This window comes from Sminthopsis crassicaudata, chromosome 3, assembly GCF_048593235.1.
Source record: "Sminthopsis crassicaudata isolate SCR6 chromosome 3, ASM4859323v1, whole genome shotgun sequence".
In the NCBI taxonomy this organism is placed as follows: domain Eukaryota; kingdom Metazoa; phylum Chordata; class Mammalia; order Dasyuromorphia; family Dasyuridae; genus Sminthopsis; species Sminthopsis crassicaudata.
Window position 1 is genome coordinate 603,496,456 of NC_133619.1, and position 124,997 is coordinate 603,621,452.

Sequence of the window (124,997 nt, forward strand, 5' to 3'; positions counted from 1 at the left end):
ATCATGTCAAATCTAGTCTTAGACAATTACTAGCTGTATGGCTCTGGGTGAGTTCCTTAACTCATTTGCCTCAATTTCTCATCTGTAAAAATGAACTGGAAAAAGAAATGGCAAACCGCCCCAGTATATCTGCCAAGAAAACACCAAATGGGGTCATAAAGAGTCATATATGATTAAATAACAGTGACTCCTTTCCAAAATTGACTTCAGGATGAGTGAACCAAGAGAACGTTGTATACAGCAACAACAAGATTATATAATAATCAATTTTGATAGACATGGTTCTTTTCAACAGCAAGGTGATTCAAACCAGTTCCAGTGGTCTTGTGATAAAGAGAGCCATCTGCACTCAGAGGGAAGACTATGGGGACTAAGTGTGAATCACAACAAAGTATTTTCACCTTTTTTGTTGTTTGCTTGTATTTTGTTTGTTTTCTCAGTTTTCTTTTCCTTTTTGATTTGATTTTTCTTGTTGCAGCATGATATTTGTGGAAATATATATATATATATATATATATATATATATATGGAGAGAGAGAGAAAGAGAGAGAAGAATTGTACATATTTAACATATTTTGGATTACTTGTCATCTAGGGGAGGGAGTGTGAAGGAAGAAAAATTTGGAACACAAGGTTTTGCAAAGGTGAATGTTGAAAACTATGCATAAGTTTTGAAAATAAAAAGCTTTATTTAAAAGAAAATCAAAATTGACTTTGGGAGAGAAGGACAAGGTTGAGAGGCATTTTCTCCCCCTATAAGAAATAAAATTAAAGAATGTAAGAAGGAAGTAGAGAAAAGGAGCTGAAAGCACAGACCTAAAATTCCTGAGGATTTCTCTCTTTAGTTGACTCACAGAAGTTACCAACAGTGAAGAGGTGAGATAGCTCTGGGGGTTGGATACTAAAGAACTGGGCACCTCTTCCCACTAGTGAAGAAATTTCATTGTAGATAATGAGCAGTAGGTGGCAGCAAAGAGTAACTGCAGTAGAGACTGCATTGCAATCTACTACCAGCAGGTGGCAGCAGAAAGCAACATCTCATTAGAAATGCCCAAGAAAGGTTGGAAAGAGCTCGGAGCTCAGGGGATCACCTAGCAGAGACCCCCAGAGGATCACCAGCTCTGCAGCGTTAGAAATCTGTTCCTGTTCTCTGGCAGCGTGGGCTGCTTACAAATGCGCCCTTCCCACAGCTTCTCTGATCACCCCTTACTATTATCTGCATGCATCTGTCTCCCCTTTCCCCAGCTGGGTGGTAAGTGGTAGAAGGGGGTCCCCAGGTCAAGTCAGTCAGCAAATATTTATTAAGCACCTGCTGTATGTCTGACTCTGTGGTAAGTGCTGAGAATACAAAAACTGGCAGGAAAGGAGAAACTCCTCTTGCAGCTTACATTCAAAAGGGAAGTGGAGAAAGGTGGCAGAAGGTACTCTGACTGGAGGTGATAGAGAAAGTCCTGTGGATATAAGTCAGCACTTCATCCAGGACCGAAACCAAAACTTGATTGGCTGAGGATTCCTTCTGAAATTAGAGGGAATCTTTCTGTCACTTTTCTCTGTGATCACATTAATATCGTTTGCTTTGAACAAATGTGTTCTCTGTTTCGGTTTAGTAAAAGAAGTATAGATCCAAACTTGCTGAAGGAGTTCTGAGCTGTTAGCTTCTACATTTCAACACATTTGGGTAAGCCCTAGTTGCTCCTCCATGGTTATGATTCTTCAGAGGGAAAGATGGTTATTGATTGGGATAATCAGGAAGTGTTTCCTAGAACAGTTAAATCAACAAGCACCTATGAAGCACCTACTATGCGCCAGGCCTTGTGCAAAGCTCTGGCAATGCAGAATGCAGTGGCTGACTGGCTTCTGTGATGTCTGACTCTACAGTACCTGCTTCAGTCACCTTCATGGCAGTTGGAACAAACTGTCCTCATCCATCCATTCCCCTGGAGGGGGAAGTCTTCACATGCTTGGGGTAGAGAGTCCCCTTACCCACAATGGCTTTGAAGCCTTTCGGTCACCCCCAATCTGGTTTTACCAACGTATGGCCGCTGCACATGTGACTTCTTGGAGTCCCAGGTGAGAGTTGGGGGAGAGGTGGATACCAAAGTTAAATGAGCAGCCCTGAAAAGGGTTTAGCAGCCCTCATTCCAGAGGTGTGGGTCCTCCCCATACAAACCAATTGCCATACTTAGGGAGGAGCTGAAATGTCATAGCCCATCCCTTCTTGTAGATTTGTACCTTTCAGAACTGTGTTTCTCTTATTATAAAAAGTTATTTTTAAAGTGGAATTTTGAGATCCTCCATGATGACTTCTTGGTCATCCCATCAATGCTTTTCAGTCCCGGTGTTTTGTTTTGTTTTGTTTTTTAAATAAACTTCTCTTAAGTTTTGTTTCTTTTGTCAGAGCAAAAGCTCAAACAGAATTTTCCTTTTAGCAACAACATGCAAAATATGGACAACCTATATATAGGATAAATGGGAAATCATCTCAGAAGGAAAGTATTTAAGCAGGATATTAGGGACATTATTTATATACATTAGCTAAAACTAAATTTCTATTTTAAAATAAGCAAGTTGAAGTTCAGGGGTTACAGTGGAAAAACCATGGGTTTAGTTGTGGCTTCATTGGCAGGCTCCCAGATTGTCCTCTGAGAGACAAATAAATAAGGAGTTGGCAGAGCTATTTTTCTCATGTGTCCCAAAGCAAGAAAAACACCATTTCAGGAGACATGTGGTCAAGGTTCTCAATATTATTTGTAAATGTACCATGGCAAAAATAATGCTAATGTTCTGCAGCAGAGGATTAGGGCATAGAGAAATTCCATGAAGTTGAACAGATCATCTAAATTAAATCAACCTTGATATGGGCAGTCAGGTAACCGGCTCAGTGGGCAGAATGCAGGCTTGGAGTCAGGAGGATCTGAACTCAAAATCTGGCCCCAGACATGTGACCTTAGGCAGGCCACTTATTTACATTCTCAATTTTTCTATCTGTAAAATAGGAATCTATCTGTAAAATATCTCAGAGTTGTTGGTGAGCATCGTATGAAAAATACAAGGTGTCCCCAAAAATCTCAGTGCAGAGTAAAGCTAATAAAAATTCACTGAGACTTTTGGGACTCTATGTAAAGCAGTTTGGAAACTTAATAAATATTAATTATTATTATTATTAGGTTGACCAGGGCATAGCCAAGTGCATGCATGCATCCCTCACTCTCACTTGGGAGTCAAATCTCTCTTCCTCTTTCTCTCTCTCATCGTGCATTCTTTATCCCACCTCTACTGCCTAATTAGTCATTTGTACTAGTTTGCATCCTGCTCCCGCCCACTGCTGCCCTTTGGGTGCTCATCATCGTCAGTTCTTCAGAGATTGTAGTATACCATGACTCACAGCCTTACAGCGTCACTTAGCATTAAGGAAGGGAAAAAGGGACCTTTGTCTCAGGGAGAAGTTTGGGGTCAATTAAAGGACACCAAAGTTTCTGAAAGGTGATCCAGCCTTGTCAATCTCCTTTTAGTCAATTGTGGACGTGTTGTTGTCTATTTGCAATGTCCATTGGAACCACTAGGTGGGGCTGATATAAATGGATCAAGAGTCTACTAGGTCTGAGACCCAGGTCAATTTATAAACTGTAAAATGGGGATAATGGTAGCACCTGCTTTCCAGGATTGTTGTGAGAATCAAATGAAATGATATTTGGAAATTGCTTAACATGGTATCTTGGTACCTAATAGGCATTTAAAAATGTGTGTTCTCTCCCTGTCTCTCTATCTCAAGTATGTGTAACTGATGAATTATTTTAGCAGGTCATCCATTCAATTGACTTTCTTTGCCTACTTGATTTTTCTTGTGTGGTTTTTAATTTAAAATTTTTAAATTTCGTTATTTTCCTTCCTTCCTTCTTTCCTTCCTTCTTTCCTTCCTTCCTTCCTTCCTTCCTTCCTTCCTTCCTTCCTTCCTTCCTTCCTTCCTTCCTTCCTTCCTTCCTTCCTTCCTTCCTTCCTTCCTTCCTTTCTTTCTTTCTTTCTTTCTTTCTTTCTTTCTTTCTTTCTTTCTTTCTTTCTTTCTTTCTTTCTTTCTTTCTTTCTTTCTTTCTTTCTTTCTTTCTTTCTTTCTTTCTTTCTTTCTTTCTTTCTTTCTTTCTTTCTTTCTTTCAATTAATTAATCTTCTTTCTCTTTTTCTTTCTTGCAAGGCAATTGGGGTTAAGTAACTTACCAGAATCACACAGTTAGAAAGTGTTAACTGGGCCAAGATGGCAGAGTAAAGTCAGGAAGCTGCTTGAGCTCTCCTAGTTTCCCTCAAAAACCACATGAAACCAACTGAATAGAGTCTGATGGAATTAAACCACTCTCCAGCTCAAGATAGCCTGAAAAAACTTCAAGAAAGATCAATCTCACTGGAGTGAAAAGGTTAGCCTAGGTCAGATAGACTCTGGGAGAGTCAGTGAGAGGGTCTTAATCACAGCAAATCAGCAACTAAGATCCTCAGTCCTGGCTCAGTAGAGGATCAAATTAATAGCCTCCAGTACCAGTTCAGAAGGCAAACTCTGGGAAATCAGGCTGTTTCCTGGAAAGAGCAACCAAGTTACCCTCTACAAACACAGGGAGCTCCTGTGCTCAATGCTAAGGCTCAGAGCTGCAAAAGAAGCTGGGGACAGATTCTTTTTGTACAGCAAAATAACTGTATGGACATGTATACATATATTGTACTGAATTTATACTTTAATATATTTAACATGTATTGGTCAACCTGCCATCTGGGGGAAGGGATGGGGGGAAGGAGGGGAAAAGTTGGAACAAAAGGTTTGCAATTGCCAATGCTGAAAAATTACCTATGCATTTATCTTGTAAATAAAAAGCTATAAAAATAAATAAATAAAATGGGTTGATTAAAAAAAGAAAAGAAAAAAAAGAAGATGGGGACAGTACCACCTTTACCCCAGGAGCAGAGTTCCACTTTATAAGTAAAAAAAGGGGGAAGTACCAAAAGAAAATTGAGCAGAAAACAGAAAAGAACCTTGACCATACAAAGCTACTATGGTGACGGCAGACCAAAACACAAACTCAGAGGAGAACAGAATGTCCACAGAAGAAATATGAAAGAGATAAACTCAATCTCAAGCCCAAAAAGGCTTCTTGGAAATGCTCATAAAAGACTTCAAAAGGCAAATAAGAGAAGTAGAAGAAAAAATGAGAGGTATGTGTGAGAAAGTCAACAGTTTGGAAAAGGGAAGAAAAAAATTGTCTGAACAAAACAATTATTTAAATAGTAGAATAAATCAAATGGAAAAAGCTATAAAAAATAACCAAAGAAAATCACACATTAAAAACTAGAATAGGGCAAATGAAAGCTAACAACTTTGTGAGACAGTAAGAATCAATCAAACAACCTAAAAAGAAAGAAAAAATGGAAGAAAATGTGAAATACATCATTGGCAAAACAGCCAACCTGGAAAATAGATCCAGAAGAGACAATTTAAAAATTATTGGCTCACCTGAAGGCCATGGCCAAAAAAAGAGCCTGGATAGCATTCTACAAGAAGTCATTAAGGAAAACTGCCCCAATATTCTAGAAACAGCTGGGGGAAATACTCATTGAAAGAATCCATTAATCACCTCTGAAAAGTGATCCCACAAGGAAAACCCCAAGGAACATTGTTGCAAAACTCCAAAATTATAATCTCAAGGAAAAAATACTGCAAGCTGTTAGACAAAAACAATTCAAATATCAAGGAGCAACAGTCAAGATTACCCAGGATCTGGTGCTTCTGCAATAAAGGATTGGTGAGCCTAGAATACCATATTCCAGAAGGCAAAAAACCTGGGGTTACAACCAAGAATTAACTAGCGAAACTCAGCATCATCTTTCAGGTGAGGAGATGGAGCTTCAGTGAAGTAAGAGACTTTCAATCATTTCTACTGAAAAAAACAAAATTAAACAGAAAATTTAATCTACAAACACAGGACTCAAGAGAACCATAAAACAGTAAGCAGGGGGATATATATCTATATCTATATATATAAAAGTTAAACTGTTTACATTCCTAGATAGGAAAACAGTATCTATAACTCAAAAAAAAAAAAAAAAGTTAACTGTTTAGATTTGAACATAGATATTCCTGACTCCAGGGCTGGTACTCTTTACTATTTTATCTTTTTAATTACATATAAAGATATTTTCAACATTAATTTTTGTAAGATTTTTGTATTCTAAATTTTTTTCCTCTTTCCCTTACCTCTGCCTTCCCCAAGACAGCAAACAATCTGATATTGGTTATATATGTACAATTATTTTAAACATATTTCCATATTAGTCATGTTGGAAAATTTGTGTGTGTATATATGATTAAGCATCTTAATTAGGGAATGTCTTCATGATCCCAGGCTTGAGGCAATCAGTGCAATGTCATTGGTACACAAGGATGGTCCATCCATAGGGAAACCCTGTTTGATTTGGGCCCTATGGTGTTTGTCCTCCATGACAATGATGAACAAATCCCTTTAATTTCCTGGCATATGTTTCACTTGGTTTGAATAGTCAAACTCTTCTCAAACATAGGTATTTCTTGACATTTTAGTCATATATTTTATTTATTTTTTGCTATTTAAAAATATTTTTATTGATATTTGCATTTTCCCATTGCCTAGATTTCCCCTCTCCTTATTATAAGAAACACAAATTTTATTTTATTTTATTTATTATAGCTTTTTATATGCATAGGTAATTTTTCAGCATTGACAGTTGCAAAACCTTTTGTTCCATTTTTCCCCTCCTTCTTCCACCCCCTCCCCCAGACCAATACATGTTAAATATACATGTTAAATATGTTAAAAGTATATGTTAAATACAATATATGTATACATGTCCATATAGTTATTTTGCTGCACAAAAAAGAATCAGACTTTGAAATAGTGTACAGTTAACCTGTGAAGGAAATAAAAAAATGCAGGCAGACAAATAAAGGGATTGGGGATTCTATGTGGTGGTTCACATTCATTTCCCAGAGTTCTTTTGTTTGGTGTAGCTAGTTCAATTCATTACTGTTCTATTGGAGCTGATTTGAGAAACACAAATTTTAAAGAAAAAAGGAAGAAAAGGAAAAAAAACCCATCACAATACATTTAAAAACATTAGTCAGAGATTTAGAGCTGGAAGGATCCTTGGAGGACATCAAATACAATTCCCTTATTTTACTCTGATGATGCAACTTTTTTTTAGCCAATAAGCATGTTATTTGGTCACATGGTACAAGGAGATAGCACAGATAGCACAGATACAAAGTAGAAGACCCACATTTCTAATCCAGGTTTTCTGTCTCCCTCAGTGTATTTTTCACTGTGTATTTATCTCATCTTACAGATGAGGAGTTTGGGGTCCAGACAAGGGGCAATAATGTCAATTATTTCACAGTTAGTTAGGAGTATTGCTGAGGCTACAACTCTGTTCTCCCAGGGCAGGGTTCTGTCCCTCTACTGGAAATGGCTATTGATTTTGAACTAGATAAGCATGACAAGATAGACAGCAATCTATAGTCTAAGGACCAAAATAGGCCTACTACCTGTTTTTGTATAATCTGCAGGATAAAATTGGTTTTTACATCTAAAAATGCAGTTTTATTCTAGCTTACAGGCCTCCTGATCTAAGTCCTTGATAAAAATTTTGAATAGAATAGAGCCAAAGATAGATTCATAGATCACTTCACAGGAGACTTCCCTCCTGGATGACAATGAATTATTCAGTCTTTGGACCCAATAGTTAGGTCAAGTTCTAAACCTAATTAGTTTTAACCTGAATCTATTTTGTCCCCAAGGATTTGAGAAATACCTTGATTAAAAATCTCCTTTTCTACCAATTTTGTAATCCTGTTTATTAAAAAAAATAATAACAGCTTTTTATTTTTTGAAATACATGCAAAGTGTGTTTAACCTACATTGGACTGCTTGTTGTCTAGGGAAGGAAGGAAGGAAAAAAAAATTGGAATATGTGGTTTTGCAAAAGTAAATGTTGAAAATTATCTTTGCATGTATTTTTCTGTGGTTGTTGTTCAGGCAATTGGGGTTAAATGACTTACCCAGGGTCACACACCTACAAAGTATTAAGTTTCTGAGACTGGATTTGGACGCGGGTCTTCCTGACTTCAGGACCAACACTATCCACTGCACCATCTAACTGCCCTTATTTTGTATTTTTAAATAATAATAATAGCTTTTTATACATGCAAAGATTGTTTTCAGCATTTACCCCTGCAAAATCTTGTGTTTCAAATTTCTCTCCCTCCCTTACTCACCTCCCTCCTCTCTTACACAGCAAGTAATCCAATATAGATTAAACATGTATAATTCTTCCAAACAAATTTACACATTTATCATGCTACATAAGAAAAATCAAAAGGGGAAAAAAATGAGAAAAAAAGAAACCCAAGCAAACAAAACAACAGCAATAAAAATGGTGAAAATACTATGTTGTGATCCACATTCAGTCTCCACAATTCTCTCTCTGGATACAGATGACTCCATCATCTTGGAACTGGTTGAATCACCTTATTGTTGAAAAGAGCTATATCTGTCACAGTTGATCAGTACATAATCTTGTTGCTGTGTACAATATTCTCCTGATTCTATGCACTTCACTTAGCGTCAGTTCATGTAAATCTCTTTAGGCCTTCCTGAAATCAGCCAGCTGATTGAATCTTATAAAACAATAATATTCCATGTAACCCTGTTTAAAAAAAAAAAAACAACAAAAAACAAGAAGACTCCTATAGATTGTTCCTGATAGACAAATTGATGTTTTTGAATACTTGGTAGTCCTTGGTGATCATCTCTTTCCTATATGCTCTTAGATCATCCTTTTCCTAATGAATTTTGACAGGAATAGAATTGGCTTCACCACATTGAAAGAATCCCCTCTCTCCTTGAGAATCAGAAACTACATTCTCTTTTAAAAGATCTCCATGTTCAGAAATCATATCCACAAAGGTTTTCAGTGTTTTGTCCAGGCTTGGTGACTGGAACTCCTCCCAACAATTCCGATCTCTCTATTTGTTCAGAAATAATACAGCAGAGAATGGGAAAGGGAACTATGAAAGAGTCTATCTAGTGCAGACTAGATACTTGATAAATTACTAAGGTACTCTGTCTAGTGCTTGGCATTGGACTTTGTTGACTTTAGAATAGAGAATGAGGCTGATGACTTTTCACAATTCTGCTTCACTTAAATCCAATTCATGAGCAAGTCAAAACTGTGATGTCATTGGTCCTCTTCAAAAATGAAAGATCAGCAGCAACAACAACTACTTCAGGACCCTGTGTCTGGCTTGGTTTTCATTGTTCTCTCTTGATAAGGAGCCCCTATATATGAGCCCTGCTTCCCCTCAGACTTCAAATGAGAATGGTGTCTTTCACATCCAAATACTCCAAACTTAATGAAGGATTGGTTCACCCAGACACTCTGGAAACCTTAGGATCATAGATTTAGAGCGGAGAAAGATCTTAGGGATCACCTAGCCCAATTCTGCATTTACAGTTGAAAAAACTGAGATCCAAAATGGCAGCATGGTTAATTGAATAAATGGTAGATTTGGGATTGGAAGATTGTAATCTTGGTTTTGCCACTGATTGTCTACCTAGTATTCTTGGGAAGTTCATTTAGGGGAGACTGAGTCAAGACTGTGGGAGCAATACCACTTAGCTCTCCTCCATGATTACACTGACAAAAATCTAAGAATACCAGATTGACTAATGTTAGGGGAATTCAAAGCAAAAATATATTGGGTCATCTTTCTGTGTCAAAATCACAAATTTGGCTTTATGGCAAGTGACTAAGACAGGAACTATAGGAAAAAGTTGGAGGTCAAAGTTATGCATTTGATGCTCAGAGCTCCAAATTAGACCATCGATTAGGGGACCCCTAGAACTGATCACAAATGCAGGCCCAAACCCAGACCAGCAGTCTGAGCTCTCCCAGAGGAACTGGAAAAATGGATTCATTGCCTGGAACCTAAAGTTGGCCCTGCCCTGAATAGATCCTGGACTTAGTACTCAGTCCATGACAGAAGCTTGGAGAGGGTGGTAGAAGAAACTTATGGAGAAGCTGGGATTGAAGACTCAGTCTCCAGATCTTTTAGCTAACCCAGCAACACAGATTTGCTCATAACAGATCCCTGGAAGAAGAAGAAAACTAAAAAGGAGAAAGCGATTTGGATAACAGAAATGTTCCAGATAAAAGCCCAGGAAGAGTAGCATAACTCCCAAATATCTACATACGAAACCTCAAAGAAACACATAAGCTTGCCCAGAGATTTCTTAGAAGAAATGAGACTTTTATTTAAAGAGTTAAAATGATATTATAAGTAAAATGAGAGCAATAAAGGAGTCAAGAAAATAAATGAGAATTATGCAGGAGAAACCTGGAAAGAGAATTTATAGTTGTCTAGTATGAGAATTTGTGTTATTTGATTGTGCTTATTTGTGGGTTTTAAATCTCTTTAAAATTTTTTTTTTCTTTTTTATTATGGACTTTAATGTCAAGCAGTGCAAACATTGTAATGTACAAAGAACTGAAAAGAAGTTCTATATGAATATCTGTTTTATATAATTTTAATTACACATTTAATTTTATCAAGTAGTAAAAATTGAAAACAATGCAAAAGAAAAATGTCTCTGCTTGTTTATGTCCCTTTTTGAGCTTTTTTTCAGTTATGTTCTATGTATTTTTATCATTTAGTATTTTCTTTACTTTTTTTCTATCTCTGCCACTGCTTAACAATTCCTTCTCCCCCAACTAAAATTCCTCCCTCACAATAAATAAGGAGAGATAAGGAAAACATATTATATTTTGATTTTCATAACACACTTGTGGAGTAGTTATTCTTATTTCTTATAAGAGTTTTGTCTTTTTTCCCCCCAGTGAGTGGTGAATATTATGGGAGTGAGTAAAAGGAAGAAAAAAATGAGAACATGTACTTGAAAATAATAAAATTTAATTTAAGACAATTCATAGGTAGTTATTGATGGAAATTTTTTAATTATGCAAAATTTAAATAATCAATTAATATGATAAAATTTTAACAAATACAAGAAAGGGGGGCTTCTAGGTGTCACAGTGGATAGAGTCATTGGTCTGAAGTCAAGAAATTATTTTAATGAGTTCAAATCTGGCCTCAGACACGAACTAGTTGTATGACCCTAGGTAATTCACTTGATCCTGTTTGCCTCAGTTTACGCATCTGTAAAATATGTTGGAGAAGGAAATGGCAAACCACTCCAGTAACTTTGCCAAGAAAACTCTAAATGGAGTCAGGTAGAGTCAGACATGACTGAACAACCACAAATTTCATTGAGTTTGCCACCACTAATTTAATGCAGTGGTTCTCAAAGTAGATCCAAAAAATTCTGGGATTCTCTGAAACTCTTTTAGAGGGCAAAAATTAGAAATTAGATTTTGTTTCTAATCTGGTAAATGTCTATAAATATAACCCACATAAAGAAAAACTCTTTGGAAAGATACTCAATAATTTTTAATAGTATGAAGATGCTGAGAACAAAAGTTTGAGGATCATTGATTTAATGTATCCATTTATTTTATAGATGAGTAAATTAAGTCCCAAAGAGGGAAAATGCCTAAAATCATCAGAGTAATGTAGCAGAGCCATAATTCACCAGTGAATTTGAGAACTGAAAGAGATTTTCAAGATCTCTTAGCACAACAGCCTCTCCCAGGCTCATGAGGCTTGAATGACCAAAACAATGTCATATGGGTAGAAAGTAGAAGAACCTGAATTCTAACTTCAGTCCTCTGACTTCAAATTCAATTAATTTTCCACTATAGCACACTATCTCTCCAATCATCATTTTAAAAAAATTTGTTACTTAAAAATATTTTAATAATAGCTTTTTTCTTTTCAAAATACATGCAAAGATAGTTTTCAATGTTCATCCTTTCAAAACCTTGTGTTCCAATTTTTTTCTCCCTTCCACCCCACTTTCTCTAAGATACTCTGTGCGATTCTTTTTTTTTTTTTTTTTGGCTGAGGCAATTGGGGTTAAGTGACTTGCCCAGGGTCACACTGCTAGGAAGTGTTAAGTGTCTGAGGCCAGATTTGAACTCGGGTCCTCCTGAATTCAGGGCTGGTGTTTTATTTACTACATCACCTAGCTGCCCCTTCCTGTGCTATTCTTTAAAACATATTTTCACATTGATTTTAAACATAATTTCCACATGCAGAATAATATTTCTGCAATCATTATAAAAATACCATTTGCCACATTTGAATCAATCAATCAACAAGCATTCATTAACTGCCTACTGTGTGCCTGGTACTGTGCTAGAGCACTAGGCCTGGGATAGGAAGAGTTGAGTTCAAATTTGTTCTGAGTGACTCTGACTAAGTCACTCAAACTCTGTCTGTCTCCTGGAGATAAGAGGGAGCCACTGGAGCTTTTTGAGTATTGAGTAGGGGTCAGATTTATGCTTTAGGAAAACTGTTTTTGAAGCTGAGTACAGGGGAGACTAATAGGCAAGAGGAGAGACAGGGGACTAATTAAGAAGCTATTGCCATCCAACAGTAGTAGAGAAGTTGGGAAAAGAAGATGGTATTGGATGTATTGCATTAGAGATCCTTTCAGGACATCACAATTTGTAGTTAAAATATGGCTTTGGAATCTGGGAGAAAGACTGGGACTAGTAACTTAGATGTGGGAGTTATCTACATAAACATGAACATTGAAGTCTTGACAGTTGATGAGATTACAAAGGGAGAGAGAAGATGGAAAGAGAAATGCTTCATGCCTTTGAGAAGAACCTCAAGGTCAGGGATTGTGATAAGAGTGTTAAGCTGGCAAAGGAGAACCAAAGCTCACAGAGAGGATGATATCCAGGCAGAGATGATATACAGCAGCATCAAATGCTGAGAGATCAAGATGCATTTTCAGAAGGATGGGGAGAAGGTAGAGAAGACTCAGGAAAAAGGCAAAGCAGACAATAATAGCAAGTACCTTTATACAGGATGTCCTAAATGTCTGGAGAAAGTTTTAAGTTTTAATAGTGCAAATCATTCTATATCCATTCTCAAGCCAACTCTAGGACTGCAGGTGTTGTAATTGCTATTTTACAGAAGAGGAAACTGAGGCTGTCATACCATGCTGCCTCTCTATAAGTACCTGGAAACTAATTTTTGAGGAATGAGAAAAGGCGGTTAAATCCCTAAGTTCCTTTTCTAACTCTTAAGTTTTTTAAATTAAAGTTTCTTTTAATTTTTCAAAACATATGCATGGAAGATGACAGGAAAAGATAATGATGAATGTTGGAGGAGATGTGGGAAAACTGAGACACTAATACATTGTTGGTGAAGTTGTGAAAGAATCCAACCATTCTGGAGAGCAATCTGGAACTATGCTCAAAAAGTTGTCAAACTGTGCATACCCTTTGATCCAGTAGAGTTACTACTGGGCTTATATCCCAAGGAGATTTTAAAGAAGGGAAAGGAACCCACATATACAAAAATGTTTGTGGCAGCCCTCTTTGTAGTAGCCAGAAACTGGAAATTGAGTAGATTCCCATCAATTGGAGAATGGCTAAATAAATTGTGGTATATGGATATTATGGAATATTATTGTTCTATAAGAAATGTCCAAGAGGATGATTTCAGAAAGGCCTGGAGAGACTTACATGAACTGATGCTGAGTGAAATGAGCAGAACCACACAATACTATATGATGATCAATTCTGATGGACGTGGCTCTCCTCAACAATGAGAGGATCCAAATCAGTTCCAATTGATCAGTGAAGAACAGAACCAGCTACATCCAGTGAAAGAACTCTAGGAAATGAGTGTGAACCACAAGATAGCATTTTCACTCTTTCTGTTATTGTTTGCTTGCATTTGTTTTCCTTCCCAGGTTATTTTTAAATGCAATTTTTCTTGTGTAGCAAGACAACTGTATAAATATGTATACATATATTGTTTTTAACATATACTTTAATATATTTAACATGTATGGGACTACCTGCCATCTAGGGGAGGGGGTGGGGGGAAGGATGGGAAAAGTTGGAACAGAAGGTTTTGCAAGGGTCAATGCTGAAAAATTACCCATGTATATGTTTTGTCAATAAAAAGCTATAATAAAAAATATTTGACTGCCTGGAAGCAAAAATTTGAATCTCATGAACTACCTTGTAACACCAGCAAATCAATAAATATATATTATTTACCTACCCAAAAAACATATGCATGAATAGTTAACCTTTGCAAAACCTGGTGTCCCAATTCCCCCCTTTCCCCATCTCCACTTCTAGATGGCAAGTAGTCCAATATATGTTAAATCCAATATATGCACACATATTTGTACAATTATCTTGCTGCACAAGAAAAATCAAATCAAATCAGAAAAAAATGAGAAAGAAAATAAAATGCAAGCAAACAATTACAAAAAGAGTGAAAATGCTATATTGTAAATCACACTCAGTTCCACAGTCCTCTCTCTGAGTGTAGATGGCTCTCTTTATCACAAGATCACTGGAACTGGCCTGCATCATCTCATTGTTGAAGAGAGCCATGTCCATCATAATTGATCATTATATAATCTTGTATTTGCCGTACACAATGATCCTAGACTCTTAAATTTTTTTTCAATCAGTAGTATTTTATTTTTCCAAATACACATAAAGATAGTTGTGAACATTCATCCTTGTAAGACTTTGTGTTCTGAATTTTTTTTTCTCTCTCATTCCCTTACCTCCCCTGTCCCTAAGACAGCAAATAATCTAATGTAGGTTAAATATGAGCAATCCTTTTAAACATCATTTTTTGTCATGTTGTGCAAGAAAAATCAGACAAGAGGGAAAAAACCATGAGAAAGAAAAAACAAACAAACCAAAAAAAGAAAAGATAAAAATAGTATGCTTCCATTCACATTTAGTCTCCACAGTTCTTTCTCTGGATGCAATTGACCTTTACCATCCCAAATCTATTGAAATTGTCTTGGATCACTGAACTGCTGAGAAGAGCCAAGTCTATCACAGTTGATCATCACATAATCTTGTGTTACTTTGTACAATGTTCTGGTTTTGCTCACTTCACTCAGCATCAGTTCATCTAAGTTTTTCCAGGCTTTTCTGAAATCAGTCTATTCATCATTTCTTACAGAACAATAATATTCCATTACATTCATATTCTTTAACTTATTCAGCCATCCCCCCCCACTCAATTTCCAATTCCTTGTCACAGAAAGGGCTGCTAAAAACATTTTTGCACATGGGGATCCTTTTCTGTCTTTTATAATCTCTTTGGGATACAGATCCAGTAGTGACATTGCAAGATCAAAAGGTATAAATTATCTGTAAGTTTTAGGATCCCATAGTAATGCACCTGTTGAATCCCACTCACAAAGTAGGCCCTAGAAAAGGTATCCCAATTTCCAAACACTCTATAAATTAGCACCCACCAAAAAGTATAATTAAGTCTTCATTGACGTGTTCTTATTTAATCAGCAAAAATACACAATATTTTCTTTTTTAAATTAAAAATTTAATAATAATAACAAATAGTATTAATATACAATATAGATAATAAGTATAGTACATATAAATAAACTAAATATATATTAATAACAAATAATACAATTATAAAATTTTCAATCGTATTTTATTTTTTCCAAACACATGTAAAGATAGTTTTCGACATTCATTTTTATAAGACTTTTGAGTTCCAAAATTTTCTCCCTCCCTCCCATACCTTTCCTCTCCCCAAGACAGCAAGCAATCTGATATGGGTTGAATGAGAAAATACACTATTTTCAAGCAATAAGTATTTGATCAAATCATATCACAAATTAGATGACCAGAACATCTCTCTATGCCCACAAGAATACACTCTTTCATAGATTCCAAATATATTCAAGGAGTGCCCCAAAGCAGAGACTCCATAAGTGGTCAGGGAATATCATCTAAGGACACGTTCTAAGGGCCTGGGCAGGTTTGTGGAGGATACTAAGACAGGACAAGTCACACATCTGACATCATTGATGGCCTCTAACAATCTCAATGTGTTTTTCTCCATTCATCAGCAAAATGGGAACTTTTTTTGTGGCTCCAATCTCACAGAATCTGTTAATTTTAAAGTGCTCTAGAAATGTGAGTTGTTGCTATTATTATTTGAATTTCTCTCTGACTGATGCTTCTGGGTATCTCCAGGACACCATGTCTCTCCTCCCCTAGGTCAATTGTAAAAGCTACTGGGAAGATGTATTATTATAGTCCTTTAGGCTGCTAAATCTGCCTGTGGTATGAGCTATTTGCCAAATACAGAGTTCATCAGGATTCTGCAAGACAAGCATCTGGAATGCTAACTCTTAGAATGAACTGTGGCTAGTGAGAAAAAGTAACAAAAAGGTTGTCATTTTTTTTTAAACTTAAATTGAGAAAAAGGTAGAATCAAGAAGGGAAAGAAGTACTACTTGCGGTGCAGAGGATACCCATTAGAGATAATTAGTAGGCAGTGTTTCTCAGCTTTTGTTTTACTTCTGTTTTCCTTGACAAGGAAAATAATCTTCCAGACAACAGTCTTTGACCTGGAAAGGACAGAAAAAAAAATGGCAAATAAAGAGCTGATACCCATGTTCAACTGAACAAAGAAGCCAAAACAAGAGGAAATGAGATAGGCGCGACTAGGTCATGTAACAAATAGAGCATAGAGCCTGAAGTCAGAATGCACCTGAGTTCAGATTCTGACACTTAATAGATGTGTGATCTTGGTCAATTCACTTAATACTGATTGCTTCTCAAAAAAAAAAAAAAAAAAAAAAAGAAAAAGAAAAAAAAAAAGAAAAAAAAGAAGAAGAAGAAGAAGAAGAAGAAGAAGAAGAAGAAGAAGAAGAAGAAGAAGAAGAAGAAGAAGAAGAAGAAGAAGAAGAAGAAGAAGAAGAAGAAGAAGAAGAAGAAGAAGAAGAAGAAGAAGAAGAAGAAGAAGAAGAAGAAGAAGAAGAAGAAGAAGAAGAAGAAGAAGAAGAAGAAGAAGAAGAAGAAGAAGAAGAAGAAGAAATGATTTTGCAGTGCAATAAGACTTTGTGAGAGGGAGCATAGTATTGTGGGAAAAAGCAGTGGTGATTGGAATTAGAGGATCAGGGGTCAAAATCTCAGTTTTCCCCTGTGGGACACCCTCCCCTCTTCTGGTCTTATTTTCTTCATTTCAAAATGATCCCTAAATTCCCCTCCAGCTCTAAGTTTGTGATTCCATATTAATGCAGCACCTGAGGACCCACTTACTAGTAAAAGAGCACCTACTTACCTGCCATTAATGGGCTCAAGTGACTTTGCCCAGACATTCTGGGGTGCTGAAAAAACAGACAAAATTGCAATATTACAATCAGTGATCTTTAAAAAATTATAGAGGGTTAAATTACTTTTATATGTAACTGGGAGAAAATAAACTATTAAATTTAAATTAAAAAACAACAGAGGACAAGAGAGATGCTATATTGGAGAAAGCCAAATGTCCTGATTTTTGCTGTTGTTATTGTTGTTTTAAAGATTTCATTTATTCTCTCTTTTTTTTTATTAAGACTTTTTATTTTCAAAGCATATGCATAGATAATTTTCAACATTCACCCTTGTCATAACCTTGTGTTCCAAAATTTTTCACCCCTTTCCCCATCCCCTTCCCTAGTTGGCAAATAATTTAATATATGTTAAACCTGAAATTCTTCTATACATATTTCCACAATTATCATATTGCACAAGAAATATCAGATCAAACAGGAAAAAAATGAGAAAAAACAAAATGCAAGCAAACAACAAAAAAGTGAAGTTACAACGTTGTGGTCCACACTCAGTTCCTGCAGTCCCACATCTATATGCAAATGGTTCTCTTCCATTATAGGATCACTGGAACTGGCCTGAATCATCTCATTGTTGAGAAGAGACATGTCCATCAGAATTGATCATCATACAATTTTTTCCTGATTTTCAAAACGGGAAAAAGAGTAGAATCTTCTTATTACATACTAGTTACCCTTTCTTTGGGTCCTGGAAAAAGAATAGAGTGTATCATTAAAGCGATCTAGAGAATGAGTAGTCATCATAGATCTTAAGCATAGTGACATCAAGGCCAAGTCTTGCCAGCGTCATTTTATTTCCTTTTATGACAGGGTAAAGGATCGATTGTGAGAATGCTGTAAATATGATTCACCTAGATTTTGACATCGAGGGGACAACAAATATGTGTGTGTGTGTTTGTGTGTATGTATATATGTTTACTGATAGGAGGAAATCAGAAAAAAGGAAGTGGAAGTAATTTTACTAGTCTTTTTTGGTCTTCCTTTTCCAGATCCTTTATTTACTTGGACCATGACTGAATTCCTGACAGTAGAAAAGTGGTGAAAGGAATGTTCACATTTTAGGCCAAATAGTTCAAATTGAAATAAGCTTAAATAGTTTAAAATACATACTTAAAAGGCCTACAGGCTTTTTCTAGCACTCTGACTTGATGGTCCAAAGCACAAAAGATAAAGATGGTCCCTGGGGTTTTTACTTAAAGAAGTAATAGCCTTTCTTCCTCCTCTCTTTATCTCTCCCTCTCTCCTTACCTCCCTCCTCTCCACCTTCTCTTCTCTCCCCCTCTCTTTCTCTCTCTGTCTCTCTGTCTCTCTCTCCCAACACACAAAGTTATTTAAACTTGAACTTATGGTAAGAAGAAAGAGATAAGATGTTTGAGAAAGAAATCATAAACGTAACACACAAATATGACCCAGTAGCGATGGAGGACTTCAATTATCCATACATCTGGCAGAATTTTCTCTCTCTGTCTCTTTCTGTCTGTCTTTCTGTCTCTCTTGCTCTCTCTCTCTGTTTCTCTGTCTCTGTCTCTCTGTGTTTCTCTGTCTGTGTCTGTTTCTGTTTCTCTCTGTCTCTTTGTCTGTGTCTGTTTCTGTATGTCTCTCTCTCTCTCTTTATCTTTCTTTGTTTCTCTGTCTCTCTCTGTCTCTGTCTCTCTTGCCCTGTGTCTCTGTCTCTCACCACTCTTTCTTTCTCCCCCCCTTCTTTTTCCCTTCACCATTCTGTCTCCTTATCTTTGTCTCTTCCTGCCTCAGTCTGTCTCTCAAAATCAGAACATCTAATTTCTTGATTTGTTTTAGTGATAATCTCATCCTTCAAAGGTGAAAGAACCAACAAGGAGAAATTCTATATTGCATCTGGTTCTCAGTATAAAAGAGAAACTGGTTTTTAGGTGGAAATTATGGGAAGCTTGGAGATAAATGAGGACTCCCTCTTGAAATTTGATAGAGGGGGAGAGGAAAGTTAAGCTTAGTCTAACAAGAACCTTAGACTTGAAGAGGGTAGGAGATAGAGTGCCAGACTAGAGTCAGGAAGACTTGAATTCAGAGACTTCCTACCTGTGTAATCCTAGCCAAGTCACTTAATCACATTTGCCTCAGTTTAACATCTTTTTAAAGATATTAAAATGAGCTGGGAGAGGAAATGGCAAACCACTCCAACATCTTTGCCAAGAAAACCCAAAATGGGCTACACGACTGAAAATGATGAACAGCAAACTAAAATAGATTATGGAAACAAGCGCCAAATAACAGAATATGAACATGAAGGTAACCATCCCTTAAAAATAGTGTCTTTAGAACTAAAGCTCAGAATTCATTAATTCACCAATTATTAAACACCTACTCTGTAGCAGGCAAATTAAGAATGTATTTGAAGCTGGCAAGGAAGCTAAGGATGCTTCTAAAAGCCATTTGGAGAGAAAAGGGAGGAGCAAAAAAGGGACAGAACTGTTTCTTAGGGTGACTAGGACAATGCTAACTGAAACTAGAGAGAAGGCCAAGCTGATTTGATCTGTTTTCTCTGCAAAAGGGAATGACATTCACTTGGAAATGACAAATCAAAAATGACTATCAGAGAATTAATTCTATAGATAAGTAAGGAGACAGTGAGTGAAGACTTGAGTGCCCTTGACAAATTCAAGTCACCTGGCCCAGATGAACCACATTCTTCAGTTCCTGGCAAATACTCAGCCATTGTCAATGATATAAGAAAAAAAAAAAGCATGAAAATGGGAGATGAAAAAAGAAAGAAAAGAAAAGAAAGAAGGCAGGAAGGAAGGGAAGGAGGGAGGAAGGAAGGAAGGGAGGAAAGGAGGAAGGGACAGAGGAAGGGATGGAGGGAGGAAGGAAGGGAAGGAGGAATGAAAGATGGGAGGGAGGAAAAGAGGGAGGGAGGGAAGAAGAGAAGAGGAGGAAGGGAAAGAAAAAGGGAGGAAGGGAGGAAGGAAGAAAAGAAAGAAGGAAGGAAGGAAAAAAAACCAAAATGAGAGATGAATCAGGACTGGAAAAGGGCAAAAGTCCTAATTTAAAGAAAAAATAAGAGAAGAGAGCCTGCCAAATACAGACCAGCAAGCTTGATTTTGATTTCTGGGAAAATTCTACAAAGGATCATTAAAAAGGTGGTTGGAAAAATCCCTAGAAAAGGAAGCAGTGATTGCAAAAAGCCAACATGGCTTCATTGAGGATATGTCAAACTGAACTCCTAGTAATTTTTTGGATAAAAATTATAGAATAGTAAGTGGGGGCAATGCTGTAGATATAGTTTCCCTAGATTTTAGCAAATCTTTTGATAAAATATTTTATACCATTCTTGTAGAAAAGATGGAAAGATATGGATTAGATGATAATATAATCAGATGGATTAGAAACTAATTAAATGCTCAGATTCAAGAAATAATTATGAATGTTTTAGTGTGAAATGTGGCAGAAGGTCTCCAGCAGAGTGCTCCAGGCTCTTGGCCTTTTTTTGTGTGCGTGACATTTTTATCTAAAGACATAGATGGCGGATTCATTGAATTTGCAGATGACGCAGGGATTGTTAATGGAAAATGACAGTCAGGATCCAGAGAGATATTGACAAACTGGAGTACTGGATTGAAAAAAGAGATAGTGATTTCCCTCTTCTTTGAAGAGGCTGGAAGAGAGACTACTTGTCAGATACTTTATAGTGGGAAAATTTCTCTGTGCTTAAGTTTAACTGAATCACAACTGAGGACATTTTCCAGCCCTCATATTCTGTGAATCTGTTATTCTGAGACACGTAGGCCTCTCACTGGATAAAGTACTGGATTTGGAGTTGGGAAGACCTTAGATATTTAACAGGTGTGTAATTCTGGTCAAGTAACTTTACCTCCATCTGCCTCAGTTTCTTCAATGGCAAAATGGGATGCATAATAGCACTTTCCTCCCAAGGTTATTGGGATGATTGAATAAGAGACTATTTGTAAAGTGTTTAGCATTGTACTTGGCAGATAATAGATGCCTTATAAATCCTTGCTCTAATTATTATTACAATATATATATAATATATATAATCATATACAATATATATTTTGTTATTATTATGATATATATCTTGTCACTTATCCTGCTTGATTAAATGTTTTTGTTTTAAACTAATTCGTGCTCTGGTTGGTCAAATAAGAAAAAATATACCAATGGGGCTTGTAAGCTATGATTTTGACTTAATGCTGACCTACTGGGTACTAGGCTTTCAAGAAACCCAAATATGAGGGCTCTGGATGTTACACTTACAAGTATTTGCCAGTTTTCTATGATATTCTTGTAAAAGAAGTGGAGAAATGTGAGTTAGATGAACAGAAGAACTGAAATTTGGTGAATGGCTGGATCTCATAAGTGGTCATGATTCATGATTCCAAGATGACATCTCAGAAGAACTACACTATAGTGTAACCAAGATCTTTTTTTGAATTCAAGCTGTTCACCTTCAGTACTGGCCCCCTGCACCATTCGGCACTGTTATCAATGACTTGGATTAAGACAAGATGGCCTTTTTCTTAGATCCATCTGATCTAGGAACAATGGTCAGACAGTGCAGAGACTAACTAAGCTTTAAAAGTTCCACTAACTAAGCTTTAAAAGTTCCACAAATTATAGCTATCCCAAAATGGAAAGTAATGGCTTTCCCTTAGCTAAAAATTTTTCAAGCAAGGAGATGAATGTGCCTTTCTCAGGTGTGTGGTAGAGGAGATTTAAATTCAGGTCTTGCTTGGAGTAGATGGCCTCTATTAGCTCTTAAGATACCTTCATTTTGTGCAATGCTACTGACTCATCAGTGCAAAGAGAAGTCCTATTTGTGGGTGGGGGTTTTGTCCATATGCAAGTAACTTGAATGAACACCACTGTATTCCCTCTGCCGGGAGCTTCTCAGCTAACAGAATCATAGCATTTCAAAGTTGAAAGCCACCAACTGGCCTAGCTCTCAGATGGCCAAGAATTCCCCTTCATAATATCTCCTCCACAACATACATCTTCTGACTGAAGATCCCCCTTTGTCTCCTTGGATGCTCCCACTGATTCAATGCAAAATATTATTGCAATAACCTGCTGGTGGGTCTGCCCACCTCAAGTCCCCTTCCCACTCCAGGCTACCTCCAATCAAGTGTCAAAGTAATTTTTTTTTTTAACCTATTTAGGCATTGGGATAAAATGACTTGCCCAGAGTCATATAACTAGTTTTTAAGGCAGGATTTGAATTCAAACCCTCTTGACTCCAGGGCCAGTGCTCTATCAAATGACCACTAACTGCTCATCTGTCACATAATTGACCCTTAATTTTTTTTTTGTTTTTTTGTTTGTTTGTTTGTTTTATTTTATTTTATAATTATAACTTTTTTTTGACAGTACATATGCATGGGTAATTTTTTACAACATTATCCCTTGCACTTACTTCTGTTCAGATTTTTTCCCTTCCTCCCCCAACCCCCTCCCCCAGATGGCAGGCAGTCTTATACATGTTAAATATACTATAATATATTCTAGATACAATATATGTGTGTAGAACCGAATTTCTTGTTGCACAGGAAGAATTGGATTCAGAAGGTAAAAATAACAGTTTACACTCATTTCCCAGTGTTCCTTTTCTGGGTGTAGCTGATTCTGTCCATCATTGATCAATTGGAATTGGATTAGCTCTTCTCTATGTTGAAGATATCCACTTCCATCAGAATACATCCTCGTACAGCATTGTTGTTGAAGTGCATAATGATCTTCTGGTTCTGCTCGTTTCACTTAGCATCAGTTGATGTAAGTCTCTCCAAGCCTCTCTGTATTTCTCCTGTTTGACCCTTAATTGTTAAGGACCGTGCCTAAATGAAGGATCAGGTCAATTCTCCAAGAGCCTCCACAGAGGTGAATCATAACACTTGAAGGAGTTGCAAAGCAGCCTTTACTGACACAGATATTTCTTGTGGATTGGGAATGAAATAAATTGGAGGCAGAGGGAAGAAGAGAGAGGTTAGACCAGACCAGTTGTGTTAACTGTCTCATGGTCTCCTTGTATCATCATCATCCTGTCACATGAAGAAATCCATTCTTTTGGTCTGAGTTAGACCTCCAGCACCCATGGCAAGTAGTTCCTGTATCAAAACACTTAATAAGTGAATGTTTTTTTACTCTTTGTTTCCTCAAAAGTAAAATAAACAAAAGAAAAAATCCTTTTCATTATCCTATGTATTCACCCTTAGCCTCTCTCTTTCTGAGATTTTCAGGCCTTCTGTCATTGTTCTTATAGGACCATGCACCCTCTTGACTTTCTCCTTTATTACCCCTGCTTTTACTACTTATACATGTCTTTTCTTTACTTCAGTTGATAAATTCCCAGTGCAACGATATCACAATGTAAAAAAAGCTTCTTTTCTTTCTAACATATATATATATATATATATATATATATATATATATATATATATATATATTTTTTTTTTTTTTTTTTTTTTTTTTTTTTTTTTTTCTGAGGCAGTTGGGGGTAAGTGACTTGCCTGGGTCACATAGCTAGGAAGTATTGAGTGTCTGAGACTAGATCTGAACTTAGGTTCTGCTGACATTAGCACTGGTGCTCTATCCACTACAACAACTAACAATATTTATTTTATAAAGTCAGATTTCATTCTTGGGTATTTCCTGTTCTCTTTGGACCAACTTTTTCTATACATTTCTGGCCACAAAAATGCTTTTTTCTGAACTCTGAAATCTGCTCTCTAGAAATGAATGATGCTTGTCAGACTATCCCTGCTTCCTTCTTCTTCATCCCAAATGTTAATAGGGAGTCTTGGCTGCTTTCCAAGTTTCCTGTTGTTTTTACTTCAAGTTTTGGTTCTTCATTATTGGACAGAATGGGGTCTCTTGTAGTCATTCCACTTTGTTATTTCCTCTGACTTTTGAAGAACTGAATTAACCTTATGTCCAGGATTAGGATGCAACAGGAAATAGTAGTCATGTGTACTTTACCTTGGGAAAGCCAGAGCTGGAGGATTGTGTGGGTATAATATTTAAAGAAGAACACTGACAAACTTGAGCAAAGGAAGGTATATAAATAAGATAGGGAAGATCATCAAAATGTTCCGACAGAAAGATGAGTTAAAAGAATTGGTGATATATATTCTGGAGAAGAAAAGATTTAAAGGGAACATGACATTTGTCTTCAAGATCTTGAAGGGCTGTCACGTGTAAAATAGATTAGGCTTGTTCCCCTTGGCCTTGGAGGGAGAAAGACTCTGAGATCCTGTGATCATTAAAACAACTCAAGAATTTGTCAATTAATTTGATTTTGTAAGCAAGAGAGCATGCTCCAGCATGTCCAGAGAGCTGAAGCTCCTCATCGCAACTATCTCATACCTTGATACCAGTATTGGGATCTACTTCCCAATTCACATATCTATTTTCTCCTTCTATCCAGGGGGGTCCATGTTTGTGACAGTATTACCTCTATCAGCGAAGAACCACTGTAACTCACTAAAATTCTCTCCATACTACTCCAATTCAGTTAATATTTTTCCACATGTAGAGATTTCTTCTCAAGTCAGTTGATTCTTTAATGTATGGTTTTCTTTTGAATAAAGTGTAGCCTTCCATGACTATGTTAATAATAATAATCATTGGTCCCATCCAACCAATTCTCATTGCTACAAATTTACCTTTTTGTTTCAAGATTGATGGCTTACCTTGTTTATTTCTCTCATTTCCCGCCCCCCCTTCCCAGCCAATTGGGATTAAGTGACTTGCCCAGGGTCACACAGTCAGGAAGTATTAAATGTCTGAGGTAGATTTGAACTCAGGACCTCCTTCCTGACTTCAGGGCTGGCGCTCTAACCACTGCTCCACCTAGCTAACTCTATTTCTCTCACTTTTTGCATTTGTGCATGCACATCCAAGGCAATGGTTTTTATTGCTGATTCTCCTGTGGAGTAGAAAGCTCTCTGTAAATTACTGGCCCTTTTTACTGATTTTTCTTAATATGTGCTGCTCTGGTTTGACAGAGACACATAAAGATATCCATAATTGTGTGCTGACACACAAAAAGGCATTGAGTGAGGGGGAAAAAAAGGTAAAAAAAAAAGATGACTTTAGCTGTTGAAAGCAGCAGCATGAAGTCCTCCTCCTTTCTTCCCCCATCTTTGCCCAGTCGGGCTCCTTGGGATTTTCCAGGAACAGGAGAGGCGCGGTGGGGGAGGGGACTGTTATTGAGAGCTGTATTCCCTGTTTGCTGACATGTAGCCTTGGAACGTTTGTCAGGACCAGGAAGTTTTACAAAAATTAACACAACTTCTGATTGCAACTCAGAGGAGAGTTGGAGAGAGTCAGAGGAAGTGGATGAATGGATCTGTTCCTAAACAGCTAGGGACCAGCAGGTGGCAGCAGAGAGCATCCAAAGCACATCGTTCTACAGGAACATGGATTATGGGATTAGGAGCAACTTTTACAGATAAGGAAATTGAGGCACAAAGAAATGACGTGTTCAAAGTCATATGGGTGGTAATTAGCAGAGTTGGGCTTTGAACTGAGGCCCCCTTACTCCCAATCTTGAGTATTTTCCAGTTTTCCATTTTACTTTTCAAGACACAAAGTTCAGTAGAGATGGTGGGATTCCATGCAAAGCAGCACAATATCGCCATCAGAGAATGTTAAATGTTAATGGGCCACGATGGGTATGTCTAGGCAGCATAGGCAGTTAGCTGAGCTTGGAGGCAGGAAGATCTGAGTTCAAATCCAACCTTAGAGACTCACTAGTTGTGTGACCCTGGATACGTCATTTCACCTATTTATCTGTTTCCTCAGCTGTAAAATGGGGATAATAATGGCACCCACCTACCAGCAGAGTTGTTGCGAGGATCAAGTGAGATGATATTTGTAAAGCACTTGGCATGACACCTGGCACATAACAAGCCACAAATATGCCCTCTACCCTGTCCACCCGTGTTCCTGACTGGTGTGCCATTTCACATACACTCTCCAGATGTGTTCCTTATTAGGACCCTGTGGTCCTTATATGTTCCTTCTTGCATATATTTGGCACACATATATTCATGGAGTTTTATGTCCTTCCCATGTGGGTGCCATGGCCACCGATAGTGTGCCCTCCCTGACAGGTAGCCTGATAGCCAGTGGGAAAATAGATTCCAGATTCTTTTTCTCTCTTACTTTACAGTCTAGGTTTTGGTTAACAATCTTTTGCTTTGAGCTAATATAATCTTCCCTCTACATCAAGGGGGTTAGAGGGTAGAGTGTTGCCCACAATCGGAAAAATTTTTTGGCCCTTCCTTTATATCAGATAGAGAGTTTGAATGATTATGGTATCAAAAGATAAAATAAATTGATATTATGCAACACCGAACATGTATTTTATGCATTTCTGAGTTTCTTTCTTTTTTTTCTTTTTTTTTTTTTTTTTTTTTGATATCTGTTAGCATTTGTGTATTTTTGCAAAATTCCCCCCAAATTCCCATTTAATTTTTTAGGCTGACTTGTCATATATCGAGCCAAGATGGGGAAAGTCACAATGTGAAGGGATAACTATATACCCTTTAATTGGTTAGTAATAGCATGAGAGACTCACAAGCTAGGTCCAGAGTTGGTGCTGACCTAGAGAATGCCTCAAACCCAGCGCAGTGACTTCAGGCCTATGTGTGAGGGAATTTTGTATATGAAATGCAGAGGCATGTCTCCACTTTTAGTGGAAAGGCCCTTTGATTAGTTTTAGAAGATTTCTAATCTTCCAAATACATTTTATTAGACCTTTTTAGGTGTACTCCATGCTTAACAAAGGGCAGAGGAGGTCCAATTACCAGATTCTACTGTCAGGCCCAATCTGCTTCCCCAGCTGTTTGCTTTTCTAATTTGCCTTTCACTTTTGAAGGTTCTGTCTTTAAGAGGAAGCAATGGTGAAAGCCTGGCCTGGGCCCAGGTATTCTTATTTTTGACCTGACTTCATAATCCCTTCTAATACTTGAGGGATTCCTTCTGATTGTATCAGCTGTTCCCTTTGTAAATTATTAGTAAAGGCCTTCCAGTTTGACATTGTCTTGGAAGCCTCTTGGAAATGACCAGATACTGGCAGAAATCAGCAGGTCTCATTAGTGTTCATATCAGATTCTAAGGGAGGAAGGAAAGTCCTTTTCACCCTCCTTATGTCAAGGGAGAGTCTAATAATTTGAGTCCAAAGAGCACTGGGGACAAGGAATTAAGGGAGCTGGCGTCTATTTCTGGTTCTACTACTAACTTGACATTTGGCTTTGATCAAATCACTTGCTGTTTGGGTTTCACACTCAGGTGTTAAAAGATTTTAGGTTAGATTATTTCTAAGGTCTCCCTCCCTCCAGCTCTGGGATTCTGTGTTCTAAGGGCTTTCCCCCCTAACTTTCTGTGTTTTAGAAATTTCTCAGCTCTGACATTCCATGTTCTAAGGGCCCTCCCAGCTCTGACCTCCCAGGTTCTAAGGGCCCTCCCAGTTCTTACATCCTGGGTTCTAAGGGTCCTCCCAGCTCTGACATCCTATGTTCTAGGGCATTCCCTGCTCTGACATTTTGTTTGCAGCCAGGGAGAATTTGCTTTACCATTTATTTCTCTGAATCCTTTTCCTCAGGGCCCGAGGAGATGCTGCACAGAGAATGACTGGCAGAGAATTTCTGATGATCTTGGCACACAAAAAGAGTCATGTTCCCCTCTGGGATTGTGTTGCTGTTCTCTCTTGTGACAGGAGGAGCTGGTGCACCAGAATTAAAAGGACAGTAGCTGTGCATGGCTTCTTTTTTCTTTGTCCCTGAGACTGCAGCAGGGAAGTCTGAGATGGCCCCAACAGAGGCATGTGCACAGAGGGTAAGCAGGACTCCGGCTGCTCCGGTGCCCTGATTAATGTCGTGTTGTATCAGTGAGCTCTGGCATCCACAGTACCTCCTGTGCATCTGCAGCACGGGGAGCTGGGGGAAGCACCAGCTTCCCTCTTTCCAAAGGCAACCACTGAGAGTGGTTAGAGCCCACAGGAAGTCAGGAAAATTGTAATTTAAAAGGTGGCCTCCAACATCTATTAGCTGTGAGTCTCTAGAAAGTCATTTTCCCTATCTCTGTTTCAGTTTCCTCACCTGTAAAATGGGGATATTACTAGCACTTACTTCCCAGGGGGTCAAATAAGATAATATTTATAAGACACTTAACACAGTGTCTGTGTTAAGAGTATATGATAGTAAGGAAGCGCTATATAAATGCTTCTTCCTTTCTTCCTCATGCAATCTGTGAGCCTGAGAAGGAATGCTCCTCTTCCATCTCCTTCATTTCTGTAAATTACTGATGAGTGCACTCGGGAGTTTTTTCATCTGCCCCAAACAATCTGGAGAGATATGACAAAGGAATTTTATATATTTATTTTGCATTTTATTCTTTTATTACAAACCTGAATAATCACAACATACTAAAGGCCTGAACCTATGAGAGCTGTAAGGAATGAACTGCAAGAAGAGGATGCTCCTAAGGGGCTGGCCAAGATGGCTGCCTGCATGGAAGGCCCCACACCTGGCTCTCACATACCTTCTCCAACAAAACCCTTAAGTTCACACTGGATGGTATAATGATCAAGAACTCTACTGACACCTTCCAACTCACAACTCTACAAAATCCACCCATAAGCCCATGGGCTATGGGCTTTAGCAAAGCAAGTGCCAGAAAGACGGTGAATATAATCTTCAAAGCTCTGAGTCCAGAACTAGCAAGTGTTGAGGGCTCTCTCAAGAATGGCCCAATGTGGAGGCTGATTGTTCATCAGTTCTTAGATGGGATAAAAGCCCAGGGGCTTTGGGTAACTGGACACTCTGTCCTTAGATGTCAGAGAAAGCCCTAATGATCCAACCCTTTGAACCTCAAAGATCAGAGGAGAGTAAAGGGAATGAATGCCAGGAGATAGAGATTGGTACCTAGGGTACCCCTTTCCCAGACTCTGGGAGATCCAGAGATGAACTAAAAAGAGCTTATCACTCCACTTAAAAACACAGCAAGGGACCAACCCTGGTACAAAGCCCCATTTCAACCTTGAATTGTATTGTAAAACAGTAATTCTCAAAACTCTTTGAGATCGGTTAAAAAGATAGCAAGCTCAAACAGTGGAATAGGAATAGATAATTTTTTAAAGGGAGAAACCCAAGCTATCCACAACCATGTTTTTTAAAATACTCTAAATTGCTAATAATTAGACAAATGCAAATTAAAACAATTTTGAGGTTGTGTAACACACCCATCATGTGGGCAAAGATGACAAAGAGGGAAAATGACAACTTTTGGAAAGGCTGTATGGAAAGAAGCTCATTAATACACATTGTTGATGGAACAACCATTCTGGAAAGCATTTGAAACTATCCTCCCCCTCCATTCTAAAGAGATCAAAGTGAGATAAAAAGCACCCATATTTACCTTAATATTTGTAACAGTTCTCTTGAAAAAAGAGACAGAAACTAAGGAGGCAAAGAACAGAAATCAAGGAGATACCCAGATATTGGGGGACAGCTAAACAAACTATGGCATGTAAATATAACGAAATATTATTGTGTCATAAGAGATGATGAAATGGACAGTTTCCTCTGAAACAGTCTAGACCTTTATGAACTGATGTAGAGTGAAGTAAGAAGTAAGCGAACAATTTATATGACTGTAACAGAAAGATAACTTGAAAAGGTTTTGGAATTCTGATCAATGCAATTATAAACCCTGATAGAAGAAGAAGAAGGAGGAGGAGGAGGAGGAGGAAGAGGAAGAGGAAGAAGAAGAAGAAGAAGAAGAAGAAGAAGAAGAAGAAGAAGAAGAAGAAGAAGAAGAAGAAGAAGAAGAAGAAGAAGAAGAAGAAGAAGAAGGAGAAGAAGAAGAAGAAAAAGAAGAAGAAGAAGAAGAAGAAGAAGAAAAAGAAGAAGAAGAAGAAGAAGAAGAAGAAGAAGAAGAAGAAGAAGAAGAAGAGGAGGAGGAGGAGGAGGAAGAAGAGGAGGAAGAAGAAGAAGAAGAGGAGGAAGAAGAAGAAGAAGAGGAAGAAGAGGAAGAAGAGGAGGAAGAAGAAAGAAGAAGCAGCAGCAGCAGCATGCTTTCTCCCCTTTGGCCAGAATGATAGAATGACACCTACATTTTGGGATGTGATCAATGTGGGGAATTTTGTTTTTGTTTGACTGCATATTTCTTTTTAAAATTTCTTTTATTTAAAATTTTTAATAACATTTTATTTTTCTAAATAAATTCACCTTTTCAACATTCACCTTTGTATAACCTTGTGTTTCGAATTTTTATCCCACTTTTCTTTCCCCTCAAGACATCAATCTGATATAGAGTGCAGCAAGGCATGGATTCTAAGCAGCAGGAAACTATGAGTTAAGCTACTAAGAAAGAAATATAGAATGATAGCTGGAAATAACTCTAGGGATCTTTTTTTTTTTTTTCCCCCTCCAGAGGCTGGGGTTAAGTGACTTGGCCAGGGTCACACAGCTAGGAAGTGTTAAATGTCTGAGACCATATTTGAACTCGGGTCCTCCTGAATTCAGGGCTGGTGCTCTATCCACTGTGCCACCTAGCTGCCTCCCAACTCTAGGGATCCTTTAGGTGAATGTCTCCACTTAACAAAAAAAGGAAGTGACTTAGAAAAGTTAAGTGACTATTTGAATCTAAAGGCTTGGAGGAAGACAGAAAATGGAAATTAATCAAATTCAACTAGATCATAGAATAACTGAAAGAGAATAGCATGAAGTAAGGAGGAAAAAAGTGTGATGGAGCCATGTTGTAGAGATCTTGAATGCCAGAATCAAGAGTTACAATGTATTCAGTGGGCAAGATGGGTGTTGAAGGCCACTATTTTCTTTTACTAGAGGAGTAGCATGGCTTTAATAGCCCAATAGGTAGCAATGTGACCAAAAGATTGCTATTTACTCCCTATGAATATATGCCATCTCACCTCTTTAGACTTTAGTTTCCTTTTCTTTAAAGTGAGGGAGATGGAGTAGATGAATATGCAATAGCTCTTCCAACTTTAAAGTCCCCGACCTTAGCTTGTACACAGGTGAACCAGTTGAGGCTCTCTTAAAATAATTTATGTGAAAAGAGGTGACAGCTGTAAACCAATATAGTCCTAGGCTAGGATTCTGGAGTTGGAATCAGGAATATCTGAATTCAAATCCCATCTTATAATCTTATGTGACACTGGGCAAGCTACTTCTCTATGGCTCTGCTTTCTCATCTGCAAAATAATGGGGTTGGGGTTGATAGGTTCTAAAGTTCCTTCTAATTATAAATCTGTGATCCTATTCATAATTGCTCTTTTTGAAAAATCATTACTTGAAGAGTGATGGAAAAAAAAGGGTGCCACAGGAATGTAATGGAATATTGCATCTTGAAGAGTGAGATAAAAGGAATTCAAAGAAACAATGAAAGACTTGTATGAATTGATTCAGTGAAGCAAGGAAAACCACTGTTCCTAATGCCTGCAAGGACATAAACCAAAAGAAAAGTAAAACCAAGCTGCATGGTATGTAATTATAAGGACTAATCTTCACTTTGAAAAAAGTATGGGGACAGGGTAAAGTCAAGAGGATGGCATTATGGGAAGTAGTGCAGTGAACTCCAAAGTACAAATTCCTCCAAACATATCTAGAAAATGAACCAGATCAAACCTGATGGAGAAATCCAAAAAACTTCATGGTGAATCATTTGTCCAGCCCAGGCCAGCACAGGGAGACAGACAGGGAGGAGTGTGGATCAGTGATTGGGTCAGGGCAGGAGCACATTGTGTAGGGAGGACTCCAGTGCCCAGGGAAAGACTATTTATCAGGATAAGAGAAAGTCTCCGATCCAAACAAGCTGATGGGGCAGAGTGTAGGAATTTGCTCTTGTATAGATCCAAACCCAAATCAAGAACTTGCTATGTTTAAATTAAAAAAGATTTTACACAAACAAAACCAATGCAATCAAGATTAGAAGAGAAGCAGAAAGCTGGAAAACAATTTTTATAACAGACATTTCTGATGAAGGCCTCATTTCTAAAATATATAGAGAACAGATTCAAATCTATAAAAATACAAGTCATTCCCCAATTGATAAATGGTCAAATGATAGGAACAGATAATTTTCACATGAAGAAAAGAAAGTCATCTATAATCATATAAAAATGCTCTAAATCACTACTGATTAAAGAAATAGAAATTAAAATAACTCTCAGATACCACCTTATAATTAGATTGGCTAAGATAACCGAAAAAGATAATGATAAATGTTGGAGGGGATGCAATAAAACTGGAACACTAATACATTGTTGGTAGAATTGTACACTGATCCAGCCATTCTGGAGAGTAAGTTGGAACTATGGTCAAAGGGCTATCAAACTGTGCATACCCTTTGATCCAGCAATGTCTCTAGATTGTATCCCAAAGAGATCATTAAAAAGTGGAAAAAGGACCCACATGTGAAAAAAAAAATATTTGTAGTAGCTCATTTTATGGTGGCAAGGAATTGGAAATTGAATAGATAGCCATCATTTGGCTGAATAAGTTATAATATACGAATTTCATGAAATATAATTGTATTATAAGAAATGATGTCTAGACTGATTTCAGAAAAGCCTTGGAAAGACTTACATGAACTGATGCTGAGTGAAGTGAGCAGAACCAGAAGCTCTGATTGTACACAACAACAAGATTATGTGGTGATCAACTGTAATGGACTTGGTTCTTCTCAGCAATACAGTAATCCAGGACAATTCCAATAGACTGTGATAGAAAATGCCATCTATAGCCAGAGAAAGAACTATGGAGACTGCATAAGTCAAAACATACCATTTTCATCTTTTTGTTTGTTTGTTTGCTTTTTTCCTTCATAGTTTTTCTCTTTTGTTCTGATTTTTCTTTCCTAAACATGACTAATATGGAAATGTTTTAAATGATTGTATATATCATATGTATATGCTATATATATATCATATCACATCTATAACCTATATCAGATTGCTTTCTGTCTTGGGGAGGGGGGAAATAAAGAAGGAAGGGAGAAAAAAATTGGAACTCAAAAACTTACCAAAATGAATATTGAAAACTATCTTCACACGTAATTTGAAAATAAAATACTTTTGAAACTTAAAAAAGAAAAAAGAACTTATTTAGCTCAGACTGAAAGACAGCAATCATACGTTGCCTTGAAGTAAGTCTCTTTGAGAGTACTGAAAACTTATAGGTTCCTAACCTGTTCCCGAAATAACATAACACCCAATAACCCAAAAAAGAAGCAACAAGACTAGCCCAGACCTCCCTGAAGGAGGCTGAAAGAATGGGGAGGGGGGAAGAATCTATCATAATGAATTGTTATGGTGGTAGAGATGTCCAAGACACAAACATGAGAAAATGACTCCGAAATATCTAAAAATAATTGCCTCAGGAAAAAAAAAAAAAAAAAAAAAAACAACGAAGCATGGGGCACAAACTCAACTAGAATTCCTGGAAGAGACAAAGCATTAATTTATACAAAAATTTAAAAAAATTTTATAAATGGAATGAGAATGTGTGAAGAAAAAAATTGAAAAAGAAATAAGAGCAATGGATCAAATGACTCTCCTAGGGTGACACAGCTAGGAAGTGTTAAAGGTCTGGACCAACTTTGAACTCTGATCTTCCTGATTCCAGGATCAGTACTTTATCCACTGAGCCACAAGATGTCACTTCACAGCTGCACCTTAGGAAAGTAATTTTAGCGACTGAATGGAGGATGGATTGGAGTGGGAAGAGACTTCAGGCAGAGGGTTGTTGCAATAATCCAGGTGTCAGGTGATGGGGTCTGCTCCAGAGTATTGGTGTCCGAGGAGAGAAGGAAGCATATTTGAGAGATGGTACAAAGATGAAGTTGACAGCCCTTCCACACCGGATGAGAGGATCTATGGTGATGTCTAAGTTGGGAGATTGAGAGCTAGGAGGATGGTGTTGCTTTCTACAGTAATAGGTAGGAGGGAAAATTCAGGGGAGAAGATAACGGGTTCCATTTTGAACATATTAAGTTTGAGATATTTACGGATATCCAGCTGGAAATATGAGATTAGAAATCAGCAAAGAGTCTGGGGCAGGATAGGTAGATTTGAAAATCATTAGCACAGAGATAATAAATCCATGGGAGCTGAGATCACCAAGTATAGTAGTATAAAGGAAGAAGTGAAGACAACCCAGGACAGAATCCTATGGGAAACTCCAAGATGAATGGGTGTGACCTATCTGATAATCTAGCAAAAGACATTAAAAAGGAGCAGTCTTATAGGTAGGAGGAGAATCAGGAGAGAATGATGTCTCAAAAATCTAGAAAGAACAAATATCAAGGACGGGAGATTTATCAGAAGTGTCAAAAGACTTCGAAGATGTTCATAAAAACGAAGATTAGAAAAAACCATTGGATTTGGCAAGTAAAGGATCATTGGTAACTTTGGAGCTCCTCATAAATAGTTTGAAATAGAATAGTTTCAGAAGAAAGACTTCAGATCTGTAATGAACAGAACCAGCTACACCCAGAGAAAGAACACTGGGAAATGAATATGGACCACAACATAACATTTCCACTCTTTCTGTTGTTTGCTTGTATTTTTGTTTTTTTCTTCTCAGGTTATTTTTGTTGATCTTTCTTGTGCAACAAGATAACTACGTAAATATGTATATATATACACTGTATTTAACATATACTTTAACATATTTAACATGTATGGGTCTACATGCCATCTCGGGGAGGTGGTGAAGGGAAGGAGGGGAAAAGTTGGAACAGAAGTTTTTGCAGGGGTCAATGTTGAAAAATTACCCATGCATATGTTTTGTATATAAGAAGCTATAATAAAAAAAATAATAAAAAAAAAAAAAGACTTCGGAGATGTTCATAAAAATTAAGATTAGAAAAAGCCATTGGATTTGGCCAGTAGAGGATCATTGGTAACTTTGGATTATTGATGAATAGTTTAGAATAGTTTCAATAGAATGCTGAAATCAGAAGCCAGATAATAAGAGATCAAAAAGAGTGTGAGAAGACAGAAAGGGGAGGCATTTCTTGTAGATGGCCTCAGAAAAATCAATTCTAAGGGTCCACAAAAACATTTATAGCTTTTTGCAAGATGGCAAAGAATGGGAACCTGAGGGGTTACCCAATACACTGGGAAATGGATGAAGTCATAGTAAACAAATATGATAGAATACTATTGTGTTGAACTCTTAATCCTAACAACCAGCCAGGATTACAGAAGATTAATGATGAGCCATGCTATCTACCTCCTGAAAAGAGGGTGAAGGACTCAGAACACAGAGTCAAATTTTTTTTAAGATGTGGCCAATGTGGAAATTTGTTTTGATTGACTATGTAGTTTCATATTGAATTTTGCTTTTCTTGTGTTCTCAATGATGAGGTGGGGGTGGGAAGGTAGAAGAGTGAAAGAGTAAATATTGGCTATTAAAACAAAAAAAATTTGTAAAGAAAACTTGGGAATTCTTATCAGCCCAATAACTAACCACAATTCCTTATGATGAAACATGCTGCCTTCCATCAGATAGAAAAGTAAAGGACTTTGTACAGGATGAAACATATTTATTTAAAAACAGCCAATGGGAAAGAAACATGTGTTTTGTTTGACCATAGGTTTGTTAACAGTGGTTTTTTTTTGCTTTGTTTTGTTTTGCTTGCTTTTTCAATAGGAGTCATGAGTAGGGAGGAAAGAAAGCTGATGTTTGTTTGAAAACTAAAATTTCATTAAAAATAATATTCCTAAAATTTTTAATGGGCAAATTCATTTCCTTTTATTGGAGAGGGAAAGAATTTTGTAATATGTCATGTAATTTTTTTTCCCTGAGGTAATTTTCCCTGAGGATTAAGTGACTTTGCCCAGGGTCACACAGCTAGGAAGTGTTAAGTGTCTGAGGTTAGATTTGAACTCAGGTCCTCTTGAATTCAGGGGTGGTGCTCTATCCACGGTACCACCTAACTGCCCCTGTCATGTGTGTTTAGATGTGGTTGATGTGTTGGTTCGTTTTTCTTGTTATTATAAGGGAAAGTTGACTAGGGCAGAGTTTCTAGAAGTGAATATAACTGTGAATGAGTGTGATGTAAAAGCAAAATCTTAAAAAAAAAAAGATAAGGGACATACCTGGTATGGTTGCAATTAGAATAGAAAATAATAATAACAATGATTAATTGCTCACATTTATATAGTGCCTATTATGTACCAGGTATCATGTTAAGCACTTTACATATATTATGGGATGAAAGCCAGAAACTTGACAATTGATTGGATGTGAAAGTCTTGCCTTCACAGAAAAGATGAAGAGTAAAAAATGACTCTTAGGTCAGGTAAAAAAAAAAAAAAATGACTCTTAAAGGACAGGTAGATGGCACAATGGATAGAGCAATGGCCCTGAAGTCAGGAGTCCCTGAGTTCAAGTCCAGCCTTAGACACTTAACACGTCCTAGATGGGTGACCCTGGGCAAGTCACTTAACCCCAATTGCCTCAGGAGAAAAAAATAACTCCAAGCCTGGGTAAAAGGGAGGATGATAGTACCAGAAATAGAGAAAGGAAAAGGTTGCCTTCATTTTTCGGCAAGTTGGATTGGTCCTGGCTTTGGCCCAAATCAACATGGAGCCAGGGAAAATATCCTCTGTAGAGGGATGACTTTTCTCATGTGACTTCTCTGTCTGTTTTAGCCCTTCCTCCCCTCTCCAGCCTAGCACCTCTCCCAGAGTCTGCTGGGACACTTTCCAAGATAAACCTTTATTTATACCCAGTCTTTCCGTCTCTTTCCAGCCTGTGATATCAGGTGATCATACCTTGAGGGTGATTTTCATTTGCCCATTAATTCCCTTCTTTTATGAGGTTAGTCACCTTATCCAAGGCCCAACCTATCCCCCTCCCTCCACACAGATTTTTGATCCTTTGGAGATCTATTTCAATCAATTATTTGGTGATTGTTGCTCTCAATGAATCCAATGAGAGACCATGTGGTAAGACTAAAAGTCTTAGGGCTTTCTCCTTCCCTTAAAAGTCAAATGGCACTTAAGACTTAGGACTTAATCCTTGACCTTTTAATTCATTTTTTCCCCATTCAGAATGAAGTCAGTAAAGTCTTCAACTTCACATGAGAGAATAAACTATAAAATTCAGGAGAGGGAATCCCAGCAAGCCAATGAAGGATTCATACCTTAATAAATAAGGAGCACCTTTTAGAAATTAACTCTAGACTAGAGGAAGGAGCCACCACATGTAGATATGAACTTGGTGGGACCAATTCTTTTATAGAAACTGAACCAAGTTCTGAGCTTATTTCCCCTGAGCTTGTTATCCTTTGAGGTAGTATAGGAGAGAATATGTCCCACAGATATAGGGAGGAAACTTGTACATTTGTTTTTGCTATATCTTGGATATAAATATTCCTTTGTAAAAAACAAACAAACAAATAAACAAGTACCTGATATTAGGAGGTTAAATAGAAGTAGGATGTTGATTAACGTTTCATAACAATGTAGGAGATGGGATAGGAGAAAGATGGGAATACATCTAGTGGGAGCTCAGGTCAATAGCATTAAAAAAAGGAACACTAAAGAGCTTCTCAGCCTTAACCTTTGGAACTTTGAGAAAAGATATAGCAAACTTATTCTGGGAGAGAAAGCCAGAGCATACAAACTAAGTGAAGATGGTATCATAGTGTAGTAAAAAAAAAACTGATTCAATGAGGGAAAGTATTGGATTTGAGTTCAAAAAGAGCTGTGTCAAATTCTAGCTGTGACAGCCATCAGCTCTGGGTCTCTGGATAAATCATTAACTTTTCTGGGTATCACTTGATCTATAAGATGGAGATAACGGAGATCCTACCTCAGAAAGTGAGAGGATGTAATTTTTGCTTTTTGGGGACAACTATATCATTCAGAAGTCTATGTGTTGGTGTTCAACACCTTCTAAAATCCCTAATTTGAAATGATGTGAAGAGAATGGAGTTGAAGTGAGGGGAAGAAGAAGAAAAAATGGAAAGAAGCTTTCACTTTGGTTGTATTTAGACCATCCTGGTAGGAACATTATTAAAAGGAAGCAACAGACTTCTTCCTAATCTTTTGTGGTTCCTAAGCCAAGAAACCACTCCTTCCATATAATGATGCTTTAGTATTTGTCCAAGTGGCGTGTCTTTGACAACCTTTCTGTCCCACAGTTTGCAGTGCTGTGAGCACTGAGGAGCCAACTTAGGGAATAGAGATGAGAAAATAAGATATCAATACATTGGAGATGTTGGGAGTCGCCAAATTCAACAGGTCGGTACATACGTAAAACTGCCTGTGCCCTTCTCCCATTGTACTGAAGATAAAAGATGAAGAATGGTCTCTTAGGCTCCATTCCCTGGTGGCTTAGGAAGTAGGGGATAACAGTTGCTATTTGGTTTGGTTTTGTTTTGTTTTGTTTTTCACTAAATATCCTCTGCTTTAATTTGATATCATGTGATTTATTTTGGCTTGGTTGGAGAGATTCAATGCAAGTAGGGGCTTGTGGGGTGAGCACTGAAATAGACAATTTAGACCAGAATACCATGGATTTGGGAGTAGCCAACAGGAGATCATGTTGGGGAGTAGCCAGTTTTTACATAAGAAGGTGCTTTAAAAACGAAGTACTATAGTATATGAGTTTACTGTTCCTGGAATTCTTTTCTGATCACAACATCCTTACTTGTCCTTCCTGTGTTCTTAAACCCAAACCCTCTGACATTTTCTGGATCTTGTTCTATCAGTTATTTATCCTCCACTGTCTCCTGCTTCTTTGTCAACTCCTCCTTCTACCAGCTCCTTGTTTTTTGCCTATAAATATGCTCAGTTTCCCCTTCCTTTGATACTTCAATGAATACCTAAAGTTGTCAGGGCCTTGTTACTCTAGGCAGTTCTAGTCCATTTCTTCTTCTAAATCCTCTATTGGGACCTCTTGGATCCCAGGTCTCCTGGACTTCATTATTCCTTTAAGCTGCTGTCTCTCTGTGTATCTCAGTCTCTTTCTCTTTTCTCTGTATCTCTATATGTGTCCTTTCTTCTCTCTGTCTCTGTCATTTTCTCTCCCTATATCTTTTCTCTCTTTATCTCTCTTCTGCATCTCTCCTCATCTCTCTTTTTTGTCTCTTCATGTCTCCTCTCCTCTTCTTTCTCCTTCTTTTTCTCTGCATCTCTTTCTCTGTCTTTATCTCTGTCTCTTTATTTCTGTGTCCATCTTTCTGCCTGTGTCTTTCTCTCTTTCTTTCTGTTCCTTCCAAACTTTGATATATTCACTTTTCTTTCTTATCACCCTTGGTAACTTTTGGCGGTTTGCCTTCTCTCCTTTCCTTCTCCCTCCTCTGAAACTGCTCTCTCCAAAGTCACTCATGATTTTCTAATCACGACATCCAATCTCTCCCTCCTTCCTCCCCCCTTCATTTTTCTTTCCCAACTTTTCTGCAGCATTTGACACTATTAATCATTGCATCCTTCTGGAGACTCTTTTTCTTTGATATTTGCCTCACAATGTTCTGCTCATTTTCTTCTATTCTCCTCCTCCCTCTTCCCTGAGAAATAGAGGCATTTTTCAAAATTCCATCTCTAGCCCATTTCTTTCTGCAGTTTTTTCCTTCATAATCTCATCCACTCCTACAGTCTCAACTGTTGTCTGTGTGGATAAACTCTGATGCTATGTCTCCAGCTCTGATCTTTCTCCTGAGTTTCAAAATCATTTGCTGTCAGGACATCTCTACTTCACTGTCCCCATAATCAAAAGGGCCAGAGATGAACTCAACTTCTTCCCTTTAAAATAAGTTCTCCTTTCTGACTTCCCCATTTCTTTTGATGTTGCCATCCTCTCAGTCACCAGACACAAAATCTTGAAGACATTTTTGGCTCTTTTCTCTCTCTCTATTTCTCACCCACCACATTCAATCAGTTGCCAAATCCTGCTAATTTTTCCATCATGATGTTTTTTTGCATCTGACTCCTCTTCTCTCCCCACTGTCACTGCTAGCAATTTAATTGAGAGCTTATTATCTATACTTTGGCTACATTAATAGCCCTTCCAAATTTATTTCCTTGCCTATTATCTTTCCCTGTCCAATTCATCCAGTACGAGAAAACAGAACAATTTTAAAAAACACTACTCTGATCACAACATTCTCTTCTTACAACCCCTCAATGGCTTCCAATTAATTTTAGGATAAAAAGAAAAGTAAGCTAGTTCCAGAATTGAGTCAGAAGATGAAATCATCATGGTTCAGTCAAGTCCTATGTTTAACCATTTACTATCCTAATTATTTTAATTCCCTCAATTTCCTCGGTTCCCCCTTTTGATTTTTATGGGCAACTTACTTCCCCCCTGGATCTCTTATCGATAAGCCAGATTTATAAAATGTTTTCATATATTCATTGTCAGAATTACATGTCGGTTATAGATCAAACTGTTTAAAGGATTTATATAGACTAATTTTGAGAAGGGAAATTTGCATGTCACCAAGGTAACCAAGAAAACTTAAACATAAACACCATCAAACAAAAGGGCAAAACAATATAATAATGATCATCAATATTAACTGACAGTAAGTCTCTTTGTATCCTAGTAACTCACTCCCAATGTCCATTTAATCAGCACATTTTGAGTCACAGATGTCTCATATAGTCAGCTGGTCCCTGGCTAGTTTCTCAGACATTCTGGAATCAGGACAGCTATGAAGGAGGCTCTGCTTCTCTGGTTCATTGGTAGATAATCTTCGAATTTACAATACTTCATACAATTTGATACAATCTCTTAAATTTGGTTTTCCAAACCTGAAACATCAGAGAATTTCAGTTTTTACTACTTGCTATTTTTATCCTTACCTAAATCTTATATTTGATACAAGAATCTTTTAAACAATTCATGTGTCTAACATAAAAATTAACCTTTGTCTTTTAAAATTAACAGATAGATACTTTGAAATGGCAAAGTCATTTCAATTATTTAGAAGTATTAATACAAATTTTATGTTAAATCTGTAATTTAATTTTGAGAATTTATTATTATAAACATACTTAAATTTCCTGAATTTCCCTAACAGATACATTTGGAAGCCAATCATATACATATGTATAATTTTTAGAGAAAATAGTCTAACCACATTGCTTTCTCAAAACTTATTATTCCATTTAATTAAAAGCTTTTTACATTACACCTTTGTCTGCACACATAGGATTCAAACCTAGATCCTATGATAACAAATTTTATGTAAATCTATTACCTCACCTTGCCTCTCCAAATCTAACTCAAATGAAACTTCCTCCATGAAGCTTTCCTAGATTCCTCTAGTCAGAAGAGATCTTTCTTCTCTAGAAGTACTCCATAGTACTTGGTTTATGCATCTCTTATATGCCCTATATATCTTGTTTCCTATATGTTTCTTGAGTGCAAGTACCCTGCTACTCATCTTTTTTTCCCCCACAGCCTGGCCATGTCCAAGGGAGAGACTATCAACTTTAACTCCCATTTTTTCAAAAAATTTAATAGATTTTTTTTTTGTCACCTACATTTCTCAAACTATTTCTTCCCCTCCTCCCACAGAGCCATTTTATAAAACAAAGAATTTTTTAAATGGGGGAGGGGAATCACTTCCAGCAAACTACCAACATAATCAAAAAATGTGCAATATTCAACACCCATAATGCTCCACCTATGCAAAGATGGTGGCGAGGAAAATGAAATACTTACAGTTTTGATTGTTTTATTGTCCTTTATAACTTTTGCTATAGTTCTTATATATTTTGTTATCTTGGATTGACTTATTTCATTTTGCATCAGTTCACACAGGTTTCCCCATGTTTTTATGCATTCATCATATCCACTGCTTCTCACAGCTCAGTAACTTTCCATTACATTCATGACCACAGCTTGTTTATTAATCCCCTATTGATGGGCATTGATTGACCTTGCTTCTGATTCTTTCTCAGCTCCCTTTTCAATAGGAGGTATAGTGTAGTACTGAGAGAGGCAGCTAGATGGTACAGTATCTAAGGTAATGGACTTGGGGTTAGGAAGATCTGAGTTCCAATGTTGCTTTAGATTTTTAAAAATAAAGTTTTAATATATTTAAAAATGTAAAAACTATTCTTGTCTGAGATATATAAAAGTAGGAAGCAGGCGGATTTGGTTCCTGGGTTTTAGTATGCTGACCTCCTGCTTTTAATCAATTATTTGGCAGATGATCCTCAGCAAGTCATTGAGATTCTTAGCGTCAGTTTCCTCATCTGGAAAATGAGGATAACAATAGCATCTTCCTCCCAGGGTTGTTGTGAAGGTCATATCAAAAAACATATGTCATGTGCTTTATAAATTTTAAAATATGAAGTGAATGTTAGCTATTATTATTATTTCTTGCCCAGTCAAAGCTTTCTTCCCATCAGCCCTGGGAAGTACAGGTATTCTTCTCCCCACCTACCCATCACCTCCATGTTATAGATGAGGAAAATGAGATTCTGGTAGCAGTACAAAATTACACAACTGTAAGGGCCAGAGTTGGGGTTTGAAGCCCGGTTTCCTGACTGCTTTTTCTACTTTGCAGTATTATAGTTAAGAAAAGGTAGGATCATAGGATTTAGAGGTGGATGAGACCTCAGAAACCATCTAGCTAAACCCCTTCATTTTAATGATGAGGAAAATGAAGGTCAAGTGGCTCACCCAAGGTTATTTGAGTAATAATGGAATTGAAATTTGTACTCCTGGCCTCTACCTCCAGATGTAGGGTTCTTTCTAGAGCTATCACTGGGAATTTTGATGCAAGCTAAATAACATGTGCCACCAGCTCAACTTTTTTTTTTTTTTTTTTTTTTTTTTTTTTTTCCTGAGGCTGGGATCAAGTGACTTGCCCAGGGTCACACAGCTAGCAAATGTTAAGTGTCTGAGACCAGATTTGAACTCGGGTCCTCCTGAATTCAGGGCTGGTGCTCTACCCACTGCGTCACCTAGCTGCCCCCAGCTCAACATTTTTAAGATAAATTCAGCTGGGAGAAAGGGCAAGACTGCCTCATGATGAGTGTCTGGGGGAAAACCAAGATCTGAGGACACTGAAGGCAATTTTAGGACACTAAGATTTATGCTGAGTAGATTGTTCAAAAGGCACAACTGGGCCAGGGAGGAATTTGGGGTATGATTTCTATAGTGGAGGCAAGAAGGAATGACTACCTGCTAGTTTTAGCTAATTATTCTCTCTCTCTTTTTTTTTTTTTTTTTCTTTTTGTCGAAGATCACACAACTGGTAAGTATTAAGTATCTGAGGCTGAATTTGAACTCCTGCCCTCCCAACTCCAGTGCCAGTGCTCTATCCACTGAGTCACCCAGCTGACCCTACTTAATTATTCTTATTAGATGCTAAACTCATTTGCTGATAAAGGAGCATAAATGATATCAACATTTTATTGCCTTGGGTTAAAATTCTGGTCATACCACTCTTGTTAGAAAGAAAAGAAAGAAATGCCTGAACTGTGCACTCTGAAGAATGATTAGGGCTTAGATAATTCCTAGCCGTGGGAGATGGGAGAGATAAAATCTCTTCCTGCCTAAAATAGTTCAGTATAATGTATTAAGGGTTAGATGTAGAATAAAGTAGATTCAAAGCCCATCTCAGTCATTTTCTAGCTGTATCACCTTGGGCAGATCATGTAATATTTCTAGCCTCAGTTTCCTCATCTGTAAAATAGAGACAATAATAGTGCCTATCTAATAAAACATACATAAAATACTTTGCAAAACCTTAAAGTGGTAGTTATTATTCTTCATTCACATATCTTTCCCATGGCACAGACTCACAGAATCAGGGTAGAAGGGCCATCCTCAGTGACCATCTAATCCAACCTTTCCCTGAACAAGAATTCCCACTGTAACATCCCTGTCATATTGGCCTTCAAGTCTCTACTTTAGGGCTTTAAAAGGGCTTCTTTACAGCCGCTGAATCTCTGGCAAGGGATGGAGTCCTGGGCTTTGACTCAGGAGAGGATCTGAGTTCAAATCCCAATTTCGGTACTTAAGCTGTTTGACTCTGACCAAGTGAACTTCCTCTCTGCCTCAGTTTCCCTAATTATGAAATAGGAATTATAATAGCACTTATCTTCTAGGGTTGTTGTGAGGATCAAATGAACTGAAATAGTAGGTGCTATCTGTCTAAGTGTTTATTTCCCTTTTTATTGTCTTGCTTCAGTTGCCTTCTATTCTTGGAAAATCCCTTGGGTGACTTCCTCCCTGCAATTTACATTTGAGGAAATATCCATGCCATTACAGGCTGACTTCCCACCTCACCCAGCTCAGGCATGGCTCATGGTTCTAGAGTGAGAGTAACTTTCCTTCTCTTACCACCCCACCCCCCTTCCTTTTACTGTTATCTTTCATTATTAAAATAAAATGTCCTTGAGGGCAGGAACTATGTTTCTGCTTGTATTTGTATTCTTAGCTCTTTGCCCAGTGCCTGCCATATGTGTTGTCCTTTCAGTCATCTGAAGGTGACCCATTCAGGGATTTCTTGGCAAAGAAAGGTGTGGTTTGCCATTTCCTTCTCCAGCTCATTTGACAGATGAGGAAACTGAGGCAGACAGTATCACACAGTTAGTAAAGGTGTCTGAGGCTGAATTTTGAGGTCTGGCGCTTAATCAGTGCTTGTTGACTGGAGGCATGTACAAGTATTATCATCTTCAGTTTATAATAGAGAAAATGTCACTGATTTAGAGCTGGAAAGGAGCTTGGAGGTCATCTCTTCTAATCCCTTCCTTTATAGTTGAGGAAACTCAGATTGATAGAGATTAAGTATCTTGCCCAGAGTCACGTGGCTACCAAGTGTCTAAGGCAGGGTTAACATTCATGTTCTTCTGACTCCAAGTCCACGGTATCCACCTCCCAGCTCACGAGGGAAACTGAAGTTGAGTGAGTCTATGTAATTTACCTCATTGTACCCAGCTAGCAAGTAGCAAGGTCAGTATTGGATCTGGGTCCTAGAATGTTCCTTAGGCTGCCTCATGGCACAGCTGTTCTGGTATATACTTCCCCCACTACCTGTCTATGTACTGGACGTATGCATGTTTCTGTCAGGGTTTGTCCCTAACCCTGGTAGTGCCTTCTGGCCTTCCCTTCCCAACACTGTTGTCATAACCTTCTCCAGGCTCTTCAGCATCTCCCGGGCTGGCATTTCCTGGTCCCAACGCTTCAGGGCTGGGAGGGCAGCCACAAAAAATGGGGCTTGGTGCCTTCCCTGGCTGGGAGCCAAAGAATGGAGGAGAGAAGGGTCAAAACAGGAAAGGCTTTTGGGAAGTAAGTTTAGGATGTCAGCCAAGATAATCTGCAGCCTAAGAAAGAACGGTGATTCTTTCTGTTGTTCCTCTACCCTAGCTCCAGAAAATTCTTCTCTGGAACCCTACTTCTTCTCAATTTGTGTCCTTAACAACAGCTACTGTGACCTCCGGCCTGTGGATGATTTATCGATTTCATAGTCGGGAGCACAATGAATGTGAAGACAGAATTTGGATTTGTTTGGTGAAAACTGTTTATAAATCACTACCCTTGGTAGGCTCACTACCCAACCTGACGGTTTCCAGTTGGTTTTAGGTGATCACTGAGGGACTCTGCATTTCCTGCTCCTTGGTTTGGAGTGGACACAATCATGTACCTAGGAAACCTCAAAATCAGGAAATGCATCGTTCTGTTTGTGAGACTGCATCAGCTTTGATTCTACCTCATCAGTACCCAAGCCCCTCAGACTGGTGCAAAGAACTCCTCCCAAGGCCTCCATGTTAAGAGGGGCTCCCCAGCTAGTGACTGCACCTCTCATCGGTTACATTGGTTCGGTCCCACTGTCCCCTCCCACCTGGGACATTGTCTTCCCCCTTTAGATTGTAAACTTCTTTTTTTTTTTTTTTTTTTTTTTTAATAATTTAATTTTTATTTTATTTTATAATTATAACTTTTTTTTTACAGTACATATGCATGGGTAATTTTTTACAACATTATCCCTTGCACTTACTTCTGTTCAGATTTTTTCCCTTCCTCCCCCAACCCCCTCCCCCAGATAGCAGGCAGTCTTATATATGTTAAATATATTACAGTATAATTTAGATACAATATATGTGTGTAGAACCGAATTTTTTGTTGCACAGGAAGAATTGGATTCAGAAGGTAAAAATAACAATTTACACTCATTTCCCAGTGTTCCTTTTCTGAATGTAGCTGATTCTGTCCATCATTGATCAATTGGAATTGGATTAGCTCTTCTCTATGTTGAAGATATCCACTTCCATCAGCATACATCCTCGTACAGTGTCATTGTTGAAGTGTATAATGATCTTCTGGTTCTGCTCGTTTCACTCAGCATCAGTTGATGTAAGTCTCTCCAAGCCTCTCTGTATTTCTCCTGCTGGTCATTTCTTATAGAACAATAATATTCCATAACATTCATATACCACAATTTGCCCAACCATTCTCCAATTAATGGACATCCATTCATCTTCCAGCTTCTAGCCACTACAAAAAGAGCTGCCACAAACATGTTGGCACACACAGGTCCCTTTCCCTTCTTTAGTAGTTCCTTGGGGTATAAGCCCAGTAGTAGTACGGCTGGGTCAAAGGGTATGCACATTTTGATAACTTTTTGGGCATAATTCCAGATTGCTCTCCAGAATGGCTGGATTCTTTCACAACTCCACCAGCAATGTATCAGTGTCCCAGTTTTCCCACATCTCCTCCAACATTCATCATTATTTGTTCCTGTCATCTTAGCCAATCTGACAGGTGTGTAATGATATCTCAGAGTTGTCTTAATTTGCATTTCTCTGATCAATAGTGATTTGGAACACTCTTTCATATGAGTGGATATAATTTCAATTTCATCATCTGAGAATTGTCTGTTCATATCCTTTGACCATTTATCAATTGGAGAATGGCTTGATTTCTTATAAATTAAAGTCAATTCTCTGTATATTTTGGAGATGAGGCCTTTATCAGAACCTTTAACTGTAAAAATGTTTTCCCAATTTGTTACTTACCTTCTAATCTTGTTTGCATTAGTTTTGTTTGTGCAGAAACTTTTTAATTTGATGTAATCAAAATGTTCTATTTTGTGATCAATAATGGTCTCTAGTTCTCCCTTGGACACAAACTCCTTCCTCCTCCACAAGTCTGAGAGGTAAACTATCCTATGTTCCTCCAATTTATTTATGATTTCGTTCTTTATGCCTAAATCTTGGACCCATTTTGATCTGATCTTATTATGTGGTGTTAAATGTGGGTCTAGAGATTGTAAACTTCTTGAGGGGAGCGTCATTTTCTAATTCATATTCCCATCATTTTTGCAACGCCTGGCACACAGTAGGTGCTCAATAAATGTTTATTAACTGACCGACCCACCAGCTCCCTCTCCTCTATGCAAGTGATTCCCAGATCTCTCTCTCCAGCCCTGGTCTTTCTGTTCTTAATCTTTATGTCACCAAATATAATTTGGAATTGGATTTTCCTCCAGGCTTCTCAAAGGCAACAAGTCCAAAACAAATCGCGATCTTGCCTTTGCGCCCCCTTCCCCCATCTTAACGTCTCCATCTTTGGAACTTTCCTCCTACCTCTCTCTTGTCTTCATGTAAGACTGAAAACCTCCCGTCTGACTTCGGGAAAAGGTGCAGGTCTTTCCTCCTTCCCCTCCCCCACCCTCCCCACCCTCCCCTCCCTGCCTTCCTTTTGGACCGGACTCCCACTTTGCACGCGATACTGCAATGTAAATAGTACATAGTTATTCGCAGGTGGTCTCCGTCGTTAGGAGGCTTTTCCCTTTCATTTTTTTATCTCCAGAATTTGACACAGTAAATGCTTAGTAAACACGTGCTGGCTGAAGGAGACACTCCCGGCCTCGGGCCGCCCAGACTCCACCGTCTCTCGCGGTCCCACGCCCAGTCTCCCGCCAAACCTCCCCCCACGTGATCTTCCGCTTACTCAGCGCTGACTGTTTCGCACCTGGACTGGCAGTGATAACTTCCTAATTCGCCTCCCTCCAGCAACCCAGATTTTCTTTTCTTTTCCCCTGAGGTAATCGGGGTTAAGTGACTTGCCCAGGGTCACAGTGTCTGAGTCCGTATTTGAACTCAGGTCCCCCTGACGTCAGGGCTGGGGCTCTCCCCACGGCGCCCCCTAGCGGCCCCAGGATCTGGCATCATAAAACAGCGCAGACCTTCGGATTTTAACGGCCTTCCTCCCCTTCCTCCCTCGCCTGCTCGCGGCTCTCTCTGCGCTCAGCGCCGCCTGTGCCGGGGTGTCCCTTGCCCCCTGGGTCACTCGCTCCTTCAGTTCCGTGGTCGGCCCGCGGGAGCGCCTTTGTCTAAGACGACTCCCTCGCGCCCCTTACGTAGGCCACGTGGCCGCGGCTTTCGTGCTTGTCCCCCATTAGAACACAAGTTCCTTGAGGACCGGGGCCGGTTTTGATTTCCTTGTGTCCTCAGCGTGGAGAACCGCGCCCGGAACACCGTAAGCGCTTAATAAATGCACGCTGGCTGGCGGGCTCCGGAATCACTGCCCTCCCCCCTTCGGGGCTTTCCCCACACCCTCCATCCCATTTCCGGAGGCCCGGCGTGGAAGGGATGGATTCCGGGTCTGACGAGTCTGGGTCGGGACGTCCCGAGTCCAGACCTAACGCCGGGATCGCCAGCCCAGAGCCAGCGAGAGGCAGCTGCGTGCGGCCTCCTCGCACCTCTACCCGAAGGGCCGCTAAGAGGCGCTGTAGCGCGGCGGCCTCCGTGGGAGTTCCTCTAGCCCGCCGCGCCGGCCGCTCGGTGGTACGTATAAAAGGCAGTGCCGGGTTATCGGTGGGCTCAGTTCGCTGCTGCCGGAGCTGGAGCCTAAGCTACAGGGGACCGGCGGGAGCCGAAGGGCCGGGGCGCGGAGCGGGGGCCACGCAGCTGTCTACGCGGGCTCTCTTGGCCCTCTGGAGCTTCCGGCGGCCCCTTCCCCGCCTCCGCACCCCGCCCTTTCTCGGGGAGCCTCATCCCGGCACGCCCGGCCCCCGGCCTCTTCCCCATCCCCGGGGCTGCCCGGAGTCCCGGACTCCTCCCTTCCCCATCCGTGAGGGCCCAGCCTCCTCTCCCTCGTCCCAATCGCGCGGTCCCAGCCTCCTCTCCTCCCCAGCGGCGGGCTCCCAGCCTCCTCTCCTCCCCAGGGGCGGGCTCCCAGCCCACCTCCCCACTTCCTAGGTCCAGCCTCTCCTGACTGCCTTCCCCAGCTGCAGGGGCCCAGCCTCCTCTCTCCATCCTCTCCCCCGCTGTGGGGTCCCGCCAGCCTCCTCTCTCCCTCCCCCCTCCCTGGGCTCCCTGCTCCATCCCAGCTGGCCTCCTAACTTTCCTCCCTGCCTCCTCCTCCCCGGAGGGGAGCCCAGCCCTCTTGCCCACAGCTGGGAGCCCCGGTCCTCCCTCTTCTTCCTTCTCCCCTCCCCGGGATTCCCAGACTCCTCAGCTCTTTCCCTTTGCTCCCTCATATGGAAATCCTGGTCTCCTGTCCCCTTCTTCCCCCCCAGTCTGTGCACAGCCTTCCCCACCTGACCCTCTAAGAAGAGCAGTTTCTTAGTCTTTTGAAACATGAGCTTTTCTTAGTAATTCTTGCTTCATTTTGTCTCCCCCACCCCCAATTTCCTTTCTTTGGGCCCTTTGATTTCCAGCCCTTTTTCAGACTCGTTCCTGCCTATGTCCCAGACTCTGCTTTTTTCTTGTTGAGGCTGGAGGCACCCTCCCCTCCCAGAGCAGCCTGAGAAGATGCCGGGGCCTGGATTTTGTGGTCTCTCCCCGCTCCGGGTGTTCCCCTCCGTGTTTGTGGTGGCAGCTCTCCTGGGCTTGCTTCCAGTCCTCCGGAGCCATGGGCTGCAGAATACAGTGACATCGAAGGTGTCCACCATGGGCTTGTACATAGGCCCCGGGGAGGGGGATGTCACCTCAGCGCCCCCCGAGGTCAGACACGAGGTCCACCCGATGACCAACCATTCGGGGACCCCTCACATGAAGACACGCAAGGCTTTCCCCGTCCTGGGCATCGACTATACTCATGTGCGGACCCCCTTCGAGGTCTCCCTCTGGATCCTGCTAGCCTGCCTTATGAAGCTGGGTATGTGGTGGGACTTCCGTCTGGGCTGGGCAGTGGGGATTGGAGCATGTACTGTGCAACAGAATCCCCCTGGTGGTTGGGGAGAGCTCCCTGTTCCCCTTGCCTGGGGTTTTTAAAGCCAACTGTCAGACACCCTTAGTCCAAATTATTTCAGCCAGGCTGTTTCCTCCAGGGTCTCTGACAGTTCTGGAGAAATGTTGCCCTTATTCCCTGCATGGGCAAACCAAGAAGCAGATTGGATTGTGCCTGTGTGTGTCAAGGCAGGGGAAGGGGGGGTTTCACTGGGGTCCCCATGGCCAGGCAGTTATTGGCAGTCTTTGTTTTTACTGTGGACACTTTGCATTTTCTCTCGTGCTGGTGATCTGTGGGACAGGCTGAGGGAATAGCTTGTGTTTATTTTTCACCTTGCTTGAGAACCCAGGTGGACTGCATGCTCAGGTAGCCCGGGACTCTTCCCAGTTGTTTATTTTCCCCTTCTCAGCAATCCTCTGCCCACTCTGGGAACCCTGAGAGGTCTCCGCCATTGGGGTTTCAGAAGTTCAGAGGTTTACTCTGGAATGCAGATTTTCCTGGGTCCGTGATACTTCCACAGACTTAGCAGGCAGATTTGCGTCCAGGCCACATTGGGAATCTGTGTGTATGTCCTCTGTTCCGTTTGTGGAGCTGGATAGACCTTGGGAATCTCTGAGCTGGATCTGTGCTTGGGGAGGAGCCTGTCTGATCTTGGCTGGAGACCAGATCAATCCCAAGTGTGTTTCTTAAAACTCAGCCTGTGCCTGGCCATGGTGCTGGCCTGGGAGCCGCCGGAGCTAGAGGGCACGGGGCAAGGCCATTAGCCCCTTGGATGGGGCATCCTGGCGTGAGAAATGATTGTCTTTAGGGGAGAGTGACTGGGGATAATTAGTGGCTGAAAAAGTGGACTCCCATTGTCTCATGGGAGATTGATGGACCAGCCTGTCCAGACCCTGTGATGATCGGCAATCCCAGGAACCTGATTGGTTTTGCGACAGGGAAGCTTTTTAGGCTGGTTTGGCCCTGGGCTAGCTGTGGAAGTTTGGGTGACCTGAGAATTACAGGGCCCACCTTCCCAAGGACATGCAGGAATGATGTCAGGATGTTAGGTTTGGGATGGTGATGCACAAAAAGTAGTACTGTCTTCTCCGGTTCACTGCATAGCTTCTTTGGGATGGGCATGAGATGCCCCTAGACAAGATGGGCAGAGGCCACGGCTCTGGCTTACCCTTCTGGTGCCCCAACTGCAGCTGCACTTCCTGCAGGCAGCAGGACCAGCTTCCGAGGCAGGAGTCTGGAGGCAGATAGCCTCATCTCCTGATCCAAACAACTTGCCAAGGTCACCAGACTGTAACTTTTCTCTGCCTTGATTCTCATCTGCTGTAAAGTAGGGATAATTCTCAAGTGGAGCCTGTGGCAGCTGTCTTATGTATCAGTTTGGTCCAGCAAGCATTGCGTGCCTCAGAGGAATGGTGTGGTGGTACACTGGGTTAGCATACCTCTGAGCTGGCTTCCGAGTTAGGAACATCTGCTTGTGAGGCTTGCTGCTGACCCTCCACCGACTGAGTGATCCTGGGCAAGTCCATCAGGCTTCTTGGCATGTCTCCTGAGACTGAGTTACACAGTAGGTATCTAGCATTTACTCACCAAGAGTTCCCCGTCTTAATGGAATCACGAGTGTAGACCCACAAAAAATGAACATGGCATTATGCTAGGTGAGGAAAATGAAATGAAAGCCAGCGGCTTTCCAATAGCAACCGAAGCAGGAAGAGAAGATTATCTATGAAGGGGCTTACGAAGTTCTCCTTTTGGAGATGTGGTGGATGAACTGAGGCTTGAAGGAAACCAGGGCTTCCAAGAGACTGTCATGTTTCATGGCATGCAGGAGGGCATGGCAGTAAAGGGCAGAAGTGGGAGGTGGGTATTCAGGTGCTGGCTAAAGCACCTTGATGAGCTTAGAACGTCAGCTTCTTTTGAGTCTGTGAAAAGAGGCAGTAGCATCTAAGTAAATATAAGTAAAAAATCATCCCCTTTTCCCATTATTCATCTGGGCAGGGCCTCTGTGTGTGAGGTGGGCTAAGCACTCATTATCACTCCTGCACATGGAACCGAATGAAAAATATCCCAGCGTCTGTTCTCAGCTCTTGGCAGGTCTGTAGTATCTTCCCCCTACCATCCTCAGAGCCAAAAGGGTCCTCATGTTATTGTCTGCTGTGGCCCCTTTTGGGGTTTTCCTGGCAGAGATACTAAAATGGTTTGCCATTTCCTTTCCAACTCATTTGACAGATGAGGAAACTGAGGCAAGCAGGGTGAAATGACCTGCCCAGGTTCACCCTGCTAGTAAGTGCCTGAGACCATATTTGAACTCAGGAAAATGAGTCTGTCTGACTTTAGGGCCAATGCTCTATTTACTCTGCCACCTCATTGCCCCTGAGTCCTCCGATCTACACAGAAATGCCCTTCATACCATCCTAGATGAATGGTCAGCCGGCCCTTGGCTAGAGAATCTCCCAAAGGGGGGCTACCCTACTCCTAAGGTGGCTTGAATATCATTCTAATTGTAGGAACTTTGACCTGCTGTTTTGACCCCTTTGCTACTTTAAACTTTCCTTATAGATCTGTGCTCTGGTTCTCACAGTCTACTTTTCAAATGCTTCATGACTATGGCCACATCCCACTAAGCCTTCTCTGGAGTAAATATGTCCATTTCCTTCCTAATAGGGTGCTGGGCTTGGGTTGCATCCCTAGCAGACCAGTCTGCCAGGAGGAGGGGAGTCCCTAAGATGCTGGGGGTTCCTCCCACAGGCTTGTAATATATTGCCTATCATACCAAAAAGGTCCTTTGTGGTCCAGCATCATTGAAGTGTATAACTTAGGGCTGGAAAGGAACTCTCAATTCCCCAACCCTTCAGATTCTACAGAGGAGACACCTGGGCCCCAGAAAGAAGGGAGATGCCCTGGGGCAATTAGAGGCAGAACCGACACTAGAACAGAGTTAGTATTTTTGCCATCATACGGTGGGGAAGGGATAGCCAATAAAGTTAGAACCCTAATGAGACTGTAGTATATGACAGTTCTCCATTTATCTTCCCTTGCTTCCTGTTTTATATTCTTACTCTGTATTCACAAATAGTGACCTTCAATCCATGACAGCTGAATTGTAACTCCAGGATTCTAGGATTTTAAACATCTCACCCCAGGTAGCTGGTTTGGGAGGGTGTGGCTTATGGACTTTGTCCCTCTCTGTGAAGCTGATTTCTGGCTGGCTCTCTGGAAAGTTAATAAGCTAGAAGTGAGATGGGGTGCCCATGGGGCCACTAAGGCTGGCTCCCCTGACTGTACAAGTAGGTACTCAGGAGATCCAGCGGGCTATTTTGGGGCTTCGCCTTTTCTCTTGCCGCCCTAACGTAGGCAGGAACTGTGCCCTGAGCCCTGATTCTGTCATCTAAGGCAGCTGTTTCCCTGGCAAGGCCCCCTTCCTTTAAGAATAGAAAGTGCTGTGTGAGATGCTCCTTTTTATCCCAAAGCTTCAAATCAGCAAACTACACCTTGGGTGGTTATTGTAGGAGGAGGTGGTGAGAATCATACAATGTTAGAAGTGAAAGGCATCTGAGCACACAGGCTGTCAGAGCTGGAAGGGGCCTCAGAACAAAACAGAACAGGGGCGACCTCATATAGACATTAGTTCATCTTTAAAATATCACATCTAGAAGGTATCAGAAATCATCCCCTTATTTTATATAGCTTTCTAGATTGAGAAAAAGGCCCCCAAATTCTCTTCCAAAAGTACTGTTGACTTATCTTCTGTCTGTCTTGTTTCTCTATCTGAGAAGGAAGGAAAGGAAGAAAACAAGCATTTATTAAGCTCCTGCTACATGCCAATCCTTGTGCCAAATGTTTTACAAATATTATCTCATTTGGTCTTCGTTACAGCCCCCCTTAGGAAGTAGGTGCTATTGTCTCCCTTTTACAGATGAGGAAACTGAGGCAAACAGGGTAAGTGACTTGGCTAGGGTCACACTGCTAGAAAGTTTCTGAGACTGAATTTGAACAAGTTTTCCTGACTCTATCCCCTGTGCTATCTATATAGATGCCTGCAGAGACAGATATATTTGACATATCCTTCGCTGGAGGTTGCAGGTTACATATAAGAAAATTATCAGAGACCTCACATTCTTGGACAGAGTAGTTGCCCTCTCTGGTTTAAGTTTCCACTTATATAGAAGTATGGCTCTATATTCCTTCCAATTGACATTCAAAGATTCCGGGGACCTGAGAGAAACTAGATTTGGGGGTACATAGTTATTAAGTTTCAAAAATAAGAGTTTGCAGTTTTAGTATTGAACCTTAGGCCCTTGCATTTCCCCTTGTCCTTTTGTTGATGCCGGGCATATCACCTTTGCTTGGGGATCTTGCTGGATGTTTGAAAATGTGTTTGTAGAAGTCCAGGATTAATAGATTAGCCAGGACTGTGAGCAATGGGAGTCTTGGAGACATTGGATGCAGTGAAGGCATTTTGGCTGTGTGAATGAATGAACTGGAAGAGTCTAAAAAAATATAATCATCAGCATGTCAAAGCTGGCAGGGCCTTCAAAGAGAAAATATTAGAGATGGCAAGAGTAGGAAGGGATCTTATAACACAGTATCCAAACTGGAAGGGTCTTAGAATACAAAGTATCTGGGCTGGACGAGGCTTTTGAATAGGAAATGTCTGAGAAGGAGCCTTAGTATTGAGCATTTCCAAGCTACAGGGAGCCTTGGAACAGGAGATGTTGGCATGGGAAGGGACCTTAGAATATCTGGCTAGGAAGGAACTTTAGGGCATATTAGATTTTGAGAAGGTCCTTAAAATTAGTATGTCAAAACTATTCTTTGTTAGAAGATCAAAGATTTTACAGTTGTGGGGTCCTTAGAATGCTGTATAAAGTATGTCATTTAGAGATTACCTGACCATGACAAGTTCTTGGGTCATGTCATACAGGGTCATACAGTGAATTAATGGCAAACAGAACCTGAGCCTCCTAACTTGTAGACCATTTTCCCTCCTATATGCTAACAGGTTGGTTTTATCATCCAGGATCTTTGGGAACATTCAGGACATTGTCCAGTTGAAGCCAACTAGATAGATGATCAAGCCATTCAGCTTCTGACCAATGCTCAAGAGCTTCCATTATACCATGTAGTTTGCAAACCTCCTTTCCGCTTTGCATTTTTGTTTTGAAGTGCACTTGCACATTGCCTTATTACATTTGTATAACATTTCCCTTGAGGCAGGACTGTCCAGGTTCATTATATTCTACTGGTGCTACTGGTGGAGAAAATGTGCACTGACTAGCTACAGCCTTTTGTGACTTGCCCCAAGTCATTCAGGCCATGGGTAAGCACCCTGGCTTTTTACTGTGATCACCAGAGGTCCCCTCTAAAGATCTTTCTTACACCTTTAAATCACTACCTCTGCCTGCTGAAAGAACATTGACTTCTCATTCAGGCAGTGGAGGGTTGGGGGTAAGAGAGAAAAAAGTGGATAGGCTGACTAAGATCTGAGGTTGGCAGGGAGAGTTGAGAAGGATTTTTAAAAGCTGGGCAGTGAAGCTGGGAACTTTTATCTTTCCTCCATTTGCTATCTATCCAAATCTTCCAAGACCCAGCTGCAAATCCCTCTTTCTAGGAACACTTCCCTGACCATTACCCTCAGGGGTTCTCTGTTTCTCTTTGTGACTCTGTCTTTCTCCCTCTCAACACTTGTCTATATCAGTGATTTGGTAGTTAATTATTGTTTTGTACTATTGGATCAGAGATATAGTGCTGCTGGGAGGGACCTCAGAGGCCATCTGATTTAACCTCATTTATAGATGAGTAAACTCGGGCTCAGAGAACCTAAATGATTTGTCCAGGGCCATTCAGCTCGTAAGTTTCTTTGGCAAGGCATTCAGGGTTAAGTGACTTGCCCAGACTAGTGTCAAGTGTTTCAGGGGGGATTTGAACTCAGGTCCTCCCCACTCTAGGACTGGTGCTCTGTCTACTGGGCAACGTAGTTAATGAATTTCTAAGTCACCATTTGAACCCAGGTCCCTCTGACTCCCCATTCATTCTTCTCCCCATACTGAACCACCTACCTTCTTTGCAGATTGGGCCCACAGAAGTGTAGTCATTGGCCTACTATTGCAAAGCAAGTAAGGAATAGAGCCCACATTCAAACTGGGATCTGATTCCAAATCTGGACCTCTTTCTGTTTTGCTATGCTGGCTCACATTTCTTCTCTCCTGTATTGTTTCTAGCCTTTCCCTGGTTCATGTCCTTCCTCTCTTAATAAATTGTATGTTGCTAGAGTCCAGGGAGCACATAATATATACAACTTACTACATGCTCTCTGGCGAAGTCACTTCTGAACCTCAATTTTCTTATCTGTAAAATGGGGATAATAGCTGCCTCACCTGCCTCTCAAAGATCTAATACAGATGAAAAATTCCTTTAGAAACCATAAAGGGCTTTATGAGTGAAAGGTGGCGATATCATTTTTTCTCCGGAAATTCAATGTGTATGGGGGGAAGGGGGGTAGCCTTTGTGCAAAACTACATGGAAGTGGTCATTAAGCACTTTCTTGATTGGTGGTGGCCTGTTGGCTCCCCACAACACCAGCTGTGGGGAATTATAGGTGGATAGGATGGCAGGTCATTTATAGCTCTTAGAAAAGGCAATGCTAAAATGCAGAAATGTTAAACCTGGGTGGGACCTGAGAATGTAGACTTGTAGAACCAGAAGGAGCTTTGAGACAGAAAATATTAGAACTGAGAGGAACTTTAGGACATAGACTATTGGGGCTGCAAGGGACCTTCAAGATGGTTTTATTCAGATTGTTTTATTGAAATGAAGCAACTTGCCCAAGATCACACCGCTAACAAGTGGAAGAATCCAAACTCAAACCCTTGTCTTTTGGCTTCAAGCCTAGTATTCTTTCCACTACATCAGACTTGGATTGACTGGGCATGGGTTCCCCTTTAGAGAAGTTCTGAGTGGGCTGACCTAGGAGAATGTAAGGATAGGTTCAGGTTTATCTGCTTTGTGCCTGTTTAGGTCCAGATCCAATCTCTAGGCCAGGAGAACTATATTGCCTAGCAGAGGTCCCTGTTTTGAAATAGGTGATCCCTTGTCCCATCTACTTCCCTGCCAAGTCCCTTTCTCAAAACTCTGAATCAAAATTTGGACCTTAAGAGGAAGGGGGGGGGGGAAATAAAACAATTCATTACTGAAGACATAAAGATAAAACACACACACACACACAAACCTGATTTTCATAACTTAAAGAAATTGTAGACAATGAGCCATTATCAATATTAAGCATATGTGTACCTATATGTGTGTGTGTGTGTTTGTGTGTGTGTATATGATATAGAATCTAAATTTGTAAAGGACAAACTAAATTGCAAAAGAGCACAATAATAGGAGACCTCAGTGTCCCTGTCTCAGAGCTAACTGTATTTAACAGGGAAACAAAAATAAACCGAACTATTGGAGAATTTAGGCCAAAAAGATTCATAATGTATTCTGAATGAGACCACTAAAGAATATACACATTTCTTAAAGCAACTCACTACACATAGTTATAAAAATAGACCACATATTGGGATCCAGAGAAACTGCAAATAAATTTATTAAACATATCCTTTGTAGACCACAAAACAATATAAATAGTAACCAACACTGAGAGCACCAGCAAAAGCTACAGACCCAAAAGAATACTTGATAATGAAATCCTACTCAACAAATGTATTAAAGAAGTCAAAAAAAAATGTAACCATGTGAAAGACAATGATCACTAAGACAACATGCCAGTGTTTCTGGGATATTGTGAAAGAAACCCCCCCAAAAGAAATTATGTCTCTAAAAGCATATATTAGCAAAATAGAAATAAAAAGACACTTTATATATTTTAAAAAAACCAACTAGTTCCCCTGAAAATAAGCACAAAAGAGGAAATGATAAAAATAAGAGGAGAAATTGATCAATTATAAATCATGAAGATTATAGAACTAAAATCAAAAACTTAAAAGGAATTAACTATAGTTATTTTGTTTCCTTATTATCTGGACCCTCCTCCAAGGACATCCCTTTGGCCTAGGGACAGTTGAAGATTCAGGGGTTGAAAAATTATTACTGGTCTAACAATTTTATAGAGTCGACATGTTCTTGACCTTTAGAAAGGGAAGAGTTTTGGGTTACCTTCTTTTATTCCTGAGCTAAAGAACCACTAGGATTCCCTGAGATTGGAAATAGTTGGCACAATTACTGGGACTAGAAAAACAACTTCAGAGGAAGCTCTGAGGGCAAGGAAGTAATACACTGGGGGCTTTCCAGGTAATGCCCTTGTTTTTTCAGAAGGTAGGAGGTTTTAGTAGTCTGCTTAACTCTTTGAATGTGGTTTTTACTATTGGGATGCTAGAGTGTTTGGACAGGTATCACCACAGTTTGTGATGCGGCCTAAGACAAGTCTGAAATCCTGTGCTAGAAGTCCTTGGTTAGGTTTGTTGTGGAGATGCCACTTCCTTTGTGAAAAGGGTGGGAGGAAGGGGCTGATTGATGCCTCTTCTCCATAGACAGAGCTGGAGGAAACCCAGTAGTAATGGGAGGAGCCTGGGGAGGAAGGGGCCAGCCTTGAACTTGAACTCTCCCTATTGAGAAGTCTGTATAAGGTGGCTTCATTCTTTCTCTTCCCTCCTCCTTCGTGATACAACCCCAAAAAAGAACCTGTAATAAAGAGGGAAAGAAAGAGGGGGAATGAGAGATGGCTGAAGCCTTGTTGGGCCCGGGTCTTTAGGCTGGGACTAAAGAAGGAAAAGATAAGCTGGCCCTGGGCTGTGACCTTCTTATAGAGCCTTATTAGATAATCCTTCTCACTTTCTGGTCCTAGAAGATGAAAGGGCTGAACTAGATCATCTCCAAAGTCAGTTTCAGCATGGACACCATCTGTTTGAAGGCCTTTCCCAGCCCTGGCATTTTATCATCTGAGCTTTCTCTTTTAGCTCTGACACTTTGTGTTGTAACATCTGTGTTAGAAAGTCACTTCCAGCTGTGACATTTCACAATTTTGTGTTTAAGTTTGGAGCTGGGAAGTTTTATTTCTTTTTAAAAATTTTTTTGTATTTCAAAGCTTCCTTGGCTTTTGGAAGAAATTGAGATGGTTTTCTCTGTCCTAAAATTGCCCTTCAAAAATGTAAGGCCCAAAGCTGCCACCCCAGAGGCAGCTTCATTTCAGAAGAAATGCAGCACAGGAAGAGGAGGATTGAAGCTTACTAAGGTGGCTCCTAATTCCTCCCAGAGAGGGTCTCCCCCTTCATGCTTCCTTTTGTCTCAGCCACGGTCTGAAGCAGGGTGCAGTGGGGAGGCTGCTGCTCCTGCTCTGGAGGCCTGGAACTGGCTTATGAGTGAGTCATCTCCCACTTGTGTCTCCTTCTGCAAGACTCCTCCCTGCAAACATCTGAGTCAGGCCTGTCTACCAAGGTTGTCTGCACAGGCTATGCTGGGCCAAACCATCTCTTTAGATGCTGATAAACATCTAGTAATACTTTAAGATAGCCCAAGATTATATTCAGGTATTTTTTATCTAATTTTAACTGGACTAAATCACCTGACTGGGCCTGGAGCTGTGGGCTTTCCCCACTCTCTAATCTAGCATCAAGACCTTGCCCAGCAGGTCGCAGTCTGGGTTTTTCAGGCAGAGCCAGTTTCTGGGGTCCATCAGGCCATCGTGGAGCCTGAGTTATTTTAATACTTCCTTGCTTGCTGGAATTGAGCGGGCTTGTTTCCCAAATTATAGCAGCAGTCTATTTCCCGAGAAATTGCTTCCTTCAGCAGGGTCAAGGGGAAAAACTATAATCAGCTGCTGCCCAGGATTTGGGAGGAACACAGTACCCTCCACTTAATTTTCCTTTCACTGCCACCCTATCTATTCTCTGACTTTTCTTTGGGAAATATACAGATGTGAAGGTGAAAATGAGATGCTTCAGCTAGGTCATCTGTCTGTTCCTGACCTCATTGGTGATAATGGGTAGAGACCACAGTCTCACTCTGGCCTCCTTAGGGTCAACTGTGTGTGGTTGTCAGGGAGTCACCCGGGTGGGTTGTGCAGATTAATCAGTCAGCATCTCATAAACCAGGGTCAAGAGAACACTTCAGTTCAAATCAATGTTTGTTGAGTACCCACTATGTACTGTTCCCTGTGTTAGACACTAGGAATGCAAAGGAACATAAAGACCTGATTCTTTGCACATTAGGATACTGTAAGTGGATTTGATCTCTACAGCCCTTTCTAGTTCCCATGGCCTGAGTCAGATGAGGACAGAACATAAACATAGAAAAGGGACATTCTGTTAAGGGCTTTAAAAATTAAAATGCCCCTGGAAAGTCCGAGAAGGGACAGGATTCCTTCTGGGTAAGAGTCTGAGGACTTCCTGGAAGAGAAGGCCCTGGACCTGAGTACTGGAGATATTATTTTTAAAATTGAATATTATATTTTTAAAAACCCTAAACATTAGATATTCATTCAAGTGATTTATTATTTCGGTTACTTTGTATACATCAAATATCACACCACTTTTTCATTTCTCCCCCCTAAGACTCCATCAGATCTTTGTCCCATTCATTCTCATGACCATATTCCCTCCTCCCCCATGCTGTATAGTTGTAGTCAGTGTTCGTTTCATTCTTCTGCTTCTCCCTTTTTTGCTTTGCATTATTTCTTAAAAGGTCTTTCTACATTTGCTTTCATCATACTTGTTTCCCTTAATTGCTTTGTAGCATTTCATTACACAAGTGTATCACAGTCTGGTTAACCATTCCCCTCGCTGCTGAACATTTATGTTGCCTCTAGTTTTTTCAGTTACATATCATGTGGCCATGAACAGGTCAGCCTTTTGGAAGTGAAATAAACAGATCTCTGAAGGAGAGGGCAATATTGGCTTTCTTGCTGTCCCTTAAAATGAGATATTCCCATCTCTGGACTCCAGTCCCTTATGCCTAGAATACCGTCCCTCCTACCTGTCTCTGCCTCTCCAGCTTCCTTCAAGTCCCAGCTAAAGTCCCTTCTACAACAAGCCATTCCCAGTTCTTCCTTCTAATGCCTTCTCTCTGTTGTTTCCTTCTAGATCCTGCATTTATCTTGTTTTTACAGAGTAAGACTGTGAACCCCCTGAGGGCAGGGACTGTGTCTTTTGCCTATTTTTGTATCCTATGGGATTTTATTGACTGGTTGGCTGAGGATATTCCAAATATTCTGAGATGGGATTGGTTGTATTTTTTTGGAGCAAAGTACTGTCCCCATCTGTAATATGGAGGCAGGTGCTCTTGCACAATCTGTCTGATGGAGAGGCTTTGAAGAAAACAGCATTTAGCTGTGTAAATGTTCACTGTTGCTAATCTCCGAGGGTTCATACAAAAATGTAGTGAGGTGATAAATGTGGTACTAGATAGTGAAGGGCCTTGAATGCCAAGTGGAGGAATTTAATCTTGAGAAGCAGGGAACTGTTGGAAATTTCTTAGCTCAGGAGACTGATCGCACAAAGCCATGACAATAATTGGACTTTAAAAGCCTTTGGGAGGCTTGAGGTAGGAGCTGGAGACTTTCTCAGGACAATCCCTTCCTCAACCTTTAGGAGAATAGAGCTTCTTACAAATTTCCTTTTTCATCAGTAAAAGTGTATTGACTTATAATAATGATTGACATTATTTAGTGGTTTAAAATCCCAGTCTGGTGAGGTAAGCACTTCAGGTGGTGTGTTACCTTAACTTTCCAGATGAGCAAAGCTAGATGCAGGGAAGTTGCTGTTTGTTCTGGGTCACAAAACTAATAAGTTTTCAGAGGTGGCATTTGAACCTGGCTCTTCAGTGTACTATTTTCTTGGTTCTGGGAGCCCAACATTGGGTCCTGTGTATGTGGGATATGGATATGGGAAAAGCAGGAGACTCACATCTTGCCCGTGATCTCACATCTTCTGCAGGGATATAAGACATAGATACATGTAACAGGCCAGAAATAGTCACAGGATGGCAGATGAATGTTGTGCAGAACCCCAGCCACAGGTGGATGAACTGACATCGGGTGTAGATTTGGGGCTGGAGAGGGACCTCGGGGCCAGCTAGTACCCCCCCTGGCAGTGAAGCAATTTGCCTAAATCCTTGGCTCCAGAGCTGGCGATTCTCCATTCTAGCACAAGGTAGCATCTGGTAGGGGCAAGAGATTTAGGAAAAGAATCAGGAGTCTAGTCCATGTCATTAATTCTCTGTGAAGTCTGCCCTCTTGGCCTTTCATTCCTTCATGCAAGGGTGCAGGCCAGGTAATGCCCAAGGCAGTGTGTCAGGGTCAGCCCTGAGTGTCTGAGGCAGCGGCCTCTCCCCAAGGATGGGGGATTGCTCTGAGGGTGGCTCTTGGGACTGGCTCTCACTTGGCCAGACATCATCAAGGCCACCTCTCTGTGCGCAGAGGACTGGGCCTGAGAATGCACATCCTTGTTTGGCCTGCCCTCTGCTCTGCCTGTCCAAACAAGGAATTGAAGCTTCCCCAAGAGCTGCAGAAAAAAAGGCCCTAATGGAAGTCAATTGTTCTTTTTCTTCCCCCTCTTTAAATGTTTTATTGATGCTCTTACATCACAGTTTCTTCCAAGTTACTCCTTCCCTTGGAACAAATAAGTCCAGTCTTGCAAACCAAATGAACACACTGGCCTGTCCTTCACCTGCAGACCACCTCCTCTGCCTAGAGACCAGCTTCACTAGATCTTGGAAGCCACCCCTGGTCCAGTGTCCATCAGAGTTCTGCTCCTTCACCGTTCTCCTCCCTCTCATCATTGAGCCTGTTGTCGAAGTGGCTTTCCAGGTTTTGATTAGTTCATAGCAAACCGCAAGTTCCTTCAGCATCCTTTCTTGTGTCCTAGTGACATTCTTTTAGATCCCTTTACACATTTTGTTTGGGCCCTCCCTGACCCACCCGCCCTTACCTTTCCTTTCACTCCTTTGCTGCTCTAAGGACTTGTGTATGTGTGGGACCTTTTCCTCTGTGACCATGGTGGGATATGTGGCCTTTGTCAGGTGCTTCAGACTGTAAGCGGTTATGAAATTAGGAGCCCACTGGGAAATGAATGTAAACTGTTATTTTTACCTTCTGAATCCAATTCTTCCTGTGCAACAAAAAATTCGGTTCTACACACATATATTGTATCTAGAATATACTGTAATATATTTAACATATATAAGACTGCTTGCCATCTGGGGGAGGGGGTTGGGGGAGGAAGGGAAAAAAATCTGAACAGAAGTAAGTGCAAGGGATAATGTTGTAAAAAATTACCCATGCATATGTAATGTCAAAAAATGTTATAATTATAAAATAAAATAAAAAATTAAAAAAAAAAAAAAAGAAAAAAAAAGAAATTAGGAGCCCACTTCCCCTTAGTCTCAAGGGCTACAGATTTATGGATAGATTGGGAGGACTGGGAGGAGGTAGCTTGGAATCAACTCACTAAGGGATAATTTTAGTTTTAAATAATTTCCAGCATATGTAGTGGGAATGGCACTGGCCTTGGAGCTCAGCCCAGCCAACTAGGAAAATCTAGAATGGAATAAACTTTTATGTAGTACCTACTATGTTTCAGGCACTGTGCTTTTTTTTCTTTATTAATAGTGTTTAATTTTTACAATTACATGGAAAGGTAGTTTTCAGCATTCATTTTTGTAACATTTTTGAGTTCCAAAATTTTTTCTCCTTACTTTAAAGAGACTCTTACCTCCCCTTTCCTGAAGACAGTAAACAATCTGATATAGATTATACATGAACAATAATTTTAAACATGTTTCCATATTAATCATGTTGAGAAAGAAATGTCAGAACAAAAGGGAAAAACAAAAAGAGAAAAAAACAAACAAAAAAAGAAAATCTTTATTCAGTCTCCATAGTTCTTTCTCTACATGCGGATGAAATTTTCCACCCCAAGTCTATTGGAATTGTCTTAGATCACTTTATCACTAAAAGCTAAATTTGTCCTGCTTGATCAACTTATAATCTTGCTATTACTGTGTGCGATGTTCTTCTGGTTCTGCTCACTTCTCTTAGCATCAGTTCATGTAAGTCTTTCCGGGTTTTTCTGATACCAGCCTGGTCATAATTTTTTTCTCTATAGTATTTTGTATGGATATAATATAGTATCTAATACAATATTATATAGTATGTAAAGATAGTTTTCAACATTTATTTTTGTAAGATTTTGTTAAAAAAAAAAAAACACAAAAACACAAACCCCCCCTTCCCAAGACAGTAAGCAATCTGATATAGGTTATACATGTACAATACCTTTTACATATTTCAATATTTGTCATATTGTGCAAGAACAATTAGACCCAAGGGGAAAAAACCAGGAGAAAGAAAAAGCAAACAAAAACAAAGATGAAAATACTATGCTTTGATCCACATTCAGTCTCCATATTTCTATCTCTCTGGGTGTGGATGGCATTTTCCATCCCAAGTCTATTGGAATTGTCTTGGATCACCACATTGCTGCTGTTCAACATTTCTTATAGAACAATAGTATTCCATTACATTTATATACCATAATTTATTCAGCCATTCCCCAATTGATGGGTAGCTATCCAATTTTCAATTCATTGCCACTACCAAGAGAACTGCTACAAATACTTTTCAGACACTGTGCTTTATAGATACCTCATTTGATCTTCATGACAATATTGGAAGGCAGGTGCTATTTTATCATCATTTTATAGTTGAAGAAACTGAGGCAAATAAAGTTAGCATCTGAGGATGGATTTTCTGATTCCAGGCCTATGGCCCTTAAAAAACCATAAACATAGATACACATATCAAAATTCCATATGTATAGATATCTCTATATGTTCATATGTATCTCTATATCTACTCATATATATAAGTATGTAGACATACATGTGTATGTTTTTTCCCTCCTGTATACAATGTGAGATGTTGGTCTATGCCTTATTTCTGCCAAACTGCTTTCTAGTTTGCCCATTAATTTTTTTTCCAATGTTGAGTTCCCATCCTGAAAGCTTAAATCATTGGGTTTATCAAACACCAGATTGCTATAGTCATTTACTACTATATATTATGTACTTAATCTCTTCTACTGATCCTCCACTCTGTTTCTAAGTCAGTGTTGGAGTATTATGATGTTTATCATTGTATAATATAGCTTAAAATCTGACTGTTGGGCTTCCTTAATATTTTTTTTCCTTGATCCCCTTATATATTTGACCTTTTGTTTTTCCAGGTGAATTTTATTGTTTTTCTCTATTTTCCTTTGGTAGTTTGATTGATATGGCATTAAATAAGAAAATTAACTTGGGTAGAATTGTCACTTTTATTATATTGACTGGGTCTGCCCATGAGTAATTAATATTTCCTTATTTGTTTAGATCTATCTTTATTTGTGTGAATAGTATTTTGTAATTGTGTTCATATAATCTCCAGTTTCTCTTGGCAGGTAGACTCCCAAGTATTTTATATTGTCTGCAGTGATTTTTAAATGCTGAGGATTTATGTGGGATTGTTTTATATCTTATAACTTTGTTGAAATTGCTAATTGTCTTTGCTCTTTGAAAATTGATTTTTTTAAAGTTCTGTAGGGACAGCTAGGTGGATAGATCACTGGGCTTGAAATCTGGAAAAGTTACCTTCACAAATTCAAATCCAACCTCAGACACTTACTAGCAGTGTGACCCTTAGCTCTTAACTCTGCCTCAGTTCCCCATCTGTAAAATAAGCTGAAGAAGGAAATGGCCAACCTGTTCAATATCTTTGCCAAGAAAATCCCAAATGGGGATCATATAGAGTTGGACACAACTGAAATGACCAAACAACTAGAGTTCTCTAAGTATACCATCATTTCATTTACAAAGAGTAATAGTTTTGTTTCCTCATTGACTATTTTAATTCCTTCAATGCACTTTACATGTTTTATTACTAGCATTCACAGTACAATATAAAATAATAGTGGTAATAATGGATATCTTTGCTTCACTTCTGATCTTTTTGGAAAGGCTTCAAGCTTATTCTCTTTATAGATATTGCTTGCTCCTGATTATGGATAGATACTACTTATCATTTTAAGGAAGGCTCCATTGATACCCAAGCTTTCTTGTGTTTTTAATAGAAATGAGTGTCATATTTTGTTAAAGGCTTTTTCTGCTTCTGTTGATATAATAATGTGGTTTTTATTGTTTTTGTTACTGATGTGGTTACTTATACTGATGGTTCTAATATTGAATCATCTCTGCATTTCTGGTATAAATCCCATCTGGTCATAATGTATAATTTTTGTGACATATTTTACTGTCATCTCATTGTTGGCATTTTATATCAATTTTGTACATTGATATTTGTTAACGAAATTGACTTATTGTTTTCTTTCTGTGGTTTTTCTCTCCCTGGATTTGGGTATCAAGATTATATTCGTTTCAAATGAAAGAAATTTGGTAGAACTTTTTTATTATTGTTTTTAGTTTTCAATTAACTTTTAAAGTATGATTCCACAGCTCTTAATTAATTGCAGTTTTTATTTGCATTTGCATTATTGTCTGAAAAGTGTGCATTTAATATGTCTGCATTTGATTGTAAGGTTTTTATGCCCTAATACATAGTCCATTTTTGTGAAGGTTCCATATAGAGCTGAGTAAAGGTATATTCTTTTCTATTTCCATTAAGCTTTCTTCAGAAATCTATTATATCTCACTTTTCTAAGCTTGTTTTTATCTCCTTAACTTCTTTCTTAGTTATTTTATGGTTAAATATACCTAGTTCTGACAGTGGAAAATTGAGGTCCTTTACTAATATAGTTTTACTGTCTATTTCATCCGGTAAATCATTTAACTTTTCCTTCTGGAATTTAGATGCTATGTCATTTGGTGCACATATGTTTAGTATTGATTATATTTCATTATCTAGTGTGCCTTTTAGTAAGATATAGTTTCCTTGCTTATCCCTTTTAATTAGGTCTATTTTTGCTTTTACTTTGTCTGAGATCATAATTGCTATACCTACTTTTTTTTTTTTTAACTTCATCTGAACATAATAGATTTTGCTCCAGCCCCTTATTTTAACTCTGTCTCTTCTTTTTCAAGTATGTCTCGTTTAAATAGCACATTGTCGAATTCCGGTTTCTAATCCATTCTGCTATCCACTTTTGTTTTTTGAGTAAGTTCATTCCATTTGTTGTCACAGTTATGACTACTAACAGTGCATTTCCTTCATCCTGTTTTCTTCTAATTATCTTTCTCTCTTTTATCCTATCTCTCCTGTGAAGTCTGTTCTACTTCTTATTCCATTGCTTTTTATCCATGGTCCCTTTTATTCTCTCCAATCCCCATCTTTTTTTTTTTTTTTTTAATCTTCTACCTTTTCTCCTTTCTTGAGTAAGATAATTTTCTATTACTATTTGAGTGTGTGTGTGTGTGTGTGTGTGTGTGTGTGTGTGTGTGTGTGTGTGTATACACACATGTATCTACCCTATCTCCCATTTCCCTGTCTATTGTAAAAACTCTTCATCTTCCCTTCCTCCCTCTTTCTTGCCTGGTATTTATCGTCCTCCCAACATAAGCTACTCTCGTACTCTCTTTCTATATAGAATCCTTCTGCTTTAATAATGATTAAAGTTCTTTTATGGACAATATGTACAATCATCCCATATATAATAATAATGTTTACCTTTGTATGCTTGAGTCTTGTATTTGAAAGTCTGATTTTCTGTTCACTTCTGATCTTTTCATCAAGAATGCCTGAAAGAATTCTACCTTATTAAATTTCCTTTTTTTTCCCCTATGAATGATTAATACTCTTTTGCTGGGTGTGTTAGTCTTGGTTGTTATTCCAGCTCTTTTGCCTTCTGTAATATCATATTCCAAGCCTTCTGTTTCTTTACGGTAGCAGCCGCTAAGTCTTGTGTAATCTTGACTATGATTCCATGAAATTTGAATGGTTTTATTCTGCAGATCATTGGTCATGAGAACATTGCTGTTATTGAATCACAGAATATCACAGAATATCAGAGTGGGAGGAGTTGGAAAATTGTTTCAGTTGTCCAATTCTTCATGAACCCATTGGGGGTTTCCTTGACAAAGATACTGGAGTGGCTTGCATTTCCTTCTTCAGCTCACTTGACAGATGAGGAAACCGAGGCAAACAGTTAAATGACTTACTTAACGAGTAAGCGTCAGAGACTGGATTTGAAGTTGGGAAAAATGAGTCTTCCTGACTCCAAGCCCAGTGCTTTATCCATTGCACCATTTAACTACTGCCTCACTGAGAGATATTTTAGAACATAGAATATTAAAATTGTGAAAGAACTTTTAGAGCATATAATATTGGACTCAAAAGGACCTAAAGACAGAATATTGAAACTAGGGAGAACCTTAAAACACAGGATATTGGAGCTGGGAAAGCCCTTAGAACAAAATGTTGGATCTGGAAGGAGCCTTAAGTTATCTAGTCCAGTGTTCTTATTCAGAGGAAGAACCTAAGTGGTAACCTCAAAGCTTATATTAGACACCTCCCCATTTTCTGACTTCATTTTCAATTTTTTTTTTTTTTTTTTTTTTTTTTTTTTTTTTTTAGCCAATTCAAGGCTTCTCTAGTCTTGGGAACCTACCTGCAAGGTTAAAGTTTTTAGAGCTTAAATTTATGTGACTTTTACTTCTAAATAAATGCTAAGATGGAAAAAGTGCAACCATTGACCTATTTTACAGACATAGAAACTGAGGCTCAGAAAAATATCTTGCCCAGGGTTACCATATGAGTATCAGAATTGGAACAGTGCTCTTTCCTCTTTCTCATTCCTCCTCAGCATGTGAACTGCTTGAGAATAATAAGAGTTTTTTGGTTTGGGAGGGGTTGCCTTTCTTTGTATCTCCAGTGTTTACAGAATGCCCAATACATGGTAGACTTGTTGACTGACTACCCTCAGAGTCCTTTTTATTCACTAATTTAGTTTGTGGCAGGGATGTTGATTCTCCCAGTGAGCTTTCATGCCTGAAATTTTGCAAACTTCCTATTGCCCTACTGGAATGCTCAGAAGGAAATCCAGGGGATTTCCAGAATGAATCTTCCAAGAGGGTTGTCAGGTTGACCACTGCTTTGACCAATTGCTTCTCCCCCCAAAATCCTGAGTTTTGGGGGCATCTTTTACTCTGTGTGTGTGTGTGTGTGTGTGTGTGTGTGTGTGTGTGTACACACTGTCTCCAGTGTCCTGGGACCAACCCTGTAGGAATTTGGGTATCTCACTGGGACAGGCTCCCTGCCAGCCCAAAGAGGCTGACTGAGCACAGCCATAACTGGGTAGATCCTTTACTCAAGTTACATCCAGGTTTTTATTTTTTTAGTAGATGGATACCTCACAGTGCCTTCTACCCTAGGTATCTTGAGATCATCTTCTTTATTATGTTGGAGGAAAGATGTCACCCTGATGCCAGGACCTATTAGGAGTGCCAGTTTGGCACTCAGTCTCTAGGCCTGGAAGAGCCTTCTACCAGGTAGTTCTGAGGTGGTCGTGATGGCTTGTGTCACCTTCTGGGGACACCCCAGGTTTCTGTTTGGGGCATCTTTCTGTTCTTCTTGATGATTCTATTGTGATCTGGATTGTGCTGGGGGTGCACAGCTGGTCACTTTGTATAGCCCTTTCCCATTTGCAGGGTGTGACCTTAAGTAATATGAGACTCATGTGAGACCTTAAGTAATAAGCTATTATCTTCATTTTATTTTATTTTATTTTATTTTTCTGATGCTGGGGTTAAGTGACTTGCCCAGGGTCACACAGCCAGGAAGTGTTAAGTGTCTAAGACCAGATTTGAACTCAGGTCCTCCTGAATTCAGGGCTGGTGCTCTATCCACTGTGCCACCTAGCTGCCCCTATTATCCTCATTTTATTTTATTTAATTAATTAATTTATTTATTCATTCATTTATTTATTTTTCTGAGGCTGGTGTTAAGTGACTTGCCCAGGGTCACACAGCTAGGAAGTGTTAAGTGTCTGAGACTAGATTTGAACTCGGGTCCTCCTTAATTCAAGGCTGGTGCTCTATCCACTGCGCCACCTAGCTGCCCCTATCCTCATTTTAGACAGAAGGAAACTCAGGTCCAGGGAAGTGACTTAGCTTGCTTTCCCAAGACCATATGGCTAGTGAGTACTGGCATCAGGACTAGAATGCAGAGCTCAACATTCCCAAGATTGGTTCTGTTTCCACAATACTTTGCATGATCCTGGTTTTTTTCCAAACAATTCATTGGTGTCTCTGGGCTTTGCTCTGATGTGAAGGTGACCCTGCCTTCTTGAGGCTATGTCCACAAACTCTGGCAGGGCCTGCCAATAGACTATTTGTTGATTAAGTGGCCAGCCGACTCACTGGGAGACTCTGAGTCAAGGTTTGGCCTCCAAAGGAATTTTTCTTGGGGGTTGGGGTGGGTAAGAAAGATGCACAATAGCTCATGAAAGTCAACTCCACATTTTAATAATCTCCCATTAGGCCTGAATCCCTGCTTTGAGAATCCACATCTTTTGAAGAAATTGAAATATCTTACAAAATGAAAAAAACTGGTGCTCAGAAGTTATATGACTTTCTCAGGCATTCTTTCCACCATATTGTGCTACCTCTTTATTTTTTTTTAATAGTAGCATTTTTATTTTTAAAATATATGAAAAGATAGTTGCAAAACCTTGTGTTCAAAATTTTTCTCTCTCCCTTCCCCCACTCCCTCCCCTAGAGAGAGGTAATCCACATATATTAAACATGTGCAATTCGTCTAAATATATTCCACTTTTATCATGCTGCACCAGAAAAGTTAGATCAAAAAGAAAAGAAAAAGAAAAAAAAAAAAATGAAAAAAAATGAACAAGCAAACGACAAAAAAAGGTAAAACTACTATATTGTGATCCACACTCAGTTCCTACAGTCCTCTCTCTCAGGATCCAAATGATTCTCTCTATCATAAGTCTATTGAAACTGGCCCAAATCACCTTGCTACTGAAAAGAGCCACATCCATCAGAATTGATCATCGTATAATCTGGCTGTTGCCATGTAAAATGATCTCCTGGTCCTGCTCATTTTACTCAGCATCAGTTCATGTAAGTCTCTCTAAGCCTCTCTGAAATCATCCTGCTGGTCATTTCTTACAGAACAATAATATTCCATAACATTCATATACCACAATTTATTCAGCCATTCTCCAATTGGTGGGCATCCACTCAGTTTCCAGTTCCTTGCCATTACAAAAAGGGCTGCCATAAACATTTTTGCACATACAGGTTCCCTTCTTTAAGATCTCTTTGGAATATAAACCCAGTAATAACTCTGCGGGGTCAAAGAGTATGCACAGTTTGATAGCTTTTTGAGCATAGTTCCAAATTGCTCTCCAGAATGGCTTGGATCTTCACAACTCCAACAACAATGTATCAGAATCCCAGTTTTCCCACATCCCCTCCGATATTCATCATTATCTTTTCCTGCCAATCTGAGAGGTGTGTAGTTAGTACTCTTTTAAAGCATGATGGACCACCCTGGAGTCTTTAATGGACAGGCACATTCTGGAGCTGAAAGACCCCAAGGTCTTTAGTCATATAGAGTGTTGTGATAGAGTAAGCTCTCTATCCATGCCTGAGTTGGGTCAGATTTTAGAACTAAAAGAAGCATGAGTGAACCCTGAGTTAGTCAACCCTCTGACACCCTTGGAGTATCGTCTTCACTTCTGGACATCGAATTTAGGACCCATGTTGATAAACCAAATAGTGGCCAGAGGAGAACACTTGGGCAGGGGAAGGCCGGAGGAGCGGTAGTTGGAGGAAACTCAGATATTTCTCTTTGGAAAGACTTAGTGACATGATCTTGTCTTTGAATGCTTGAAGGCTGCCTCTTGGAAACGGCTTGCTCTCTGCAGAGCCTGAGGGTGGAACTGGGAGCAGTGGGAGGAAAGCTCATCAAGACAGACTAAAGTCTGATTTAAGGGAGAAAACCCTCTCTCCAGCCTGAGCAGTCAGAGCCATTCCAGACCAGAATCTCTGGATGGAGTCTCTTGGTGAGACTCTTAATGGCTGGCAATGCAGGCTGGGCAGTAGGGAATTCTGGACTGGACTCGGTGCCTTTGAGGCCCTTTGCAGATTCTCAGTTCTCTGTGTGTGTCTGTACATATGTGCACATATGGACTTTCTGTAGTTTTGTTTTGACACAAGATATCTCCCCAGTAAGCATCCAGACCAGTCTGTTTATACAGCATGCTTCCCAGAAAGGTTATTGCTTATTTATTGACAGGGCAGTGTCTAGGTGGGGACATTGACTTCTGTATGGAAGATCTTTTTGTTGGCTGCCTCTGTGACTTTATTTATCTCGCCCTCCCTTACTGTGTACTCTTGTCTCTGCCCTCTGCCCCTGGGTAATCCTTTAGTTTAGCTTTGTTTGCAAAGAAAGGTCTTGCTTGCCATGCAGCCAGTTCATAGTAGAGCTCTCCCCATGGCAGCCCAGTGCTTTTCCATCCTTCTACAGCTCCCACTCTTGTCTCTTTTGCAGATCCCTCAGGACCCCCAGGCTGGGCCTTTGGGGCTGTCTTGCTGCCAAGAGGCCACCAGATACAGGGTGGGGTGCCTAACTAAATGAGACACTCCTCCTGGAGCATTCTCCCAGAGAGGAGGATCCAGCCTCCTGGCTCCCAGAACCTCTGGGCCATCTTACTTCCAATGAACTAGTGCCTTCCTATTCCAAAGCCTTGTCTCTGTAAAACTGGCCAAGATCCCATGTGCTGACTTGTCGAGCTTGCTGCTCCCTAAAATTCCAGTCCTTGCAACAGCTCTCTGTCCCTGCCCCCCCTCCCTCCAGCTTATACTCGTGAAGTTGTTTTTTTGTTTCCAAGGGGAAGTTTCTCCATATCCCTATATAATTTCCTTATTAGCCCATCCTGTGGAGATGCTTTGGGATTCTGACTCATCCATTGAATTGCCATCCATCCCACCCAATTGTGTCCACCTGCAAATTTGATGGGGCTCATGTGTAACTTTATACGAGTCTTTGATAACAATGTTCACTAACCTAGGGCCCCACACAGATGCCTGTGGTATTCTATCCATGTAGAGCCATTAACAACCCACAACTCTTTGGGGTTGGCTATTCTGAATCCATCTCATAGAAATGGTCTTCTACTCTAGCTCATTTTTTTTTCCCCAGAAATGATATGAGATCGTTGTTCAAGTTCCTAGCTCTCAGTCTGTGATCTCATGACTGCTCAAAATATCTTGAAGGCAATTGATAATCAATGTTCATTGAACATTTTTGGATATAGATTGGACAAAATGGTCACTCTGACATTCCCCATTCTGAAATTCCATGATTAAACTTCTGCTGATTTCCAAATACTACTAATAATAATGATGAGCATTAAGATAATGCTTTAAGATTTGAAAAACTCTATATTGTTTGTGTATCACAACAACCCTGGAGGAATGGTGCTATTTTTATCCCCATTTTACAGATGAGGAAACTGAGACTGAGAGAGGTATGTCCAGAGTCATATAGCTAGTAAGTGTGTGAAGAAGGTTTTAAATTTGGATCTTCTTGACTCCAGGGTCAGGTCCAACACCCCCTCCACTTTGTCACTTAGCTTAGTGCTGCCTGCTAAGAGGGACATCAGGATATGAAACAAGACACAATTCCGGACCTTGTAGAACAAATAATTTAGTAAGAAAGTGATAAAGACAAAGAATGAAACAATCGCTAGTATGACTTTTCTTTACCATTCAGCAGATGATCCTTCAGTACTGCCCACAAAAGTCATTTCTTTGTTGTCAATCTGGGAGGCACCTCTCCAGACATCATTAGGTGAGGTCTTCTGGCCTATTGAGACTTGTGGAAGATGAGTTCTACTCTGAGAATCCCCAATTTGGATAGCACAAGCATTTATTAAGCGCCTTATGTGTAAGGCACTGGGACCAGAAAAAGTGAAAACTCCCCCCAAGGAGCTTGCACGGAGGCTTGGGAGAGACCTGGCCTCTCTACCCCAGGAAGAAGGATTTCCGAAGCACATGAAACACCTGGCCAGGTTAACTGAAGGGTGATGTCTTCCTTGCCCACATCTCTTGGAGGATCATCAGCTAAATTTCCCAGTTGTCCCTAGTTTGAGAGTGATCCCATTGAGGAAATGACAGATATTTCAAGTATTATTGTGCAGTACACTGGCAAAAACCTTTGAGAAGGGCATGAAAGTGATTTTTGAGGTTGAAGTATGAAGATTATTACTGACTTGGGATGTGGGTAGTCTGAGAAGACTTCCTGGAAGGGACAGAGTAATCCACACTGATGAGTAGAGCTCTGAATAATCCCCAAACCACTAACCTATGACTTTGAGAAGATGGCCATAGGTAGGGAGAAGAGAGACCTGTTTAAGCATCCCTCTTCCCTGCTTCATTATCTTGGTTTGACCAGGCAGGATGGCTTGGAAATATCTGGCAAATGTTAGACCTTTCTGATCAAAGGAATAATATATGGAAAGCCTTCCCATGTGATAATAGTACAATCTGTATAGCTCTGAGATATGTATTAGAGATGCTTCAGCAAGGGCACAGCAAATGCATATAAAATATCTGCAGCATAAATAGAAATGCAGTTATTGTCAGGGTTGTTTGGGATAGAGGTCACTTGCAGTTGGAAAGGCTTTGTATAGAACAGAGCTTCTTAAACTTTTTCCACTTGTGACCCCTTTTTACCCAAGACATCTTTACATAACTCCAGAATATAGTATATAAAATAGGTATACAAATCAAACTTTACTGATAACAAATTCTAAAAACTTTATTTTAAACAATATATATAATGTGTCCATTTAATAAAGATGAAAGCAAATTTGCATACTAATAAGATGGATGTTTGTTTATTTTTACTTAAAGAATTAATCTTGGTGAAACATTTGATACGCTTTATTGTTGCCAAGTTTTTCATAATCCCCACATTCAGTTATATGACCCCATTTGGAGTTGTGATCCATCCACAGTTTAAGAAGTTTTGGTGCAGAAGATAGCTTTTGAGCTGTTTGATTAAGGAAGGGGAGAGACTTTATGAGGTAGAGGTTGCAACTATCAAGCAAAGCTTTTTAATGAAATCTCACATGCTTGCAATTATAGATAAGACAGATACTGTTATTCAGTTGTGTCCAACTCTTTGTTACCTGTGGACCTGTACTGTCCATGCAGTTTTCTTGGCAAAAGTATTGGTTTGCCATTTCCTTCTCCTTTGTGTTGCCAATTTTATAGATGGGAAATTGAAGCTAATAGGGATTAAGTGACTTTCCCAGAGTCACACAGCCAGTCGTTGTCTGAGGTCAGATTTTGAACTCTGGTCTTGACTCCAGGCTCAGTTTTCAATCACTGTACCACTTAGCTGCTCTGGACATGGGCTAGATCAAAGCTTCTTAAGTTTTGTCACAACCCTATATGGAATCATGTAACTGAATGTGGGGATTGTAAAATTATTATCTGTGTTTAATTTTATTTGTATACCTATTTTATTTTATTTTTTGTTTTGTTTTTTATTAAAGCTTTTTTATTTACAAAACATATGCATAGGTAATTTTTCAACATTGACTCTTGCAAAACCTTGTGTTCCAAATTTTCCCCTTTTTCCTCCCATTCTCTTCCCTACATGGCAGGTAATCTAATAAAATATGTTAAAATATATGTTAAATTCAATGTATTATATAGTTATACAGTTCTCTTGCTCCACAAGAAAAATCGGATCAAGAAGGAAAAAGAAAACAAAATGCAAACAAACAACAGTAAGAGTGAAAATGCTATGTTGTGGTCCACACTCAGTTCCCATAGTCCTCTCTCTTTGTATACCTATTTTATACATATTCAGGGTCACATTAAAATTTCTTGGGTAAAAAGATGTTGCGAGTGGAAAATGTTTAAGAAGCTAGAGGCTGCATGAGAGCTGTAGTATAGCTAAGTGTGCTGGTTCAGTGACTGGAGTCACTAGTTCTAGAGAACAGTACCTGCTGGCTTGGAGGAAAGTCTAATGAAGCCTCCTCCCCAGACCTTAGACCTTGGGTCTCTACTGGAGAACATTTTTCATGTAGTATATTCATCAGATCTGCAGATGTCACAAATCAGAGAAGGAAGATCCTGGCAGGCTAAATGTTAGGCTAATTCTATTAAAAAAATTTAAGAGAGATAGATGGAGAATCCTCAACTTGGGATCCAAAATCAACTTCCTATTCTCCAGGGAATGACCCACTTTTTGTCTCAGTAGTGTGGTCTAGCAGTCCAGACCACTGGTGAGATGTTAGGCTGCCCAACAAAACATAGAGGGTCTGGAAGGCAAAGAGAGGGGCTAGTACTGTGAGTCCCGGAAAATGGCGGTTGACCGAATGGGAGGAGCTTCCTATCATGCTTCCCACTAAGGGCACCAGGGCTGTTTGAGAGGCCGAAAAGGTTGGCAAGGAAGACATAAGGGCCAAGGATCTGAACCACTATCATGGCAAAGGAGGCTTAGCCATGTTCTGCTGGGCCACAGGGGTCAAAACTAAGAGCCTTGAGTGTGAGTGGCCTGTTGTAAGGAAGAACGTTTTAATGGTCACAGCTGTCAAAAAAACACACTGGCCTATACAGGCAGGCTTCTCTGTAGAGGTTGGGGGATCCTTAGTCAGGCAAGGGAGAGTAGAGTACCAGCCCTTCCCTACACTCAAAGTCTCTCTGGGCTCAGAATTAGTACGACACAAGCTAGTGTAGGAGGGGACTCCTAGCTCCTTGTCTAATAGCTTCGGGGTCACATGGACATTTCTGAGAGGGAGAGGGAGTCATGATGGGAAAGGTTTGAGAAGCTCGGCTTGAGGGCTCCCCTCCAGCACTAGCATCCTGGGTGGTAAAGAGGAGCCTTGGGTGGGAACCTGGGGGTCGGGAGCATGTCATTAATGACCCTAAGGAAGTCCTTGCTGCTGTGTGCTCATGAAGAGAGAGCCCTGAATGCCAACCTTGCTGCTTGATTGGGTGGCTTTTAGTAAGTCGTTTACCCCTCTGGGTCCTGGGTTCCCTATCTAAAATGTCTGAATGGGTTCCTGTGGGGCCCCAACAAATATACTTGGGGGATACTTCCTCACCTCCCTGTTAAGCGTTCCATTCCATTCCCATCGCTTCTCTGAGGAGGCATTCAGTGTTCTAGAGACTGCTTCGTCTGACCTGGGGAGGGATGGATGAAATGGTGTCTTGAGCTCCTCCAGCCAGGGCCTCTCCAGGCAACTCTTAGCCCAGCAGGAGTGCTCAGGAAGCCCCAAGCGGGCTGAACGAGGCAGTCAGCCGTGATCTGTGTCTGGGGGAGAGCGAGGGAGTGAGGGGTGTCCATGTAGCCTGGGTGCTGGAGCCAGCCACGAGCCTTGGTTCTGCTACTACCGAGGGCTGAGACCAAGGACCATGGGAAGGAAGGGGCTGCTGCCAGAGCCAGTTTCAAGTCCTGAGAAATGGATCCTGGGGGAAGGGAGGGCTGCTTTCCAGCACTAGTTTGGCACCTCTCAGAGCCAGCAGTCATCAGATGTGTCATGTGGAAGGCGTGGTGGGAAGGCTGGACGCTGCCACATGAACCTGAGGGACTTCTCAGGAAGGGGAAAAGTTAGATGAAGAATCCTCAGCAGGGGCCCCTTCATGATCTAGTCCAGTCCTTCTTTTTACATGCTAGAGAACTGAGACATTGAGAGAAGAAATGACTTTATAGGAAGTCCCACAGCTCGTGACTGATTCGGATTCATGCAGCACTGTAATTATTCCAAATTTGCTTCCCAGACTTGTAAGGGAGATACATCAGCACCCCCCCCCCATTTAAAAATCATTTTTATTGATACCTTTAATTTTTCTATTTTTATTATTTCTTCCTACTGCTACTTTCTACTTTCTGTCTTTAGTATTTCCTAATGTCTCTCTCCCTCTCCCAGAGAAGCGTGTTTTGTAAGGAAGAATAAAAAAAAAAAAGGCATAGAAGTCAGTTCCATGAGACTAACCAGCAGATCCCAAAGATCTGGCACTGACTCTGCATTCCATTCCCACATTCCCCTAAATCTGCAGAGAAGGGGTGGGCTGGAGCAGCACCTTCTTGTTTCTTCTGGGGATCCCAGTGAGCACGGTCATTGGAATGCCACAGCATTTGGTTTCTAGTTTTCTGCCACTTTTTCCATTTGCATTGTTGTAGTCATTTTTGTGCGTGTATATTATAATTGGTATGTATATGTTTTCCTGGTTTTGCTTCCTTACCTTTGTATGAGTTCTCCTGCTTATCTCATTTTTGTTTTTAATAGATGAGGAAACAGATTCTGTGAAGGGAATTGTAGCTCCCAGGTAATGCTTTGGAAAGCTCTTTTGCAGACCTTATATTAGAGAACTGTATTGCTTCATCTGTAAATGGCACTAAATCATCCCTACCTACTGGATAAATTAGATCTAAAATGTGTGTGAAGTTCTTTTCCAAACTTTATCATCTCATTTGATTCTTTTTTTTTTTTTTTTTTTTTTTTTTAGGCAATTGGGGCTAAGTGACTTGCCCAGGGTCACACAGCTAGGAAGTGTTAAGTGTCTGAGACCACATTTGAACTCGGGTCCTCCTGATTTCAGGGCTGGTGCTCTATCCACTGCGCCACCTAGCTGCCCCATCTCATTTGATTCTAAAGAAATCTCATAAGACTGATGTTATTACTATCCCCATTTTATATAGAGGGAAACTGAAGTTCACAGAGGTTAAGTGACTTGCCAGTTCTGAGGTTGATTTTTGAATCCAGCACTTGATCCATTACTGGAAAATACCAATAAGTAGGATGCATCTGAGATGGGATTTGAATTCAGTATCATCATAGAGTCTGAAGAGAACTGGGGGATAAGCAGCCCAATGCCTGTGTAGAAGCGACTAAGATCAGAGCTAGTGAGCAGCAGAGCAGGGGTTTAAACCCGAGTTTTTTCCCGCTCCCAGATCAAAACTGGGATTAGAACCCAGGTTTTCTAACTGTTTACTACTTTTTTGGAATCTCTGTGTGCCTATGTGTGTGAACACTTTGTCAACCATCACCATGTTATGCAGTGTATCAAAGCTATCAGATTCCCCGGGCTCAGTCACATGTGAATTATTCTCTCCATCCAGACACTCCCATCTAACGAGCCAAGATACTTTCTTCCCCCAGAATTACTTTTCTTCCTGAGAAATTGATTGGAAAGTACTGGGAATATGTTGACTGTTAGTGGAAGATGCAGTTACTGCTGACTTCCCCTTCCCCCCTCATTGGAATGTAGATGGGATCATTTCTAAAGCTTCAGGAATTTGGATGTGAGGCAGCATACAAGTAGAACCAGAGAGCAAGGCCTGCCTTTGGGGTCCAGGGATATGGGGCTGATCATCTCTGAAATATGGAACCAAGAACCTGGATAGTCCTGGTTATGGGAGAGAAAAGTCGCTCATATCAGAATGCCCAGAGAAATTGAAGAATTACAGAATCTCAGAGCTTGAAGGGATCCAGGGCTTCAAGATCATCTGGTTTTATGCTCCTTTTATTTTACAAAGGAGCAAATTAAGGCCCGGTGACTTGTCCTTGCTCTTGGACATTGGGCATTCCCAGCCCCAGGACTCTTGCCTTTTTGGGCCTGTATAAGACCTCCAGTCTCAAGTCACTGTCAAGAGAGCCCAAGAAGCACTTCTCCTTGACTTTTTGGGGGATTCAGACTGGTATAGATGATTGCACTTGGAATTAAGTGTCTTGCAAAGAAATATATTTAGATCTAATGTAAGAGAAAACTTTCTGAGAGTGAGATGTTAGTGGAATGGACTGCCTGGGCTCCTTGCCTCCTTTTCCAGGCCCTGGCTAGACCAACTGGTCAGTGAGGTTCCTCCCAGTCTTGTCCGAGTGCCACTTTTGTCACTTCATATCTTAAGGGACTTTGGTCAATTGCATTCCCTCTTGGGACCTTAATAACTTCATCTGTAAAATGGAGTGGCTAGACTGAATGTTCTAGCTCTAAGTCCTGTCATCACCTGGAAGTGCTTTATGAACTGGAGTGGATGGGAGAAATGTGAGCTGCTCTTATGCTGTCCTTTCCTTCTCCCTTGGTCCTCAGGAGAGAACCATAAGCTTTCTGCCATCCCAGGACAAGTGGTGAGTGCCAGGCTTAGGCAAATGCCTTTGGCCTTGGGCCCAAGGAAGCAGGAGCCCTGGCTGAACTGATGCTTAACCCGGGTCAACCTCATCCCCCCCCCCAGCAGGAATGACCTTCTGAGAGCTTCTCTGGTGGCTGTCATCTGGGGGGCAGCTTCCAGCCTCCTACCCTATCCTCTGCCCTTAGCAGGAACCTGGCCAACCTTAGGACTCTGTGGTCCAAAGCCCACTGAACTAGCCTCTTTGCCTTTAAACAGATATTTTGTTTTTAAGCATAATTTTGATTTTCAGTTCTGCATTTTTCTTTCTCTCTCTGTCTCTCCCTTCCCACTCCCTTCTTTTGTCCCCCTGAAAGCAAAAAAAAAACAAAAACAAATAAAAAACCAGTTTCAAACATGTATATTGAAGGAAAGCAAATTCCTGTGCCGGTCGTGTCTCATGCATGCCTCAGCCCATGCTCTGACTCCGTCAGGAGGTGCACCCATGTCTCCGCGTGAATCTTCAGAAGTCATGATTGTGCATTGCATCGATCAGAGTTCCTCCGTCTTTTAGACTTTATACAGACAGTTTTATTGAGCCCTTGCAGAATATTGGGTTTTTAGCTTTACTGAGTAAAGTGGTCTGACCACAGCAGCCCATGATTAGGCCATTTAGGCGCTCGTGGCTTCCCATCTCTGGGCCTTGGAGCCCAGCCTGCCACTCTCGGTTGGCTCATATTTGTTTTACAGGGAACCATTCTCTGGTAAATGCCCTCGAGACGTGGTATAGCTAGGTTTGGCCCAGGTTTCCTCAGGCTTTATCACTGTGTCCTTAGAATCAGGCACTTTGCCCTTCTAGGAAGCACAGCCCGAAGCCAGGACTTGGGACTTGGGCTCAGGGAACCTGGGTTAAATATCAGCTCTTCCACTGATTGGACTGTGAGGAACTCAGTTTCCTTCTATGTATAAGGGAGCTGCTGAAAATTCCATGAAACTTGTTACTTCCTCCCATGGGTAGATAGTGGATTGTTAATAATCAGGAAAATAAATTTTCCCCTCGGCTCCATCTCCTGTAAGTCTCTCTGGTTACTCTGCAAAGGGGAATAGCCTTCAATGGGGGCTCTGTTCTGTCCTGGCTGCCTTTTAGCCCCCCCCCCTTGTAAAAGTCACCAACAGCCCTGTGACATGGGGACGTCACTGCTTGAGGTCATGGACTGCGAGAGGGGCCCCAGAATGGTCATCTGTATTTTTACATCCTCATTTTAGTAGTGGAGACCCAGAAAGACCATCATTGGCGGAAGCACCGGCTCTCCGGTGGGCACTGCCTCAGACCTGGAGTAAGAGCAGAACTGCCCACAGAACCAGGTGGTCCAAGCTCAGATTTATCACCGGTCCAGTGTGGCCTTCTCTCTGGGACTCAGTTTCCCCCTCTTTAAAACTAGAGGGTGTGATATCTGCCATCCCTTCCAGCCCTCAGCCTTCAGGGTCTTTGGGTGTAGGGCAGAGGCTAATCCTGTTCTTCCCGGACGGGCCCCTTTGCTGGCTGGCTCTTCTGGCCAGCTTTGCAGGTTCCTGGGCACACCCCAGCCCCTTCTCCAGGAGCAACACAGGCCCCTTATTTAGTCATCTAAGCGGTACCAGGTACAATGGGGAGACTCCCTGAGCCCAAGTCCGCTTTGGAATTACCCTGGATTTAAAACTATCCAACTCAAATTTGATAAAGGAGGGAGGCAGGGGAGTGCCAGGTTGGCCCAGGGCAGTGGGGCCGGGCCCTCAGCAGGGATGGGAGTGACTGAGATTACAGTGCCTGGCTCAGGGCCAGGGCCAGGCCCAGTTGAGTAAGGCAGGCAGCTGCATTGACCTTGGAAGCTGACTTTCTAAGGGCTGCTCCCCAGCTCGACGGAGTAGGCCATTTTGCCTTGCTTCCCTAATGTAAAAGTAGGGGCTGCTCCCCAGCGCCCCCCAAGGGGCTTCCAGGCTGAGGCTGAGGGCTGACCCCTGACATTTGCCAGCTGGGAGACCTCAGGCAGACCATCTTATACCTCAGCTTCTCCATCTGTCAAAACCTGATAGAAACATGAGCAGCTTTTAGCGTGAAGCAGGGAGGCCTGGGGCATGTCGGAGAAGGAAGGCAGGGTTATCTTGGGCCCCTCAGCACACATCCCTTCATGGCTGGCCCTTCAGAGGCCAGGAGCATGTGCACCTCACCACTGGGGCCTCGTGCTGGCTCCCACTGCAGACTTGGAGCCTGCCAGCCAAACCGGACATTCTGACCGACAAAGGCCTCTTATCTCCTTCCTGAATGCTGGGGCTGGCCAGCCTGGGGAAGCTCCCTGGCCCTCCCTTAGTTTTGTCATTCTGCACTGGGGGCCTTGGGCCAGGGAATGACCAGGCAGTCTGGGACCTTGGAAGCCAGGATGGCAGCCTGGTGTCTGGTGCTGAAAGCTTACAGAATTAAAGCTAGTGCGGTCCCCTCATGAGGCTCAGGAAGGGAGGGTACTTTGTTAGTGGCCCTCAGGGGCCTGGAAGCCGGCCCCTAGAGGCCTAGACCACTAGTCTGCTGTAACAAAGATGCCATCCTTTCCTTTAACCTATCAGCAGCTTAGTCCAAACTCCAGAAGCCAGGTGACTGACTTCAGCCACCCCCCCTTACTTTCCCCAGGACCCCGGGCACTTGTTTTGGGGCAGGGCTGCATCTGGGAGCACTAGGAGGCTGAGCCTGGCAGGGGATCCACAGCAGTAATAATCACAGCCTATAGTTGCCAGTAATTCTCTCTGACACCGTCCCGGACCCTGTGCAGCTGTGCTGGCTGAGAAAGGTGCAGACTGTCCTGCTCTTGTTCCTGTGGAGGAGAACAAAGGGTCCAGTCTTCCTCCGCCTTCTCTTGCTGGCCCCCTTTTGCCTTTCTCCCCAGCTGCCTTGTCTGCTGCCTCTCCTGCCATCTCCTTCCCAGAATTGGAGATTGCTGCAGGTCGGCTCCCTGGGGCTCCCTGGGGCTCCCCTCTGCAGTGCCCTTCTAAAGGGCGGCCCTGCTGAGCATGCTCCACACTCCTCTGTGCTAATCAGGTTCCAACTCTTGGTGCTTCCAGTCTGGAGGACAGGGATCTGTTTGTCTAGGAAGCAGGGAGGAGGCAGCCTGGGGCCTCATTTCCGGTTGGCCTTCCTTCTTCCACTGCTTGGCCACAGATTGAGGAAAAGTGTCAGCTCAATTTAGTCTCCTTTATTAGGACTTCCTTCCCCCTCAGAAGTACTATCCCCCAGAGCCTGCTTATAAATCAGCTTATCAGCAAGCATCTACTAAGGGCCCACTCTATTCCTGGAACTGGGCTAATGAAAAGTCCAAGCCAGCTCTGCCCTCAAGCAGGTGATGCTCTAATGAGACAGGCATGTTCATCTCTAAACATAATCTTAAATATGTGCAAAGGAAGCAAGAAGTTGGGGAGGGCTAGCAGTCTGGGAGCAAGGAAGCAGCTCTTGAAGCTGGAAGGAGAGGAGGGTCTCCTGAGGGGCAGAAGTGAGTGTGGAGAGCGTTTCTGCTTGGGGGACAGCCAGGGCAGAGGCGCAGAGAGAGGGTGCCACATGGGGATGGGCAGTAGTGGACAGATGAGACCCTTGGATCCCTCCCAGTTGAGATCCCAGGATCCTCTCTTCTTCCTCCGCCTTAGCCCAGCCAGACCACTCACCAGCATCTGTACAGGCCCTTGACTTCTGTGTTCTGTTGATTAAGCCAAGATGTCCCCATCTCTGTCTGCTGGCTCCTGAATTTCTGATCATCTTTAAATACCCAGCTCAAAGGCAACTTTCTCCAGGAAGCCTGTGCATGGTTTGTGTCCTCTGATAGTTTAAGATGGCCCTCCCTGGGCCCTCCCTGCTGCTGCGCAGATTATGTGTTCTGTTAGAGAGGTAGTTTGTCTTTAACCAGCCCCTGCACACAGTAGGTCTCCATTAAAGGTTTGTGGAATACAGTAGTTCCCTAGCAGCGTCATTCCTTCCTGCCGCTTCTTGGGATGTGATGGGGCCACTTCCCTCCCTTACCTTACCCTGCTTCCTGCCAGCCCCTCAGGAAGCAGCCTGCCCTCCAGAGCTGGGGGTAACAATGGAAGTCCTCTGGGTCAGCAGGCAGGGAGAGAACCATGGCCGGGAACAATGGGAAGAGGAATCAGTTCAGCTGATGAAGGACACTCTGTGTTGTCCCTGCCCACTAAAACCTTCCATTGCAGTGGGACCTGGCTTCAAACCCCACTCTGTTTCTTGCCCTAAAGGCGATGGGCAAGTCACGATCCTCAGTCTCCTCACAGTCCTCAGTGGTCTCAGAGAGGAAGGGCCTGAGCATTCTAAGCCAACTGAATGCATCAAGTACAAGCTCCTTTATGGTGGGAGGTACACTGGAGCCTCCTGGATCCAGCTCTTGGACCAATGAGTAGCTTTACTCCCCGCTGCTTTCCTGTACCTTTCTGGGTTTCCTTCCAACTAGCCCTCCTTTTCCTAGAAATAAACTCTTTAGGGCTGGGCTTCTTAATTGCTTTTGTGTCATGGACCTCTCTGGCACCGGCAATCTGGGGATGCCTTCTCAGAATAAGGACATTGTTTTCTTTTTTTTTAATTTGCAATTAAAGGGATTGCTACATTTTAGTTCAAGGTTAGTGAATAAAGCTGTTATTTTTTTCCTCATCAAGTGTGTGGAATAATTGAAATCTATCCCCAAGATCCCAGGTAAAGAGCCCCTGTTTTAGGGCTACAGCTCCCATAACTCTGTGGCTCCTGAGGCTCTTCCATGGCCTGAAAAGAATGAGTGCTACAGAGATTTATTTTGTGTAGAATTTTTAAAAAATAAAAAGTTCAACTTAATAAAGCCCCCAAAATGAGTATTTCCACATACAAAATAAAACAGAAACATATTGTAATGAAACTGTGAGCCTTTGTTGCATACTGCTTGTTTTTTTAATTTAATGACATTTAACACATAACTTTCAAAACTTTGTGTTTCCTTCTGTCCTTTTGTTCACTTAAAAAAAAAAGTTTCAGTGACCCCTTTTTTTCTTTTCTCTTCCTTTCCTTTCCTTTTTTAAAAAGTCTTTTTCTTTTCAAATCTATTGCTAACCTCTTCTTCCTCAGTGATTTCTCCTCATCCCCTAATTAAAAAAAAACCCAAAAAAACAAACCTTAAAATTATCTTGTAAATTTTTTCCCTATTAATATATTTTTCTCCCTAACTACCAGGAGGAAACAAATTCTTGGTATCCAATACACGTAGTCAAGCAAAACAAACTTATTTTGGTCATATCCAAAAAACTCATGTCTCGTTCTGAATTCTGAAGAGGTAGCAAGTATCATCCTTGCTAGGGCCCTGAAATCGTAGCTGGTCACTGTTTTAGACAGTGTTCTAATTGTTGTTCTCCTGGTTCTGCTCACTTCATTCTGTGTCAGTTCTTACCAGACTATTCAGATTTCTCGAAAATTGTTCCTTTTGTCATTTTTTTATAATGCAATAATAGTCTATTACATTCATATACCGTAATTCAGCCATTTCTTAATTGATGAAAAAAATTTTTTTTTCAACAGTGGAAAGATCTGCTATAAAAAATGTGCATATAAATCCTTTGTCTTTCTTTGATCTCTAGGAGTGTTACTGTTAGGTCATTGGAATACTCAGTTCAGTCAGTCTTTGAGTGTAGTTCCTTATTGGCTGGATCAATTCATAGCTCACCAACAGTGCATTAAATGTGTCTCTTTTCTGGCAGTCCCTCCAACAATTGCCAGTTTGCTTCTCCGTCCTCTTTGCCAATCAGATAGGTTTGAGGCGGAATTTCAGAGTTATTTATATTTGTTTTTAGCTAGTTTCAGTGCTTTGGACCATTTATTTTTAATATGACCATTAATAGCTTGGATATCTTCCTTGAAAAGTGCAAGTGTTGGGAGGCAGCTAGGTGGTGCAATGGATAGAGCACCAGCCCTGAAGTCAGGAGAACCTGAATTCAGATCTGGTCTCAAACATTTAACCCTTCCTGGCTGTGTGACCCTGGGCAAGTCACTTAACCCCAGATGCCTCAGCCAAAAAAAAAAAAAAAAGAAAGTGCAAGTGCCTTTCCATTATCCTTTGAATGTTTGTATATTGGGGAATGGCCCTTATTTGAATTAGCTTCTTATGTATCTTTGACATAAAGCCTTTATCATCATGCCAGGGAGAGCCAGTGCCAGCTGTCCCTTGCCCTTGGCTTCTGCAGTGATAACCTCCACTCACCTCTGCCCAAAGCAGCCTGAGTCCTCAGGTAGCTTGGTTTTACAGGGCAGAAGTAGGTCCAGTGGGTGGAATTTGTAGGGTGCAGATTTCAGCTCATATAATTACTGACACTCAGGACTATCAGTCTAGTGGGCTGGCTTTCCTCCAGCAGAAGGTGGATGACCACTTCTTGGTTTTTCAAGGAGGTCCCTGCTCAGATAGTGGTTAGATTAAGTCACTTGGAAGGTCTCTCCGAGCTCTGAGAACCTGTGGTTCCATATCAGGGCAAAATTAGAGCAAAGTGTGAGGATTGGGGGCTTTGAATGAGATAATCTCTAAATTCTCATTTAGCCTTGACATTTTCTTATTATGAATCATAGTACTCAAGGCCCTCTAATCAAGTGACCCTACTTTAATTAGCCCTTCTCATTCTCTCTCTCTCTCTCCTCAGTAAGTAATTGAAGTCAGACCTAGGTTCAGATCCAGTTCTGATAATTAATTGTAAAATAAGGATGTTCATACTTGTACAGTCTACCCTAGTGTGAATGTGAGCAACAAAGATGCTCTGGAGGTTTTATCCTCTGAGAGTGAGAAGGAAGTTGGAGATGTTTTGTTTGGGCAAGAGTAGACTCTGGTGGATGATTGCTATGTTCAAGTATTTTTTTGAAAGATTGTTATATGGAAGAGCCAATAAGCTTGCCTTGCTTGGTTGCAGAGCATTTAAAGTCAATCAGCATTTATTAAGCACTTACTATGTGCCAGACACTGTGCTGAGTGCTGGAAACACAGACACAAGACAGGTTTGCCCTCAAGAAGCGTAAATTCTAGTTGGGGAAGATGATATAGAATGGGAGCTGTCAAGGGAACCAGATAGGGAAGGTCCTAGGGGGAGTCAGGGTAGAGAAAGTTTAGAATCCAGAATGCAGCTTGCTGGAGAGAGGGAAGCTCATAATAGATGGAAATATAGTGGGGAAGGGGGTAGAAACCTGGAATTGGAAGAGGCAGTTCCCTGGAGCTTGTGAAACCCACTTCTCAGAGGCATGATCACTGGTCAGGCATGTGGTTGAGAGAATCTCCTGTCCTAAAATTATATTGTATTTGTTTTGTGTGCTTGTTGTATCCAATCCCAGGAGAATGTAAGTTCCTTAATATCAGTAATGGTTTGGGTTTCTGGCTCCATCGAGACCCAGTGCCTTGTGAGAGCAAGTGCTAAATCTCTGCTCGTTGAATTGCATCCAATCTAGAAAGTGGCTTTTCATGTAGTGGCAAAGACCTGGAAACAGAGAGGAGGTTTGCCCCTCACCAGGGGAAGGAAAGAGCAAGTGATGAGATAGGAAGATGAGGGGATGCTATTTTGCTGCCAACAATGGTGAAGGGAGTGGTTTCAGAAACACCTGGAAAGACTTGTGTGAACTGAAGTAGAGAGAAGTGAGCAGAGCTAAAACCATTTATACCGTGTGGTAAAGATAAAGAGTTTTCGGACATAGGATCTCTGTCTTTGGTAGGGTTCCAGAGGACTTATAATGAAACATGGTTTCCACCTGGGAATGCGGGAGATGACCTCAGCATGAAGATTTTGTTTTCACCATTCACTTTTATAATATTTTGAGTTCCAAATTTCTCTCCCTTCTCTTCCCCCTCCCCGAAACAGTAATCAGTCTGATATAGGTTATTCTTGTACCATCATATTAATCTTATTTCCACCTCGGTCATGTTGTGAAAGAAGAATCAGAACCAAAGAGAAAAATCACGAGAAAGAAAAAAAAGCAAAAAAGAAAATAGTATGCCTCCATTTACATTCAGACTTCACAGGTCTTTCTCTGGATGTGGCTAGATAGCATTTTTCATAATGAGCCTTTTGGAATTGTCTTGGATCATGTTATCACTGAAAAGCTGATCATTGAACAATGTTGCTGTAACTATGTACAGTGTTCTGGTAATGCTCACTTCACTTAGCATTAGCTCGTGTGAGTCTGTCCAAACTTTTCCAAAATCAGCTTGCTTATTATTACTTGTAGCACAGTAGTTATCCCATTACATTCATATATCATAACTTTTTCAGGCATTCCCCAATTGATGGAGTTCCCCTCAATTTCTATCACAAAAAGGGCTGCTATAAATATTTTTGTATATGTGGGTTCTTTTTCCTTTTATATGTTCTCTTTGGGATATAAACCTAGTAGTGGTATTGTTGGATCAAATGTCCAGTTTGGTTGCCCTTTGAGCACAGTTCCAAATTGCTCTCCAGAATGTTTGGATCATCTCACAACTCCACCAATAATGCAGTAGTGTCTATTTTCTCTCCAATATTTATCATTATCTTTTCCTGTCATTTTAGTTAATCTGAGAGGTGTGAGGTGATAACTCATAATTGTCTTAGTTTGCATTTCTATAATCAATAATGATTTTTGTTATAGCTTTTTCTTTCTTTCTTTTTTTTTTTTTTCTTTTTCCTGAGGCTGGGGTTAAGTGACTTGCCCAGGGTCACACAGCTAGGAAGTGTTAAGTGTCTGAGACCACATTTGAACTCGGGTCCTTCCGAATTCAGGGCTGGTGCTCTATCCACTTCGCCACCTCGCTGCCCCTATTATAGCTTTTTCTGTACAAAACATATGCATGGGTAACTTTTCAGCATTGATCCTTGCAAAAACTTCTGTTTCAGCTTTTCCCCTCCTTCCCTCCACTCCCTCCCCTAGTTAATCCCATACGTGTTAACTATGTTAAAGTATATCCTAAATACAATATATGTATACATATTTATACAGTTATCTTGTTGCACAAGGATGATAGGATTTAGAAAGAAGGTAAAAATAACCTGAGAAGAAAAAACAAAAATGCAAGTAGACAGTAATAGAAAGAGTGGAAATGTTATGTTGTGGTCCGTACTCTTTTCCCAATGTTCTTTCTCTGGGTATAGCTGATTCTGTTCATTACAGTTCAATTGGAACTTAATCAATAATGATTTATAGCATTTTTTCATGACTATAGATGGTTTTAATTTCTTCATCTGAAAACTGTCCATATCCCTTGACTCATTCTCAACTGGGAAATGACTTGTGTTCTTATAAATTTGACTCAGTCCTCTACATATTTTAGAAATGAGGCCTTTATCAGAAACACTGACTAAAAACTATTTCTCAGCTTTCTGCTTTCCTTCTAATCCTAGTTGCACGGGTTTGGTTGTGTAAAATCTTTTAAATTTAGTATAATCAAAATGATCCATTTTGTATTTCATAGTGTTCCTTATCTCTTACTTAGACACAAAGTTTTCCATTCTCTTATCTTCTTATTTGATAGGTAAACTATTCCTTGCTTTCCTAATTTGCTTATGGTGTTACCCTTTTTGTCTAAAGTACATGATTTACTCATTTTGACCTTATCTGGATATATGTCAGCATACAGTTGCAGCAGTTTCTTTTCCTCCTTACCTTTTTTGTGCCTAGTAATGAAGGAAATTGTTTTGCATGACTCCTTATTTGTAATGGTTTAGATTTTTCTTATCCATTGGAATAAAAATAAAATAACATTGAATTTTAAAAATATGTCTCATAGATTTCCCCCTCCACCCCCCCAAAAAAATTGAAGGCAGACTAGCCTTCCATTTTATAAAAGGAATCTAATTGGGAGTGGAGGGCAAATGGAAAGTTTTTGGTAAGAGAGCTGGGATTTGAACCCAGGCCCTTTAACTCCAAATCTGGTGCCCTTGCAATCATTCCATACCTCCTGTCCTCCATGATTTGGATTGGATAAATCATGTTTATGAAGCACTTTCCAATTTAGGTGAGATGCTGTAGGTATTGTTTATATAAACCATCTCACTGTGTCTTCACCACAATCCCTTGAGAAAGGTGGTTAAGAAATATCTCTATTTTAGGGTGGAAATGAAGGCCCCAGAATGTTTCTATGACTGCATAAGAAGCGGCAGGACCCAGGGCTTCAGACTGAAAGTAAAGGACCTTGGAGGTGGGCTTTGTCTCTCTTCCTAATCCCCTCCTTCCTACAGAGTAGCTTTGGGATCAGACAGCTGAAAATGGGACCCAGCTCTCCAAATCCCCAGAAGCTCATTCTTGTGGCAGTATGTGGGGGTCTCTCCTCCATCCCCCCAACCTCCCACTGCTTCCTCCCCCCCCTCCAGTAACAAACCTGATCAGAAACATGAGTTCTACTATACTGGTTTTTCTGTCACTGAACTGTCCAGATGATTTGAGAGCAGTGAAGTTGCACACATACACCCCCAGATTTACTTCCCGGCTTTGTCATTCCCAGAAACTGTTGTGTGACTGAAGCAGGCTCCTTGCCCCCAGCTGAGTCCCCCCCTTTTGAAGAGCTGCTTTCAGACTCCCTGGGTCCCATGTTTCAGGGGGCTAGGCTGGTTCAGGTTTTTTGATTCTTCCTAAGTCCCCTACCTTGACCTTCCTGCCTGAAGGTAGAAATGGCTGCTAGCCTGGGCGGCTTGTGGAGGGCCAGGGTTAAACAAGGTCCTGAAGTCAGAAACCCTTCCCCCATTCTCCCTGACTCTTAGCACAGAAGGAATGGTGGATATTGGGAAACCCACTGGGGAGCTCCTCAGGAATCATTCCAGGAGCAGGCTGCACATCTACACCTGTTACCTTTGCTAAGGTATGAATGCCCTGTGGGCCCCAGCAAGGCTGTGGCCCCCTCCCCCCCTCACCTAATCCTTCATTCTTCCTCCTGGAAGGAATATTTTGAAGCACTTTATTGAGTTGTCCTTGATGACCTTGAAGGGAGGTGGAGGATTCTGTGGTCGAGCAGCCTCACTGCTTTGTCCTGGGTCCTGAGGCTAAAGGCCTGGGCAGCGAAGTGCTTGGCCCAAGGGTGCTCTATGGTCTGGTTCTGCATTTAATTAGAACAGGCCTAGAGCCTCAGGTGGTCCTTGCCAACTCCCCTGCTGGCCAGCTTTCCACCCCCCAGCTGACTTCCCAGCCCTTGCCCAGGATGGGAGGGGAGAGGGGAGAAGACACATGATAGTGTCTGCCTTCTTGGTTCTTGTAGAGCCCTGGGCTGGGGTCACTGTCTTAAAGGCTGCCTCCCTTGCCAGGCAATCTTCCTCCTCTCATTAACACATACAAGCTGTTTACTTTCCTGCTGAAGCCTGTTCCCATCATGAGTCATACATAGCCTTAACTCTTCAAGGACCGATTGGCTATCGGCACCCACTGGGGCCTTTTTCCTGCTGCTGGCTATGGGGGTGAGGGAGGGTCTGCTACTAGTTATCACTAGGAACTATCATAGAAAGCCCCTACTCCCATATTCTGCAGATTAGAACCTGAGACCCAGCCAGCTTCTCGTAGCGGGGACCAGGACACCTAATACCCTCTGCTCTGCTCTGGGCTTTGGGGGTAAGGGGGAGGGATTGGAAAATGGGATCTGGAAGTGGGGGGGCGGGAGGGATTTGGAAAGGAGAATGGTGGGAGAGGAATAGGAAGGCTCGGAGGGGAAGGAATTATTCAACCTGCTGTAGAAGGGTTTTGAAAGAAACAAAAAAAAAGCTGTAGCTGTTCCCTCTTGCTTGCAAGTTCTTCTCCTGGCATTTTAAGGCCCTAAATTGCACTGGTCTACATTTTCTATCCTATCTTGCACCAGCCCTTTCCTCACAACCCAGTAAATTAGGAACTGAGGATGAGCCTGTTCCTATTTTCTAGACTCAGGTAAGCAAGTTTGCCAACTATGGCCCAGCTAGTAAGAATCAGAGATGTCTCAGGCTGAACTTTGAACTCAGACCTTCTGACTCAAGGTCTGCAGTGCTCTGCATCTAATGCTACATCTCACCCCCATTTCTTAATCTTCCACCTTTTTCAAGGTCCATCTTGTGTCTCTGCTCCCATGAGCCTCCCTCCTGGACTTCTTGTGCAGTTACTGCTTCTTCTAAATTCTAGAGGGGAACTGGGGAAGGAAGAGAGGAAGACAGAGATAGGAGGGAGAAAGGGGAAAACTTAGAGAGGCTGCTGGGGAAACTCAACCTTCATATAAATCTAACAAACTATAATGGATGTGCCTTAAAAAGAGTAGAAGCAATGTGCTGTGCTTTGAAATCAGGTGAAGAATGGCACTTGGAGCTGGGGAGATCAGGGAAGGAAGGATTCAGTTTCTGTAGGTGAGGAAAGGTGTAAGCAAAAGCATGGAAGCAAAAAGCATTAACCTGTATCATGGGGACAGAGCCTAGAAAGTCAATTAATTCAATAACTCAGCTTACAGAGAGGAAACTGAGGCCCACTCACACAGCCAGTACATAGAAGAGCTAGGATTCTTGCCTAGACCCTCCAAAATGACCCGATTCCTCCACCACAGCCTGCTGGGCCAGCCCAAGACTCTGTGGCTAGGAGGCTCTGTCTCCCTGCCCCACGGGCCTCCTGGGCCCCCACTCCAGGGGCTTTTGTTTAATCTCTCCTCCTTTCCAGGTGATAACCATCTCTATTCAATGACCAGGGCAGAATGGCCCTATCCACTGGGCCTAGCCCAGTAAAATAGCCCTAAAAGCTACGGTTGAAGGAGAGTGAGATAAGGGCATGCTGAAAAACCTGCCTTGCCTGTTCGCCATGGGGCCAAAAGTCTTCACTTTATCTCGTGTAAAATCCCCTTCCCCTGCTTCCCTCCTTTCCCCCTCCCCTCCTCCCTTCCCCTATCATCTCCTAGGTTTTTCTATTTGTGATATGGTGGCAAGAGCTCAGCTTTGGAGTCAACCTTCTCAACCTGGCGGCTGCTTCCTAGCCAGCCGTGTGATTGTGACCTAGTCCCCTCATCCCTTTGTCTCGTGGGTGAAATAAGGCCCAGAGTTGAGGAGCTGATCCCCAAGTTCTGGTGCTGAGAACTCAATGGTCTGTAGGACACAAAATCCACTCGGCAGCAAGAGTGGTTTGTGAGATGGAAGGGCTGGATTAGGAGGGGGGATGCCAGGCTGTAGGCCCAGGTTTTTTTGGGCTCTCTCCTGTTGCTATGTCTTTGGACTGCTCCATCTCCCTCCTGAGTCTTCTGGCTTTAGCTGGGATTCCTTCCACCAGGTCACGTTTGGACTTTGGAAAAGATCTTTCCTAGAACTGATGGAGAAAAAAAAAAAATCAAACAAAATTGTACACAATTGCAGTGTCATGAAGCATAACCACTCTATTCTGAGAATCCTTAAATCTGGGCAGCCATTCGTGCTGGCCAGAGTAGCCCCTTTCCCATTTTGCTTGCATCCACACATGGCCATTCATCATCCATGGGGGCAGAGCCCTGCCCTTTCTTTCTTTAAATTCACCAGCCATCCAACTTTGGTTCATTTAAATGCAAAAATCATATCTAGCCCTTGCTGTGAGTATGTAGCATCTCCCCAGGAGAGACACAGAGCCTGGGTGCAGAGGGAAGAGGAAGAATAGGCTCACATCCCAGAACTGCTCCTTGTGCCTGGGGTCCTTGGGCCTCAGTTTCTTTATCTGTCAAATAAATTCTCTCCAACCATCTTTCACAGCCACCAAGTAATTTTCCTAACTCAGGATCAATGATGTCACCACCTCCCAATCTCCAGCAGCTCCCAATTTTCCTTTAGATTCCTTTGTATGACCCCGAAATCTCTGTTCAGCCTGTTTTCCCCCCACTTCCAGTCTCCTACATTCCTCCTCCCACCTGACTCTGAGAGATAGCCATAGTGGGCCACTGCTGCCCGTCTTTTCCAGCCTCCTTCTCTTTGCACTGACTGACCCCCTGCTCCTCCCCTCTGCCTCCTGGAATCCCTAGCATCCTACAGGTCTCAGCTTGCACACCGCCTCCTGCAGAAAACCTTCCCAGTGTGGGTGCTCCCTCCCCTAATCTCTGGCCATGGGTTCTGGCTGTTTGTCTCTGTGCATCTGGAGGACAGGGCCATTGGACTTTTACGTCTAAGCAACAGAGGTTGCTTAGCCTGGAATGGAATAAGTGCTTCGGAGAGCAAATGAATGGGGCTGGACTGGGCAGCCTTTAAGCTTTTCCAAGTCAGCATTTGGGGTTCCAGCACGATATGTTTCATCCAACTCTTCCCTGTCAAAGCTGGGCCTTCCTGGAATCCTGGGGCAGTCGTTCCTGCCTCAACATGCTCACCTTAGCATTGGGTGAAACATGATCTGTGGTTTAGGGAATTCCCGGGTGAAGAAGCTCCTTCTACCAGTGAAGGTCAGCGGCTTGCACTCAGGGTCACCCAGGTGCAGCATATGTCAGATGGGACTGAATTCGGGGCTTCCCCGGCCTCCCTCTCCATCACCCCAGGCTACCTTTCAAGTCTCCAAACCATGATTTAAATTTAGATCCTTAAGATTTCATGGGCAGCTGGGAAACACCCTAGCACTTACAGCACCAAGCCAGGAAGACCTGGGAAGTTTCCTCCTCTGGGAAGGAATCTTTGCCAAGAAAACCCCAGATGGGGTCACCCAGAGTCAGACACAACCAAAACAAGAGAAAACAGCAATCTTAAGGTTCCAAAGCCAGGGTGCTTTTGCACTCATCTAGCTGCCAAGACAGTCTCCTTGTGGCTCCTTTCTCTGTGCAAAGCCTTTGGAAGAGTGCTCCATCCCTGACATGGAGATGGAAGCCATAGCTTTTGGGAGAACGGAGATGGTCAAAGCCCAAATTTCCCACCAGGCAGAGAACAGGGCTGCTGTTCACGCCAGCTGGATGGCCAAAGAGGAGGCTCCTCTCTGAGATGTGTGAGAGATCACCATGATCCATAATCTGAACCTTGTTCAGAGCGGGCCCAGTCTCGACTCCATGTGGCCCCTGGCCTTCCTGGTCTACAACTCTTGGGCAGGACATGTTCCTGGCATGAGACTGTTTCAGTACCAGTTACCCATTAGTGGGAACTGTTGGATGAGGAGGAGAAGCAGTGAGGTTACTCATTCTACAAATATTGGAGTGCTTACAATGTGTAAAAAAAAGCCCTGGGTGGGGTAGGGTGGGGTGGGGCAAGGAGCAACGTGGTACTGTGGGAAAGGGTCTGGCTCTGCCCTCAGATGGCCCAGGCCCCTCCCTGGCTCTGCCCTTTCTCCCTGGGCCTGGCACAAAGAGCCGAATCTCTCTGGGCCTGTGAAGTGGGACCCCGTGCTTAGCCCAGGTAGTAATCCCCCACCTGTGGCTCCGACTGCACACACTGAGTGCTTAGTCACCATCTGCTGGAGAAAAGCCGCGGGCACATGCGTCTGTGGACGCAGAGGAAGTCCGAGGCAGCAGAGATTGGTTGCTGCCAGGCTGGGTGACCTGAGAAGGCTTCCCAGAGGAGGAGCTGGCAGCAGGGGACCCAGGCCGGAGTTGGCAGAATTTGTACTGTATCTAATAGCAAATAGTGTCAGGGTGGCTCGAGGTAGGAGAAGGGCTGGTCCGTAGAACTCTGGGTCCCCGGGCTCAGTTTGGCCTGGGGTAGCCCTGGGCTGCCCTGCTGGCTCACCCTCACCCCCACCCAAAGACTGCTCTGTTTTCCACCCACATTCCTCCAGACAGCTGCCTTGTTGCTGGGGCATTCAAGGAGGAGAGTGAAGAAATGAAATGATTGTGTAGTGCAGGAGTCCCTAAGGCCCGGCTGAGGCTGAAGTCCCAGAGTGAGCCAGAGCTGGTTCTCCAGGACCCCTTGGGCCCTCCAGGAAGAGCCAGGGGACCAGCCGAGCCCACAGGCATCCCACCGGCCAGCAACCACCAAGCCCAAGATGCCGCTCTGCCTGGGCCATGGTACCCTTCTCCTCCTCCTCCCCACCATGTCAGGGAGGAGGGATGGAAAACAGTCACCGAGCCGTGTCTGGTCCCTTAGCAACAGAGGCAATGACGTGAGGGAGGCCCGTGCTGGAGCGTCTTGCTTGCCTCAGCAGATGGAGACAGAAGGAGATGTAAATAAGCCCTCCTTACTGAGTGGGAGCAGCTGCGGGGGCCAGGATCTGCGAGGTAGTGTTTGGAGAAATCTGTTCCTTGTGGCCAGTTAATTTTTTCACAATCATACCATCGGGCAGAACAGGAGGGAAAACATCCTCCTGTTCCGTGGCCAGAGACCAAGCCTTGGTAGCCCTTTAAGGAGGAACTAATTCTGCTGGGGGCTTTAACCTGAGACCCAGCAGTGACAAATTTGACCTTGGCTTCTCCCCCTTCCCACGGCACTCCCCCAACAATTGGTGTCCTGAGTTTGGCCACATATCTGGGCAGAGATGAGAGGGTCTCAAAGACCCAGGCCGGGACATCCATGGCAGATTTCTGGCTGAGCCCACGGGCCACAGCAAGTGCTCAGTGGGATCTAAGCAACGGGGCAAGACCAGTGTTCACCCTTTCAGACACCCCTGAGGGAGAGGGGAAGACTGTCAACTGGCAGAATATCGGGACCATAAGAAGCACCTCGCTAAGTGCTCTCCCTGATCGGGGCAAAGCGGAGTCCCCAAGAGACGCTGAATGATCCCATCCATATTCACAGGGAGTTAGTGGTCACTGCTGGGGTTCAAACACAGGTCTGACTGTGAAACCAGGGCTTTTCCTGCCACGCCAAGGATATACCAGTGCTTGCTTCGCTCCCTGGAAGTGGGAATTCTTAGGCAGCAGAAGGTCCAGGGAGTTTGGGGATGAGGTCCATGGAAGCTGGGCTGTAGAACGCCTCTGTTTCCAGAAGGAGAGGCTGCCGGCCATAAGGATTCTGAGCAGCACAGGTACTGGCTGGCCCCAGGATGAGGCGTATTGACAGAAGGAAGCTGGTTGTGGGGCGGGAGGAAGGTCCTGAGGACAGGGGTCTGTTCTGGGCGGAACCTTTGAGTAGGGGAAGGAGTGGGAGGGGTAACGTATGTGAGAGAGACAGACTCAGAGACAGAAAAAAAGAGACAGACAGAGAGGGGCAGACAGAAAGATACAGAGAGACAGGGAGAGACACAGCGAGATAGAAAAAGAGATAGAGACAGAAAGAAAAGGGGAGACAGAGACACAAAGAGACAGATAGAAAAAGAGATAGAGACAGAAAGAAGAGACAGAGATAGAGATAGACAGAAAGAGAGAGAGAGACATAGAGATAGAAAAAGAGAGTCAGACAAAGAGAGAAAGAGATACGGAGAGATAGATATAAAAAAGAGAGACAGCTAGAGAGAAAGACATGGAGTTAGAAAAAAGAGAGACCGAGACAAACAAAGATAAAAAGAGAGACAGAAAGAGATAGACAGATACAGAGATACACAGAGAAATAGAAAAATAGAGGCAGACAGAGAAAGAGAGACACAGAGACAGAAAAAGAGAGAGCTAGAGAGAAATATGGAGATAGAAAATGACAGACACACAGAAAGATAGAGACACAGAGAGATAGAAAAACAGACAGAGACACAGAAAGACAGAGATAGAGAGATAGAAGAGAGACAGAAAGATAAAGAGACACAGACACAGATAGAAAAAGAGAGAGCTAGAGAGAAATATGGAGATGGAAAATGACAGACATAGAAAGACAGAAAGAGATAGAGAGAGACACAGAGATAGAAAAAGAGACAGAGACACAGAAAGACAGAGATAGACAAACAGAGAGATGAAAGATACAGAAAGATAGACACACAGCAAAATATAAAGAGAGAGAGAGAGAGAGAGACATGCATAGAGACAAACAGAGACAGAGAGAGAAAAAAAGACAGAGACAGACATAGAGAGATAGAGACACACCCAGAGACCAAGAGACATAGAGACGGAACTGAAAAGGGAGGCTCCACAGTTCAGGCCATTAAGGACAGATGATGGAGCCTCACAGCCTCTCTTAGGAGAGAGGTGGTGAACAGTGGGTGCAGAAGGAGGCAGACGTGTTCAGTTGCAGCAGTGAAGGGTCTTGTTTTGCTTGGTTTAGCTTCTCATTTAGAAGGGAGATTTTGGAGACGAGGTCATGGAAAAGGGGCAGTTACACTAAAAAGCCCCAGAAACAATTAAAAAGGGAAAAAGAGATTCCATGGAAGGGACACGTGTTCATCTTGTGTAGATGAAGGAGAAGGCCCAGAAAAGTGAAGGGATCTGGTTGGATTTGCAGCAGAGCCAAAACATGGCTCCACGTTGTCTTCCTTCTGTACACCTCCCTGAACAGCCCTGAAAAATAGGTGTCCTTATCATCCCCGTCTGTGTCGGGAGGAGGTTGACCTGGGTGACCTGGTCCTTTCTGCCTGGGGCTCTCTTCCTGAGCAGAAACCTAGTGACCCTGACCAGTCCCGGCCTCCCCTCTGGAGCAGCAGGAAACAGAGGGGGCCAGAGCCAGAGCACTGATTAAGGCTCCTTGTGGGTGTGGGACTATGCCAGAGGCAATCCCCACCAGTGGGCTACAGCAGGGTGTTCCCAGGACCTGGGAGACACCTCTTGGCCCTGGAACCCTGGGCCCGGGACTTGGCTCTCTAGGCCTAGTTCCCCTCCTAGGAAATGGGGGTGACTAGAACACCCCCTCCCCAGGTGAGGTAACATGACTGTGAGGAGACCTGGCTGTGAGTCCAGGGGCCCATGGCCCGGCGGAGGTTGCCTCGGGTCCCACAGGGAAGTTCCGGGGCGACCACTGGGATAGTGTTGGGGCCGCTATTAGTGGGACTGAATGCCCCGAGTCCTTTCCAGGGTGTGAGCCCCCCTAGCCTGCCTGGGCCTTTTGTGGTGGCTCCAGGGCCTTGTCCCCAGACTGGAAGCTCTGCTTTCCCCGCAGCCCCAGGGCTTGCCTGTGCTAACTGCTGCTCCGGAAAGAAAATCTTTTAACTGGCATGAATGCGAGCCAGTGTGAGTAAATGAAACATAGTAAATGGGAGAGTGTTTTATAAAGTCTGAATTGGCAGGCAGAGGTGTGTTAGTTGCGGCCTGGTGGGAAGAGGCAGGAAAGCCAGGGCCAAATCCTGGTTGGGTTATTTTAGGCAAGTCATTTCCCTCCCTGGGCCTTAGTTTGCCCATCTGTAAAATGAAGGGAATGGGACTAAACTTCAAGGACCATTCTAGCCATAACTCCTGTGATTAAAACAATCCAAAACCAAATCCTCTGAAAGGACAATTTTCAAGCCTAGCTTCCAAGAACGATGAAAAAGCACTTCCTTCCAGGCCAGGGAGCCCAGGACGTTTCGGGGAACATCAGATTAGCATTGCTGGGCTGTTTTTTTCATTTGTTATAGGAGATGGGGAGAGATGTATTTGGAATATTTTGGGGATATTTTGGAGAGATGGAGACTTTTTTTTTATCTTTCAGTCCTCTATTCTTATGGACAGGACAGTCAGTGCCCACTCTGGTGATGACAGAGACTCCTTGTGGTACAGTGGAAGACATGTTTGATTTGGTGCCCGAGGACCTGGGTGCAAATTCTGATTTTGCCCCCTCCTACCTACATGACTTTGGCTAAGTCACACCTCTTTGGTTCCCAACTTCCTCTTCCATACAATGAGGAATTGGACTAGATGACCCCAAAGGACTCTTGGGCTCTAAGGCCATTAACCTATAATACTCCATGTTTCATTGGCTCTTATGGCCCTGACCACCATCGCCACCTCTGCCCCCCAGAAAAGAAGGGCCATTTGTCTCGGTCTGGATATTGAAAAGACTTCCCAGTTACAGAAGCTGGTACAGCACACAGACAGTGCCAGAGGCTCATCTGCAAAAGCAGCAGCTTTCCTTTGGGGCTGGGTGGGAGGCAGGGGAGTGGATGTTTTGACCTCAGAATTCCCTTCCTCTTTAGAAATTGGTACTTGACTCTGGATTCTGAGCCTGTGGGGAGACAGAGAAGAAGGAGATGCCCTACTCCAGACACTTAAAAGGGGCCCAGGTGTGAGAGGGTTGGAGGGCTTCAGAGGCAAGTGGGCTGCGCCTGTAACCTCTGACCAGGAGGGATAGGGAGGCAGTTCTTGGCCTCCTCAGTGGAAAATGACTCATCAGCCAAGTGGACCCAAGCCTGGTGCTCTCATTCTCATCTTCGTGCTCCCTGTTGTTCTCTGAGCCTGAACAATGTCCAGGTTTCCCCGTGAGCCCTTCTTTCTGTTGTCTTTCTGGAGAGGCTCCCTGCTGTCATGAGCCTTTCCTTCCATCCAGCAGTGACTGTGTGTGGCCCCTTAATACACATAACTTTTATTGCATCGTGATCTGAAAAGGACGCATTTAACATTTCTGCCTATGCATTTGATGGTGAGATTACATCCTAAATACATGCTCAGTTTTGTGTAGGTGCCATGTGCCCCTGAGAAAAAGGCAGTTCCTTTCTGTCTCTATTCGGTTTTCTCCAGAGGTCTGCAAACCTAACTTTTCTAAGATTCCTTCACTACTTTATTTTGTATTAGATTTATCTAGTTCTGAGAAGGGGAGGTTGATTCCAGCAGTGACTTGGACTGAATGTGCCAGTTCATGATGGTTTAAGACCTGCCTTCAGAGGCTGCCTCCAATGGTCATTAGCTTTTTGACTCTGGGTCACCTCTGCCTGCCTCAGTTTCCCCATCTATGAAATGAAAGGGTTGGGCCCTAACTCCATGATCCTGTGATCCAGCACCTCCTATCTTTGCCTCTCTGAGCCTGTTTCTTTGACATTTCTGTGTCTGTCTCTCATCCCCTTCTTTAGGGGAAGGAGGTTCTCGTCTGATACCTAGTCCAGGGTGCTATATCTCATGAGCTCAGAATCCATCTCTGTTCTTATAGGATGCATTATCCGGTGTACCCTGTTTTGTCATACAGGAATGGACTCAGACATGTAGCCCAACCCCCTCACTTGGTAGCTGAGGAGGTCGCCCTTGGAATTTGAATTCAGGGCCCCGGGCTCTTCTTTGACTCCCTTCTCCCTCACGCAATGGCATTTAGGGGCCTTCAGAGCTGTTTCACAGGGAAACATGAGCTCCTGCTGTCATTCTCCTGCAGGTTTCCACGTAATCCCCACCATCTCCAGCATCGTCCCCGAGAGCTGCCTGCTGATCGTGGTGGGGCTGTTGGTGGGGGGCCTGATTAAAGGAGTTGGGGAGAGCCCTCCTATCCTGGAGTCGAAAATCTTCTTCCTCTTCCTGCTGCCCCCCATCATCCTGGATGCCGGCTACTTCTTGCCCCTGCGCCCTTTCACGGAGAACCTGGGCACCATCCTGATATTTGCCGTCGTGGGCACGCTGTGGAACGCCTTCTTCCTTGGGGGGCTCATGTATGCCGTGTGCCTAGTTGGGCAGCCCCCCATCAATGAGATCGGCCTCCTGGACAACCTGTTGTTTGGCAGCATCATCTCGGCCGTGGACCCCGTGGCAGTGCTGGCCGTGTTCGAGGAGATCCACATCAACGAACTGCTGCACATCCTCGTGTTTGGGGAGTCCCTGCTCAATGACGCCGTCACCGTTGTAAGTGCAGGGCCGGGGGGCGAGCATGGGGGGCCTCCAAGTGTCCGAGTCAGCACATGGTGCAAGGCCCAGGTCTGGGGGCTAGAGGTACAAAGAGCCAGGAGAGAGATTCTGATCTCAGTTGCCCTGTGGTCCCATGGGGAGCAACAAGTCCAGAAGTGCTTCCAGGAGGGGAGGGAGTGATGGGCCACAGAGACGGCTTTTTCTGGGACCGACTAAGTTAGGGACGGTTTTCCGGAGGGTGGAAGAGCCATAGGAGGACTCACAGGTCTAAAAAAAAGACACTGTTTGTGGCCTGGGGGATGTGGGAGCTGCCAGGCAGGAAAGAGCGGGATGGGGAGCAGCAGTGGAGAACCAGCCTGTGCATGTGGCAGGGAAGCTTGCCGGGGCTTGGAGGCTTTGCTGCCATAGTCCCAGGCAAGAGCTCACTCCCCAGTTTGGACAGTGGAGTGATGGGTGAGTTTGAGAGGGGATAAGCTGAAAGCCAGTCTTGTCACAGGCCCCTATGGTAGACCAGGAGAGAGGAAGCCGAGCTAGGAGGGAACGGGAGAAGAGATGTTCTGGAAGTGGAAGAGCTGGGATATGGGAGCTGTCCAGGACATGCTGAGCCATTGAATCTGAAAGGGAGAAGGCTTTTTAAAAATTATCCTCAAACTCTGGCGAGGCTCCCTGTGTAGACAGATGATATCTGGGGGGGGGGGGTCACATCTTTGGGCATTGTGAGGAGAGGAGGAGGACGGTAGGTTACACTAAAGGCCTTAGTCACAGTCTTGGGACCAATCTATAGCCTCTTAATGACCTCTTTCTGAGGAGGCTGTGCCCTGAGGTGCCCGTGGCGCAGTCCTTGCAGAGGGCCTGAAGCTCTCAAAGACAGCGCATGGCTTGAAATACAGGACCCCCAAGTGCCCAGAAGATCCCACAGGCTACACCACTTGACCTGATCCAGTGAATCTGGGCTATGGGCCTGGATGAGGGCACTGATGACGGTCTTAGTCGTCTGTTAATGGAACCTGACACCACGCAACCAGGCGGGCCTCACATTCCCCCTTTTTAAATATGGCCAGCAGGGACAGACTCAGCTAGTTTCCTTAAAATGTTTGTATGTATTTTTAAAAGGGGGACAGACCACAAGTGAATATGGGATTACCAGTGAGAAAAAAGCGAGATTAGGTGCAATCCCCCTGGGTCAGGGTGGCTTCTGAGGATCACAGGGCTCCTCTGGAAGAGACCTCCGGGAGTGTCTGGTTCAGCTGTTCTACAGATGAGGAACCTTGAACCCCAGAGAGGGAAATTACATGGAGAAGGTCCCTCGGGTAGTCCTGGTAACCTGTACCACCGGGCCTTAGAAAGAGGAAGTGCTAACTAGATGGCAGGTGAAGGAATGAGCTTTGTTATTGCTGTTGATGTTGATTTTTTTCAGTTAGTTGTGCAATGGCTAGAGCTCTCTCAGTGGCACTGAGCCTGGAATCAGGGAGATCTGAGTTCAAATCCAGCCTCAGACTTCCTAGCTGTCTGGAAGAGTCTTAGACCCTGGGCAAATCACTTGACCTCTGTCTGCCTCTGTTTCCTCATCTGTATAATGGAGATAAATAATAGCATCTACCTCCCAGAGTTGTTGCAAGGATCAAATGAGATAATTGTAAAGTGCTTAGCACAGTACCTGAATGAATATATATTCTCTTCACTCACTAGGATCAGAATCTAGAGAATCTAGAAGCCATCTGGAAAGAGAATCTTGGAATGGCGGAGCTAGAAGGGACCCTCGATCATCGAATGTTAAAATAAATGAGATAGTTAACCTAGATGACCCCAGAGATCCATTTTAGTTCTAAATCTACAGAATGTGAAAGCTGTAAGAGACCTTTAAAAAGTAAATTGTTAGCACTGGGAGGAGCTGTAGACCAGAGAATATCAGAGCTGGGAGGGTCCTTAGGATATGAAAAGTAAGAGCTGGGAAGGACCTCAGAAGCCAGAAAGTCACAGCTGGAAGGGGCCTTTAGAGTTGGGAGAGATCTTTGAACCCAGATCACAGTTGGAGGGAAAGACCCTTAGAACCCAGAAGGTCAGAGCTAGGAGGGACCTATGAACTCAGAATGTTAGAGTTAAAAATATCCAATTCTGCTCCCTCGTTCTACAGAGAAATATTCAGAAATCCAGCAGGAGAAGGTGCTTTGTCCAAGGTGATAGAACTAGTGAGTGGCAGAGAGAAGGCCCCAGTGTGGCCCCCTTCCCAGCAGAGCAGGCCCCCTGTCCTCTTGGCTGAGCTTTCCCCCCGGCCTCCCCAGGTGCTGTACCATCTCTTTGAAGAATTTGCTGGCATCGACCATGTGACCTTCTTCGACATTGTCCTGGGCTTCCTGAGCTTCTTCGTAGTCTCTCTAGGGGGGGTGTTTGTGGGGGTGGTCTACGGCATCATCGCGGCCTTCACCTCCCGCTTCACCTCCCACATCCGGGTCATCGAGCCGCTCTTCGTCTTCCTCTACAGCTACATGGCTTACCTGTCAGCCGAGCTCTTTCACCTGTCTGGCATCATGGCGTGAGTTCCTGGGCCTGGGGCTCCCACCTGCTTTGGGGGGTGGCTGCCCGCTTCCTGAACTCACTATTTGTAGACCCAACATGGCCAAGTCAGAGCCTTTGTGGCCCAGCTTCTAGTATGTCCCCAGTGGCCACAGGTCAGCGAGACAGGAGTTTTCATGTCCCAGCACGTTCCTGAAGTCTAGGGGGACAGGGGCACCCATACTTGGAACAGCTGCCTAGGAAGGTAGGACTTGAGCGCCATACTTCCCCTAACCCTTTGGAGTGGGCAGGGAGAAGGGTGACCTTGGTCAGCAAGGGGCACGGTGTGCCCCCGCATTTTACAGATCAAAAGCTACGATACCGGCAGGGTAAGTAATTTGGCTTGTGTCACACAGGAGGCAAGTACTTAGAACCTCTGGCTTCCCATCTCCTGCCAAATGACTGGGAAGGCGTGGAGGGAAGAGACTGTCCCCTAGTTTGAGCAGAAACCCTATTTCAGTTGGTGCTGTAACAAAGCTTGATCAGTTCCATTTAGCAAGCATTTATTAGTTGCCTATGGTGTGCCCAGCCTGGTGCTATGCGATGGAAATAGAGACACAAAACCGTTCTGGACCTCGAGGGAGAGAAGTGGATTATAGGGCTGTGTGTGTATAAGAACAGCCCAGTCAGAATAACTAGTGTTTCTGTGGGCTCGGAGGTTTGTGTCCCATTTGATTCTCACAACCACCTCAGGAGGATGTTTTGCCGAAAAGGAAGCAGAGGCTGCTGTGAGGCAGAATTTGAATTCAGATCTTCCTAACCCAATACTGGTGAAGGCGTGAAGGGCAGTCCCACAGATAGGAGCAGAGCAGGGGAAGGAAGCGGGGCCTGGAGGCTTTCAGCTCCAGACTGAGCCATCTCTGAGAGGCAGGGAGAGGCAGGGAGTCAGAGGATGTGGGTTCAAGTCCTGACTCTGCTGATCTGTGTGACCTTTGGGAAGGCCCCGTGCCTCGGATTCCTCACTTGTAAAGAACAAAGATCAGCCTTAATGACCCCTAAGGGTCTGTCCAACACAAGTCTGTGATCCCAAGATTGCTGAGTGGTGGCGGCTGCAGGGGTAGAAAGAAGGGGCGGGGCACAAGGAGAGTAGACATCAGAGAGATCCGTGGACTTAGGGATACAGAGATGGGTGAGGGAGCAGAAGTTAAGCGGGCTCCAGGCTTGCAGGCTGAGGGAAGGAAGGCTCCTTTTGGGAGAGACTGGGGGAGCAGAGAGCCAGGGTGGAAAGGGGCCTGGCCCTCTGCTGAGGAGGGGGCGGGCGCCCCAGGGGCAGGGCCTACAGCCCCACATGGCCACAGGCCAGAGCTCTGATGCAGCCACAGGCAGTTCAGCCAGGAAGGTCTCTGGGATAGGAGGCCCATAGCGCCTCTCCCTCCTGGAATATTGTCTGAGTTTCAGAACTAGTCTCTATGTACAGAACGTCAGCCTTCCCAGGACAGGGACAGCCTGGACTTTGTGGTCGCGCCCCCAGGACAATACGTGGCACTTGACAAGTGCTTTTTGAGTTAGATCAGATTGGATACAACTGGGAGGAGGGTAGAGAGGCCAGGGCTGGGGCTGAGGCACTGAGTCCTCCCTGTCCAGCCCCTCCTCCCTTGGGGGCCCCTGCTGGGGTCCCAGGATGCTCCCTCCGGCCCTGTGTTCCCACAGGCTCATCGCCTCAGGCGTGATGATGCGTCCCTACGTGGAGGCCAATATCTCGCACAAGTCCCACACCACCATCAAGTACTTCCTGAAGATGTGGAGCAGCATCAGCGAGACCCTCATCTTCATCTTCCTGGGCGTGTCCACCGTGGCGGGTTCCCACCACTGGAACTGGACCTTCGTCATCAGCACGCTGCTCTTCTGCCTCATTGCCCGGGTGCTGGGTGAGCGAGCGGGCCGGGCCCAGGACTGGGCAGAGGGCCGGCCGTGGGGGAGCCGGAGGGGGCCAGCAGCAAGGGAGTCTTGGATGTCACATCGCAGCAGGCTTGTTACAGAGGGCCCTCAGCTTCTCCATCGCTAAAAGGAAGGACTTGCAGCAAATGATAATCTCAGGGCCCCCCCCCCAGCCCTGACCCTTTGTGTTCTAAGGGCCCTCCCAGCTCTGACACCCTGAGGTCTAAAGGTCCTCCCAATTCTGACACTTCATGCTTTAAGGCCCCCCAGTGCTGCACCCTGTGCCTCTCTCAGCACAGTGTAAGAATGGTTTGGGGGGAGGGTCCCTGGCCAGGAGGGATGCCGATCCTTGGGGAGCACAGCTCTGTTGACTCTCCCGTCCCCAGGGGTGCTGGGCCTGACCTGGTTCATCAATAAGTTCCGCATCGTGAAGCTGACCCCCAAGGACCAGTTCATCATCGCCTATGGTGGCCTGCGTGGGGCCATCGCCTTCTCGTTGGGCTACCTGCTGGACGTGACCCACTTTCCGATGAGGGAGCTCTTCCTCACCGCCATCATCACTGTCATCTTCTTCACTGTCTTCGTACAGGTCGTCGGGGGAGGGCTAACAGGGCAGGGGTGGGAGGGCCAGGCCGGGCCTGGGGGGGGCCAGCTGGGGGCAGTGTTTCTGTAAGCCTGAACCCCTTCCCCGGAGGCTGGGGGATCTCAGAAAACAGAGCAGCAAAGGCAGACGGTGGGTCACCAGCCCCAAGGGTGGAGGCCTGAGGGGTGGCCACCAGCAGAATACCCAGAGGCCTGTGCGTTAGGCTGGAGGGCAGGGTTAGAGTCAGGATCCGCCCCAAAAGCTCTGAGAGGAGGGGACACTTGGACGAGGCCTTGAAGGACAGACAAACTTTCAGCAGGTCAGAGGGAGGGAGAGCCTCGAGATGCAGGAAACCCTGGGAGGAGACCCAGAATCAGCCTGGTTTGCTGGAACCCATGGGAAGAGGCAGTGAGTGTGATGGAGTGAGGCCGAGGAAGGGCAGGGCCTCCCTTGCCAGGAGGGGAGGCCAGGAAGGCGGCGGGAACCCAGAGTGTGGAAGGAGGCCTGTGTGGAGACTTTGGCTCCAAGACTTGACTCCCCTGGAATTGAATGTAAAATATTAGCACTGCTGTCTATCTACCCAGGTTACTTATACCTTCGGAATCCAATACTTAACATGCAACAAGAAAATTGGATTTACACACATATATTGTATCTAGGTTATACTGTAACACATGTAAAATGTATGGGATTGCCTGTCATCTAGGGGAGGGAGTAGAGGGAGGGAGGGAAAAATCTGGAAAAATGAATACAAGGGATAATGTTATTAAAAAAATTACTCATGCATATATACTATTAAAAAAAATTTACAATTATAAAATTAATTTAAAAAAAAAAAAAAAAAAAAAAAAAAAGACTTGACTCCCCTGGCCCGGAATTCAGAAAATTCCCATCAGTCACCAGGGCCGGCTCCAGGTTGACCTGCCCCTACCACTGATAATGTTGCCCTTGGTGAAGGAAGTGCCTTCATGGGGATCTTCCTCTATCTTGGAGAGTCTTTTCTTCATTGGCAAGCAGGGCCCATTATGAGTCCCTCAGCCACTTACTTAGCTGTTCTCAGGATCTGGGGCACATGGTGTTAACCCCCACTTTGCAGGTAAAGAAACAGAGAGATAGGGAAGAGTTTGCCCACACTGCGGGGCAGTGATAGGGCCTGGACTCCGGGGCCTGGGCCAAATTGCAAAATTGGTTCGAGCTGCTTTAAATTCCTTATCCCCAAGAGGAAAGAGGACTTTTTTTGGACAGCCCACAATCTCCCTGGGGTGTTTAGGGTTTAGATTTCCCCCCCCCACAACCCTCATAAATTTTGCCATGGAGTGGTCATGAGGGGCCCTGTGGGCAAGATGTGGCCATGATCATTTTCCACAGAGGGACTGGGGGTCCTGGGAGCCCTGCCCTTTCTGGGGGTGCACCCCCTGGAGGCCTGACCCCCTGAGGTGACTGCCCTCCTCTCTGACCTGCAGGGCATGACTATCCGGCCTTTGGTGGACCTGCTGGCTGTGAAGAAAAAGCAGGAGAGCAAGCGATCCATCAATGAGGAGATCCACACTCAGGTGGGGCTGGGGGCCAAGCGGTGGAGGGCAGCAGGAAGGGGGAAGCTGCTTGCCAGTCCCACTGGCCCTGAGCAGGGAGGCTAGCCCTTTGCCTCTGGGGGTCTTAGAGTAAAAGCTGCGTCACCAGAGGTCAGGGGCCCGGAGGGGGGGAAGAAGGGGGCTATCCCAGGAAGAACCTTCCCAGGTGGCTGCCGGTAAAGTTCCTTGCCCTCCTGTGTGGGCAGAACCTACTTCCAGGAAAAGTGATTGTGCTCTCAGTTTAGGCTCCCTCCCAGGGGCATGTTCCAAATGGAGTTTGGACCCAGGCTCTGGTGCTGGGCTGGGCTGCGTAGGGCTCTGCTGCCCCCTCCTGTCCATGCTTGGAACCGCTGCGCCTGGAGCAGGGCCCCGGGCTGAGGCTCTGGGAGAGAGAGTCTCTGCAGGAGGGACAGCCTCTCAGGGAGGCCCCGGCCTCCGGTCTCGGTTCACTTTTAGTTCCTGGATCACCTTCTGACGGGCATTGAGGACATCTGTGGTCATTACGGGCACCACCACTGGAAGGACAAGTAAGCAGGGGGAGGGACGGCACCCGGCCAGCCAGGGAGGGGGGAGGGACAGGGGTTCCCCCAGGGCCTCAGCACAGCCCTTCTCCCCTCCCAGACTGAACCGCTTCAATAAGAAGTATGTGAAGAAGTGTCTGATCGCCGGGGAGCGCTCCAACGAACCCCAGCTCATTGCCTTCTACCACAAGATGGAGATGAAGCAGGCCATCGAGCTGGTGGAGAGTGGGGCCATGGGCAAGATCCCTCCTGCTGTCTCCACCGTCTCCATGCAGTGAGTGTGGCTCCCCTGGCACCCCGAGGGTGGGCCTGCCAGGCCCCTCTGGCCGCTGAATGCTGCAGGGCTGGGGGGAGAAAGGGGCCTGGAAAGAGAGGCCTCCTTACTAGAGTGCCTGACGGGAGGATGTGACATTTCTGGGGCTTAGAGGAAGGGCTTAGGGAGCTCGCTGCTCGCAGGGGACTGCTGGGACCTGGGGGCCGAGCTCCTCCAGTCATGGGAGTGATATGGAGGCTCAGCCCTGCCTCCCACGGAGACCGGGGCTCTGCACACGAAGGGGGGCCCCCCTCACTCTGGATACCCGCCTGTCCCCAGAAACATTCATCCCAAGGGCCTGCCTTCAGAGCGAATCCTGCCCGCGCTGTCCAAGGATAAGGAGGAGGAGATTAGAAAAATTCTGCGCAATAATCTCCAGAAGACCCGCCAACGGGTGAGAGTCTGGGTCTGTCCCGTTCCCCATACCCCTGACCTGGGACCTCCCCCCCGCCCCATTCACCACTCATTCAGATTCCCCTGATGCCCTCTCCCCTCCCCATATTGGAGTGTCCCTCTTCTGCCCTCCCTTTCTCCTTCCCTTCCCACTCTCCCTGCACCCCCACCCATTGCAATACCCTCTTTCTATTGGAGCCCCCTCTCTCTGCTTCTCCCTTCCCCTCTGCCCATCCACTGACCTTCCCCGCTCCCCTGGCAGTTAAAATCCTACAACAGACACACATTGGTGGCTGATCCCTTTGAGGAGGCCTGGAACCAGATGCTGCTGAGGAGACAGAAAGTCCGACAACTGGAGCAAAAGGTACCCACGGGTTCTGAGGCCGGACCCCTGCCTCGGGGCTACGGGCCCTCTCCCACCCCAGCCCCCGTGCTCTGTGGCTCTCACTTTCCCCCTGGGGGAAGGGGAGGCAGGGCTGATAACTCCCACCCCCATCTCCCCAAAAGACCTCAGAGGCCATGAAGTTCAACCCTTTTTTTGCACAGGAAATTGGGTCTCAGACACAGAAGACAGATCTCAGGGTCCTAACAGAAGAGAATGAAAAAGACAGGAATAGTAAAAGGTCTTCTAATTCTCAGTCCAGCTCGGAGTCTATGGCTCCGGGAGCCTTGACATCTCCCAAGAGTGCTTTGTATCTTTCTTTCCCTCACTCAGATAAATAACTACCTGACGGTGCCAGCCCACAAACTGGACTCCCCCACCATGTCCCGGGCTCGAATTGGCTCAGGTACAGAGGGGGGGAGCTGGGGGCGGGGGCTGGGCCAGGGGCCTGGCATCTCCTCCCTGCTTCTGGGGAAGGGATGCGCCTCAGGTGGGGGAGGCGAGAGTCTGTTCTCACCCCCGCCCATTTCCCTGGGACTGGCACATTCTGCCCCCTTCGGATCCTTGTTGTGGTTTGGGAAAGGGCAGGGAAACAAAGGCAGATGGTTTTCTTCCACTCCCAACTGTCCAAAAGGAAGAGCCCAGTTTTGTGAGAGAGAGAAGCAGAGAAAGGGAAGGAGAGACCAGAGACAGAAAAGGAGAGACCAGAGACAGAAAAGGAGAGACAGACAGAAAAGGAGAGACAGAGACAGAAAAGGAGAGAGACAGAGACACGGAGTGGGGGGGGCTGTCTGTCTGTCTCCATCCCCTGGTTGCCTTTTGGCTTTCAGAAACTTTGCAGGGGCCTTCTTCTTCTTCTTGACTTCATGGTACCCTGGTGCCATGGAGGAGATGGAGGAGGGTGTCCAGAGAAGAAAGGATTGAGGGAGTCAGGGATCACCCTGAGGGAGGGGGTCCAGAAGCTGGAGGAGGCCGTGCTGCTACCCCCAACTTTCTATCCTGAATTAGAATCCAGACTCTGAAGGGGTGGGGGCCATACTCCATTGCCAATGGGCACAGAGGTGGCCCGTGGCCAGAGTCTGGAGGTGGTCTCTGTGAGGGGCGCTCCTGAGATGCTTCTGGGTGGGCGTGGGGCTGCCCTGGGTCAGGCTGGCCGTCTCCTCCCCTCCCTGACCCTTCCCATTGGTCTGCAGATCCCCTCGCCTATGAGCCAAAGCCTGATTCAGAGAACCTCCCCATCATCACCATTGACCCTGCCTCACCCCAGTCCCCCGAGTCCGTGGATCTGGTAAATGAAGAAGTGAAGGGCAAAGACTCGGTGCTGGAGGAGGAGGACGATCCTGGCCTCATGATGCACCCCAAGGAGCCCTCCTCCCCGGGCACGGACGACGTTTTCACCCCAGGGCCGGGGGACAGCCCGAGCACCCAGCGCATGCTCCGGTGCCTCAGCGACCCTGGGCCTCGCCCGGAGCCAGGCGAGGGGGAGCCCTTCATTCCCAAAGGCCAGTAACGGCAGGGCCAGGGGCCGCTGGGGACTCATGGGAGCCTCTCCCCTTCCTACAGCATGGCAGCTGGGCTCCAGCACGGCTTCCCACCCCTGCCGGGCAGTGCCCGTCTCTGCTCCCAGCACCAGCCCTCAGAAGGCCCAGTGGGCACCACTGAAAAGCTTTACTCCCTTCCTCCTCCTCCTCCTCCTGTGCCCTTCCTCTTGGGAGGCTGTGGGGCTTTTGGCTGTGCCCTCCTGGGGGCATCAGAAGCCTCCTCCTTTCCATTTCCTGTCGCCTTCAGACACTGGATTTCCTGAACTCGGGGTCCTGGCCGGGGGCCGGGGCTAGAGGCTCTCCCAAGGTGGTCCAGACCCTCACTACCTGGCAAGTGAGGCCTTCCTGCCCTGCTGAAGCCCTCTCGGATTCGGTAACCAAAGAGCAGGTGCTCCTGCCAGCTGGCCCCCCGACCCTGCTCTGGCTGGGGGGGGGGGCGCTTGGTTAGTTAGGCCTGCCTGCCCCACCAACATCCAGGAAGGGCCTGCCCCAGACCGGGCCTGTGTGCAGTGGAGAAGCCCTGGAGGAGAGGCAACGCTCTCCTTGCCTTCCGAGCGCTTCTGACTGACCCACGAGCTTAAACGAGATAGAGGGAGAAGCTGGAAGGGCCTAAGGGCCCCCGGAAGGCCTCTTGGGGGCCCTACGGGGAGTCAGCTGGCCCTAATGGCGGAAACCTGGCCCGGACGAAGGCTTTGGAAACCAGGCTGTCGCAAATGGAGCTTCGTCTCTCTTCCCAGAATGCTCGGCCTTGGGCCCCCCTAGTGCCCCCACAGGCTCTGCTTTGTACAAGGAAATGCTGATCCCCCAGTGGTGTCCTAGCCCCCCATTCCCGCTGCCTCGGGATCTCGGGGACTAAGCCAGCGGCACCCAGGCAGTTTCCTTCCCACCACTCTGTTCTGTGCCTCCCTGTCAATCAGTCTTGAGTCCCCCCTGCTTTTGCTGTCTTTGTTGGGGACTCCCTGGCACCTCCCCCAGGGAGTAACCCGCCCCTCACAGGGTCCATGGGAGCAGGGCCACAGGCCCAGCTGCCCTACACACACACACACACACACACACACACACACACACACAGTCAGAGACACATAGACACACACAAACACATAGAGACAGACACACTAATACACTGACACACATAGAGACACACACTGACACACACGTAGACATACACAGACACACAAACACATAGAGACACACTAATACACACACTGACACACACACAACTGATATACACACTGATACACACACTGACACAGACACACACACTGATACACACACAACTGATATACACACTGACACAGACATTAATACACACACACACAGACACACACACTGATACACACACAACTGATACACACACTGACACAGACACACACTGACACAGACACTAATACACACACACAGACACACACACTGATACACACACTGACACACAGACACACACTGACACAGACACTAATACACACACAGACACACACACTGATACACACACAACTGATACACACACTGACACAGACACACACTGATACACACACAACTGATATACACACTGACACACACACAGACACACTGATACACACACTGACACACTGATACACACACTGACACACAGACACACTGACACACTGACACACAGACACACTGATACACTCACACACACACACACACACAGCCCTCTGCCAGTGGCCACCAGCTGCAGCGCTTCCCAGCTTTGTGGCCTTGTGTCCGATCCTGCGGGTGACCGAGGCCAGGAGCCCCCCCGGGGGTGGGGTCTCGCCCTCTGGCCCTCAGATACATGCCGCCTTCTCCCCCGCTGATTGTGCAATACTCCCCCTTTCCCCTCCCCCCGTGCCTGGGTGAGCACACTGTCCCTGGCAGAAATATCTAAGCAATGAGGAGGCCGACCAGGCATCAGGCTGTGGTCGCCACCTGCGTCCCCCTCCCTGTGTATAAAATGAAACAAATCTTTTTCATATTCTAATAAATCAATGTGACTTTTTAAATAGTCTGGGAGTTATTCCTGGGGCATTGGGCCCAAAAAGGAGGTGTGACTGGGGCCTGCAGCAGATGAAGTAACTGGGGAGCAGTCAGGAACCCCCCCCCATTGCAGTACTGAGGGTCCCCAGGAAGGGTGGGCTGCAATATGATAGGCTGTCCACCAGAGGGCAGTGGAGTCCCAAATTCCCTGGGAATGGATCCCAAAGCTCAGGGATGGACTTCCGGGAGCTGGGGGGGAGGGAGAGCAGGAGTCCGACCCTTGTCCTCTTCTGCTAACCCAGGTGACCCGAAGCAAGGCAGGGCCTCTGACTTCTCGTGCAAAGGAGGTCACTGTGAGTAAAAATGGCATTTATAGAGAGCTTCAGGGCTGGAGAAGCGCTCGCCCAATCTTATGATCCTCACTCCCAGGGAAGGGGTCCCGCCGTACCCATTTTACAGCTGAAGAAGGGGCTGGCAGACGCGTTAGGGACCTGCCCGGGCCCACAGCCCCGGTGTCTGAGACTGCGTTCGCACGCGTCGCCAGCTCGAGTGTCCGTCCACTCTGCAGTGCCGTGTCGGGGTGGAGGAGCCCCGGGTGGTGGGGAGGACGGCTCCCCGTCATGGATCACCGGGTCAAGGACGGCAGCCCTGGGCACTGGGAGCCAGTGGGTGGGGCCTCCTGCGTCCTGCCAGCTGACCTGTGCACTGGGGGTACCATAAGGGGCACAAGCTTGCTCAGAGACCGCCCCGAGCATCACAAGCCCCCGAGACATGCAGCCTTGTTATAGAGCGGAGCGAATCGCAGACAGTCCAGAACTGAATTGGTGCCACCCCCAATCCCGCCCTTCTGACTCCCTGTTATGGAGCCCAGCTGTCACCCCCAACTCACTAGCTCCTAAATGCGCTCTCCTTACGGCTCCCCTGGGCTCCCCTGCTTGAACCTCCATCCTGGGCCTGCACCCGCCTGCCTTAAGTCCCTCCCACTCCAGTCTATCCTGCCCCCTCCCAGAGTAGTTTCCCCTTCTACCTCTTCATCAGCCCTCACTCCCCTTTGTACACTTTTGCCAGCCTTCTGGCTTTTCTATTCTCCATTTCCGAGCCTCAGCCTCCCATAGCTCTAGCTCCTGGTTTCCCTCAAGGCTCATCTCAAATCCCACCTCCTATGGGAAGCCTTTCCCGGTCACCCCCTTTTCCAGTCACCCCCTTTCCTGGTCACCCCCTTTCCTGGTCACCCCCTTTCCCCATCCTATGCTTTTTGAGCCTACATCCCATTCCCCAAACATCTTGCACATATGTAGTCTTTGCATATTGTCTCCCCCATTAAAAGGCGGGCCCCTTGGGGGCAGGGCCTGGTTTTCCCTTTCTTTGGACACCCGGGGCCTAGCACAGTACTGTGCCAGCACTTTATAGATGATCGAGACCTTGCCAGCTTACGCAGCTCCCAGGAAGCCGTGGGGCGGGCGGGCTGACTTCTCGGCACTGCCAGTCAGACGCCCTGGCAACCTCAAGAGAGCATCCCTCTTCACTCCTCCCTAAGCAGATGGGCCCGTGGATTACGGGAGGGGCCACAGAGTACAACATAGAGCAGAGAATGAAGGCAGAAAATGGAGAGATCCGCCCGTTCTCTGCCAGCGTTTTTTGCCCAGGGAGTTTCCCCTCTAATGGGTTACGTGCCCAGCAGGGAGTGGGGAGTGAGAAGAGGTTCAGACGGTCTCGCAGACACTCTAACATGGCTGCCAGGCGGGGAACTCGTCCAGACTGGACACGCAGATAGCGCTTAGTTGACGTCGGTTCCCAGGGGCATTGAAACTCTGCTAAGTACTTTGAGATCATCAGAGAGAGAGAGAGCTAAGAAAGATTAATTATTCTCCACCTGGCAGCAGCCTCCCGGAGCCGCCTGGACAGGGCAGACTACCATGAGCAGTCTCGCCCCTGGCTCTTGGCATTCAGTCAGATTCATTGTCAGCTGCTCAGTCAATAAGCATTTATGATGTGCTTACTAAGGGCAACCAGGTGGCGCGATGGAGAGAGCCCTGGCCCGGGAGTCCGGAAAACTTTGTCCCCACGAGTTCAAATCCTGCCTCCGACGCTTCCTAGCTGTGTGACCCTGGGCATGTCGCTTCACCCGCTCTGCCTCAGGTTCCCATTGTGTAAAATGAGCTGGAGAGGGAAGTGGCAAAGCAGTCCAGCCAAGAAAGGCCAAACAAGGATTACGGCGACTCAGGTATGACTGAAACAACCCTTATAAACATCCCTTATCCCCGTGTGATGCTGGGCAAGTTATTCCATGGGCCCCAATTTCCCCATTTATGATTTCTAATGTCCCTTCTAGCTCTAAGTCCTGTGATTCTGGAGACAGGAAAGGAGAGGCAGAGAGAGGAGAAACAGAGAAAAGGAGAGAGACAGAAAGAGAAAAGAATAAAATGAGAGAAAAAGAAAGAGAAGAGAGACAGGAAAGGAGAGGCAGAGAGAGGAGAAACAGAGAAAAGGAGAGAAAGAGAAAAGAATAAAATAAGAGAGAGAAAAAGAAAGAGAAGAGAGACAGGAAAGGAGAGGCAGAGAGAGGAGAAACAGAGAAAAGGAGAGAGAAAAGAATAAAATAAGAGAGAGAAAAAGAAAGAGAAGAGAGACAGGAAAGGAGAGGCAAAGAGAGGAGAAACAGAGAAAAGGAGAGACAGAAAGAGAAAAGAATAAAATAAGAGAGAGAAAAAGAAAGAGAAGAGAGACAGGAAAGGAGAGGCAGAGAGAGGAGAAACAGAGAAAAGGAGAGAGACAGAAACAGAAAAAGAGAAACAGAAAAGGAGAGACAGAAAGAAAAGAATAAACAAAAAGACAGAATAAGAGAGAGACAGAGAAAAGGAGAGACAAAGAAAAAAGAATAAACAGAATAAGAGAGAAAGAGAGAAAAAGAAACGAGATAGAAAAGAAGAGGCAGAGAGGAGAAATACAGACACAGAGAAAAGGAGAGAGACAGAAACAGAGACAGAGAGAAAAATAGAGAAAGAAATAGAGAAAAGGAGAGACAGAAAGATAGAAAAGAAACCAAGAATAAGAGAGAGAGAAAAGAGACAGGAAAGGAGAGATAGAGGAGAGAAAGAGAGAAAAGGAGAGACAAAGACAGAAAAAGAGACAAACAAAGAAAAAGAGACAAAGAGAAGAGGGAGAAACAAAGGAGAGAAGAGGAGAGACAGGGAGAGTGGATATGTGGAAGTTAATTGAGGGGAATAGGAATTCAGGGAGAGGCAGGGAGATTCAATGAGAAGGACACAATGGCAGAGAGGGGAAAAAGGTTCCCTTAATGGGGTGGGGGGGAAGGAGCAGGGATCCATAGAGGTCTGGGAGCTTGGGAGATCCCTTCCAACTCTGCCATTCTGTGGTCCAGGTGACATTGTCTCTCCTGGCAAATGAACAGTTACAGCTTGGCCTAGCACACAGTATGCACTTGCTGAATTCCTCCTGATTCATTTCGTTTGGAAAATGAGTTCATTTCACTTATCTTCTCAGAGTCTTAGTTTAGTCTTTTGGGAAAGAAAATTAGGGGAGGGGGTGGGTCAGAGTTGATTCGCACTAAACTCCTTTCTGCCTCCAATCCTATTGGCCCGGTATCCTAAATGGATGGGCCACTGAGGGATTAGGATCGGAGAGTAATGAGAGCCCGGCTGTTATTGAAAGGGATGCTCAGAGCAGGAAAGAGAACTCAGCCAGGACCGGGTGGCTCAGCAAGACAGTAAAGGGAAGCGAGCGCAGTGGGTGAGTAGGATTCAAGTGAGGGAAACAAAGGCTTAACGGAGGTACTGGGGCCTGCTGAAGGGAGCCGGGGATGAGGAAAAGATGGGAGCTGAATCAGAGAGTGAGTGATGGCTGAATGGGAGACAGAAGAGAGGGTGAGGGCGGCAATGATGCTCAGAGAGAACGGGGCCCGTTGTGAGAACAGAGGCTGAATCAGGTCTGAGGGAGGAGCTGGTGGAGGCTGAATAAGGAGATCAGGACTCAAGCAGCACAGAGATGACGGACCGCGAAAGGAGAAGGGGGAAATCTGTGAGTGGGAGATCAGGAAGCGTGCAAGAGCAAAGGAAGGGAGATGGGGAAGTTGGTCTCCAATTTGCTTTTTCTCCTCCATTTTTCCTTTCTTAAATGTCAGATAGGTGCAGTCTGCAGTTCATGCTGCTGGGAAGACTGAGGCTCTGGATCACCTGAGTTCAGGAAAGCTCAGGCCAATAGGGCTGAAGCCACCCTGTGCCCTCACTGAGTCCGACACCATTGTGTCGGGAGCCTGCAGGAGTGGGGGGCTCCCCGGTAGCCTGAAGGAGGGGTGAATCGGCCCAGATTGGAAACCAGAGGCGGTGAGCTCAGTCTGGGGATGGGCGCTGTTCTTTGTGGGGGACAGTTAGAAGCTCCAGGAGAATATGTGATCTCCAACTCAAAACACATGTATTACACAGCTGATGGCTACTGGCTTTGGGGAGGGACAGTTTGGTCCCATAATTTCATCAGTGGGGCAGGGAGCTGGCTGGACAGCTAGGTAGCTCAGTGGCTAGAGCACCAGGCCCTGAATTCAGAACTGACATCAGACACTTCATAGGACCCTGGACAGGTAGTTTTCTCATCTGTCAAATGAGTTGGAGAAGACAATGGCAAATCATTCTAGTATCTTTGCCAACCCCAAATGGGGTCACGAAAAGTCAGACACCGAATGACTGAACAATAGGAAGCTGGGTGTGTGTGAGGAAACTCCCTCATCTGCAGTTACGCTACAAATTATATAGTACTTGAGAGATGCTTGGGATCACAGATAAGGCCATCCACTCATCCATGGCGGGGAGTCGAACCCCTCCCATTGTGACTGTGAGCTAAGTTCTCTACCCGCTACGCTCCAGGATGCCTCCAGTTGGGGATACTCGGGCTTTTAAAAGAACACAGTCCCTAAGCTCAAGGAGTCTGAGGAAAGGAGGACTTAGTAGGGAAATGGGTTCAATAAATAGGACAAGTAAGGGAAGCAAAGGCTTAATGAGGGCATTGGGACCTGCTGAAGGGAGCTGGGGATGAGAAAAAGATGGAAACTGAATCAGAGAGTGAGTGACGGCTGAATGGGAGACAGAAGAAGGCAGCCGAGCATGGTGGGATAAGGCTGGCTTTGTAGCCTCAAAGATCTGGGTTCAAGTCCTGACCGCCATATACTGGATGATCCCAGGTGAGCCGATGAACTTCTTTCTCAGAGTCCTAAACAACTATTCTTTAAGACTAAGATGGTAAGTTCCAGAACAGGTAGGGATCTGAACTGGCAGATCAGTGGGAAGTCTCATTACCAGTGAAATCTGTTGTCTTGACTCCTCACATGATTTGAATGGGATAGGAATCACCAGCTGTATGCCTTCCCGTGAGATGGAGGTTCAGGAAAGGGATAGAGCCTGCCATTTGCTCTGCCTCAGTGCCCTCTGGACCCCTGGCGCTGCCATCTGATCTGCAGCATGATCTGATTTGCCGACCATCCCCTAACCCCTTGGGCCTCTGAGGCCTCGTGATGTGATGTACAGCACAGCTTTCCTTTATCGGTTATTTCATCCTACTGGGAACAGGATTTTTCTATTTGTATTTCTAGCAATTAATACGGTGCTTGGAGCATAATAAGTGCTTAATAAATGCTGTCTCAATTGCTCAATGTAAGGGATGGGAGCTGATTGAGCACACAAGGGGTCAGTGTGGGCCTGGGAGTTCAGGTGGAGACACCCAATGAAGCTTTAATGAGGGGCTTTGGACCAAGAAGGAAATGGCTACTCCAAATGGCAACCATTGGCACTATGGTGCACAGAGCACCAAGAAGACTCTTCCTGAGTTCCATTCCAGCTTCAGATACTCACTAGCTGTGTGATCCTGGGCAAGCCACTTAATCAAGTTTGCCTCAGTTTCCTCATCTGTAAAAAGAGCAGGAGAAGGTGATGACAAACTGCTCCAGTATCTTTGCCAAGAGAGCCCCCAAATGGACTCACAGTCATACAATTGAACAACAATAAAAGATTGGAAATCCATTGAAGAAGTAGATTATTTTATAAACAACAATGGGTTTAGAGCCAAGGGCTTGAGTGCGAATCATAACTGCTGCTTTTCTCTAGAGTCCCTTCTATGATTTTGTGATTATAATAATCCCATAACCCTATGGAAGCACCCTGAAAGGGAACTCGGGATTACTATAGTAATGGGAATTCAGTGTACAGGTTAGGGACTTCATCAACGGCTTCCTGGGGAAATATGTGATGAGTGAGAGGAATGAGTAGCTTGGGAAAGAGCTGGACTTGGGGGCTCAGAAAGAGATCTTCTTTAGCGGGTCCCCCACCCCCTTTACTCAGCTTCTCATTCCTCTCCGGGAGGCATTCATTTCCTCAGGGAGGAGAACCCTCCATTCTTACCCTGTAGCCGAGCTTGCCGTCCCTGTCAATGGGCATCTTGCTTTACAAGAATTCTCCTTCTCACTGAGTCCCTGTATGGAGAGGAGGATCCCACGTGCAGTGAGAACCCCCAGTGAGGAGCTGGGAACAGATTACAGGATAAAGGAGGAGACTCAGTGAATGGGATGATCTAGATTCAAATCTGAGTAACCGCCTAAAGAGGTTGGACAAATCCAATGACTTCTGTCAAATGTAAATGTTGTTTTTATGCCTCACTTTCTTTATCTGTACAATAGTGATAGCTGCCATTTACACAGTGCATCAAGGTTCACAAAAAGCGCTTTACAAATTTTGTCTTCATAACACTCTTGGTAGGCAAGTCTAATTATGATCCCCATTTTACAGTTGAGGAAACTAAGGCAGACAGAAGTAAAGGGATTTGCCCAGAGTCCTACAAGCTAGTAAATATCTGAGGTGAGATTTGAACAGGTCTTCCTGGCTCCAGCCTCAATAAATACTCTAACCACTGAGCCATCTAACTGCCTCTGAGAATAAAATTTGATTAGTTGTCTATTGAGGTTCCCTCTAGTTCTAGTCCTATGATCTTAAAATTAATGGATACCAGATATAAAGTAAAAGAAATAGGAATGAAGAGTATTAACTGAGGCTTTAGCAAGTGAAAGCAGGGCTTGGACAGAATGATTACCCAGAGCCTCTTGATTCTCCTGGCACTCAGGGAAATAGTGAAAAATCTGATTTTGTCACCTTGGACAGCTCAAGTCACCAGCTCCTGGGCATATTGAATGAATGAATAAGGAGGGCTTGGATGATTCCCTGCTTGTGAACTCATTCAGCTTATGAGATAAATGGGTCCCAATTAGTTCCAAAGAAGAAAAGCAAAGTCATTATTATAATATTGTAGCTGGAGGATGGACGTAGAAAGAGCAGAAGGGTGAATGGAGTCAGTGTGGGGAAGCATCCAGAAGACTTGGAGTCAGAAAGCCCCGAAATTGAACCCAGCTCTGAAGCTTACTAGTGATATGATCCTTAAGCATTTCCCTAAGCCTCAGTTTTCTCCTCTGTGAATGGGGATAATCATGCCTTTGGGTTACCCACCTCCCAGGGATCTTACAAGGTTCAGATGACATAAGGTGCTGCAGTTTGTAAAGATGTAGAGAAGTGTTTGTTGCTCGAGGAGAGGCAGGGTAGCCCAGTGGAGAGAGAGCCAGCCTCCGAGACTGGAACAACTTGATTTTCTGTCTAGCTTCTGACACAGGGCTGGGTGACCCTGAGCAAATCACAACTTCCCCACGCTCTAGGCAAGGGTCAAAGCCTGGAAGTTTCAGAGAAGATGCCAGGCTAGCCTTGGTAAAGGGGATTGCCTCATCAGGGAGTTTCCTATATGGATGACATTACATTCACTGCTAGGAATGACAAGGTAAAAATGTTAGGAGTCATTATAGGTCCTGGATCCAGAGTTAACTGGGAGCTGGGCAGTTGCCTACCCCAGACCTGAACAGAGAAACTGACATTCAGAGGATGTAGTCTAATTCTCTTCCTTGCAGGGGTTCTCAAACTATGGCCGGCGGGCCAGATGCGGCCGCTGAGGATGTCTATGCGGCCCGCCGGGTTATGGCAAATGGGCTGAGGGGCGGAGACAGAGTCCGGCCCTCCCACAGTCTGAGGGACAGTGAACTGGCCCCTATTTAAAAAGTTGGAGGAGCGCTGCTTTACAGGAAAGGAAACGGAGTTTCACAGGGAGGAAGCCCTTACACAAGGTCGTAAGTCAGAGTGTCAGAGGTGAGAGTCAACACAAGTCTTCCCATTCCACTGTGGGAAGGGTTAGAGAGATCTAATCATGGCTGCATCCTTTGATGACTTTCATGATGATCGTTTTAAACATTTCTTCCAGGCTTCTGGGCCCAGAGTCAGAAAGACCTGATATTTGACCTCAGATGTTTCCTATTTTGGGTGACTCTGGGAAAGTCACATTAACCTCGTTTGCCTCGGTTTCCTCCTCTGCAGAAGGATGAGCTGCAGAAGGAAATAGCCAAAAACTCCAGTGTCTCTGCCAAGAAAAGCCCGAACATGGCAGAGAATCAGATATAACTGAAAGACAGCATGGGTTAGCATTGAGTTAAGCACTGAGGATACCAAGAAAGGCATTAAGCTAAGGGAGGGCATTTCATTGTTTTTAAGTGGAAACAGGGTGGAATGGTGGGGAGAAAGGGTTGGACTTGGAGTCAAAATGATTCAGAGGCTCCCCAGACAAGCAGGACAGCTTTGAAAGTTACACCTCGGCAAACTCTCCAAGCAGAGATTCAAAGTGTCCTGTACCATCCTCTCCTTCAGTTGTGTTCGACACATTTTTTATTGTATTTTATTTTCCCAGTTACATGTAAAAACAGTTTTTAACATTCACTTTTTTAATAAGAGTGAGTTCCAGAATTTTCTCTCTCCCTCCTATCCCCAAGACAATAATAATCTGATACAGGTTGTACATTTACAATCATGTATTTCTACATTGGTCATGTTGTGAAGAAACAGAACCAGAAAAAGTGCGCATGCACACACAAAGAAATTGAAAATAAGGCACTTCTATCTGCAGTCTGACTCCATCAGTTCTTTTTTTGGATGTGGATATGCAGATAAATCTTTTGGAATTGTCTTGGATCATGGTGTTTCTGAGAAGCGTTAACTACCGCGATGTGCTGTGATGGTGTACAATGTTCTCTTGGTTCCGCTCACTCCACTCAGCATCGGTTCATTTAAGTCTTCCCGGGCATTCCTGAAATTCTCCTGCTCGGCATTTCTTCCAGAACAATAGTATTCCATTACATTCATCCACCACAACTTGTTCAACCATTCTCCAACTGATAGGAATCCCTCCATTTCCAGTTCTTTGCCACCACAAAAAGAACTGCTATAAACATTTTTGTGCGTGTGGGTTCTTTTCCCTTTTTTATAATTTCTTTGGGACACACTCTTTGTAGAGGTCTCGGAGTATTTGCTAGATCAAAGAGTATGCAATTGCCCTCTGTGCATATGTACAACATAATGGAAATAGTAATAATATTACATAGGATTTATATAGTGCTTTAAGATTTACAAAGCACTTTGCAAAGATCTCCTTTTATTCTCAAAATAGTCCTGAGAGCTAGTTACTCATCTGATTTTGGTGTGGTTAAGTTCAATGATTAAAAAAAAAAAATTAATCAGAGGATTATAGACTTAGAGTTAGAAAGGATCTAGAGTCATCCAATCCAGTCTTTGAATCCAAATTCAAATCCCAAACCACGGGATCATGGATGGACAAGTCATTCATCCATCTGAGCCCCAGTTTTGTCCTTTGTAAAATGTCTGTACCCCCGATCCTCATAGGCTGGGGATGAGAAGCAAATAAGGTCATACAGGGAAAGCATTTTGCAAACTTTCAGGAGCTGTAAAAATCTCTCTTTACTCCCTCTCCTTCCCCTACTCACCCATTTCTACTTCTCCATCTTGTTCTGGGACTGATCAGTGTCCTTGGAGGATCATGGAAGTCCTGGCGTTCGAGGCTCCCTAATATTACTGGGGCTGCCCAGAGCAGGGCTCCCTCCCCTGACCCCTTCCTCCCAGGAGCTGATGTATCTCCCCCCATGCCCCTGAGCTCTTTAAGGCCAAGGATCGACTCACTTTTGTACTTCGGACCCAGTGCCTAGCATACAGCAAGGGCTTAATAAATGCTTCTTGATTGAGTTCTTGCTTCTAACACTTCTTAGCGTGACCATTTGTGATTCATTTCATCTCTCTGAGGCTGTTTTCTCATCTGTAAAATGGGAGTGATAACATCTATAGCATCTATCTCAGGGAATTATTATGAGAGCAAATACATTCAATTTGTTCAATTATTTATTTCATTAGTTCCAGTCAGAGCTGGAAAGGGCTTTAAAACAACACCAGGCCTTGGAGTAATTACCTGGAACATAGAATTTTAGAGGTGGAAGAGATCTTATCACCTAGAATGTTAAAGCTGGGAGGACCTCTGATTCATAAAACATCAGCCTGATGGGCTGGCCGGGCCAAGGAGCTGAGGCTGGGGGATCACTCAGTTTCGGGGTTGAGCCGCCCAACACTAGGCCGGTGGAGTGTCTGCATTAAGTCCGGCACTGATATGGTAGTCCCTGTTGGCTGCCTGGGCAGTGGTGAACCAGCCTTGTCAAAAACAGAGCGGGTCGGAGTTAATCAGTGGTGGGGCCACGATGCACAGTCTGCCAGTCGTCCCCCAGGAAGGAGGAGTCTATCCTTGGTTTCTTAGTGACTTTCCATCTACCCAGTTTCATGGTAACATGGTATTCTCTTACTTCCATTCATTTCACCACAGCTGTCCCTACCAAAGACCCCATGTTTCTCTGAATTCTTCCTAGTCATCATTTTCTCACTGCCCCCAAATAATCCATTATGTTCACATACCACAGTTTTGTGGCCATCCCCTGCTCACTGGATACCTGCTTTGTTCAGTCATTGTTCAGCATTAATTAGTCACCTGTTGCATACTGTATGCAGTGTCTTGCCGGGAGAAGTTGGCAAGATAACCCAGGTGGCTGTTTAATTCCTAGTAATGGCTGCCCACTGGTTTGGCTTCTGGGGACCGTAGTTTCCGCCTTTGTACTCCTTGGGCACATATCCAATGGGGAGACCACTCAAACTACAGGGGTGGCTTAAATGCTTTTCTTGCCAGATTCCAAACTGCCTTCCGTAAGGGGAACTTGACCCTGGATTCACGGAGGTTCTTTTCAGCTCTGGGCCAAAGGCAGTCAGGGTGGCCCGCTTCCCGCCAGTCGGGCGGGACCAGGGCCT

At 43.7% G+C, this 124,997-nt stretch overlaps 1 protein-coding gene across 1 annotated transcript; it reads left to right on the forward strand.

Moving 5' to 3' along the window:
• The first annotated feature begins 49,143 nt into the window (after positions 1-49,143).
• SLC9A1 (solute carrier family 9 member A1) lies at positions 49,144-113,801 on the forward strand. Its single transcript, XM_074305684.1, has 12 exons — positions 49,144-50,427; positions 101,603-102,063; positions 104,349-104,599; positions 106,270-106,487; positions 106,884-107,086; positions 108,544-108,633; positions 109,108-109,178; positions 109,273-109,446; positions 109,765-109,879; positions 110,141-110,242; positions 110,594-110,666; positions 111,454-113,801. The coding sequence occupies exons 1-12, from the start codon at positions 50,082-50,084 to the stop codon at positions 111,768-111,770; spliced, it is 2,421 nt and encodes an 806-aa protein (XP_074161785.1). The 5' UTR covers positions 49,144-50,081; the 3' UTR covers positions 111,771-113,801.
• Positions 113,802-124,997: the final 11,196 nt, after the last annotated feature.

What these genes read in the sequence shown, in the direction of transcription:
- SLC9A1 (XM_074305684.1), top strand. Translation starts at nt 50,082, where the DNA reads ATGCCGGGGCCTGGATTTTGTGGTCTCTCCCCGCTCCGGGTGTTCCCC. An exon ending in CCTCATTGCCCGGGTGCTGG is followed by an intron (nt 106,488 to 106,883) that starts GTGAGCGAGCGG and finishes TCCCGTCCCCAG; the next exon opens with GGGTGCTGGGCCTGACCTGG. An exon ending in TCTTCACTGTCTTCGTACAG is followed by an intron (nt 107,087 to 108,543) that starts GTCGTCGGGGGA and finishes TCTGACCTGCAG; the next exon opens with GGCATGACTATCCGGCCTTT.